The sequence below is a fragment of the Ovis aries genome, chromosome 25 (assembly GCF_016772045.2).
Source record: "Ovis aries strain OAR_USU_Benz2616 breed Rambouillet chromosome 25, ARS-UI_Ramb_v3.0, whole genome shotgun sequence".
NCBI classification, from domain to species: Eukaryota; Metazoa; Chordata; class Mammalia; order Artiodactyla; family Bovidae; genus Ovis; species Ovis aries.
Genome location: NC_056078.1, coordinates 6,983,456 through 7,117,883, shown reverse-complemented (window position 1 = coordinate 7,117,883; position 134,428 = coordinate 6,983,456). Strand labels below are relative to the sequence as shown.

The 134,428-nt window shown below is 45.2% G+C and overlaps 1 long non-coding RNA gene across 1 annotated transcript; it reads left to right on the top strand.

Annotated features, from left to right (window-relative positions):
* Window positions 1–43,509: 43,509 nt before the first annotated feature.
* On the top strand, window positions 43,510–125,334 carry LOC132658655 (uncharacterized). Its single transcript, XR_009598568.1, has 2 exons — window positions 43,510–43,709; window positions 123,108–125,334. It is a non-coding gene; the product is annotated as an uncharacterized LOC132658655 (long non-coding RNA).
* The last annotated feature ends 9,094 nt before the right edge of the window (window positions 125,335–134,428 follow it).

Here is a 134,428-nt window from a genome sequence, read left to right as displayed (position 1 = left end):
CAATCGCACGCTGGTCTTTTTCATTGTGTTTTGAGTGTATGTTTTCTGTACGTCCAAAAGGACAGGAGAAGGGATAAAAGGGGGGTGGGGCAGGGAATCAGATGGGGCAGATTGTCTGATTTTGGACCTGAAAAGTAACATTTCTATCCTTCTACTCAGGACTCTGCCCCAGTTTCCTGTCTCTAACCTCCGAGTCTGACCCATTTCTGGCTATTTTTATTTGTTTCCCTGAAAATGCTCCCTGTGCGATTGGAGTTGACTCTTTGCCAACTTTGTTCTTATCCTCCCTGCCATCTGAGTCCAAAAGTGCAGCCCTTCCCACCTCACTCCCAGCAATTATGGGTGAGTTCAGAGTCAAAGAACGGCAGGGTTTCATGGTGATGTGACAAAGCGTTGACTTCTTTTCTCTCCATGAGACTCAAAGACAAGCAGCTGCTACCTGCACGCAGAGCTTTGCACCACTGCATCACCTTTGGTCTGATTTTCCTCGCCAAGGGAGCAGGCTCCTGTGGGGACAGCGGTTCCATCTCCAGCATCCCTGGGGGCACACGGATGCTGGAACACTCACCCCAGGCACTTATCTCCAATTACAGCCTGAGTCAGCAGGGGAACCGGGAAGTGGACTCCAGGTCCATTGCGGTATGGAAAGTTGGGTGTATTTACTTTTCTCTTAGAGCAAACTTTGATTTACTCTTTAATAAGTTACCATGAAGGATATGGTGCTGGAGAAATTTGACTTGGCACCTAAATCTAAGTCATATATTGATAAAGGAGGAGAGGGAACTAGGAGTCTTTTGCGTTTTTCTGGCTTTATCATTAACCCAAAGTTTGGAAATCTATTTGCTTTTAGAAGCATCAGTTTCCAAGTCTTCAAGAAGGTGTTAATTCTCTACTGATGAGGGATTTTGGCATCTTTAGCTGAAAGGTGTGATAACCGGGTGACCTGTGACGCTGTGGAAACCCTAGAGGGGCTGTGTGACCAAATGAAGACTGACCTTGACTACAGGTTGAATTCTTGATCCTGTCGCTTCCAGTTTCACTGGGGAAAATCGATTCATTTCTTTGGCCTCAGTCACCTCATCTGTAAAATGGGGGTAGGGGGAAATCCTATCTCCCTCCGAAGGGATTCAAAAGAGAGATGTAAAGGGCCACGTGGGAGACTGGAAGGTGGTGTTTCACTTAGCCTACAAAATGTCAGGGTTAGAGGTCTTTAGTCACTTTATTGGGTGGGAGAAAACATCTGTTATCTCTTTCCAGAAGTTTCTGCAGGAAGTCACCTGTACAAGGTAAAAAACGTGATTGCATCCTCCACGCTTTTTCTACTTGTTTCTACCTGAGTAGACGGAGCGCCCCTGCAGAGCAGTGATGCTCTCGCCTCACTGCTGATGGGGGATGCACACCCTGAGAGCAGCCAGGCTGAAGGTTTCCTATTTTTGCTGACAGCGCTTCCTCATTAAATGCAGCCATCTGCAAAAAGGGAAAGAAGAAGAAGAAAAAAAAAAACACTCAAGAAGGGAAAGGTGGAACCAAGTCCCCTTCTCAGGCTTCTCTGGTGATCTCTGGGGAGGAATTGTCTCTTTGTTTGTCCGAAGGGCCTGGCATAACTTCTTCTCTGGAGTTCTCTCTCCCCATGGCTCCAAGAGTGGAGACTTAGCACCTTTTGTAACAAAAGCAGGGCTTCCCAGATGGCACCAGTGGTAAAGAACCTGCCTGCCAATGCAGGAGGCACAAGAGACATGGGTTCGATTCCCTGGGTCGGGACGATCCCCTGGGGGAGGAAATGGCAACCCATTCCAGTATTCTTGCCTGGAGAATTCCATGGACGGAGGAGCGTGGCGGGCTACAGTCCATGGGGTCACAGAGTCAGACACGACTGAAGCGACTTAGCATGTATACATGTGATAAAAGCATCAGCAGAGAAAGAGAGAAGGGTGTCATTCAGGAGATGAGAGTGCTGGGTGGGCAGACCTCAAGTGTGGTCATGAGGGGTGCGCTGTCTCTAGAGTTTTCTGCTTTAAAATTTTTTGATTGCTGGGTACCAGTCATTCTACACAAACTTAGTGATAAAATACTCCCTTCCTCGGGCAGCTGCTGCTGCTCTGTGTGCCCTGGGTGAGCACGTAGAAAGTAGACAGTGTAACCAGAACTCAAAGCAACCTGAGATGTTTCTTTCCCTTAAAACGGGCTGGAGGAGCCAACTGCTCAGGCAACGCTGGGCATCCAAAGAGTAATGAAAGAGAGGGAGAGAGAGGTGACCCTAGCTCGGAGAGATGCATCCAGCTGGTTCTCCTCTCTCCCTGACATGTCCAGAGGCAAGGCCTGGGAGTGGAGCCCATTATGGGGCCGTGCTGGGCTGGGGAAGTGGGAATGGGGGACACTTTAGAGAGAATCTGGTAATGGGCCTCCCAGCAAAGCAGATGGCCCTGGACAGTGAGGGTGTGACAGAGAATGGCAGCGTTCCAGCATGTAGAGACCCCCTCCTTCCGCCCCCACCTGGAAGCAGGTGCTTCTGCCCGGCTGTGCTTCTGCCTTTTCTGGTGGAAATAGCTCTAAAGACTCCTGCTTACACTTAGCAGGTAGGTTTATTGAACCACCATAACCAGCTGGTGAAGTGCATGTAATCATGTCCTTTTTAAAGAGGAGGAAACTGAGGCTCAGAAAGGGACAGGAACCTGAGTCTGCCTCCTGCTCCCAAAGGCTGAAAGCAATCATTTCTTCCCAGGGCCTTGTGTCACACGGAAGCCCTTTCGGGTGGAAATACACAGAGCTCCCCTTAAGCTCGGCGGGCCAAACTTACTGCAATGCCACAGAATGAAAAGGCATCACCTCTGAGGGTCGTTGATGGTCACAGCGCCAAACAAACAGGCAGCCCCACCTTGAGCATGAGCTATCTCCAGAGCGACTGGTTTTCCCTCAATGGCAGACCTGTGATTTTTAGAGACCAGTTTGCTTTGAAGATGGCCCTGGGGCACATGTTCTCTGCGGGATCCTGGAATCCTTGCTCGCTCAGAGGCAGCCTGCTTGCGGGGACCCATGGGTTGAAGTGCTTCCTTGGGCTTTTTTGGTTCAGAGGATTTAAAAGAGCCTTTCACCTCCACCCCAAAGCTCAAGGTTGGCTCCTCTCTGCCTATCGACCTCTCAAGCAAAGAGGAAACCTCAGAATATGGGATACAAAGGGACTTCTCCAGTGTTCCCGTGGTTAAGACTTCGCCTGCTGATCTGCTGATGCCGCGGTTGCGGGTTCAATCCCTGGCTGTGGCGCTAAGACGCCATCTACCTTGAGGCCAAAAAACCAAAACATAAAAACAGAAGCAATATTGTAACAAATTCAGTGAAGACTTTTTAAAAATGGTCCATATTAAAAAATCTTAAAAAAAAAAAAAGAAATGGGGAAAAAATCTTAAGTGGAGTCCAGCTAATGTGACATAACCTGGTGTAATGCAAGACCCCTTGTCATGACTCATCATGGCCTGAATCTACCAGGTTCCTTGAGTCACAGGCACCAGAAGGGCCACCCTGTTCTTGGGATCCTGGGCAGTAGCGGGCCAGTCTGAAGGATGGGTCAGCTGGAGGCTTCAACCAGAGCTCAGGGCTGGGCCAGGAGGAAGAGACCAAGAGCCCACAGGCCCTAGGCCTCAAGGGATTCAGGTGCTGGCGGAGGTCTGCCTTCCTGCCCTGCCTCCCTCAGGATTCGAACTCTTCCGAATTGGAGAGAGAAATCTGGAATTAGAGAAGGAAGACCTGGCCTGTCCAGGTTATTTATGTGTCCGTGGATCCACCTTTGTTCTACAGAGCGGTGAGCATGAAAGGCTGGCCGGGTGGGAAGAAGTGTCCATCAGTAACTTGCACAGGAAATTGGAAATTGGAAACCTGAGGGTCTACCCCCACCCTACCTCTGACTCATGCTTAAACAAACCCAACACCCGCCCTGACCTTTGCTCCCTGCATCTGGGGCAGCTGGACCTGCCAACAGCTCACGCTCCCCATCAGTGGAGGGCTCTTGAACGCGCAGCCTCTGGGCCACTTCCTGTGGGAGAGAATCCTTTAGGCCCAAAGCAATGCCATAGAGGCAGCCCATGTTTTTTTTTTTTTGTCTTCCACAAAGTGAATTCTTAAATTTTTTTTTCTCTTTAAATTTTCATCCATTATATTCATCAACGCAGAGAGATGGAACATTTGGCAAAATTATTTTAAGTAGCACTTCAACCTGTGATCATAATTTTAAATCAAGGAATTTGCCGAGCAGCTGTGGGAAGAACAAAGGCCCAGGCAGTGATTTAGGGGCTGGGGGAGGGGAGGCTGCATGGCTGGTGCAGAAGCAGTTGGGGGGGCAGTTTGTTTGCCTACCCAGGGGGAGTCAGCCTTCTCAGCCCCGCTGTCTGTCTCCGTGGGGCGACGCTGTGGTTTCCATCTGCTGAACTCACCACACATGGCACTCCCTGTCCACGGAGCGGAGGATTGAAATTCAGCTTCAAATGGTGGCTGAAAACTTCGGCTCAGGAGTGGGACAGACCTGGCCTTGAATCTTGGCTCTGTCCCTCACCAGCCTCAGTTGAGTCCTCTGTAAGATGGGGATTATCATAGTAATCATGTCTTAGAATCAAGAGCAATTACTAGCAGTGTGTTAAGTTTGTTTGGCCAGGTTTCTAGCACACAGTATGTGTTCAAAATGCTCTTATTTTTGCCAGTTGGCAGAAATGGACCATTTACGTGTTTTGCCTTCACAACTGATTCATTCAACAAACATCTAATGAGCACCTATTATGTTCCAGGAGCAGGGCTGGGTGAGGCAGGGCTACAAACATGTAAAGCATAGAAACTCCTGCTATTAGATAAATAGAAATGTTCCTTTGAGTAAAATAACGAGTCCCAAGAATATTTCATTAATTTATAAAGCGCTTTTCTTAGCAGAGGGTCTATTACAAATGATTTGAAAAACGTAAAAAATTTTAAACAGGGGGACTGTCTTATTTCTAATTAATTTTGAGTTCATTGCTTTTCAATAAAACTATTACCTAAATTAACTTAATTTCTTAAAATAAGCTGTGCTTCAGATCTGAGAACTTCCATCAGCTGATTTGCAGATAATCAGAACTATTGGCAAAAATTTGGTTGGTCTAAGTGCCTTTAAGATTCGTGACATGTGGATACTCAGAAAAAAATATCATTTGTCATAAGGACATCATTATCCAGTTCTGTTAAATTACAGTTGGAAGAATGAGAAGTGAGCTAGTCCAATCTCTCATCCTTGTAGCAGAGTTTCTGATAGATAATAGCTGGGCTTCTGCTCCAACTCTGCTAGGAGCAGAAAGCTCACTACAAAAGGTAGGTACCTGTGGGGTTGAATAACTCTAAATATTCAAGGTGTGCTAATTAATGGAGATACATCAGACTGAATTTGCATAGAGCACATGGAAAGTGCCAGTGGCATTGTTTTTCCTCTTATCTTGCCGTCTGTCTCTGTAGTTTGGTCTTGCTTTGACTGCCTATCCATCTTTCCCCTTTTATGCTGAGCCTGTCCTCTGCCCAGAGGGGAACAGCAATGGCCCCGGTCACTGTTGGGTGGCCAAGCATCCCAGGCCTTGGAGAGCCAGCCTTCAGTTCCTGGGCTTCTCGCCCTGTTCTCTGGGGTGGCTCAACCAGGTCCTGCTTTCTTGGAAAACAACAGTGAACTTTGTTCAGTCAAAGCCATATTTCCCAAATTCTGATATTTGCTTGCTGGCCCTCCTCCCTCCAGCTGTTCCCAACTGCTGACCACTTCTTATGCACCCTGCTAGCTGCTTCCGATGTTCCAGCACTTCTTGGAAGCCAGCCACCAGGGCTGAGGCAGATGCAGAGCGCCGCTATTGCCTGTGGCCTTGGCTTGTGGTTGGAATCCACCGCTGGGTCATTGGGAAAGAGCGGGTGTACGCCTCCCTTGGAAACCAGTGGGCTTAAGCCAGGATGAACAAAGCAGCTTCACAAAAACCTATGGTTGCTTTATTTTTTTCCCCATTTCTGGTTGCTTGTAGAATTGTTAGTGTTTTGTTTTTTTTTTTAAAGGCAAGTCGAGAGCAAGTAAAAAGAGAAAAGTGATAAAAGGCAAAGGTTTATTTTTGGAGCTCTTGCAGTCCAAAACTGTCTCTCTCACTTCTTCTAACTCAGCTCTTTGTTCTCCTGGGGGCTTTGAGTCTCTGATCTCTCTGGAGACTCTGAGTGCAGAGGCCCTTCTGGCATCCTGGATCTTGGTGTGAACCCTTTCAATGAGGTCCGCCCTTGATTTCCTGTCCCTCTTTTGTTCTTCTGTTTTCTGGCATTCTTAGTCACCACGTTTGACACTGGCTGATGGGTGGTTACCAAACCATGCTGGAGAAAGCCACGCCCCTGGGGTGACTGGTCCCCCGAACTCTGAGCGCTTCACCCAGAGGCCTTAAACCCCAAGGACCTCATCTGGAAGATAAAATGGGTTTTGTTTGACCTGGACAATATTTATAGTAGTTTGATTTTGTTATCAACAATGAAGACACAGGGGATTATAAGAAAATCCAGATATTTTGCTATTCTTGAAAAGTTGGTGAGCTGGCAGGCCTGGATCTTTGCTAACTCTGGCACTGAGAGCCAGTGGCTCCCCTGACATGTGGCACATATGCTCTACTTTGTCACCATCTCTGCAACAACAGTGAGGATCTTTCTGGACACACAGACTGAGTATGAGACGCTCATGATCAATGGGCTTCTATCTGCCTCCTCCCCGCCAATGTACCTCATTCATGGAGGACCTGCCTGATTCTTCCAGGCCTTGGAATCTTCCTGATCATTCCCTCCCTCTTCCCTCCATCCTTTCTTTATCTCTTTTTCAACATTTAAAAAATTATAAAATAAAATGTGCCTTTGAAAGAGTGTTCAAATCCAAGATCAATAGATCAATGATTTATTATAGTCAACATCAGTGTCCTTACCAGGCAGGACAACAAATATAACCATGCCATACTCTGGAAGCTCTAAACACTCCCTGTTTTTTTTTTTGTATTTAAAGATTTTTGGGGATGTGGACCTTTTTTTTTTTTTTTTTAAGGTTTCCGTTGAAGTTGTTACAATATGGCTTCTATTTCATGTTTTGGTTTTATGGCCTTGAGGTATGTGGGATCTTAGCTGCCAGGGGGATCAAACCTTGCCTCCTACATTGGAAAGCAAAGTCTTAACCACTGGACCACCAGGTAAGTCCCTTCCCACTGCCTCTTCTTGCCTCCCCCATTCCCTCCCTGCCACAGGTAACCTCTATTCTGATTTTCATGGTAAAACGTCCTTGATTTTTTTCTTTATTGTTTTACCATCAAAATACAATGCAGTCCTCAAAAGCTAAAGTTTTGTTTTGCCTGTTTTTACAACTTCAAATAAACATAACTACAGAGTATGTAGTCTATTACACATGATGCCCTTCATTCATTATACTTGTGAAATTCAACTGTGTAGTGTTCAGCTTTAGTCTGTATGTTTCATCACTGGATAGGATTACATTTTATAAATGTGACATGATATGCTTGTCTGTCTACTCCTGTACATTTGGGATGTTCCAGGGCTAGTGCAAATAGTGCTGCTGGGATCATTCTTATGTTTGTACACTGGTGCGTGAGTGCATGCACTTCTGAGGGTATTACCTCCAGATCTGGGGTTTTCTTTGTGGAAGGGTTTTAAATTAGGGATGCAATTTCCATGAAGTTAAAAGACACTTGCTCCTTGGATGAAAAGCAATAACAAACCTAGACCATGTATTAAAAAGCAGAGACATCACTTTGCTGGCAAAGGTCTGTCTAGTCAAAGCTATGGTTTTTCCAGTAGTCATGTACAGATGTGAAAGTTGAACCATAAAGAAGGCTGAGCTCCAAATAATTGATGCTTTCAAATTGTGGTGCTGGAGAAGACTCTTGAGAGTTCTTTGGATAGCAAGGAGATCAAGCCAGTCAACCCTAAAAGAAATCAACCCTGAATATTCATCAGAAGGACTGATGCTAAAGCTCCAATTTTTTGGCCACCTAATGCAGAGAGCTGACTCATTGAAAAAGACCCTAATGCTGGGAAAGATTGTGGGCAGGAAGAGAAGGGACGGCAGAGGATGAAATGGTTGGATGGCATTACCAACTCAATGGACATGAGTTTGAGCAAACTCCGGGGGATAGTGAAGGATGGGGAAGCCTGGCATGCTGCAGTCCATGGGGTCACAAAGAGCCAGACACGACTGAGTGACTGAACAACAGCAATCCAACTGAGTGGGCCCTGGATTCTATCCCTGATCCTCTAGCCATAGGACACAGTGAAGGGTACTACTTGGCCTCTCAGCCTCTTTCCTGCTTGATCTGGAGCTGAAGAACAGTCCAGAGGAAGAGCAGCTTCAGATTCCAGCTGCAGGTCTCCTCTGCCCTCATTTCCCCCAGTTCCTGGCTTGCTAATTCTTCACTGTGGTGAAGACTATCCGATGCCTCTAGAAAGATGATTTTTATATTTGTGTAACTAGTATGTTTGTCCTCTTTGGGAAGATTGGGAGAAAATTGCCTGGTCTGCCATGGTCCTCCACCTTTAATTTCTCTTCATTGTCAGACTTTTTTTTTTTTTTTTTCACATCTTCTCAAAAGCAAGCCCTTACTTGTGTGATCTTTCTCTCTGTACATGTCTAGAATGATAAAGCATCTTCACTTTCTCCCTTCGTATTAGGCCTTTCCTTACAAACACAGTCAACCGATCTCTCCACAAACAAACAAAACCGTGAAAAACCTGAACTGTGGTTCTTTCCAATCACCAGCCTATGTAGTACTATATGGGTGACAATTCTTACTAGAACAGTTCAACTCCTTTTTTCTCCTGTAATAACATTGACAATTTGCTCACGGTTAGTGTTCCCATTTTTTTCCCCTTTTGGTAGAATGGTCTTTTCTTTTTTTCTTAAATTTATTATTCTTATTTTTTTTTTGTCCATGCTGTGGACAAAAAAATCCCCAACTAGGGATTAAACTGGTCCCCTGTGCGTTGGGAGTGTAGAGTCTTAGCCGCTGGGCCACCAGGGAAGTTCCTAATTTAACTTTTTCTTGAAGTATGGTTGATTTACAATGCTGTACCAATCCCTGCTGTAGAGTGAAGAGACTCAGCTATACACATGTAGACACTCTTTTTAAATATTCTTTTCCATTATGGTTTATCACAGGACATTGAATATAGATCCCTGGGCTATACAGTAGGACCTTGGTGTTTATCTGTCCTATATATAATAGTTTATGTGTATTCCCATCTTGACTGATGGCTTGATTTAATGTCACAAGTCTGCTAAGATGGGTGAAATAGTCATGGGCCTTTAGAACCATCATAGCCTCTGTTTTCGCTCTCACAGTGTAGTGAAATTTAAGTAATTATCTAGTGGCTTATATGGTAGAACTGGCTTTGGCTGGAAAGGTCCCCAAATCCCATTACTTCTTTGTGGGGCCCTAAATGGGAAACCTTAAAAAAGATGGGTTAACTTTGCAGTCGGAAACTAAGATGGCGCCTGGCAGAAGAGATAGGGGTGTGGTCTATGTTAAAGTTTTTGATTGGCTCTCTTGATTTCCGTGCACGTGGATAGCGGGTGATCACCATAGACTCCTGTTACAATGAAGGCACATGATGATTTGACCTGTAACGTGATTGGTGCAACTATGGCATATTATGATTTGACCTTTAACATGATTGGTGCAACTATAGCACATGATGATTTAACCTTTAACGTGATTGGTGCAACTATGGAAAGTCCCTCCCCAAACCCCCCTGCTTGCCTATATAAACCAAGAGTTTGTGGCAATAAAACGGAACTGCTCAGAGGGAACGTCTGTTGCGTTTGTTTGTGTCTGGCTTGCTGAGGGGCTGGGTTGGCGGACAACAGGCTTACTTCCCCTGGGGACCCCTCGGCTTTCCTGAGGGAAGTTCCACTGCCTCTCTTTTTCTGCAGAGCGCCTCTCTCGCACTTCTTTCTATTTTTCCTCAATTTATCTCGATAATTGCTTCAACTCATGACTTCTCTAGATCTTTGTTAAATCGCCTGTTGGGTCCAGGCAGTCATCTGTTCCTACTCTTATTTCTCTCTTTGACCTTCTTTTCCTTCTTGGACTTACAGGTGGGGAAGGCTGGCTGTAATTGTCCTGGAAAACCAGCCCTCAACTGGGAAGTGGCCCTTTTCTGAAAGTGCCTCAGGTCCAATACACGTTTCTTCCAGGATGGACATGTCAGACACTGGTCTGCCTCTTGGCCTATCAGGTACAGTTGAATAAATGTGGCTGAAGCTCCTTCAAGTTGGTTATTTATCTTCTGCTTTCAGTTGAGTGTAGCTTTCATTATGGTCCAACTCTCACATCCATACATGGCTACTAGAAAAGCCATAGCCTTGGGTAGACATTTTTGGCAAAGTAATGTCTCTGCTTTTAACTATGCTGTCTAAGTTGGTCATAACTTTCCTTCCAAGGAGTGTCTTTTAATTTCATGGCTGCAATCACCATCTGTGGTGATTTTGGAGCCCAGAAAAATAAAGTCAGCCGCTGTTTCCACTGTTTCCCCATCTATTTCCCATGAAGTGAGGGGACCAGATGCCATGATCTTAGTTTTCTGAATGTTGAGCTTTAAGCCAACTTTTTCACTCTCCTCTTTCACTTTCATCAAGAGGCTTTTGAGTTCCTCTTCACTTTCTGCCCTAAGGCTGGTGTCATCTGCATATCTGAGGTGATTGATATTTCTCCTGGCAATCTTGATTCCAGCTTGTGCTTCATCCAGCCCAGCGTTTCTCATGATGTACTCTGCATAGAAGTTAAATAAGCAGGGTGACAATATACAGCTTTGATGTACTCCTTTTCCTATTTGAAACCAGTCTGTTGTTCCATGTCCAGTTCTAAGTGTTGCTTCCTGACCTGAATACAGATTCCTCAAGAGGCAGGTCAGATGGTCTGGTATTCCCATCTCTCTCAGAATTTTCCACAATTTATTGTGATCCATGCAGTCAAAGGCTTTGGCATAGTCAATAAAGCAGGAATAGATGTTTTTCTGGAACTCTCTTGCTTTTTCCATGATCCAGCGGATGTTGGCAATTTGATCTCTGGTTCCTCTCCCTTTTCTAAAACTAGCTTGAACATTAGGAAGTTCACGGTTCACGTGAAGCCTGGCTTGGAGAATTTTGAGCATTACTTTACTAGCGTTTGAGATGAGTGCAATTGTGCGGTAGTTTGAGCATTCTTTGGCAATGCCTTTCTTTGGGATTGGAATGAAAACTGACCATTTCCAGTCCTGTGGCCACTGCTGAGTTTTCCCAATTTGCTGGCATATTGAGTGCAGCACTTTCAGAGCATCATCTTTCAGGATTTGAAATAGCTCAACTGGGATTCTATTACCTCCACTAGCTTTGTTCATAGTGATGCTTCCTAAGGCCCACCTGACTTCACATTCCAGGATGTCTGGCTCTAGGCGAGTGGGCGTGATCATGCCTTCGTGATTATCTGGGTTATGAAGATCTTTTTTGTACAGTTCTTCTGTGTATTCTTGCCACCTCTTCTTAATATCTTCTGCTTCTGTTAAGTCCATACCATTTCTGTCCTTTATCGAGCCCATCTTTGCATGAAATGTTCCCTTGGTATCTCTAATTTTCTTGAAGAGATTTCTAGTCTTTCTCATTCTATTGTTTTCCTCTATTTCTTTGCATTGATCTCTGAGGAAAACTTTCTTATCTCTCCTTGCTATTCTTTGGAACTCTGCATTCAAATTCTTTCCCCTTATATATATATATATATATATATTCATATATATGAATATAAATATATTCTTGTTTGTATTATTTTCCCTAATAGTTATTACAAAATATTGAGTATAGTTCCCTGTGTTATACAGCAAGTTGTTGTTGGTTATCTATCTTATATATAGAAGTGTGTTTGTTAATCCCAAACTCCCGATTTATCCCTCCCTGCCCTTTCCCTGAATCCATGGCTTCTAATGCAAGCAACTGCTATGTGCTAAGCACTGCTTAAGCAAATAGGGCAGAGTTGTTGCACTCAGGAAGTTAATTTTCTCATGATTATAGATAGCAAGTTCATTAAGAGACCCAATAATTTCACATACAGGTATGTTATATATAGAAGATTAAATGGAGTAATGAGGCTGGGGTGGAGTGTTGGAGGCTTTAATTAGAATGGTCAGAAAGGGTCTATTGGTGTGACATTTTTGTTAAGTTTTGAATGATAAAGAGGCAGCCATGCAAAAGCCTGGGAATAGTGTTTCAAGAGGAGGGAACAGGATGTGCAAAGGCCTGGAGAGAGGAATCCCTTGGCAGCTTCAAGGGAGAAAAAGAAGGCACTTGTGGCTGGACTGGGGTGGATAGAAAAAGAAAAGAGGGGAAAAGGGTTATAAACTGGGCAAGCATGAGGTGTTGAAGACCTTATAGGAGTTTGGATTTTATTTTGGTTACAGCAGGAAGTCACTGGAAAGCTTTAAGCAGGGAAGTTGTGGTAAGTTGAAGAGTACCCTCAAAAACTCATGTCTGCTAGGACTTCCCTGGCAGTCCCGTACCTAAGACTCTGTATTTCCAATGCAGAGTTTGATCCTTGGTCAGGGAACTAAGATCCCACATGCCATGCTGTGCAGCCAAAAAAAAGTTCATGTCTGCTAGGAACCTCAGAATGTGACCTCCCTTGAGAATTGAGTCTTTGCAGATATAATGAAGGGAAGGATTAAGACGAACTCATCTTGGATTAGGGTAGGCCCTAAATCCCACGAGAGTATCTGTATGGGAGACAGAAATAGGGTGACTCGGAGCAAAGACAATGGGAAGAGGGAGGCAGAGACTGGAGTGATGTGTCTACCAGCCAAGAACTCAATGCTGGTAACCACTGGAAGCGAGGGGAGAGGCATGGCACAGGGAGGACATGGGACAGCTTCTCCCTCGGAGTCTTTAGAAGGAACGAACCCTGCCAATATCTTAATTTTGGACTTCTGGTCTTCTCAGCTATGACAGAATACATTTCTGTCATTCTGAGCCACCTGGTTTATGGTAATTTTTTCATGGCAGCTATAGGAAACTAATAGAGGAGTAGTGTGCTGTATGGAGAAGGCGATGGGCACCCCACTCCAGTATTCTTGCCTGGACCATCCCATGGACAGAGGAGCCTGGTAGGCTGCAGTCCATGGGGTCGCTAGGAGTCGGACACGACTGAGCAATTTCACTTTCACGCACTGGAGAAGGAAATGGCCACCCACTCCAGTGTTCTTGCCTGGAGAATCCCAGGGACAGTGGAGCCTGGTGGGCTTCCATCTATGGGGTCGCACAGAGTCGGACATGACTGAAGTGACTTAGCAGCAGCAGCAGCGTATTCTAATTACAGCTGTGAAAGATCACTCTGGAAGCTGACTGTCTGGGTGTTTCAGTGGTCCAAGACAAAGATGATGTAGCTTGGTCTAGGGTAGTGTCTGGGTAGATGGTGAGAAGCTTTCAGTTTCAGGATATTTTAGAGAACTCCTATGGGCTTTTCTCTTTGATTGGCTGTTGGGGGATGGCTGGGAGACAAAAAAGAAGAGTTAATGTGACTCTTAGGTTCACGGCCCATACAACCAGCATGGTTTATTTTTATTTAAAAAATTCATTTATTTAATTAATTTATTTATTTTTGACTGAACTAGACTTTCACTGCTATGCACGGGCTTTCTCTAGTTGCAGTGAGCGGGAGCTACTCTCTCGCGCAGCACAGGCTCTAGAGCATGGGCTCAGTAGTTGTGGCACACGGCCTTAGTTGCTCTGAGGCTTGTGGGATCTTAGTTCTTTGACCAGGGATCAAACCTGTGTACCATGAATTGGCAGGTGGATTCTTAACCACTGGATTACCAGGGAAGTCCAGAATAGTTTATTGAGATAAGAAAGTTTGGGGATCTGAGTTAGGATCAAGACTTGGTCATGCTAAGCTTGAATGACTATTTGAAACCTAAGTGTTGATGCTGAGCTAGGCGATTTACCAGTCTAGGGTGTTAGGGAGAAATGGGCACAGGGATAAAATAAAAAAAATCATTAAAGTATAGATGATATTTAAAGTGTTGAGACTAGGTAGAAGAGAGAAGAGCAGATTGGGATATTCAAAGACGATATAGAGATTGGGCAGAGACAAAGGAGCCTGAGAATGAGGAGTGTGTAGGAGAAACATTAGCTGTAGGTGGGATTGTAGAAGTCATCTGAAAAAGTGCTTCTGGGAGGGAGTTATTGACTATGAATGCTGTAGAGGGTTTGGGAAAGAGGAAGACAGCACTGAGCAAGCCCATGGTGTGATGGGGTCTCTGGTGCCCTATTTTAGGAAGGAGGTGGAGATGAGAGCTTGACCCGGGCAGTTGGAAGGGAGAAGCAGGGGTGCCGGAGGTCAAGGAGGTGGTGATGGTGAGTCTCTACAACTCTTCAGAGAAGTTAGCCTTCTGAAAGGAAGGATGGAAGTGGTTGGGAACTGGTGGGGGAGGTGGAATCAGGGAGACGGGGGGTCATGGCAGGAGAAGTGTGCTTGAGGAGATGGGGGAGATTCAGAGGATGAGTGATGGTGTTGGCCGTTGATGGTTAGGGACACTCTCTCTGCTGGATTTCAGAAGGTAAGGCAGAGTGTGTGTACAGGGCCAACAGGGCTGTGCCGGCTGGTGCAGAGTGCTGATGATTGGTAGAAGGGGTGGTGGAAATTGAGCTCAGAACCCAGTGATGACTGCTGGAGCCTCTGCCATCAGGACTCTTGTGGGAAGTCACCCTGTCTCAAAGGTGGTTTGTTTAATTCACATCAGCAATGTCCAGATGGCAGGAACCCAGGGCTCTGTGTCAACGAATTAAACAAAAAATATCCCTTTTCCCTTGAGGATCTAGAACCACTGCTTTCCTTTCTTCCCATCACTCCTTGTCCCCCACCCCAGAGAATTCTGCAGGGGCAGAGTTTCTCTGTCCCAAGAGTCTGATTATACTCCCTGTCTCTAGAATAATCTTGCTCCTCCTTTTCAAAATAAAGCTAATGAAGTTATTTCTCTTTCTATTCTCTTTGTCTGAGACTGTGGGACCTTCACTCTGCTCCCCACCCCACCCCCGCCATTTTTTTTAAACTAGAGTTCTCTCTGACGTCCATTCTCTTTTTTCTTGTCCCAGCCTTCTTTGGGGGCTCCTCTCATGGAATTGGAACTTAATTTTTTCCGTGAAAAAAGGGAAAAGCCTTCATACATTAAACCTTAGCTAACTAATAATATGGTTTGACTGGTTGTCCTTTTATCTGCTAGGGCAGTTTTTTTCCAGTCTTCTGTAGTCCTGGGAAATATTCTGCCCCTCCAAGAATTTCTTGGTTAAACCAACTTTGGACATCGTGTATATTAAAGGTTCAGAGAAATCCTGCAGTTAAAAATTTAATCATTCTGCTTCATCCAACATTTCTCAAACATATTTGGCCAAGAAAAACATATTTGGCATGTGTTCTGCAGAACACATATTGAGAAACTTCTACCTATGCAGCCTTCGTGTACTGGAAAAGACAGTTGTCCCTACCTAACATCTGAATTGATGCTTTTGAACTGTGGTGTTGGAGAAGACTCTTGAGAGTCCCTTGGACTGCAAGGAGATCCAACCAGTCCATTCTGAAGGAGCTCAGCCCTGGGATTTCTTTGGAAGGAATGATGCTAAAGCTGAAACTCCAGTACTTTGGCCACCTCATGCGAAGAGTTGACTCATTGGAAAAGACTCTGATGCTGGGAGGGATTGGGGGCAGGAGGAGAAGGGGACGACAGAGGATGAGATGGCTGGATGGCATGACTTGATGGACATGAGTCTGAGTGAACTCCGGGAGATGGTGATGGACAGGGAGGCCTGGCATGCTGCGATTCATGGGGTCGCAAAGAGTTGGACATGACTGAGCGAATGAACTGAACTGAACTGAACTGAACATCTGGATCCAATGGAACCTTTAAAAAATATTTTTCAGTCATTGTACAAATAATCTGTAGAAGTAAGAGCAGAAAACAACTCTATTAGATATTTGGACACTAGAATTGAACACAAAAAGTCCACATCTTTCTTCCATATTTTTCTGATTTTTGATGTAATACCCTTTGAATGCAGCTCATTGCCCTTCAGCTGCTGCACATCATTGTAGAACATGGTCCTGTAAATACTGACTCAGAATTCAAACACATCTCTAGGAAGTTCTAGGTTCTCACTGTTTCTGCATCTTCTTGCACTTGCATCATCAAAATATGAGAAAAAAAATTGGGACCTTTGATAGCGCATGATTTTGAGGAAGAGATGATGGCCATCTTCTTTGCTTCATAACTTCACAGACTTTTCATTTTTAGATTTATAAATAGATTAAGATGATCAGTCTAAGAAGTTTCTCTATTGGCTTCCCATCACCTCTGTATATACATCTGCTTTCAACATTTGCCCACTCAAGTAAATTCCCAGCACCTAGACATCACAAAAGATGAAAGAGCACTTCCAAACATCCTTTTAGCAATGCAATGCATGATGAAGTCTTTCTGGTTTGCATAGCTGATTGAATGAGAACGCCATATTTCCTTCTTGTCCATAAGAATATGTAATTCACCCATCACATTTTGAGTTTGAGAAAATCCATCAAAGATATTGTTATCTGAAGACTTATTGTCTGAGGTTTCATGCATATGATCAATTTCATCATTGTCATTAGAGCACGGAGGACTGCCGCCTCCGTCTTCATCTTTTGATTCATCAAGGAATTGTGAAACATCGTCCTTTAGTTTTTTCTCTATGCCATTATAAATAGAAAGTAAAAAAGATGCTCAGTTTTCAAGTGTGTTCATGCAAGCTCCAGAGATGAGGTGTCTACTCTTCTTTTATAATTCTTAAGATGATGCCATGCTTTTAGCAATGCAATAGGGAAACCAAGAATGATGCAAGTGTGATGATTTATCTCACAATTGCATTATCTTCTTAACCTAGGTCATTCCATCATTTTTCTTCTACTCCTTTTTTTCCCACATTGTTCAGAATAATTGTGACTAATGATGAAACAGCAAACGTGTTTCAAGATATGAGAAAAATAAGCAACCTAAGATCTGCAAAAGTAACTTAGGTGTATAAAAGGGTCTTAGGGATGGTATGATCATCCTTTTCTCTACTTGTGGTGAGTGGTGACTGCTCTCTACTTACAGTGCTTGGGCTTCTCATTGCAGTGACTTCTCTTGTTGCAGAGCATGGGCTTTAGTGTGTGCGGGCTTCCAGAGTTGCAGGATGTGGGCTCAACAGTTGTGGCACACAGGTTTAGTTGCTCCAAGGCACATGGAATCTTCCAGGACCAAGGATCAAATCCATGTCCCCTGCATTGGCAGGCAGATTCTTAATTGCTGGACCACCAGGGAAGTCCAAGAATTAATCTTAATCTTTTAAGAAAAACAGTAATTACTTCTTTTTTCCCTTTGGAGAACCCCTAATAAAGAATAGTAACATCAATCCTTACCAAAGAAATAGAACTGCTCAAAAAACAAAATACCTCCAAAATTAAAATTGAATCTAACACAGAGGAGCCAGATTGGGCACCAGCCTGTCCAGGATGGCTTGGGGAGGGGGAAGCTGAAGCCCTACCCCCAGCCCCCGGGAAGAACCGGCTGATCAGGCTATGAGGTCACATGTGCCACAGCCTGGCTGGTAAGACCCTGGCTGGGAGTCACCAACTGAGGCTCTGAGGGGCTGTGGGGAGCTCACACCCAACACCAGAATATGGAGCCTCTCAAAGATTTAGAACATCCTAGGTCTCAAGCTTTTATCTTCCACACCCCATCAGGGAAAGACAGAGTGAGAGGAAGCCAACAGTTAAGAGACTTCGTGCTGTTGTGTGTGGCTGTTGGGGCAGCAGTCCCTAGAAAGGACTGGTTTGTCCCGTTAAGATTTCTCTCTCCTGTCCCCGTTGGACACAGGAAGTCAGGGAGTGAAGAAATAATTTCACTCTCTCCTCGCTCTTCAAAGCTCAGTCCTAGTTCTAGCCTTGAAGTCACCCAGACTCTCCAACTCCTAGCAACACAGCTGCCCACCCCACTACACCCCTGGAAAGCACACAGCCCCTCTTCCTCTGCCTTCCACAGCAAACAGTGACTGACTGACCACACCAAGGCGACCTGCCACCAGGCAGGGTCAGCGCTCTGTGTGTCCTCAGGCCCTGGCACAGTCCCTGGGCCCGGTTAGGGCCTGCGAATGGATATGGAGGGCATGGACGTGGCTGTGCTCTTGCACACAGGGTGTGGGGTGGTGTGGTCTGTGCACACGTGGGTCACTGTCTTGCCCCAAGGAGCTGACTTATTACTTGAGGAGATATAGCCCCATGCAAGAAAAATTCATAGTATGGTAAATGACATTTGGAGAGATGAACCCTTCTCTTCTTATTCCTCCCAAACCCATCTGGGGGTTTCTGAAAGATCCCATTGCCTCCTGGCTGGCATCGTCACTGGGTGGATGAGGGCAGAGGGCAGAAGGGAGACCTAGGAGGGAATATTCCCAGCTTTATGTCCCAAGTGTCTAAGCTGTAGTCTTATGGATTCTCTTCTGCCTACTGTTAACCCACAGTTTCCTTTTGGGTAGATAAATAACGATTCTCTGTCATCACCCAACATTCCCTGCCCCTCTCCCCCACCCTCGTGCTCCCTGAACGTCTTCCAGTTCTTTTTTTTTTAAATTTATATATTTATTTTAATTGGAGGCTAATGACTTTACAATATTGTGGTGGTTTTTGCCATACATTGACATGGATCAGCCATGGGTGTACATGTGTCCCCCATCCTGAACCATCCTCCCAGCTCCCTTCCCACCCCATCCCTCAGGGTTGTCCCAGTGCACCAGCTTTGAGTGCCCTGTTTCATGCATTGAACGGGGACTGGTGATCTATTTCACATATGGTAATATACACTCCCTGCTCCAAAAATCCATTTAATATATGTGAAGGCCGCCCTTTGGGATTCTAAGAGAAACCTCCTAGTTCTTAATACAGCTTGACTTTTGAAATTCAAAAGCACTTTGGTTTTCAGAGTCTTATTTCAGCCAAAGGGGGACAACTAAGAACCTTGAGAACCGGAGAACTAAGAATTTGAACTTGAAGCGGACAGTGTCAGGAAAGCCATCCTACCCCTGAGTTGGGGAGGGGCCAGCAGGCCACCACCCAGGGATGGGGCAGGTCAGCTTGGGCGGTCCTAGGGCCCACCACTCATCACAGACTTTACAGATGTGCTGTGCCTACAGTGATGGTGATCTAAAGGTAGCGTTTTAAGGAAGGAAAAAATTTTGTGAATTTGAAAATGAGCCAGTGGAGGGAAGAACAGGAAACAGTAATGTCTTCACGCCTTACAATACTACCCCAATGTCCTCATGCAAAGTGTGAGACACACCGGCAGTGAGAGCCATGGGGCTTCAGGGAGAGGAGAGAGCGTGGTTGGAGACTGGGAGGGTTACTGAGGGCAATGCAGTGGAACTGGGGTTCGAAGAGGAACCAAGGGACTTCCCTGCTGGTCCAGTGGCTAAGACTCTGCGCTCCCAATGCAGGGGGCCCCAGTTCAATCCTTGGTCAGGGAACTAGATCCTACCGGATACAACGAAAAGATTCTGCATACTGTCACTAAGACCTGGCACAGCCAAATAAAGAACTATCTAAACAAACAAACCGCAAAAAAAAAAAAAAAAAAAAAAGGAGCCGAGTAGGCAGATTAGAGGGAGAGGAATGTCTAGGTGAGGTTATGATGCAGACAAAAGGGTGAGGGGAGAGATGCTCCCAGAGCAAGTGAGGATGCTGAGGCTTTGGTGTTGGGAGGATGCAAGAGAAGCTTGGGAAGGTGGTTTGGGGTGGGGAGGGTGGGGCTGGGAAGGCCCTGAAGGCCAGGCTAGAGACAAGGTCACTGGAGTGGGTGGTGCAGGAGGGCAGCCTTCAGACAGGAGGCCCTTCTGGGATGAACCTGGGTCAACACAAGGCCTCGCATGGTGGAGCAGGAAGGCCTGATGGCAGGGACTCTCTGAGGTAGGATAGGAAGGAGTCTAGGGCTGTGCGAGAGGCTAAACTGTGACAGGAATGGGGAGGCCAGAGGGGAGCCGTCAGTGGGGCCTGAAGGTGGTGATCCCCGGTGGGCAGCCGGTGTCAGGCCTTTTGAGGACAGCTGAGTGGTCAGGACATGTCCAAGGGGCACCTGCACAGAGGTGGCCCTGCCCTGGGGCGAGGCTGGGGGAGGAGGGGACCTCAGCAGGAGACCAGAGCCGTCTGGGAAAGCCCACGGTGGGCGGTCACCTCACATGCACCCAGAACATTTTTCAGATTTGAAGTCGGTATGCACGACTCGGAGCTTGTGGAAGGGGCTGCTGATTGCTCATTGTTCTGTGATGTTGGTTTCAGTTTTGCAATGAGTGTTCATGAAAAAAAAAAAGAAAGAAAACCTGGCACAGCGAACATCCCAGGGGCCTAATCTCTCTTTCAGGGTTGCTGATTGACCTTGAACTCTGTGTCTCCTCCTCCCCCGCCCTGACACCCGCACCTGGGCCTCTCTGACCTCTAGGAGGGCCTCGCACCCCGCCTGGAGATTTTCCACGCAGCTTCGGTGATTTACATTTTTGGTATCATAGATTTTTGAACGAGCGATCTGGAGATGGTGATTTTGGGGGGTGTGCCCCCCCGGCAATGGTTGTCTTTCTGGCCTGATGAGTCAAGATGACTGAGCGGGTGGCGGATGAGATGATGTCTTTTTTTTTGGCATGAGATGTCTTCCAAGTGAATGAATAGGCTACTTTGAAAAACACTACAGTGGGAGGAATGGGTGCACACGCATCTGCTCCAGGCACTGGGGTTCCTGTGCATCCTCACCACCATCTCCATGCACTTGTGTTTCCCCTCCGCAGCCCGTTCTCCCAGATCTGTCTCCCCACCCCGGGATCTGATTGTGAGAACAATGAACAACGTCAGCCACAGACTGAACCAGGCTTCCTTCCCTGAGCGCTTCCGACAGCCAGCAAAAATCAATAAATTAGGATAAAGAAAATGACATTTGGCTTTGTCTGGGCTCTCCCACCAGCGTGTTACTACCGCCTTGGTGTTGAATGGAAATTCTGTTTCCTCCCCCCTCTAAATTTACAGACTGTGTTTCCTGCTTTCCTGTTAGGGCCTACTCTCACTTAGACACTTCTGACACTTACGGATCGACCTTTTTTTTTTTAAAAAAAACCACAGATTTGAAAAGTTAAACACATATAGATACACATACTCACGGGGGAAAAAAAATTACAAAACAACAAACCCTCTTTAAGAGCTGACTAAGCACTAAGGCTGGCCCTCCAAAAGCAAGGGGCCATGACAAAAATTCTCAGCTTAGCTGACTTACACAGCTTGAATTTTTAATAGTTCACAACTCAAGGAAAGCAATTAGCACTTTGTTGTCTAGAGGATGGATACCTCATATGGTTCTTCCATCAAGACATACCACTGCCGTTTGAGAGAAAAGCAAACACTTGTTTGCAGGAAAGATGGGTCAGGTGGCCAAGTGGGTTGGTACCCAAATCAGATAGCACAGGGCCAGGCATCTGGGCATGGCTTTGGATCACTGGAGTGGATCATCTTGAGCCTTTCTCCCCGCCTTTCTGTTTACCCTGATGGTCACTAAATGCTCAGAGCAGGAGAACAAAACATCTTTGCAGTCATCTTGAGTGCACATCCCAAGACTACTGTTAGCACCATCCTGGCAGAAGTGTGAAGTTTTCTCCTGATGGGATATTTGATTTGAGATGAAGCAGTGCTGCCTAAGGGCTTCCTGCGTGGCTCAGCAGCAAAAGAATCTGCCTGCAATGCAGAAGCTGTGGGAGACACGGGTTCAATTCCTGGGTTGGGAAGATCCCCTGGAGGAAGGCATGGCAACCCACTCCAGTGTCCTTTCCTGGAGAATCCCGTGGACAGAGGAGCCTGGTGGGCTACAGTCCGTGAGGTCTCAGAGAGCTGGACATGACTGAAGCAACTCAGCATGCACACGTACAAGTGGTCTAAAGTCGGTAGTGAGGTGGGGTCCCCATACAACCAGTCTCACTTCTTGATGAGAACTTTGGTTTCTGCTTCTGGGCCTCGGGATTTGCTCCACTAGGCCGAACACCATTAGAGCTCTGGTTGAGCTCATGCTGTAAGGTACGGATCCCAAGAATGAGCTGCCAGATTTATAAAGAGACCACTCTTACCCACTGGATTTTGTGTTGCATTTACTCAGAGGAAAATGTGCAAACTTGTTAGATAATGAGCAGTGATTCTTACCCACGGGTGAGACCAATTCCACAGAACTTCTGTACCTTGAGAACACATATGCTCATCGTTCAGCAGTGGACTGGGGACTTGTCCCTGGCGGACAAGGCCAGGGTCTGCCTTCTAGGGCCCTACTGCCTCAGGCAGGGCTGTGGACATTTCCGCAAAGGGCAACTATTTCCTGCTGTGAAGACCATGTGTCTCTGAGGCAACTACTTGGTCACTGTTGGGTGAAGGTAGCTTGGTTGTGGTTGTGTCTCCATAAAACTTTATTTACAAAACAAGTGCTGGCTGGGTTTGGCCCATTTGTTAACTGCCTAGATTTTTCCTCTAAGTTTCTGAAGTGCAGGAACAAGTTCTATTTTAATGTTATTGAACTATAGTTGATTTACAATGTTGTGTAAATTTCTGCTGTACAGCAAAGTGATTCAGTTATATATACTTTTTCGTGATGATCTGTCATAGGATATTGAGTATAGTTTCCTGTGCTATCCAGTAGGACCTTGCTGTTTATCCATTCTATATATAATAATTTGCATCTACTAATCCCAAGCTCCCAATCCTCCCCTCCTCATCCCCCTCCCGCTTGGCAACCGCAAGTCCGAGGAACAAGTTCCTATTCATGTTTGTCTAGCTAGAGCCTGGTGCAGGGCCTGATTTTCAGACTGAGAGTTAAAACTTTTGGAAACGAATGCACACATGCGCATGTATGAGATCGATGGCAGCAGTACTATTTTCATTAGCCCTAAACTGGGAACAGCCCAATGTTCATCATGAGCAGAGCAGATGAGACCCTCAGGGGCATGTGCTGAGTAATACACCATGAAGATCTTCCAAGGAAAATGCCATGGGTCTCTAGGTATATTTATAATTCCCACCTTGAGCTGCCTTGGAGTCATGATACTACACTATTTAAAATAAAAGACTCAGCATATCACATACACACAGGCACACACACAGGCAGTTATCTTACAATTAACCTTTCAGGTGTGTGGATAGCTTATATTCCAGTTCTGTTGTCCTTCCAACTCCCTCCTTTTCTTATTCCTCTCTCTTTCTCCCTCTTTCCCTCTTCTCCCTTCTCTCACCTCTTTTCTTAAATATTTATTATTCATCTTCTATGTACCAGGCACTATGCTAGGGTCTAGATAACAAAGAGCAACCAAGACATAATATCTGCCTGCAGGGAAATTATAGTCCAGATGCACTGGAGAAGGAAATGGCCACCCACTCCAGTGTTCTTGCCTGGGGAATCCCAGGGACGGGGGAGCCTTGTGGGCTGCCATCTATGGGGTCGCACAGAGTCGGACACAACTGAAGTGACTTAGCAGCTGCTGCTGAGGATGAGATGGTTGGATGGCATCACCAACTCAATGGACACAAGTTTGAACAAACTCCAGGAGGTGGTGAAGGACAGTGAAGCCTGGCATGCTGCAGTCCATGGGATCCCAAAGAGTCAGACACAACTTGGCAATTGAACAGCAACAACAAAAGCTGAACCCAAAGAAAGGAAAAATAAAGGCAGAATTTAATAAACTAAGACATAAATATAAAATAGGGATTATCAATAAAACCCAAAGTTGGATTCTTTGGAAAAATAATAAAATTTGTTTTAAAAGTCAATAATTTTAGCAAGATTGAGCAAGAGGAAAAAAGAAGGTAAAAATAATCAATGTCAGGCATGATAAGGAGACATCACAACAGAACCCACATTCATTAAAGACCATAAGAAGTTGTTATGAACAATCTTATGCCCATACATTTGAAAATTTAGATAAATGGGTATATTCCTAAAAAATATAATTTACCAAAACTGACAAAGAGTATGAATCTTAACTCTTCCAATATCTATTAAATAGATTAAACCCTTAATTAAAAAAAAAAAAAAAACCTTTCCACAAAGAAAACCCCAGGCTCAGAGGCTTTTAGAAAGGCTCATACTTTTAGAAACGAATGGGTGCAAAATTTGGAAAACTCAGCAGTGGCCACAGGACTGGAAATGGTCAGTCTTCATTCCAATCCCAAAGAAAGGCAATGCCAAAGAATGCTCAAACTACCACACAATTGCACTCATCTCACACGCTAGTAAAGTAATGCTCAAAATTCTCCAAGCCAGGCTTCAGCAATACGTGAACCATGAACTTCCTGATGTTCAAGCTGGTTTTAGAAAAGGGAGAGGAACCAGAGATCAAATTGCCAACATCTGCTGGATCATGGAAAAAGCAAGAGAGTTCCAGAAAAACATCTATTCCTGCTTTATTGACTATGCCAAAGCCTTTGACTGTGTGGATCACAATAAACTGTGGAAAATTCTGAAAGAGATGGGAATACCAGACCACCTAACCTGCCTCTTGAGAAATCTGTATGCAGGTCAGGAAGCAACAGTTAGAACTGGACATGGAATAACAGACTGGTTTCAAATAGAAAAAGGAGTACGTCAAGGCTGTATATTGTCACCCTGCTTATTTAACTTCTATGCAGAGTACATCATGAGAAACTCTGGACTGGAAGAAGCACAAGCTGGAATCAAGATTTCCGGGAGAAATATCAATCACCTCAGATATGCAGATGACACCACCCTTATGGCAAAAAATGAAAAGGAGCTAAAAAGCCTCTTGATGAAAGTGAAAGTGGAGCGTGAAAGAGTTGGCTTAAAGCTCAACATTCAGAAAACAAAGATCATGGCATCCAGTCCCATCACTTCATGGGAAATAGACGGGAAACAGTAGAAACAGTGTCAGACTTTATTTTTTGGGGCTCCAAAATCACTGCAGATGGTGACTGCAGCCATGAAATTAAAAGGCGCTTACTCCTTGGGAGAAAAGTTATGACCAACCTAGACAGCATATTCAAAATCAGAGACATTACTTTGCCGACTAAGGTCTGTCTAGTCAAGGCTATGGTTTTTCCTGTGATCATGTATGGATGTGAGAGTTGGACTGTGAAGAAGGCTGAGTGCCGAAAAATTGATGCTTTTGAACTGTGGTGTTGGAGAAGACTCTTGAGAGTCCCTTGGACTGCAAGGAGATCCAACCAGTCCATTCTGAAGATCAACCATGGGATTTCTTTGGAGGGAATGATGCTGAAGCTGAAACTCCAGTACTTTGGCCACCTCATGCGAAGAGTTGACTCATTGGAAAAGACTTTGATGCTGGGAGAGATTGGGGGCAGGAGGAGAAGGGGACAACAGAGGATGAGATGGCTGGATGGCATCACTGACTCGATGGACGTGAGTCTGAGTGAACTCCGGGAGTTGGTGATGGACAGGGATGCCTGGCGTGCTGCGATTCATGGGGTCGCAAAGAGTCGGACACGACTGAGCGACTGAACTGAACTGAACGTGTATAACAGCGATGGCAGCAACGCTGTCTGCACTAGCCCTAAAGTGGGAACAATGCAAATGTCCATCAGCAGCAGAACAGATGAGGAAAAATCAAAGCCACAAAATATTTGGAAGCTTGCCCTGAAGCAGTGTATGCAGATGGTTGCTCTGTGGTGCTGGAAAAGATTTTCAAGGGAGAGGTGCTCCTGTCTGGAGGCTTGAGAGAAAGAGCAGATTCCTGCTGGTGGATTTGTTAGGAGGGTGGGGAGGGAGCAACACACCCTATGTGTGTGGGAAGGACAGGCACTTAGGGAGCTGGAGATTAGGAGCAAGGAGGAAGGGCTGGAGGTGATTCTCGGTGGGCCAAGGAGAGCCATTTAGGGGTTTAAGCTGACAAATAATAGAACCAGAGCTTTCTGTTTTAGAGGGATTCTCTGGAGGCTTTACTCTGAAGGCTGAATGGAAACTAAGCCCAGAGGGAGCACTGAAGAGATGCACAAGGTCAGCTAAGAGGGGGTGAAGCAGGGGATGGGGCCATTGCTGCAGAGGGTAGAGAGGGGGGATGGAAACAAAAGCACTGCTGGATTGAATCTGTATGACTTGGGCAGGGAGCGCATTCAGGGGCGAAGGGGAGAGACAGGAGTCCAGGACAGCCCTCAGGTTGGGTTTGGGTGGACAGGTGGCTAAAAATCCCGTCCTCTGGGGAAGAGGTCAGGGAATAGGAGGAGTTAGGTCTGAGGCATATTGAGCTGGAGAATCCAGTAGGAAGTTGGGCATTTGGATGCAGGGCTCAGAGGCAAAACTGCGCTGGACATCAGTTCATTCGCTCAGTTGTGTCTGACTCTTTGCGACCCCATGCACTGCAGCACACCAGGCTTCCCTGTCCATCACCCGCATAGCAGCTGTCAAAAGGTGATCGGAGGCTTCCCTTGTAGTCCTGTGGTTAAAAATTTGCCTGCTAGTGCAGGATATGGGTGCGATCTCTGGTCCAGGAAGATTCTACCTGTGTGGGGCAACTAAGCCCACGTGCCACAGCTACTGAGTCCACGCTCTAGAGCCCGTGCTCTCCAACAAGAGAAGCTTGTGTGTGCAAGGAAGAGTAGCCCCTGCGTGCTGCAACTAGAGAAAGACTGTGTGTAGCAATGAAGACCCAGCACAACCAAAACTAAGATACATAAATTTTTTTTAAAAGGTGGAGGGAGAAGATTCTTTGGCCAGCACCCACGAATCTGACAGTCATGGGCTGTGGTGGGAAGGCTTCTACTGCAAAGAAAGCGCAGAGCCTTCCTTTGAGGTTGTCTGCATGTGCTGGGGCAGAAGTTGTCACACTGGCTGAGCGAGGGCTCCTGTGGGATGGGGACCCAAGGAAAACAAGCCCTTAGATGCCCTTAGATGCTGCCTCCTTCCAGCAGCAACTCCTGGTCTCCATTAACATTTGCCTCCCTCCAGGAGGCTTTTTGCTTCCTCAAACAATAAGGAATTAGGGCCATTGGTTCTGGATGTTGAAACAAAGCATGCTTTTTTTTATATTATCAGTCCCATAAGGAATGAGAAGCTTCAGAATGGCTTGTCTTGTCTGGGAATGGCACTGTTCATGGGGGCTCCTTTCCTTCAACTAAGGAATAACTTGACAGTTTAGAGAGTTGTCTCAGCCTCAAAGCCACAGATTCGGTTTGAAAACCATTCTACACATATGCAGTCCTGCATGATTTTCGTTTTACAGCATAGAGGCAGAAATGTGTGCCTATTGTTTTGATGAGCTTTATGATCAAAGTCTATGGAGTTGGTCGTAGATATTTTAAAGGCAAAGAGGAAGCAAGTTCTCATCTGGGGGACAGAAAACTAAGCTAAATGGACCATTTGAAAATGGAAGGAACGTACCCAAGGAGACTGGATAAGACAACTTTGGAAAAACACAATGCAGACTCAACCTTTGCTTAAATAAATCTTATCAAGGGACCCAGTAGGGCTTCCCGGGTGGTGCTAGTGGTAAAGAACCTGCCTGCCAATGCAGGAGAGGTAAGAGACGTAGGTGCAGTCCCTGGGTTGGGAAGATCCCCTGAAGGAGGAAATGGCAACCCACTCCAGTGTTCTTGCCTAGAGAATCCCATGAGGAGCCTGGCAGGCTATAGTCCATGGGGCCGCACAGAGTCAGACACAACTGAAGCAACTTAGCATGCATCAGGGACCCAATAACTAACACGGGTCAGTGCTGAGCTGCTTGGGGCTTTGGAGCCCACCCCTGAAAGTGTCGCATCCCCTTTGTCCACGACCCCCTGCTCCCCAGGCTTCACTCTTGGAGCACGGCTACCGTGGTCTGTGTCTGTCCTGCTAAATTTACCCCACACTCCCTGGGCAGTGTCTCTCGTGTAGCCACACACATCTCTCCATCGGGCAGACCTGACTCACAGCCTGTTCATCTGCATGCCGTTCCTGTCTGGTCCTTCTGTCACGGGGAGGCCACTGGCTCTTTTGTTTCCCCAAAAATATTCCAGCCCACGGAGTTTTTCACCTGGGGCTTGGTCACAAGGCTTCTGGCTTGAGTGGAACTGACATCTTGTGTCTGGAGGGGGACAATCGGCTCTGGGCTTTGAGAGGAAAGAAACCCAGAGGTGTGTGCATGGCAGGCATGTGTATGGGTGCCGTGTCCTCCTGGGGCTTGAGGCTGTACATGCACACGCTTCCTTGGGTGTGAGGAAAAGAGGACCGGTGGGGAGTGGGCCCCGCAGGGGCCCAGACCTGGAGGAACTGCTGAGCAGTGAACTCTGAGAGGCTTTGAGGGAAGGGATGTTTAGCACACACGGGGCAAACATAATTCATATCCATAAACCTGACAAAGGCATGTGACCACTGACCGTTCTACTTTGGAATTTGCTCTTTAACCTAGTAAGGTGGATTCAGAAACTCAGCGAGATGAGGACATTGGTTCAGAGGTCGAGTCTGGCTGAACCACTCGGAGTCACCTAGGCTAGCTCTGCAGGGCCACAGTCTCCTCTTGTCAACGGCAAGTATTCACCAGGCACCTAAGGGCACCTGTTCAAACCTCAGATCCATCCCTACCTTGTCCCAGAGGGTCAGCAGGGCCAGGAAGCGTCTGCAGGCACTCAGGGCATGCTGGGCACTGTTCTAGCACATTCGGTGCCCCATCTCATTTCATTCTCATAACACCCTTGAGAAGAGAGGCTGGATAAAAGCAATGGTGAGTGTTGATTTTTTTTGGTGTGGACTCACCATGTTATGGGCTTCCCAGGTGGCTCAGTGGTAAAGAATCTTCCTACCAATGCAGGAGACTTGAGTTCGATCCCTGGGTCGGAAAGATTTCCTGGAGAAGGAAATGGCAACCCACTCCAGTATTCTTTCCAGGAAAATCTCATGGACAGAGGAGCCTGGCAGGCTACAGTCCAAGGGGGTCACAAAAAAGTCGTACATAACTGAGTGACTAAACAGGGGCAACACCACATTGTAGGTTCTGATTTAAGCCCCCGACATGCACTGGGCCTGGGTGAGCTCTGGATAGATGAGTGACTTTGGCAGCGGCGATCAACCTGGTGAGGGCAGAGCAGGGAAGAGCTTCAGGTGCCAGGAGAGGGACCCACCAGGGGCACAGGCAGGGACAGAGTCCAGCATAGAGCAGAACAGCTTGGGGGGAACCCAGGCTGCTGCGGTCCCTCGGGATCTCAAGCAGAGCAGCTCCCACCTCCCCAGGCAGGGACACTGTACAACCTGGTAAAGAAACCCTACAGATTTCCCAGGATTTCCCTTCGAAGTTGGGTCCAATATGGATTTATTAGGATAGTTCCAAAGTCCAGGAAAACTCAGTTACAGAATCTGTGAAGCATGTCTCTCTCTCTCTCTCTCCTGGAGCATTTGATGGGGATAAGAGAGGCAGAGGAGGACCGCTATGCAAAAAGCTATGTTCTAAGCATCCCTCCTGACCTCACTCAGCCCCAGAGGATGAGGGAAGCTGGACAAGCAGGAAGATCAGGGGAGTGAGGGAGGTTCTCAGGGGTATCTTGGGGTACTGGCCTTTTTCAGTTTAAGATTCTTGGTTCAACTCTCACCTTTATATGCTTTCCTATATAGGGAAATGGTCCGATTAGATTTCAGGGATCAGAAAGAACTGAGCTTCTAGTTGGTGAACAGAAAGTGCGGCTGCTAGAGGAATAAAGGGTGCTCTGGATTCCAGCCTCTGAGGCGGCCAGTCCCGCTCCTTGTTCAGGACTCTAGGGTGGTGCAGGATACAGCCTAGATGTCCCTTGGCCAGTGCCTAGGGACAAACTGGCTTTTCAGGAAGGAGGCTGATGAGCCAGCAGGTGACTGCATAATAAATTTGTGAGAATTTATCTGCCAAGACTGGAAGGAAGGCTCATCCACAAGCTTTCTGCGGTCTCTATCCCAGATGATGCCGTCGAGAAGTGCAAATGTTGCAGGCAAGGGAATTTGCAGTGTGTCTTTTCATTCTAGGTCTCGGGCAAAATATGTCCCTTGATTGACAAGGCGTGAAGGTGAGGAGAGAGCAGGCAGAACCTCCCAGGTAAATCAGAGGGAGATTTTGCAGGACAGGAGGGCATAGAGGAAGCTTCTCCATAGGGTATCTGCAACCTGGGGAGGTGGGAGATAAGTGCAGCCAGAGCCAGCTGGCTTCTGGGGGAAATAGAGAGTAGAAGTGCACAGTGGTGCTAGGGGGGATGGGCAGGCAGGCTCCCAGGTCGGGAGGGAACTTTAGCTGCCCTGCAGGGGGACTTAGGAGCCAGCAACAGGATGCAAGAAAGGAGAGAAGGGACAGGGCCCTTTTTCCCCTGAGAAGGAACAATAGCTATTCTTCCACTGGAGGCTGACCTTCCCGAAGAAGAGAGGAAAGGCCTCCAGGGCGAGGGGGTGGGGGAAGGATTAAGGAAAGGGAAAACAGGGGCCACAGACGCCTGCACTGATCCAGGCGAGCAAGAGGCCTTGGGAGCTGACTTGGAATCTGATACGCCCCGTCTCCGGCATGAAAGAACCTGGCCAGCTCCTGCTGATGGCTTTACCTGAGTATGACTTTACGACTTCACAAGGCGCCACTGACTCAGCCCCCACCCAGCCTGCCCACCTCTGTGGCCTCCTAGGACCCAGAGCTGCAGGCCTGGACGGGTCGCTGCCAAGCTGCCCACGGTGAGGGTCTCACATGCTGTGTTGTGAGGTTCTGTGAGACTCACCATCTATACACACAGGAAGAAGGATTTCCCAGAAAAAATAAAGGAAGCTGGCCAATGTAATCAACTCACACAAACCCCTCCTCTTTCCAAATATGCGCCTATCTCCAAAACAATCAAAACGGCCCCATTAAATAACACTTGTTCAGTACAAAGGAAGTACAGCATGATGGGATTACAAACCGGTTCCAAGGAAAACATTTCCAATTGTTAGGCATGCAACAATGGATAAAAAAAGCTGAATGGCATTTCCACGGGAGGACTCTCGAGATTGGGGCAAATCCTTGAGAGCGCTTGAGTCCCCTGTTGAGTCCCCTGTCTGGGGGTCACCTAGTGGCTCTCCCACAGTCGGCGCCCCCAAGGAGGCTGTCCCTTCTCCACATTGTGTCCAGAAGGGATAGAACCTGGCTGGGGCTTGGCACTCATCACAGCCAAGTCCTCACCTGCCTGCTGCTTACTCTCAGTGACGTGGACATTTGAGCCATACCTGCCTCTGGTGTCAGTCCCCAGGCCCTCAGTGGGAGGCAGGCCCTCTCTCCACAGTGGCCAGTGGCCCTGGAGACTTCATCTGGTGACGGAAGCAGACAGTCGTCAGGGGCCAGAGGCAGCTGAGACGGGGGAGCCTTTCTTTTTTTTTCCCTCCAAATGTCACATTTTATTATTTGATCAAGGACTATCTTTACTGATACAAATGACTTACACAGTGAAAAACAAACAAAAAACCCCAATACTTATGGTCTTCCCTGGGGGTCTGGGCTTCCCTGGTGGCCCAAACAGTAAAGAATCTATCTGCAATTCAGGAGATTCAGGTTCGATCCCTGGGTTGGGAAGATCCCCTGGAGAAGGTAATGACAACCCACTCCAGTATTCTTTCCTGGAAAAATCCATAAACAAAGGAACCTGGCTGGCTACAGTCCATGGAGTCACAAAGAGTCGGACATGACTGAATGACTCACACACTGGTGGTCCAGTGGTTAAGAATCTGCCTGCCAATGCACTGGACACAGGTTCCATCCCTGGTCCAGGAAGATCCCACATGCTTTGGTGCAACAGGGCCCATGTGCCACAACTAACCGCAACTCCTGAAGCCCATGCACCCAGAACCTGTGCTCCACAGGAGGAATCACTGCAACGAGGAGCCCACATGCCTTGATGAAGACCCAGCACAGCCAAAAATAAATAAGCAAATAAATTAAAATGAAAACAATGAAAAGAACCCTTTGCTTAAAACATGTTACACATGCTTGCATTCGACAGTTAAAAACATGTTACTATATCTCTGGGAGATAAACAAATATCATTGTCCTCTTTTTATAAACTAAGAAATTGTAGGTGAAAGAGATTTTTCCAAGGTCATGTGGATAATATTTCACAAAACAAAAATAAGTAATTATTTATTTTGATTTCCTATGCTATGATAAAAATTCATCATTTGTTTATCATCACACAGCATTAGAGGTTGGGGAGTCTTAATTTGTCACCAAAAGAAGGGTTTGGGAAACCTTAGGGACAACAGTCTTCTCTTCTCTCATGGGCTGAATTGTGTACTCTCAAATTCCTATGTTGAAGCTCCAGCTCCTGGTGTGACTGTATCTGGAGACAGGGGTTTTATGGAGATATTAAGGGTGGGGCCCTGATCCCATAGGATTAGTGTCCCTGGAGAGGAGACATCAGAGAGAGCTCCTCCTGTCTCTCTCTCACTCCCAGTCTCCCCATGTGGGGACAGAGTGGGAAGGCAGCCATCTGCAAGCCAGGAATTGAGCCCTCACCAGGAACCGGACTTCCAGCTTTGGAACTGTGAGAAATAAGTGTGTTCAAGCCACCTGGTCTGCAGTACTTTGTTATGACAGCTCACACTGACTAAGACATCATTCAGTGACAAACCTGAAGGAAAAAGGGACCAAGAAGTCTAGGGGCAAATGGATCCTACATCCATCTCAGGCATCTGCCCATACAGCTGATGAGGGCTGCCCTCTCAAGACCCCACTGAGCCTTGTACGCATGGATGTCAGCTTTATGTTAGGGTGTCCCTGGTGGCTCAGATGGTAAAGAGTCTGCCTGCAGTGTGGGAGACCTGGGTTTGACCCCTGGGTCAGGAAGATCCCCTGGAGAAGGAAATGGCAACCCACTCCAGTATTCTTGCCTGGGAAATCTCATGGACAGAGGAGCCTGGCAGTCCATGGGGTCGCAAAGAGTTGGACATGACTGAGCGACTTCATTTACTGGAGCAGAAAAGCAGAACCCAAGCAGAGCAGACCCTTCTCTCAGCCTTCTCTGTGTCTGTTGGTTGTGTATGCCTCACCTCTGGGTGAAGGCTGGTGTGCCCATCACAGGCCACGTTACATGGCACCTGTGAATCTCAGGCAGGCGGTAAACAGCAGGGAGAGATAAATTCTTAATAAACCAAGTCCTGTTTTTATGCAAATACGCCTGCTGACAAAGAAAAAGGGAGAGAGAACTACAGGATATTTATGACAGGGAGAAGTGGGACTGTTTGGAAACAGACGTTTTATGAGGCTCCCGTGAGGCACCAGCTGCTCTTTCAACATTTCTATTTCAGGGCTTCATGTAGGGAAGCGATCCCTCTATAAATAGCAGGGCAAACACATTTGGGGAGGTGGCTGTCACTGTGTGGGGAGGCTGGGGCCAGGAGCCCCAAGTAACCTTGAGACCCTGTCACCCAACTCTCAGGGGCTTCCCAGGGTGGACACCTCCCTCCTTGCCGATGTTTCAGGGGTTCCAAATTCTTTTCCTTTCTGCTTGCCTCTGGGCTTTTTCTTTCTTTTTTTTTTTTTTAACGTTTAAAATATTTTTCTTTATGTTTTGAAAAAAATTCATCCCTCAGAAAAGTTGCAAGGTTATCGTGTGAAGTGAAGTAAATCAGAGAAAGACAAATATCATATGATTCACTTACATGTGGATTCTAAAAAAAAATGATAGAAATAACTGATTTACAAAACAGAAATAGACTCAGAGACACAGGAAACAAATTTATGGTTGCCAAAGGGGAAGAGGAGGAGGGAGATAGACTAGGATTTCGAGATTGACAAGTACACACTGCTATATACATAAAATAGATAAACAGTGACCTACTGTAGAGCGCAAGAAACTACATTCAATATTTTGTAATAACCTATAAAGGAAAAGAACCTGAAAAAGTGTGTGTGTACACAAACATACTGAATCACTTTGCTATATAACTGAAACTACGTAACTTGTAAATCAACTCTACCTCAATTTTAAAAAGTTGCGAGAAAACTACAAGGAGTACCTGTATGCCTTTTGCACTGATTTACAAGCCCACATTGTGCATCCTCTCTCTCTATGAATACTTGCTATTTGTAAGTTTTGCTGAGCTATTTGGAATTAAGTCGCAGACAAAGGGGTTCTTCAGGAAGCCAGTATCTCCTGAGAAGAATTTTTTTTTAAATGTAACCACAATATGGCGAGTTTCATATGTGAAGTCCACGTTCACATCTTACCGTTGTCCCCATTATGTTGTCAGAACATCCCCCTCTCCTCCCCTATACACGATCCTGTCCAGAATCATTTGTCACATTTCCTTATTCTGTCTCTTTAGTTTCCCAATCCCCGAGAATTCTATAGTCTTTCTTTGAACTGCACGGCCTTAATATTTAGCGTTAGGATCTGAAAAGGGAAGCAGCATGACCACGGGTACAAAAGAATAAGAGATTTATCAGAGGATTTGTTTATGGCAGCATCGTGGGAGAAGCTGGGAGGTACAACTCTGGAAGCGGGCATTTGGGGGATCAGAAGAAGGTGCTACCTTGAGGCCACTCAGGGAGCTGGGACCATGTGGATGGAGGCTGTCCTCTGATGCGTTTTGGGGCATGAGGTCTCTGTGGGTGAGCAGGGCAGGGAGCTGGAGAGGGAAGGGGACGGTGAGCAGGGGGAACAAGGATGAAGTGCCTGTCCCCACTGCACTTGGAGGAGAAGCTGATGCCTCCACACGGAGCCGTGCCCGTGCCTGGTCCAGACTTAGGGAAGCTGAAAGGAGACTTCGCTGTCACTCAGGGCTTGAAGGTGGCCAGGTGCCAGATCTCAGGAGCCTCTGTGAGCCCTCCAAGCACCGGGGCAGCCACTCCACGTCTGCCTGCGTGTGTGTGTGCTAGGTTGCTGTAGTCATGTCCGACTCTGTGTGACTCTATGCTCTATAGACCACCAGGCTCCTTCCTCTGTCCATGGAGTTCTCCAGGCAAGACTACTGAAGTGAGTCATCATGCCCTCCTCCAGGGGATCTTCCTGACCCAGGGGTCACAGCCAGGTCTCCTGCATTGCAGGCAGGTTCTTTACTGACTGAGCTACCAGGGAAGCCTCACTGCATGACAACCACCAGGATTCTGAGCACATTCTACTTTGCACACACTCTCCACCCACCTGCCCAGCCAGCTGTCATCCCCACAAACTTCTCTCTCCTCCTGTAAAAGAGCATCTGATAAATGTAAGGCAGGTGAGCATACCTGCCAGCTGTCCTTCAGTGTCAGCCCGCTTACCAGGTTAGGTCCTTGTTTCGGCTTCTCTTCCTTGTGAGATGGGAGACCTCCCTGGGAGGACAGAACCCAGACCATCCTACTTACAGGTCCACCTCCAGGAGCCAGCCCAGGACCTGGCAGAGTCTTGATTCACAAAATAGCTGGACAGATGAAGGGATGAACTTGTTCATCACAACAGATGAACTGCTTTTCTGGAATCCAGACTGCCTGAATGATGCCTTGTATGGTTGTTTGTTGTTTTTTGGTCACTAATCATGCCTGACAGTTTTGTGACCCTATGGACTGTAGCCCTCTACGCTCGTCTGTCCATGGGATTCTCCAGGCAAGATTACTAGAGTGGGTTGCCATTTCCTTCTCCAGGATATCTTCTGACCCAGGGATCGAACCCAGGTCTCCTGCATTGCAGGCAGATTCTTTACTGCTGAGCCACCTGAGAAGCCTGACTGGTAGGGTTTGGGTCTCGCTATGAGCAATGGCTTAGTTGGTGGGCTGTAGTGGATTGGATCTGCCGCTGTTTCCAGTGGTGACTGTCCTGGAACAGAATTGGTATGATTAGGGCAGGATTCAGTTTCAAGGCCTGGAAAATCAGTATATCCGTTGGCTTAAACAAGATAGGTGTTTATTTCTCACATGTACTGCATCCTGAGGGACACATCCTTGGGGTCCCAGGCTCCCCTGACTTCCAGCTCCACCCTCCCCAGGGCGTGTTCTTCTTTCTTGTCCCTAATGACTATTACCTACTTTCAGGCTACAGGAAGAATCACAAAACAAAGAAGAAACCAAAAGTGTAGCCAAGGGACACCTCTGCTTACACCCCACTACCTAGCACTTGCGTGGGCCATGTGGGTGGCAAGGGAGGTGCAGTGTGATCTTTATCCTGGGCAGCCTCCTGCCCGGGTTAAAATGCTGCTGCCATGAGGAGAAAGGAGTGGTTGTGTCTGGGTCCCAGCCGTCTTCCCCACAGTTGTGTTTGGGAGAAGGCCACATGTCTTGCTTTTCACTCTTTCACATGCAGGACATGGGTTTGCACACTCTGGGAGACAGTAAACGACAGGGAGGCCTGGCGTGCTGCAGTAAATGGGGTTGCAAAGAGTCGGACACAACTGAGCAACTGAAAAATAACAACAACATGCAAGGTGGGCCGGGGCAGAGGGCCCAGGCGCCACCTCTGCCAGGACAGCGAGGTTGCTCATCTTTAGCTTCTGCTAGGAGTGGGGCAAGCTGGAGGCTGTGTGTCATGACTGGATTGCTTGCGTTGAATGGCAAGAGGCTGTCCATGATGCAAATGACAAAAATTGAGAGAGTAGGCTGTCCTTAAATGCATTGGGAAAATCCCCCATGAAACAACAACAAACAAAACCCACTGAAAGCCCATGGGAGAAGAGAGGAGGGTTGTGTGTGTTTGTACATCGGAGCCATGGTTTCTCATGGCGGGCTCACTGGCCGTTTTTGCTGCAGTATGATAGAAAGAGCCCGTTTACTGTAGGGTGGGAATTTTAAATCTCCTTTTAAAAACATGATTCTCCTGGGATTGTGTCAGAGGCAGGGAAACTGCTCCCCAGAGAGCAGTTTCGTAACAACTTGTAGCTGAGTTTATTTTGTTTCATTAAAGTATGCCCAGCTGATCGTTTCCTCCTGTTCTCATGCCTCGGGAGGCAGAAGGCAGAAAGCAAATTGGCCCCTGAACAGTACAGCAGGCGGCGTGTGAACCAGGGTTGCCCCTTGCTGTGTTCAGCGGGTGAAACACCCTGACTCCCAGCATCCTTATGGGTGGGGAGGGGTGGTGGGGTTGCCTCTGGTAAGGGGAGGCAGTGTGTGCTTGTTTTAGCCACATGGCACTTGAGCATGAACTGCTGGTGTATATCCAGGTCAGTTTCCCCATGTCCTCCATGCTGGGACCTGGACTATCCTATTATAGCCGACGCTTCCAGTCTGTGGGATCTGACTTGAAAGGGGATTGTACCATTGCTGTAGAAGGAAATGGCAACCCCCTCCAGTATTCTTGCCTCATGGACAGAGGAGCCTGGCGGGCTACAGTCTGTGGGGTCGCAAAGAGCTGGACGTGACTTAGCGACTAACCCACCAACACTGGGCATCACAGGGCTAGGGTTTGTCTATTTAGCTTCGACATTGTCCCTCTAAGCCCTTGTGCTATTTGGCAGGTCAGAGGGGCAAATGCAAGAATGTGTATGTATCAATCAACGGAGTAAACAGAAGCACAAAACAGGGAAGTGAAGTGAAGTTGCTCAGTTGTGTCCGACTCTTTGCAACCCCGTGGACTGTAGCCCGCCAGGCTCCTCCGTCCATGGGATTCTCCAGGCAAGAATACTAGAGTGGGTTGCCATTTCCTTCTCCAGGGGATCTTTCCGACCCAGGGATCGAACCCATGTCTCCTGCATTGCAGTTCAGTTCAGTTCAGTTCATTTCAGTCGCTCAGTCGTGTCCGACTCTTTGCGACCCCATGAATTGCACCACGCCAGGCCTCCCTGTCCATGACCAACTCCCAGAGTTTACTCAAACTCATGTCCATCGAGTCAGTGATGCCATCCAGCCATCTCATCCTCTGTCGTCCCCTTCTCCCCCTGCCCCCAATCCCTCCCAGCATCAAAGTCTTTTCCAGTGAGTCAACTCTTCTCATGAGATGGCCAAAGTACTGGAGTTTCAGCTTCAGCATCATTCCCTCCAAAGAAATCCCAGGGTTGATCTCCTTCAGAATGGACTGGTTGGATCTCCTTGCAGTCCAAGGGACTCTCAAGAGTCTTCTCCAACACCACAGTTCAAATGCATCACTTCTTTGGCGCTCAGCCTTCTTCACAGTCCAACTCTCACATCCATACATGATCACAGGAAAAACCATAGCCTTGACTAGACAGACCTTAGTCGGCAAAGTAATGTCTCTGATTTTGAATATGCTGTCTAGGTTGGTCATAACTTTTCTTCCAAGGAGTAAGTGTCTTTTAATTTCATGGCTGCAGTCACCATCTGCAGTGATTTTGGAGCCCAGAATAATAAAGTCTGACACTGTTTCCACTGTTTCCCCATCTATTTCCCATGAAGTGATGGGACCGGATGCCATGATCTTTGTTTTCTGAATGTTGAGCTTCAAGCCAACTTTTTCACTCTCTTCTTTCACTTTCATCAAGAGGCTTTTGAGTTCCTCTTCACTTTCTGCCATAAGGGTGGTGTCATCTGCATATCTGAGGTTATTGATATTTCTTCCAGCAATCTTGATTCCAGCTTGTGCTTCTTCCAGCCCAGCGTTTCTCATGATGTACTCTGCATAGAAGTTAAATAAGCAGGGGGACAATATACACCCTTGATGTACTCCTTTTCCTATTTGGAACCAGTCTGTTGTTCCATGTCCAGTTCTAACTGTTGCTTCCTGACCTGCATACAGGTTTCTCAAGAGGCAGGTCAGGTGGTCTGGTATTCCCATCTCTCTCAGAATTTTCCACAGTTTATTGTGATCCACACAGTCAAAGGCTTTGGCATAGTCAATAAAGAAGAAATAGATGTTTTTCTGGAACTCTCTTGCTTTTTCCATGATCCAGCAGATGTTGGCAATTTGATCTCTGGTTCCTCTGCCTTTTCTAAAACCAGCTTGAACATCGGGGAGTTCACGGTTCACGTGAAGCCTGGCTTGGAGAATTTTGAGCATTACTTTACTAGCGTTTGAGATGAGTGCAATTGTGCGGTAGTTTGAGTGTTCTTTGGCATTGCCTTTCTTTGGGATTGGAATGAAGACTGACCTTTTCCAGTCCTGTGGCCATTGCTGAGTTTTCCAAATTTGCTGGCATATTGAGTGCAGCACTTTCACAGCATCATCTTTCAGGATTTGAAATAGCTCAACTGGAATTCCATTACCTCCACTAGGTTTGTTTGTAGTGATGCTTTCTAAGGCCCACTTGACTTCACATTCCAGGAATGCCTGCATTGCAGGCAGTTGCTTTAACCTTTTAGCCACCAGGGAAGCCTGCATTTATTGAGTGTGTACTATGTGCTAGGTCCTGAATGGACACCATCTCAAGACATCCTTTGAGGACATAATGACTAACTTCTCGCTTTGGAGCCAAGGTCAAGGAAGTTGTGGCAATTGAGGAATTTGCCTCCACGTCTGCCTGTGATGGAATTTGGGGGTGGGACACTCAAGCAGGGAGGCAGCCCAGCCCTTTAAGGCTGCCCAGGGGCATCCGTGCGGGAGAGAGAAGGCTTTCTCACGGTGGGGGCTGCACGGGCTATGCTGCAGAGCAGTGTCTCACACGCACAGGCCCCTCCCTCCACTAACGGACCATCCGGGCAGACTTTTTGCCATTAGCAGCGGCCTCTGTGGTTTGACAAAGGTCCTCCAGCTTATCTGGCCCTTGGTTTCCTGTGATATTAATGTTTACACCGAGACAATACCAGTGCTTTCACTGTGGGTTAGAATGAAGAATTTACCTTCTTCAAGTGTGAGATCTGCCCTCCTGAACTTTTCCACACCAACCGTTTAACCCTTTGATCCTTTCAATCTGCTGTTTTCCATATATCAGCTGGTTTATCAAGCCCCGGAGGGCAGGCACCTTGGATTTAAAATCCCCTCCCTGGCCCAGTGCTAACCTAGCAGAAAACAACAAATTCAGAAAGACTGATCGAGAGATTTAAATAAAAAAGTGACTTCCTCACTTTGTTGGTGTCTTTAGCAAAGCAGATATTTACTCCGTTAGTAATTCATGCTAAAAATCTTTTCATTTATTCATTTTTGTCTTCGCTGGGTGTTCGTTGCTGTGTGCAGGCTCACTCTAGTTGTGGAGAGCAGGGAACTACTTTCTAGCTGCGCGCCCGGGCTTCTCATGGCAGTAGTTTCTCTTGTTTCCGCGCACAGGCTCTAGGGCGCATGCGCTTCAGTAGTTATGGCGCGGGGGTCAGTTGCCCTGAGGCATGAGGACTCTTCCCTGGACCAAGGATGAAACCTGTGTTGGCAGATGGATTGGCAGATGGATTCTTAACCACTGGACCACCAGGCAAGTCCAGTAATTCATTTTTTTTTCCTATGTCCCGTGCGAGAGAGACCTCAAAGAGTTTCGGGTTTATTGTTCTGCTGAGCTTTGCATGGGCCACCGTGTTTTCTCCTGCACGAGTTCCTGCATCTCCCATTCTAGGTGACAGACTCAAGCATAGAGTTCCCACCAAAGCAGCACCGCAGAGACCCAGCCCTTACCCCAAATGCAATCCAGAAAATTCTCCTCCACCAAATAATAATTGTCTCATCCTCAAGGTATATACTTTTATACCAAGTAGTCCTTTGTTTCTTCCCATATGTCTTCCAGCTGTTTCTATGGTGCCGACTCTCTGCTGTGGGCAATATTAAAAACACATATGTCACAATCCCTGCCCTCAAGGAACTTACCGGACAGTTGGGAATTGACACCAAAAAAATGATAGAGAACCACAAAGATGGCACAGCCTCAAGACCTAAGTTTCAGACTATAGTTTGAAATCCACTGGTGGATGGGCTGTAAAATCAGTTTAAGGAATCACAATGGGCATTTAAAAAAAAAAAAGGAAATAACTCAAACAGCAAAGATTTGAGGGTCCAAGACATAGTACAAGTAAGCATATTTTTAGTAAAAGTTTGGTTCTGTTTTACATAGAAATATCATGTTTCTTACCATAGGTCCTGGTCACATGTGTTTGAACACTTCTGACAAGCCAGGTGTGAGGTGTGTATGGTCTGGTGTATGAAAGAATGCCAAGGGAGGGGCCGTTGTTCCTAACTTGTGTTTGAGTCACGGACCCTGAGGACCATTTGAGAATGATTGCAAGTCCCTCTAGAAAGCATACATATGGCTGACATTTTGCCTATGATCTCAGTAGTTCATGGACTTTACAACCCGTTCACAGACCTTGGTTAGATCCCTTTGATCTGGAGATTAAAGCCAGGAGTTGTGTGGGGGTGGCGGTGGTGGAGAGGCTGGGGGAGGTGGTGGGGTCTATGTTCTCAGGGCCCTGAATTTCTCTTGAGGAAAGAAGATCATCCATTACTCACGGGAAGTCAACAAAGGCTTCCAAGGAGAAGCAGCTGACAAGCTAATCCTCATTTTAGGAAGATTATTCTGGAAACTTTAGAGGGCAGAAATCCAACTTGGAGGCTTTGTAATAATTATTTGAGAGGTGGGAGAAGCGGATAGGTAGGAAGGCATAGCCTGAGATGTTTTTAAAATTAAAAAAGAAATCACTGGACCTGGTGTTTGTTTGGATAGAGGGGGAAAATGAGGAAAGAGTCTAGGGTGGCCCCTGGGTTTCTAGTTTTAAATGGACAACGATGCTCATCACAGTGTCAGGAATAAATAGGGGGGGAAAGTAAGCCTGGGGAAGAGTATGAGTTTAGTTTTGTGGTTAATGGACATGCTCAGGTATATATCTGGAGATCCCAACATGCTTCCTATGAAGATAAACAGCAAGTGCCAGTGAAGGCTGCCTTAGGGTGGGGCTGAGGACTGGCAGCGTGGAGGAAGAGGGGGCTTTGTACTTCATTTGCATGGGCGTGTTGTTTGATGGAACAGTTTGGTGATGTGGGACAACAGGAGTGTTCTAAAGACTATGAAATCCCCACTCACTGTGGAAATAACAGGAAAGGCACAGCAGGTGAACTGGTGAGGGGGGCAAAACAGTGCTTGGAATAAAGCTTGGGGCTCTAGAGGCAAGAGGGACTGGTTTTAGAAATAGAGGGGAGGGGCTGGTCCTGCTCAGTGGGGAAGAAGGCCCTGTAGACTGTGGCAAGGATACTGGACTGGGTTGCTCTGCTCTCCTCCAGGGGATCTTCCCCACCCAGGGATGTGTGTGTGTTAGTTGCTTAGTCATTTTCGACTCCATGGACTGCAGCCTGCCAGGTTCCTCTGTCCATGGAATTTTCCAGGCAAGAATACTGGAGTGGGTTGCCATTTCCTCCTCCAGGGAATCTTCCTGACCCAGAAATCAAACCTGGGTCTTCCGCATTGCAGGCAGATTTTTTACTGTCTAAGCCACCGGGGAAGCCAGGATCGAACCTGCATCTCTTCCATTTCCTGCATTGACAGGCGGGTTCTTTACCATTAATGCCACCTGGGAAGCCTGTGTGTGTGTGTGTGTGTGTGTGTGTGTGGGCAGCGTCCACCCCAGAAACCTGAATTGGTGGTTCTGTCCACTCCTACGCCATCAGCACGTGTGAGAAAGAAGCACCCTGACACTAACACTGCCTATTTCTAGCCCATATCCTGGCTGTGTTCTGCTGTGTCTCTGGTGTGCTTCTGATCTGCCAGCTCCTAAGCTTCTGCTGGGTCCTTTTATGGCTTGGCACTGAACCCTCAAGCCTAGTGCCCAATAATGCCCACTCAGTCCTGACCTCTGCTGACCACCACATCCGTCTACCATTTGCCTTTGAACCCTGGCCTGAACTTCTGCCAGCATGTCTAGACCACTGTCCTGTCTCATCCAGTCCTGTGGCCTGGTTTCTGCTGAATTCCACTGAGCCTGCCAGTGGACAATATACCAGAGACCAGGATCCTCCAGTCTCTTCCAGGCCTGAGTACCAGAAACAGCCATGTTTGTTTCTGCTACAGAAGATCAGGTCGGGAAGGAACTTCACGTTTGTTCACTCTTGATGGGTGCTGCTGAGAGTCTGGGTTAGAGTCAAATCTGTATTTGATGATCTGGGCCAACTCCTTAACTGTTTGTTTGTAGTGTTACTAAATAGTTCCAGATGTCAGTATAACATGTAAGCCATGATGCTCTGATTGGAGCACTCTGTGCTGAAAAAAAGTTTTTTTGTTCAGATAAGCAAAATGCATAAGGTGAAATTAAATCTCCCTCTCAGTCTGGAAACCTCTGTGAAGATCCTGCATTATTTACCAACCACAAGAGCTTTTCCTTGGCTGGGGCATGTGATCCTACTAGCACTTTTTTCCAGCTGCTCAAACATACTTTGACACAGTCACTCACTAGCTCCAAATACCAGGATTACTCCATTCCTGTTCAGTGGTTCAGTGACTTGGCTCCCAGAGGAAAAGCAAAGGCAGTTTCAGAAATCTACTAACTCCCCAAATGGAACTAAATAATAGTCTCGACTTCAGGATATTGTTTGAAGGTGAAAGGAGATGATGTGTAGAAAGCATTTATGGTATGTAGGTGCCTGGCACCTAGGGAGGTCTCGGTCAATGTCAGCTCTTTTCGTTAGGCGGTTCTACGGATGACCACATCAGCTGGGACTTCTGGGGTGGGTTTGTCATAAGTTGAGAAATCAATCCAGAGTCTCTAGGATGCCATGTCAGCAGCTGAGGAAGACCCAAGTTTGAATCCTTGCTTTGTATCTTCCACCCAGGATTTTGCTGAGTCTCAGTGTTTTCATTTGTCAATGGAAAGAATGCCTTTCTCAGAGGGCTGCTGAAATGACTAAGAAAAACATGGACAAACGGTAAGTTATCAAGCAGCAGTTATGATTACCGTGATCTCTCTCACTCCTTTTTTTTAAAAAAACACTGTTGATTTATTTATTTGGCTGCACCAGATCTTCATTGCAGAATGTGGGATCTAGTTCCCTGACCAGGGATTGAACCTGGACCGCCTGCATTAGGAGTGTGGAGTGGGACTTCCTTAGTGGGAAGTTGCTTTTTGTAGCAAGTTGTCAGGAGAGCATCACCTTCTGAGATATCTTCTTGGGTGTTACAGAATTGCTTTAGTGTAGGTGATGACCATTCACTCCTTTGTGCATATGCTCATTTATCAATTCATTCCTTCCTCCATTCACCTAACAAGTATTTGTTGATTACCTTCTGTGTTCTATGTGCTAGAAGTACTGCACTTGCCCTTATGGACAAGTGCATATCCTGGTGAGAGGACACAGTCACATAAACCAAAACATATGGGAGGTACGCGTGACACCTGTGCAAATGGTCAATGTCAGGTTTATTAGGGAGATTCAGGGTCTGACTTTACCAAGCTCAGGGAGCCAGTGACCTAGGAATCCATGACCTTTATGCCTATCCAGGCTTTTCCTAACTGGGTTGACTTTGCTGGTGCTTTCAGTTGAGGTCCTTCCTCCAGTCCCGTGGGGCCCTTGCCTCCCAGGCTCAACAAGGTCTGTTGCTCTGTGGCTCCCTAACTTCTGCTTTGCTCCCCATCTGGATGAAGGATGCTCCTGGAGTTTTTATAAGAACATCTAGCTTCTCTAGAAAATTAACTCGGGAAACTAAAGAGTGCTTCTGGCTGTGGGGAGGACACAGAAGAGAGCCCTGATTCTCCATCCCAGGACCCAGAACTGCCTTCATGTCTCACTCAAGCACCCCTGAAACTTGTCAGCCGCCTTCACACTGTGGTGTCTTGGTTAACACAGTTCTGTCAGCCTAGCATCTCTCTTCTCCACCTCTCAGTTCTATCCATCTGCCCAGGTGCTGCTCAGATAATCCCTCTGTTTCAGAGAATGCAAGCTATACTGCAGGATCCATTCTCCTCTGATTCTGGTGGTCACAGAGTCTCTGGAGTTGAACTGGGCACATGGCGAAGCATGCAACACTTCCCAGACTTCCTGAAGCTCGGTGTGGCCACGGGACCAGTAACTGGCTCCTTCCCACCCTTCTTGCTGGCAGGAATGTGAACTTGGTATTAGGACCCCATATCCTGGCAGAGCAACAAGATGGAAGGTGCCTGGGTCCTTGACGTGGTAAAGCTGCCCCATCAGCCCTGGGACATGGATGTTCAAGCAGTAATCTGAGAGAAAACCGGTCTCTCTCTTTTAAAAGCTAGTTATTATGTTTTTTTCAAATTTGATTTTTTTATTGTATATTGGAGTATAGCTGATTTACAATGTTATGCTAGCTTCAGGTGTCCAGCAAAGTGATTCAGATCTATGTATGTATATATATACATCTTTTTCAGATTCTTTTCCCATGTAGGTTATTACAGAATATTGAGTAGATTGCCCTGTGCTAATCAGCAGGTCCCTGTTGTTTATCTATTTTATATAAAGTAGTGTGTATATGTTAGTCTCAAACTCCTAATTTACCCCCTCCTCCCTTTCCCCCCAACACCACCCCGTGGCTCAGTAGTTAAGAATCTGCCTGCCAATATGGGGATGCAGGTTCGATCTCTGGGTTGGGAAGAGCCCCTGGAGAAGGAAATGGCAACCAACTCCAGTATTCTTGCCTGGAGAATTCCATGGACAGAAGGACCTGGTGGGTGCAGTCCATGGGGTCACAAGGAGTCGGATATGACTGAGAGACTAAATAACAACAGCAACTACCACATATCCTGTTTGGAAACCATAAGTTGGTTGTCCAAGTCCAAATGAAAAAAAAAAAAAAAGTAGATGTGAGACACAGCTGACTTTTATCACACTAGAAATTTAAGAAATTTGGGGAAAAAATGTAAAATAATGCAGGTCTTGTCAATGCAAGTTTTTGTTTTGGAAAATATACTTGTTTTCATTACATTAAAAAAGCTAGTTATTTTGATTTTCTTTTGAGAACCAGATCTAATCTCCTAAAGACTCATCCTCCTCTGTGAGAAAGCTGAGTCCCTTTCTGCCTCTTCCAATATATCCTAAACATGTGTGCTTTGGCCTTCAATAAAGCCATCCTTTGGCTCTGTTTTGGAACCCAGAGATTTGTAGGAGCTTATAGTTCCCTGACAACATGACCCCTGGGTGAGCGGGAACCTGTCCTATTAAATGTGTACCTCTCCTGATAGCCATAAGCACAGTTAGCTTTTATTTTTCATGTACTTAATGGATGTGTGCTTAACGAATTTTTGGTGAATGAAGAATGATTGCCTGATTCTCCTGGACTAAAACTAACCTTTTTCTAAAGCATCGCTGTCCAATAGAAATATAATGCAAACCGTATACGTCATTTCAAATTTCCTAGTAGCCACCTATAAAGAAAATGCCAAAGCAATTTGGTGACATTCCTTTTAGTTATATGTTTCATTGAACCCTATATATTCAAATGCTGTCATTTTCACGAGTAATCATTATAAAACTTATTACCAAGAGAGTTTTTACAGTCTTGTTTTTCATGCTAAGCTTTGGTATATGGTGTGGTTTTTATATTTTCAGCGCATCTCACTTGGGACCAGCTGTGTTTTAAGCGCTCAATGGCCACTTGTAGTGAGTGGCTTCTGTATTCTGTTCTGGGGGGCCCTAAGCCATCTTGGAGGCATGTGGGAGACGTGAAGGGGCTGGAAGGGCAAAGGGGATACCGGGAGGCAAAAACGAGGCTTCGTAGAGCTTTGCTTGGCTGTGTTATACTAAGACTCAGTGAGTCTTACCAACTGTTGGGTGATTTCAATATAGAAAGAATACTGTGGAAAGAGAAGGAACCACTGACAAAACGAAAGAAGAGATGGAGTCAGGAATCAGGAGTAGGCGGACTTTGAGAGGTACTCTGGGGGCCATCAAAGGCTTCAGGTAGAAGTCGACCTCTGCCATATCTAATAGTGGATTAAAGTGAGGACCAACCTTGCCCGAGAGACATGATGGCACAAGGCTGGATTTTCCACCACACTTGCCTGAGCGGCCCTGGTGAGCTGTTTCCACGCTGAACTTCAGTTTCCTCAGGAAGCCCCCTGGTAGCAATAGCCTGTGAGCAGAGAGCAGTCTCGCCAAAGGATCAAGATTCCCAGCAGCATGGTAAGGAGACATCCCATGGACCATCTCTGACAAGCTGTAGGGCCACCAGACACAGCAGGCTCCATGGATGTCCCAGAAGAAGGATGGAGGAAGGCTTTTTCCTTGGCTCATGGAAGCAATAGGTAGTTTCCAACCGAGGGATCTGGACAAGAAAGAGCTGATTCTGCCGAAAGGGAAACTCAGGGACTGAACAAAGGAGGGGCAGTCCCCACACAGCTGGGAGGGGGACAGAAGTTGGGGAACACTGAAGGCAGGATATGCCTTTTCTCCTGTTCCTGGAATTTCCTTCATGGGGCTCAGGGGTCCATGAGGAATTCTGAGGAGATGGGGCATGAAATACCTCTCAGCAGCCCAGCCTGGGCCTATACAAGGGAGAAAGGAGAATCATGGCACTCACATGAATCATCTGAGGGAGAAGCAAAAAAACACCCCCAAGAATTCCTTTAAGATCTCAGCCTTCCAGTATCTTGGGCTTCTTTTATCCAGGTAATAGTCTTGGCTTTCTATATAACTTGGGCTTCCCTGGTTGCTCAAACGGTAAAGAATCCATCAGCAGTGCAGGAGACCCAGGTTCGATACCCGATTCAGGGACATCCCCTGGAGGAGGGAATGGCAACTCACTCCAGTATTCTTGCCCGGAGAATTCCATGGACAGAGAGAGGAGCCTGGCGGGCTACAGTCCATGGGGTCGTAAAGAGTCAGACACGACTGAGTGACTAACACACTTTCTTTCCACACATAGATCTGGTCATAAAGGATGTGGGAGGAGGCCAACTTGGAACTGATTTCAGGAGGAGGAGGTCTGATGTCTCGAAGCTCAAGGTTCCAGTCACTGGAGTATTCCAGGGAATAACGGAAACCGTGGTCACGGTGATGGTCTGAGAACATTTGCCTGCTTGAATCACCAGAGAATCTTAGAAACTTATGACTTTGTTCTTGGGATGCTGCCAGTCTTTCTGGAAGTGGCTGTACTTTGGGATGAAAGCAGCTGAGGAAATAAAAAAGTATTAGGTCAGGACCAACAGCCTGACGTAAAATCCCCAGGCCACCGTTGCAAATGAGAGGTCGGCCAACCCCCAGGCCAAGTGTATTCTTGATGGAAAACTAATTAATTCTCAAGAAGGAAGTATGTCATTGGATAGAGTTCCTTCTTGTCTCCCCAGCTTGTAGAAACAGCTGGACTTGTAAAATTTTCCGCATAGAATGCTGGTCCTCTAAGACCCAGCCTTGGCCACATGTATCCCAATGTTTCCTGACGGTGGTGCTTTCCTTGAGTGGCCCCGCTGGGGATGAAGGAAGAAGTTTGTACTGCACATCTGGAGTGGTTCTTGGTCCAAGCAAGGTGCTCCACAAATGTGTGTGAGGAGGAGGCATTCGTGAGACTCAGCTTCTGAACAATTAGGAGAAAGAGGCACTTGACTCCTCCCACTTCCTCCTGCCTTCATTCTCCAGGTCTGTTGTGCCCAGAGGGCACTGGAAGCCCACCTTTTAATTTTTTGCCAGTCTTAGTATTGTGTTGCTTAGCGCTGTTTTTCTTATGTAAGACAGAACATCCAACAGACTTGATAAACAAACATATTCATTCTCGAGTGTTCGGAATTTAACCCTTCACCCTGGTCCTGAGTGGCCTAGGCTGAAGATTCAGAGCTCAACCAGCTGGTTGCCAACCAGGATTTTGCCCCTTACTAGCTGTGAGGCTCTGGGCGATTATTCACTTTGCCTCTCTGAGCCTTAAGTTTTCTCTTTCATCTTAAAAACAGAAGTGCTTTCCTTGTGTTTATCATTGTTTAAAGTGGAAGTTCTTGGGACTTCCCTGGCAGTCCAGTGGTTAAGACTCTGAGCTTCCACTGCAGGGTTCAATCCCTAGTTGGGAAACTAAAATCTTTAAATACTGCATGTGGAGTGGCCAAAAAGACAAAAAAGTGGAGGTTCTTAACCTGAGTCCAGGGATGAGCTTTAAGAAGTCCATAAACATTCCGATATACCTGATACATTTTTTTCTCTTTGGATATGTGAATTTTCCTTCAGAGACTATCTGTAACTTTCATCAGATTCTTAAAATGGCATTCGACACTTGCCTACCTCTCCCCTCAAATAGCACCACTGGGTTAGAGACGACAGCTGTAAATGATATACAATAAAATTTCTACTTAAAAGGTTTTAACAAATGCTAATGATTTTTATACCTACTTTCCAGGGTTTGTAGGATTAAATGAGATGATGGCCAGTAAGCTTTTACCACAGTGATAGACATGTTGCAAGCACTCCAGTGCCAGATACTGGGGTAAGATTTTGAAACATAGAGACTTAATTTTCTCTTTTGTCTTCTAGAATATATAACCCGTATACTAATTGGGTGGTGCTAGAGTAGGGGAAGGAAGCAGAGGGGAGATTGTGATTTATCACAGAAAAACTCTCCATCATTCATTTTGGCGACCTCACCTAGAAGCTTGCTTGAGTGCAGGGCCAGAACTCTGTATCTTAGATAAGAAGTTGAGTGTGGTCCAGGGATCTAGGCATTAGGAATGTTGTATTAAGGCAGAGTAGTGAGAGTGGGGCTCCCTTCTCTCTAGAGCAGGCCAAACAAGATTTACTGTCTGTAGGGAATTTTAAAATGAGGATAAAATTGGGGCTTTTCTGGTGGTACAGTGGTTAAGAACCCACCTGGCAATGCAAAGGATACCAGTTCCAGCCTTGGTCCAGGAAGATCCCACATGCTGCAGAGCAACTCAGCCCATGCTCCTGGAGCCCGTTCTCCACAACAAGAGAAGTCACCACGATCAGAAGCCCGCACACCCCAATAAAGAGTAGTGCAACTAGAGAAGGCCCGCGTGCAGCAACGAAGACCCAACACAGCCAAAAGTAACTAAGTAAATGAAAGAACAGAATGAAACCCAGCGAGTCTATTTTTTTATTATCACAGGCAATTTTAAACACTTTCTATGATAAAGAAGATGCGATATATACTAAAATAATGCTACTTGCAGCAACATGGATGGACCCAGAGATTATCATACTGAGTGAAGTAAGTCAGAGAAAGACAAATATCATATGATATCCCTTATATGTGGAATCTAAAATAGGACACAAATCAGTGTATGTAAAAGACAGAAGCATACTCACAAATATAGAGAACAGATTTGTGGCTACCAAGGGGGAGGGTGTTTGGGAGTGAAGGACTGGGAGTTTGCCATTAGCAGAGGCAAACTGTTATCTATAGATGGACGAATAACAAGGTCTTACTATATAGGTGCTGCTGCTGCTAAGTCACTTAGTGGGTTGCCGTTTCCTTCTCCATACTGTATAGCACAGTGGACCATATCCAATGTCCTGTGATAAACCATAATGAAAAAGAATGTGTGTGTGTGTGTATATATACATATATACATATATATATATATATCTCAGAGAAGGCAATGGCACCCGACTCCAGTGCTCTTGCCTGGAAAATCCCATGGACAGAGGAGCCTGGTAGGCTGCAGTCCATGGGGTCGCTGAGGGTCGGACACGACTGAGCAACTTCACTTTCACCTTTCACTTTCATGCATTGGAGAGAAATGGCAACCCACTCCAGTGTTCTTGCCTGGAGAATCCCAGGGACTGGGGAACCTGGTGGGCTGCCGTCTATGGGGTCGCACAGAGTTGGACAGGACTGAAGTGACTTAGCATAGCATAGCATATATATATATATAAAACTGAGTCACTTTGTTATATAGCACCAATGAACACAATATTGTAAAACTATACTTCAATAAAAGTAAAAAATAAAATTTCTTACATTAACAAAAAATCAGTATCTGTAACAAAATAGTCCTCCCTACAAAAAATAATTTTGTTTCTCTAAGTTCTAAATAACTTGTACAATTACGGTTGAATTTTAATAGAATATATGTTAACTTTTTAGCATATTTTTTTTACTGCTTATCCTTTAATGAACACTGTATTCTCTGTGGAAAGTACTTTGGACACCTCCTAGGTATGTCATGGAGTAGTGGGAAAGAATCTGCCTGCTGACAACAGGAGATGCAAGAAATATGAGTTGGATCCTTGCATCAGGAAGATCCCCTAGAGAAGGAAATGGCAACCCACTCCAGTATTCTTGCCTGGGAAATCCCGTGGACAGAGGAGCCTGGTGGGCTACAGTCTATGGGGTCACAAAGAATTAAGACACAACCGAGCACACACAAACACACAAAAAACTGAGTATACACACACACACACAGAGGTATGTCGTTGGCCTCCCAACACATGCCTACCCAGCTACACAGTTCAAGAGTAGATGCATAGTGATCTAGAACCATCTAGAACCAAAAGAAGCATCTAGAACTGTTCTTTGGGATGCAATTCATGCCTCCAGTCCCTGTGATATAATATATTCCTTTAAAAAATGGTGTATCAATTTAGTAGAATAGTAAGCAATTATCAACAAGAAAAAGGTAGATCTCTAGATACTGATATGAAACAATCTCCAATCTATAGTGTTAAATGAAGTAAGTGATATACAGAACATTTACAAATATTTTAACAAGTGATGTGTATGTTTATGCATATGTGAAGAATGGTAGTACAGTGCTTGTAAAAATAAGGACACATACTTGAACTACTTCAATTGTTACCCCATGTGACTGCTTGAAGGTTTTGTTTATGTTAAAAATTGAACACAGTGAAGCAGAGTGTGAATTTCGAGGTGCAATATCTTTGGTAAGTGACAAGTTTAGTTCATACATGAAATATTTTTACGGAATCTGAACAATATTTTGAACACTGGCGTTTCTTTTTCTTTCTGTATTGTTTTGTTCATTTTAAAGCTAAAGAACACATCAAGACGTCAAGAGGGTAGTGACTATTACTGATTATTATGTGATTCTTAGATGAATAATTTTGTGGCATAGAGAAGTGGGCTTTAAAAAATGATATACTCTGGGTGTCTGATACACTGTGTGCCACCTATTTTTAATCAGAAAAATGCTTTTCGGGCATTATTTTTATTTGATTCTCACAAGAGTTCCTCAGAGAAGCAATTTTATCAACATTTGTAAATCAGTCAACCTTTGAGGCCATTCCAACAGAAACACCCAGGTTATTGATCCTATTGACCTCCTACTCAGTCCCTGTTCTAACAACAAGAAGCTTCCTACTTACTCATACTGCTACTCATAGAAAAAAAAATCCTTTAATTCTAGAGACAAAAGGATAAACATAATGTGGGATAGAGTTAGCATCTCAGGATGGGGAAGGAGACCACAGATGGAAGTCTTCCCTATTTTGGTAAAGGGAGAATTTGCAAGAGTTCAGCAGGGAATTTCAGAACCTGGAGCTCCTTCTTGGTGGGAAAGGGGAGTCAAAAGAGGAGACTTGGAATCTTTGGGCTTTTTCTGGTGGCTCAGATGGTAAAGAATCCGCCTGCAATGCAGGAGACTCTGGTTTGATCCTTGGTTCGGGAAGATCCCCCAGAGAAGGGAATGGCTACCCACTGCAGTGTTCTTGGGCTTCCCTGGTGGTACTGGTGGTTCAGATGGTAAAAAACCTGTCTGCAATGCAGGAGACCTGCGTTCGATCCCTAGGTGGGGAAGATTTCCTGGAGAAGGGAGTGGCTACCCATTCCAGTATTCTTGCCTGGAGATGGGCCATCTCAGGTTTCTTTGATGAATCCGGTTTCCCTGCAAGTGGGCGGGGCTCTGCTTGGCAGCGCTGTTGCACAGGGAAGCAGCGCAGTTCACCGCAAGTCCTGTTTTACCTCGCCCCTTGGTTAACCATGCGTCTTAGAATTACCGAGGACCTCTCCTCACTTCTGTTTGGGACTTCATCAGGGAGGCATTCTCCTGCAGCAGTTGATGGACTTAGGCATGACGAAATGGATTTTAGCTGGGCTGATAAGAGTGTGACTCAGCCACCAACTTGAGCAGCCCGGGGTCCTGGGCTGTGAGCCCAGCTTTGAACAGCAGCTTCCCATCCTCCACCCACAACTCGTGTGCCACACAGATGCATTCTGCATGTGTGCTGTCTTGTGCAAAAGGTCAAGAAGTACTGCCTCCAGGGCTAAGACAATGCTATTCCTGGCTCTTGAGGGGAGAAATGGATCTGTCAGGTGCAGATAAGAGAAGGGTGGTTTGACCTGTTTCATTACTGGTGAAAATTACCTGGTGGTCTGTGTGCTTCCAGATTAATTGGAGTGTTTTGCAATTCAGTATCCTGTGGGGAACACGGGCACGCTGAACACACATCACCCTTGTGTTTGGAAGCACAGCAACTGTTTTCCAGCTTGCGTGGCTGTATTTTTTTTCTGTTTGTTTTTTCTGTTTCCACCCACAGCCTATTAAGACGTGAAGTGCCCCGAGATACAGCAGTGCTGTACACATGTCAATTCTTCTTCCCGAAACAAAGGGAAGGCGCTGTGGCTTTGGTGCCCTGTGATGCGTGCCATCTAAGACTTATCATAAGATGGTTTGGATCCTTGTTTCTGGAAAGATGGCACCACCTGTGTCTGACGGTGATGGTGACAGTTTATAAGTACTTGTCAATTACAACATATGAATGAAACTCAAGTCATGAATGAAATTCTTTTGCAGGGATTTACAACTGTTGATTAAACCATCCAGATTTTAGTCACAATTGGTTGAAATGTCATATTCTCTTTCCATGTGTAACGAATGAACTGCATTCAGCCAACAAGTATTTATTGAATGTCTTCTGTATCAGGCACAAGACTGTGTGCTGAACATGCTTCATTTGGCAAGATAGAAAAGCTATTATCGAGGCACAAGGAAATGCATGTAGACAAAAGCTGAAGGTGTTCTGGTTATCTGAAAGTGGTTCTTGAAACGAAAATGTGTAATAGTGTCTGTCTTCCAGATTCATAGGTACATCTGGCTTAATCCTCTCTAAATTCATGGGTCCACCTCTAACATTTACAGAGTCCAGGGTGGGGGTACAAATAAGCCTATAAACGGTTAAATAATGTCTTCTCTTTCTTCTTCCTTTAAAAAAATATACATTCATAAAGACAAAATTGAAAACTGTCCAAGGCAATGTTTCCATGACCAAAAGTTGGCAGTACTAGAGATGACTGAATTAATTATTATTGCACATGTTTAAATGTTCTTTTGTTTCATTTGAATGACTAACAAATGAAGACACACTTAATTTATCATTATTTTATATTTATTTCCTCAAATTAATTTTTTGCTTTCATTTCACCATGATCACAAATCCTGAAGTTATAAGTGAACATTTTCACATCATTTTGTTCTGTGCACAGCAATGAGCTAAAGCAGTTCTTTAAGTGTAAGTACATTTAAAATATGCAAATCTTGAGTGTATTTTCGTAAAAAAATGTGAGAGTACGTATAAAATACTAAAAACAATATTTTTACATATACTGGGTTGGCCAAAATTTTCATTCAGGTATTTCAATACAATGCTACAAAAACACCTGCATGAACTTTTTGGCCAAGCCAATAATTTCAAAGAAAGTCACTTTTCTCATAAAATATGAAGTTAAAATTTGAAAGGAAATATTCAAATTGTAATTCAGTTCAGTTCAGTTCAGTTGCTCAGTCCTGTCGGACTCTGACCCCATGAATCGCAGCACACTAGGTCTCCCTGTCCATCACCAACTCCCGGAGTTTACATAAACTCATGTCAATTGAGTTGGTGATGCTCATCCTCTGTTGTCCCCTTCTCCTCCTGCCCCCAGTCCCTCCCAGCATCAGAGTCTTTTCCAGTGAGTCAACTCTTCGCATGAGGTGGCCAAAGTACTGGAGTTTCAGCTTCAGCATCAGTCCTTCCAATGAACAGCCAGGACTGATCTCCTTTAGGATGGACTGGTTGGATCTCCTTGCAGTCCAAGGGACTCTCAAGAGTCTTCTCCAACACCTCAGTTCAAAAGCATCAATTATTCGGCACTCAGCTTTCTTCACAGTCCAGCTCTCACATCCATACATGACCACTGGAAAAACCATAGCTGTGACTAGAGGGACCTTTGTTGGCAAAGTAATATCTCTGCTTTTGAATATGCTGTCTAGGTTGGTCATAACTTTCCTTCCAAGGAGTAAGCGTCTTTTAATTTCATGGCTGCAGTCACCATCTGCAGTGATTTTGGAGCCCAGAATAATAAAGTCTGACACTGTTTCCATTGTTTCTCCATCTATTCCCCATGAAGTGATGGGACCAGATGCCATGATCTTCGTTTTCTGAATGTTGAGCTTCAAGCCAACTTTTCACTCTCCTCTTTCACTTTCATCAAGAGGCTTTTGAGTTCCTCTTCACTTTCTGCCATAAGGGTGGTGTCATCTGCATAACTGAGGTGATTGATATTTCTCCCGGCAATCTTGATTCCAGCTTGTGCTTCTTCCAGCCCAGCGTTTCTCATGATGTACTCTGCATATAAGTTAAATAAGCAGGGTGACAATAGACAGCATTGACGTACTCCTTTTCCTATTTGGACCCAGTCTGTTGTTCCATGTCCAGTTCTAACTGTTGCTTCCTGACCTGCATACAGGTTTCTCAAGAAGCAGGTCAGGTGGTCTGGTATTCCCATCTCTTTCAGAATTTTCCACAGTTTATTGTGATCCACACAGTCAAAGGCTTTGGCATAGTCAATAAAGCAGAAATAGATGTTTTTCTGGAGCTCTCTTGCTTTTCCATGATCCAGCGGATGTTGGCAATTTGATCTCTGGTTCCTCTGCCTTTTCTAAAACCAGCTTGAACATCTGGAAGTTCATGGTTCACGTACTGCCAAAGCCTGGCTTGGAGAATTTTGAGCATTACTTTACTAGCCTCTGAGATGAATGCAATTGTGCGGTAGTTTGAGCATTCTTTGGCATTGCCTTTCTTTGGGATTGGAATGAAAACTGACCATTTCCAGTCCTGTGGCCACTGCTGAGTTTTCCAAATTTGCTGGCATATTGAGTGCAGCACTTTCACAGCATCATCTTTCAGGATTTGAAATAGCTCGACTGGAATTCCATCACCTCCACCAGCTTTGTTCGTAGTGATGCTTTCTAAGGCCCACTTGACTTCACATTCCAGGATGTCTGGCTCTAGGTGAGTGATCACACCATCGTGATTATCTTGGTCGTGAAGATCTTTTTTGTACAGTTCCTCTGTGTATTCTTGCCACCTCTTCTTAATATCTTCTGCTTCTGTTGCTGCTGCTGCTGCTGCTAAGTCGCTTGTCATGTCCGATTCTGTGTGACCCCATAGACGGCAGCCCACCAGGCTCCACTCTCCCTGGGATTCTCCAGGCAAGAACACTGGAGTGGGTTGCCATTTCCTTCTCCAACGCATGAAATTGAAAAGTGAAAGTGAAGTCGTTCAGTTGTATCTGACTCTTAGCGACCCCATGGACTGCAGCCCACCAGGCTCCTCTGTCTATGGGACTTTCCAGGCAAGAGTACTGGAGTGGGGGTGCCATTGCCTTCTCCTTCTGCTTCTGTTAGGTCCATACAGTTTCTGTCCTTTATCAAGCCCATGTTTGCATGAAATGTTCCCTTGGTATCTCTAATTTTCTTGAAGAAAATCTCTAGTCTTTCCCATTCTGTTGTTTTCCTCTATTTCTTTGCATTGGTCGCTGAGGAAGGCTTTCTTATCTCTTCTTGCTATTCTTTGGAACTGTGCATTCAGATGCTTATATCTTTCCTTTTCTCCTTTGCTTCTCTTCTTTTCACAGCTATTTGTAAGGCCTCCCCAGACAGCCATTTTGCCTTTTTGCATTTCTTTTCTATGGGGATGGTCTTGATCCCTGTCTCCTGTACAATGTCAGGAACCTCAGTCCATAGTTCATCAGGCACTCTGTCTAGCAGATCTAGTCCCTTAAATCTATGTCTCACTTCTACTGTATAATCACAAGGGGGTTGATTTAGGTCATTCCTGAATGGTCTAGTGGTTTTCCCTACTTTCTTCAATTTAAGTCTGACTTTGGCAATAAGGAGTTCATGATCTGAGCCACAGTCAGTTCCTGGTCTTGTTTTTGTTGACTGTATAGAGCTTTTCCATCTTTGGCTGCAAAGAATATAGTCGATCTGATTTCGGTATTGACCATCTGGTGATGTCCATGTGTAGAGTCTTCTCTTGTGTTGTTGGAAGAGGGTGTTTGCTATGACCGGTGCATTTTCTTGGCAAAACTCTATTAGTCTTTGCCCTGCTTCATTCTGTACTCCAAGGCCAAATTTGCCTGTTACTCCAGGTGTTTCTTGACTTCCTACTTTTGCATTCCAGTCCCATGTAATGAAAAGGACATCCCTTTTGGGTGTTAAGTCTAAAAGGTCTTGTAGGTCTTCATAGAACTGTTCAACTTCAGCTTCTTCAGTGTTACTGGTTGGGGCATGGGCTTGGATTACTGTGATACTGAATGGTTTGCCTTGGAAACGAACGGAGATCATTCTGTTGTTTTTGAGATTGCATCCAAGTACTGCATTTTGAACCTTGCTTCTATCACCAGTCACATCCACAACTGGGTATTGTTTTTGCTTTGGCTCCATCCCTTCATTCTTTCTGGAGTTATTTCTCCACTGATCTCCAGTAGCATATTGGGCACTTACCAATCTGGGGAGTTCCTCTTTCAGTATCCTATCATTTTGCCTTTTCATACTGTTCATGGGGTTCTCAAGGCAAGAATACTGAAGTGGTTTGCCATTCCCTTCTCCAGTGGACCACTCTGTCAGCCCTCTCCACCATGACCCACCTGTCTTGGGTGGCCCCACAGGATATGGCTTAGTTTCATTGAGTTAGACAAGGCTGTGGTCCATGTGATCAGATTGGCTAGTTTTCTGTGATTATGGTTTCAGTGCGTCTGCCCTCTGATGCCCTCTTGCAACACCTACCGTCTTACTTGGGTTTCTCCTACCTTGGATGTGGGGTATCTCTTCACGGCTGCTCCAGCAAAGTGTAGCTGCTGCTCCTTTCCTTGAACAAGTGGCCCCTTCTGATCTTGAACGTGGAGTAGCTCCTCTCTGCCCTCCTGTACCCACGCAGCTGCCACTCCTTGGATGTCATGTAGTTCCTTTTGGCAGCACTTCAAATTGTAAGTAGCAAATATAAAAAATGTTCAATTTTCTTAAATAAAATGTCTTAAGTGTTATTTTCTGAAAATTAAATTTTATCAAATCATTGTAAACTATACTTCTGATTGCTAGTATTCAGCTCTCATCTAGTTGCTAATATAAAGGATCCATATTCTGCATCAGACACATTATAGTTAGACCTACAAAGGCTCCAGTTTTAAGATGATGGGAATTGTGAGATTTTGCACCAGGTTCCCCAGCTGCCATGTGTGATTGTTGCGAATACCATGTTAACTTTTGAGCATCTCCGGGAACAGGAATTGGAACAGGAAGAGAATCTCTGGAAACAGATGAGTGCGTCTACCGGGAAATGATAATTTCTGATGCAAGAATCTGTTCAGTCACATTGGCCGAGGGAAAGCAGTTGACATGTTAATTTGTCTTTGCTCTCACCTGCCTGCATCTGCTGCTCAAACCCTCTCTGCACTCTAAAATCCTGTCCTGTCTCTGATCAGCAGCCACGGTAAAACTCAAAGGCCTTCATGGCATTTGGAAGCAATGAGTTTCTCTCTTTTTCCCAGAGACCATGGGCAGAGATGCAGAGATGTGATGGAGAAGCAGTTTCCTGGGGCCTGAGCCATGTTAGTTACAGAAAAGATGTTTAGGGTTATGAATGAGGCTTTGGCAACAAAGAGCACAGATCCTAAGTGACTGCAGTGTCTATGTGAGTGTTAATAAAATTGCCTTTTTTTTTTTTTTTTGTATTTATGAGTGAGGAGCCATCTAGGTCACAGGGTTCAGAGCAGAGTCCCTGAGTTTCCTGGCAGCATCAGTCATTCATATGGAGCAAGACCTAGTGATGCTTTCCCACTTGAGAGTGACTCTTCTTACCTCCTGCTCGCTGCCCCATCCCAGCTCTGCTCAGCCCACTTTCAGAGTGGGCTCTGGACAGGTGTCTTCCATCCAGGGTACGTTCATGGGCCATGAACCAGGAACAGTTCATTTCTGTCCTGGGAGGGGGTGGGGTGGAGTGGGCTGGGAGGTGGGAAAGAGGTTCAAGAGGGAAGGGACATATGTATACCTGTGGCTGATTCATGTTGATGTATGGCAGAAACCCAAACTAAGTAAATGAAAAAAACAAAAACTTCTTTATGAGAGTCTGACAGATGGAGACAGAATTTCCTGCTTAGAATGAGCATATAAGCAAAAAGTGAAAAATAGAGGGACTGCATGAGGGGCTTCCCTGGTGGTCCAGTGGCAAAGACTCCATGCTCCCAATGCAGGGGGGCCCAGGTTCAATCCTTAGTCAGGGAACTAGATCCCACATGCTGCAACTAAAGAGTTCACATGCTACTATGAAGATTAAAGATCCTGTGTGCCTAAGACCCAGTGTAGCCAAATAAATATTTATTAGAAAAAAAAGAAAATGCAATGTGAATGGATGAGTCCATTGTAAGGCCCACGCAACATTTTGGGGCTGTGTTTACATAACCAAGGGTGCTAGAATTCCATGTCTAGCCTTGTAGGATGAGGGCTGACTTCAGTCCTCTCTGATCACCTTGGCAAAGTCTTACAATTTGAAAAGACTCCCTTCAGTTACTTGGGATCTGTGCTGTCTCTTGTCTACCTACTGCATAGACCTGACTCATTGGGAAAGACCCTGATCCTGGGAAGGATTGGGGGCAGGAGGAGAAGGGGACGGCAGAGGATGAGATGGTTGGATGGCATCACTGACTCAATGGACCTGAGTTTGAGCAAACTCTGGGAGACAGTGAAGGACAGGGAAGCCTGGCATGCTACCATCCAGGGGTGGGTCACCAAGAGTCAGACATGACTTAGCAACAGAATAGTAACAAGAAGTCTCTTACAAGTCGCTTACAATGAAAACACGTGACTGTGATACCTTCTGCTGTTCATCTGTCTGCTCTGTAAACTGAGCTTTGTCCTTGCTGACATTGGGTGCATCTAACAGCAGGTTCAGACTCTATTTAAGTTGTACTCTAGTACAATGATTCTCGAGGAGACCCCAATTTCTCCGGTTTCACTGATGTTTTGATTGGATTTTCTTTTCAAGCTACCTCAGCCAAAAGCATCTTCTCACAAAAACAGTAGGTTCATTTCAACTCAATATTTCACTTTGGACAATTGCTGGACTCCATTTTGCACCCCATACTGGAACGCAGGCTCCCCAGGGCGCACATGCTTCCCACCCATTAGCATTTGAGAGAGCCTTGGCAGACAGATTGAGGTCAAGGGAAAGGCAGACCCCCATGGCCAGTGGAAGAGCAGAAAGTTGATGCCTTCAAATTGTTGTAAATAGTGCTTTGCAAGCCATATGCTGCCTGAGACTGTATTTGCATTGCGTACCCGGCCTCTTGTTATTAAACACGGTAAGACACAACACTGGACGGTGGGAGATAGAGGCCCCAGTGAACTCCAGAGTTTCCACCATTTACCTGATGTTGACTGGGTGTTTAGTCTGGCAGAAGCTCAGACCAGAAGGTCATTTCTGGGAAACACAACAATGTCTTGTGTCGTGGGTGTTTCAGAAGGTAAGGAGGCTCTCTTTGCACCCTGAAGCAGAAAAATATTTGGAATTCTCCCGCCCGACTAGATTTTTCCTCTAGGAACTGGTGGGGCTCTTCAGGCCAAGCCCAGGTTAGCTTCAAGGGCTTTTCTGGTTAAACGCCTTACAAAGCTGAAATCCTGGGGTGCAGTTTTGGGACCCTGCTATGAGAAGATGCGGCTGAGACACTGGAGCAGAGGCCAACCTGGAGCCCAGGGGTGCCTGGTGGCTGTTTTCCCAGGTGGCCGGCAGGGTCCTGACAACCCCAGATGCATGGTCCTGGTGGGTTGGGGAGTGGGTGTCACTTAGCAATGTTGCCCTACCTGACTCATTGCTCTGTGACTCTGAGGGACTCTTTTACGATACAAGTTCGATGCGGCTAAGTTTTTAGCTCAGGTTACCCTGTGGCACAGGTGAGAGAGAAAGATCCTTTCTCTAGCTGGAAGTCAGTCCCTCCTCCTGCCCCAGCCTGGGAAGTGAGAGCGGAAGAGGAGATCCTCTCCTGCGGCCTGGCCACACTCACCTCCAAATCACACGGATTAGGCAGGAGCTCTGTAGGGTCAGTCAGAGGGTAAGTGCAGGCGTGGTGTTCTGGGAAACCTGAGTTTTAAGCCTCATATCTCAGTTGTTTGCTTGCTGTGCAGCTTCAGGTAAATTCCTTAATCTCTCTGAGCCTCAGATCCCTTACTCCTCAAATGGACAGCTGAATGAAGTCATAGTCTGGCTCACAGTAGGAGCTGAGTAAAAGATAGTTGCTTTTCCTGCTTCTCCATCTTTGAGCTGGCCAAAGCCCATGGGCAACACATTCTCCCCACCTCTGAAGTGTGTTCCTGTCCATCACAGACTCAAGGACCTTTGGCTCTAGTGTGATTCACATGGACAGCCCTGCCTGTCTCTTTGAGGACAGGTGTGGCTCAAGAGTCCACCTGTCACCTGATTCTCTGCCAGGCCAGCTCAAAGTCCATAGCTTCTTTAGTGCTTGGGGACCTGGAACACCGGTGACCTCACACCCTCATATCCGTGGCACTTGGCTTTGTCAGTATGTGTCATCTTGTCTGATGCTCCTTCTCTGCAGGCATCCTCCTCCTGCACTCTCCCCAACTCCCCTGCCTGCCTAGAGTCACCGGAGGAGATAAGAAAGAGAGTGGAAAGCAAGAGAGCCTCCAGTCTTCTTGACCTCAGTTAAAATCTTGGCTCTGCTAGTTATAAGCTGTGCAGGGGTAGGCATGTCCCTGAACTCCCAAGTCCCAGCATATCCTAGTCTGAAGAGCAGGAATACTAATTCCTTCTTGGCAGGAGTGTTGTAAATATCAAAGGCAGTGACTTGTCTGGCACTTGGGAGGTATTTGATAATAATATCCTTGTTATTCAGAGCAATGTTCTCATGCCCTTAAGTCATTTTCTTGAAATAATTAGAAAATCGGTTCTCAAACTGTGGCCCCAGACCGGTAGCATCAGAACTTGTCAGAGATATGCATTCTCAGGACCTGCCGGGGGGGTGGGAGGGGTGGGGATGGGGGGCACACAGTCTGTTTTCACAAGCCCTCCAGGGGATTCTGATGTGTGACAGAGTTAGAGAGCCTCTGAACTAGAATGTCTTTCAAACCCTCTCATGTCTTTCAAGGTCATTTCTTTGGCCTGCCTGATTATGCTCACTGGCTCCTGCTTGTGATTTGGGAAGGATTATAACTCAACAATCATCAAGGCTGGACTGATACCTGCAAGCTGAGAAGGGTATCACCTACCTGGATGCAACAGAAGGGCTCCAAAATCCTTGAGCCATATCCTCCTCTTGGTGTAGACAAGGGTCTTTGATTAAGGGATCAACATTCTGGGCTTTGCTTTTCATTCCCCAACACACACACACACACACGCACACACACACACACGCGCACACACACACACGCACGCACACACACACGCACGCACGCACACACACACACGCACACACGCACACACACGCACGCACGCATGCATGCACGTGCGCGCCTGCGCTCTGAGAGGGCTGTTCTGACTCTGGGTAGCAGAAGTGTGTAAATTCTGTGCTGATCTTTTCTCTTCCAGCCCAAGCAAAGCTTCTTCCACTTATCTTGGTTCTTTTCTTCCATTGAAGGGACAGCCAGAGCTTAATGGATAGGTAATCAGCTAAGTCTTCTGTAGGGTGTATTATGAGCGTAGATACCACCAGCGAGGCTGGACCAGCACTTTGCCTGAGCACAGACAGTGTTATTAGTACCGAATGGAGGCTGTAACTGTAGGAGAAACCTGATGCCTTGGTGTTGCCATGTTCTGTCAAGCTGTCTTCCCAAGGATGTGCTGATTTCTTTCATGTGGCTTGCTATCATCCTGCTCACAGAATTGCGGGATGAGGGCACATTCAGGCAACTGGCATAAACAGCACTGGATTTTGAGGTTTATGACCAATTGCCCTTCCTGAGGATCTACTAGGTGCCAGTCACTCCACAAGGAGCGTGAAGTATTTAGAGTCTGGGATGGCCTCTGTTTCTAAGAACAAAATATTTCAAACAGCTCCCCTGAGTTTTTCAAATATCCAAATATTTAGCATCATAGAATCTGGCCTAAGTGTGAATCCTTAGTGTTTCACCCCTCTTTTGGGAGGTAGTGTGATTTTGGAGATGAGGGAGACCTGAGTTTGTTGGATTTTGGTTCTGCCACTCACTAGCTATGTGACCTGGGGAAAGTTACTTAACGTCTCTGAGCCTCAATTCCCTTATCCCTCCAATGGAGTTAAGAATTTTTGCAGAGCTGATGGGGAGATTATGAGAGATCTATAGTATGGTGCCTGGCACATACTTATGGTAGGTGATCCATAAGCTGTAGTTGTTCTTTTGGAGTTCGCCTCTGGGCAAAGCATTAGAAAGATAATATACGTCATCCCACAGAAAAATAACTTTGAAGTAACTGTTTGAAAATTTTAATGGAAGAAAGATGGAAAAGCTTTCAGAACTAGAAAGCAGGGTCCCTCCAGCAACATTTGGGCTTCTCGTTTCATCATCTATTCCAACATACCCCACTGGGACGTCCTGTAGGGCACTCTTTCTGGACACCAGGTGAGGGATGTGTGCCCACAACTGAGCCCATGAGCCATGGTCCAGCCTGTCAGCCAACTGTGGAACCGACTCAAGATGCTGAACTTGGCTGCTGTTTTCCTCTAGGAAACATTTGCCTGGAGCACTGACTGACAATGCCAGGAGCCTCGGCTGGCTGAGCCAAGAGTTCTAAGAACTTGTTCTTGACTTTTCACTGGGATCTCATAGGTCAGGTCATTTGAACTTTTCAAGTTCCGCGGGCCTTGCAGGAGAAAGGCATGGGAACAGAGCGACTCCCCCAAGGCTGATGGCTCAGACATGGGACTGGCCCAGAGTGGATGTTTGCTATTCCTGAGAGTGCTCAGCAAACCAGGCTCTGAATGCAGAGTTAGGAATCAAGTAAAACAGAATGGGCTCTGCTTAAATATTAAACACAATGGCAGAATAAACCTGTAAAATATTTTAGATTCTTTGTAGCATGGTGACCTTTTTTTATTTCCTTGACACTTTTTTGGGCCTGATTTTTATTGTCGTAAAATATACTGAGCCTAAATCGACTCTTTGAACCATGTTAAAGCATACAGCTCAGCAGCATGAGGTACATTCACATTGTACTCGCCACCACCCATCCGCAGAACTTCATCATCTTCCTTAACCGAAAGTCTGTCCCCGTGAAATGCTAACTCCCTTTGCCCCTCCTTCCAAGCCCTGGATAAATTGACACTGTTTATTCTACCCAAACTTTTTTTGTAAAGACAAAAGGGGGCTTCTAGAAGACAGTAGAGTGTGCCACCAATAATCCTCCCCTTCAACAAGACATGGAAGAACTCTGTCTTCTTAATACCAGGACCTTTGACCCCCTCACATGGAGTGACGAAACAAAGGCTCCAACACAGGCGGAAATATTTTGCCTCTCTGGAGTCATCCTGCATGCCTTTATTTTTGCCCTTGCTGAAAAGAGCAATAATATAATGTTTAGAAAAGAACACTTGCAAAGAAGAAAGACTTGGAACCAACCACCGTCTTCCTGAGTTGTTGACAGCTGCTATTCAGTGGAACCCTCAGTGGAAACAAAGAGAGACTGCAGCATTGTTTTAACACGAACATTGGAAGTGGCTTCCTTCCAGAGCTTGGCTGATTGAGGTACCTGGATCGGCGGCCAGAGCCTCCTGCGCTGTCTTGACTTTTTCCCCATGGCGATTGTTGATGCAGCTGTGGAAGGGTCTGGTGTGTATCCTGAATCTCCAATTGCTTCCTTTGCCTGGAGTCTGACGTTTCTAGGTGCTGTCACTGTGTCTTCCTGACGCGGTGTCTGCTCCATTTCTACGTTTTCTCTGTGTCGAGGAAAAGTGATTATTTCCCTGTTGAGAAGATTCTTTAGGCTTTCTCAGAATCCTAGCAGTAGGGTTGGCCAACACCTTGATTTTAGTGAAAGATCACTGAGATATGAAGATAGGAAAAATCTAGAGGCACTTAAGAGAACTTGAAAAAGGTTCCCCCCAGGAAGGGGTGTACCTCTACATCATCAGTTTCCATTAAAAAAAATTGGTAATGATCTCTAGGTCTATCCATATTGCTGAAAATGACATTTTGGTTCTTTTTTATGGCTGAGTAGTATTCCATTGTATCTATGTACCATATCTTGTTTATCTGTTCATCTCTTGATGCACATTTAGGTTGCCTTCGTGTCTTGACTATATATAAATAGTGCTGCAATGAATGTTGGAGTGCATGTATCTTTTCCAATTATGATTTTCTCTGGATAGTCCAGCAGAAACTAATGCAACATTGTAAATCAAATCAAAAAAAAAAAAAAATCTGGCAGTGTGCAGTCGGCTTGTTCTGAGCCTTTGATGCCATGTCACTGACCGGCTCACCTGGCCTGGCTGCTGACTCACTGTGTGCCCCACTGAGTCATTTCACAGCTCATTTTCCGCCACCAGTAATGGGCTAATAATGCCTGCCCTTGTTGTAAGACTCAAATGTGGAAACACATATGAAAGTGGTGTGAAATCATAACTGCTTTCCCAGTGAAGTGCGGCTGGCCTTGCGGTGAGCCTTGTGCCAGCCTGTCGGGGCAGAGCCGCCCAATGGGGTGCCCAGCTGTCAGAGGTGTGTATGGAGGTGCTGAACCCCCAAAGCCCTCAGCTGTGACTCATCTCCTGTGAATATTATCATTTCCTCAGAGGGCTGTGGCAAATGACACAAATGACTGAAGTGACTGGGGAAATGGTGTCTGGGAGGCCAGGTGGAGAAGGCCTACTGGCATTAAGAAGAGCTGAGATGGATCCTGGGCCAGGGCTCCCATAACACACTCACTTGACTTATCCTGGTTCAAATGTCACTTCCTCCAGGAAGCCTTCCCTGAGCTCTAGGTACCTGGCCTGACCAACACTGCATAGGAATTGCTGGTTTCCAGTCTCCCTTGCAGTTCATAGGTTCCATGAAGGCAGGACCATGGATTCCATCTATCTCCACTGTAACAGTAGTTCCTCAAATACTGATAGTTCTCTGATATCCCCACTCAGCCACTCCCTAGCTGTGTGACTTCAGTTTTGCGATCTGGTGAATGGGAATTGAAGTCGCTCTCATGAGACTGGAGTGAGGACCGACAGAGCCGGTAGCACAAAGGCATGCCTCCTGAGAGGTGCTCTGATGGGGTCCTTTCTTACCCAGGTCCTGGAGGTGGCTTCCTGAAGAGACTGATGTCACTGTGTGGGTGCTCCTTCTCAGATTCTAATTCCTGCCGCCATATTTGTTCTTCACCAGCCTTTCCACTATAGCGTCAACACATAAATCCTTGATCATTGTGTGCTCAAACAACGCAATCTTGGGCTGAATTCTTTGAACCTGTGTTTACTTATGTCACCAAATTGAGCAATAGGCTTTATGGCTTTCTTTTATGGGACAAGGACTTTTGACCAGCAGAATTTGGGATGCGTGAGCAGTATGTAAGGTTAAGTTTGAGTAAGTGTGTCTACACAGAGACTTTCCTCATGTAGATCTAAGACTGGATTTATGGATTCCTATCAGGGCAGCCCTGAGGGTCCACATGAGGAAGTGTCAGGCCAGGCCTAAGTGGCCTTGTCTCAGAGGGCATAGGGACTTCAGGTCCAACCTGGGGCTTAGGAGTCCAGGACACAGAGAGGAGAGGGGCTGCTGCCTGGGTGAGGGTCTGAAGCTGGGAACCACCGTCCCTCTCCTGGCCAAAGAGAGGGCCACAGAGCAAGGGGAATTCTGGAACACTGAGAGGAGGCCTGGGGCAGGTCATGGATCTAGGGAAGGTTTGGGGACAAGCCTGACAAGGAATAGAGAAGGGGTATGGAGGCATCACTTGGAGGCATGGTGTGTGAGAGATCAGAGAGGGGCAGGGGCCGAACCACAGTCCCCAGGAGGCCACGTGGTAACCCTCACCTGGGCAGATGTCATGAGGGTGTCCCAGCTTTCAGGGTCCGTGGAAGCTGTTAGTGCTCTACTGATGCCTGAATCCCATTCATTTATTTATTCATTTGCTTATTTAAGGTTTTTAAAAAAGTTAATGGAATATCATTGATTTTCGGTGTTGTGATACCTTCTGCTGTACAGGAAAGTGAATTCGTTATACATATATATGTATCCACTCTTTTTTAGATTGTTTTCTCATATAGGTCATCACAGAGTATTAAGTCATGTTCCCTGTGCTGTACGGTAGGTCCTTAGTAGTTCTCTATTTTATATACAGGAGTGTGTAGATGTCAATCTCAAATTCCCAGTGTATGCTTCTCCCTTATCCTGGGAGTGCTCGGAAAGTTCTTGATACTAGGAAATCCACCAGTGGGTGCAAGGATGTGCCTTGTTGTCCCAGTTCAGTTCAGTTCAGTCATTCAGTTGTGTCTGACTCTTTGCGACCCCATGGACTGCAGCATGCCAGGCCTCCCTGTCCATCACCAACTCCTGGAGCTTACTCAAATTCATGTCCGTTGAGTCAGTGATGCCATCCAACCATCTCATCTTCTGTCGTCCCCTTCTCCTCTCGCCTTCAATCTTTCCTAGCATCAGGTCTTTTCAAATGAGTCAGTTCTTTGAATCAGGTGGCCAAAGTATTGGAGTTTCAGCTTCAACCTCAGTCCTTCCAATGAATATTTAGGACTGACCTGTTGTCCTAACTCCCTTTTAAAATGGCTCAACCTTCACATCGACCCAGGTAACCACCTCCCAGATCAGGATAGAGAATATTTCCCAGGTCCCAGCAAGTTTCTTCCTACTTCTTTCCAAGGAGCAGCCCCCTATCAGCCCTAAGGGCCCTGCTTTCCTGATTTTGATCACCTTTGATTAGTTTCACCTGTTTTTGAGATCTGTATAAATGGAATAGGCTTCCTGGGAGGCTTAGGTGGTAAAGAATCTGACTGCAATGCAGGAGACTGGAGTTCAATCCCTGGGTCGGGAAGATCCCCTGGAGAAGGAAATGGCAACTCACTCTGGTATTCTTGCCTGGGAAATTGCATGGACAGAGGAGCCTGGCAGGCTACAGTCCATGGCGTTGCAAAGAATTGGACATAACTTAGTGACTAAATAATAAAATTAAACAAAAGAAATGGAATGACATACTCTTCACTCTTTTGTGTTTAGCACTTGCATCTCCTAGGAGGAAACAGCTCTTTGCTGCTTTGAACCTCCTCTGGTGGGTACCACCCACATCTTAGCTCACTTCCCAGAGAGTCTCCTCCCAGGCACCCCTCCCCCAGCCCCACTTCCTGCTGCACTCCTCCAGGTCCTTGTCATCAGAGGGCAGAATGTGGTGGCCGCAGTGCCAGGGCTCCTCTGATAAGCGTTGTCTCCAACTGTCCTCAGAGGAAGTGCCAAGAGCGAGAAGAACTGGCTTTTCTTAACCCCCAGAAGGGGAAGGCCATGGCCTGGAGTTTGGAAGAGGCAAGCTGGTGATGAACTTGAATACTAGCTCATGATCTTGAGAAAGTCATTTGACCTTCCAGTTTCCTCCTTCCCAAAATAAAGGGGTGGTTTGGTTTAGATGCTCTTTTAAAAAGTTAATTCAATCCCAGGGTGAGGGCTGCTGTTGACTGCAGAGAGTCAGATTTAGGGGATGTGAGGGAGGAGACTGTGGTGGGAAATGCCAGTGGAGGAAAGCCAGGCAGCCATGGAAGCCAGGCGATACTGCTGAGTCACGTGTAGGGGGTGGAGCCATCACCATAGCCTCTCTCTCCACACGCCAGCATAGGCAGCTGAACGATGAGAGGGTGGGCCATCAAACGCCTGACGCACTGAACTACAGAGTAGGACCCCAGCCAGGGAGCCCCTCTGTGTGCCTGATGCGCCAAACAATGGAGAAGGACCCCAGGCAAGGGAGCCCTCTCAGTGCCTGAACTGGCAGAACTACAGAGAAAGACTGGCCAAAGAGGCCTTCTGATCGCCAGCTACAAGAGGCTGGAAAAAGACTCTGATAGGGCCATAACTCCTGTGGTGGAGGCAGTCTGTGTCCTTGCACACTTTGAGCTGCCAGGGTCCCCGCAAGCCAGGCAGCTGCACCACCTTCACGCTCAACTCGCACTAGGGCAGAGCTGCCACAGGCAACAACAACAACAACAAAAGTATTGCATCTATGCACGCAAGGTCAATTTGGCCATGTCCGACTCTTTGTCACCCTGTAGACTGTGGTCTGCCAGGCTTTTCTCTCAGAGAATGGGTTCTCCAGGCAAGAATACTGGAGCGTATTGGCCAATACTGGTTGCCATACCCTTCTAGAACACTATATTTCCTGCTGCTGTAGCTGCCAACTCCCTGGAGTACCTGGTGCTGCCAGAACCCCTGGGACCCAAGCAGCTGCACCACCTCCACACCTGGCCCCCACAGGGGCAAATCCAAGCCTTCCAGGGCAGCCTCAGGAGCAAAGCAGAGTGGATGACCCACATGTAGGGGGAAATAGAACCACAACTGAAACCCAGGGGCAGTGTGGCTAAGGAAGAAGACCCAAAACCTTCCCACCAGCTGTACAAGCTGCAGATTAAATCCACACGATCAACTAAGCAGACTCTGTGTCTATGGAATATATAAAAGGCCATTGAGAGCTCCCACAAAAGAAAATGCACTAGGTCTGATAGCTGTGGACACTGGAGGCAAGAACACACAGGAGTAAGACCAGACTAGAATCTGAGCTGCCCCCACAGCAGGTCCAGAGACCAGCACAGTGTTGGAGGGCGTCCTAGGGAGGTGAGGTGGACTGTGACTCCCAGCGAGGGGAAGGACCCTGATAGCAGTGACTCAGGAAAAACATTTATTACTCTTATTTTTGACTTGTTCTGTAGATGCTTTTGGATTTTTTCCCCCTGTGCCTCCCTCTGTGGTAGTTGTCGATTTTATTGGCACTAAGAAATCCAACGATCCAAAAGTCTACAAGCAATAAATGCTGGAGAGGGTGTGGAGAAAAGGGAACTCTCTTACACTGTTGGTGGGAATGCAAACTAGTACAGCCACTATGGAGAACAGTGTGGCGATTCCTTAAAAAGCTGGAAATAGAACTGCCATTCGACCCAGCAATCCCACTGCTGGGCATAGACATGGAGGAAATCAGAATTGAAAGAGATATGTGTACCCCAATGTTCATCGCAGCACTGTTTATAATAGCCAGGACAGGGAAGCAACCTAGATGTCCATCAGCAGATAAATGGATAAGAAAGCTGTGGTACATATACACAATGGAGTATTACTCAGCCATTAAAACGAATACATTTGAATCAGTTCTAATGAGGTGGATGAAACTGGAACCTATTATACAGAGTGAAGTAAGCCAGAAAGAGAAACACCAATACAGTATACTAATGTATATATATGGAATTTAGAAAGATGGTAATGATAACCCTGTATGCAAGACAGCAAAAGAGACACAGAAGTATAGAACAGTCTTTTGGACTCTGTGGGAGAGGGAGAGGGTGGGATGATTTGGGAGAATGGCATTGAAACATGTATAATATCATATATGAAACAAATCGCCAGTCCAGGTTTGATGCATGATACTGGATGCTTGGGGCTAGTGCACTGGGATGACCCAGAGGGATGGTATGGGGAGGGAGGTGGGAGGGGGGGGTTCAGGATTGGGAACATGTGTACTCCATACTCTTGCCTGGCAAATCCCATGGACGGAGGAGCCTAGTAGGCAGCAGTCCATGGGGTTGCTAGGAGTGGGACACTACTGAATGACTTCACTTTCACTTTTCACGTTTATGCACTGGAGAAGGCAATGGCAACCCACTCCAGTGTTCTTGCCTGGAGAATCCCAGGGACGGGGGAGCCTGGTGGGCTGCTGTCTCTGGGGTCGCACAGAGTCAGACATGACTGAAATGACTTAGCAGTAGCAGTAGCAGTACACCCGTGGCGGATACATGTTGATGTATGGCAAAATCAATATAATAATGTAAAGTAATTAACCTCCAATTAAAATGCATAATTTTTTTTTTTTAAAGAAATCCAATTAAGCCTTTGAGCTTTTTTTCCCCTCAGTCACATTTTTTGTTGTCATAAACATCTGCCTCTATGTTGGGTTTTTGCAGTTATGTGGACTTTTCCTCTTTTTTTTTCTTTCTCTTTTTGTAATTTTTAAAACCTATTATAATTTTTTCTATATTTATTCCTTTGTTTGCTTTTCCTACTGTTCTTTTCCCCTTGCAGTTAATCTTTAATGTATATAAATCTTCTCTATCTACCTCTATTTAACTTTGCATATCTATTCTTTCTTTCTTTTCTATCTCTCCTTTCCTCTAAACATATTTGTTAGTTTTATTTTCATTGCTTTGTTCCCCAATTGGCACCTTGCTTTAGTTTTGTTTTCCAGTTTGTGCTTTAGTTAGCTTTGTTCTGCTAGATGTAATTTTTGGTTTCCTTTGTTCACCAGGTCAATCTCTTATACTGTATTTTTGCTGGACTGTTTTGATTTTGAGTATGGCTGTATATGTATCGGTGTATATTCAGTCACACTTTCTATTGTTGTTATAAAACTCTGCCTCTATGTTGGGCTTTTGCAGTTCTGTGGAGTTTTCCTTTTTTTTCTTTCTTCTTCCATTTTTTAATTTTCTTTTTTATAATTTTAATTTTTAAAAACCTATTATATTTTTTATACATTTATTCCTTTGTTTGCCTTTCCTACTGTACTTTTTCCCTTGCAGTTAATCTTTAATGTATATAAATCTTCTCCATATACCTCTGTTTAACTTTCCATATCTCTTCTTTCTTTCCTTTCCTCTCAACGTATTTATTAGTTTCGTTTTCATTGCTTTATTCCCCACTTGGCACCTTGCTTTAGATTCATTTTCCAGTTTGTGCTTAAGTTAGTTTTGTTTTTAACTGGTAAATATAATTTTTGATTTCCTTTGTTCACAGGGTCTACCTACTATACTTCTGTTGGACTATTTTGACTTTGCTAATAGGTATATATGTATAAGTTTATATTCGATTATTTTAACTATAATTTGCCTGATTTTGTAACTGCCACTTGTCTTGGGTTCATCTTTGGATTCTCGGTTTTGGATATTTGTTTTAATCTTAATGCCATAACAAACCACTTGTGTAATCTTCACTCCTGACCAGAAATCAAGCCCTGAGCTTTTGGAGTAGGAGTACTGATTCCAAGACCCTAGACTAACTAACCCAGTTCAGTTCAGTTCAGTCGTTCAGTCGTGTCCAACTCTTTGCGACTCCATGAATTGCAGCATGCCAGGCCTCCCTGTACATCACCAATTCCTGGAGTTTACCCAAACTCATGTCCATCGAGTTGGTGATGCCATTCAGCCATCTCATCTTCTGTCATCCACTTCTCCTCCTGCCCCCAATCCCGCTCAGCATCAGGGTCTTTTCCAATGAGTCAGCTCTTTGCATCAGGTGGCTAAATATTGGAGTTTTAGCTTTAGCATCAGTCCTTCCAAAGAACACCCAGGACTGATCTCCTTTAGGATGGACTGGTTGGATCTCCTTGCAGTCCAAGGGACTCTCAAGAGTCTTCTCCAACACCACAGTTCAAAAGCATCAGTTCTTTGGCACTCAGCTTTCTTCACAGTCCAACTCTCACATCCATACATGACTACTGGAAAAACCATAGCCTTCACTAGATGGACCTTTGTTGGCAAAGTAATGTCTCTGTTTTTCAATATGCTATCTAGGTTGGTCATAACTTTCCTTCAAAGCAGTAAGAGTCTTTTAATTTCATGGCTGCAGTCACCATCTGCAGTGATTTTGGAGCCCCCCAAAATAAAATCTGACACTGTTTCCACATCTATTTGCCATGAAGTGATGGGACCAGATGCCATGATCTTCATTTTCTGAATGTTGAGCTTCAAGCCAACTTTTTCACTCTCCACTTTCACTTTCATCAAGAGGCTTTTGAGTTCCTCTTCACTTTCTGCCATAAGGGTGGTGTCATCTGCATATCTGAGGTGATTGATATTTCTCCCAGCAATCTTGATTCCAGCTTGTGCTTCTTCCAGCCCAGCATTTCTCATGATGTACTCTGCATAGAAGTTAAATAAGCAGGGTGACAATATACAGCCCTGACGTACTCCTTTTCCTATTTGGAACCAGTCTGTTGTTCCATGTCCAGTTCTAGCTGTTGCTTCCTGACCTGCATATAGGTTTCTCAAGAAGCAGGTCAGGTGGTCTGGTATTCCCATCTCTTTCAGAATTTTCCACAGTTTATTGTGATCCACACAGTCAAAGGCTTTGGCATAGTCAATAAAGCAGAAATAGATGTTTTTCTGGAGCTCTCTTGCTTTTTCCACGATCCAGTGGATGTTGGCAATTTGATCTCTGGTTCCTCTGCCTTTTCTAACACCAGCTTGAACATCTGGAAGTTCACGGTTCATGTTCTGCTGAAGCCTGGCTTGGAGAATTTTGAGCATTACTTTACTAGTGTGTGAGATGAGTGTAATTGTGCGGTAGTCTGAGCATTCTTTGGCATTGCCTTTCTTTGGGATTGGAATGAAGACTGACCTTTTCTAGTCCTGTGGCCACTGCTGAGTTTTCCAAATTTGCTGGCATATTGAGTGCAGCACTTTCACAGCATCATCTTTTATGATTCGAAATAGCTCAACTGGAATTCCATCACCTCCACTAGCTTTGTTCTAGTGATGCTTTCTAAGGCCCACTTGACTTCCCATTCCAGGATGTCTGGCTCTAAGTGAGTGATCACACCATCCTGATTATCTGGGTCGTGAAGATCTTTTTTGTACAGTTCTTCTGTGTATTCTTGCCACCTCTTCTTAATATCTTCTGCTTCTCTAGGTCCATACCATTTCTGTCCTTTATTGAGCCCATCTTTCCATGAAATGTTCCCTTGGTATCTCTAATTTTCTTGAAGAGATCTCTAGTTTTCCCCATTCTGTTGTTGTCCTCTATTTCTTTGCATTGATCGCTGAGGAAAGCTTTCTTATCTCTCCTTGCTATTTTTTGGAACTCTGCATTCAGAGAGCACCAGGCTGCGATGGCATAGGTGTGGCCGAGAGAGCTTCCCCACGTCTGAGGTCAGGGGTGGCAGCTGAGACGAGCTACCCCATGTCCGAGGTCAGGGACAGCGGCTGATAGGAGCAACCCCATGTCCGAGGACAGGGGTGGCGAGGAGCTACCCCACGTCCAAGGTCAGGGGCAGTGGACGAGAGGAGCTACCCCACCTCGAGGTCAGGGGTGGTGGACGAGAGTAGCAACCCCACGTTCAAGGTCAGGAGGGGCGACTCGTCCAAGGTAAGGAGCAGCGGCTGCACTTTGCTGGAGCAGCCGTGAAGAGATACCCCACGTCCAAGATAAGAGAAACCCAAGATGGTAGGTGTTGTGAGAGGGCATCAGAGGGCAGACACACTGAAACCATAATCACAGAAAACTAGCCAATCTGATCACACAGACCACAGCCTTGTTTAACTCAATGAAAGTAAGCCATGACGTGTGGGGCCACCCAAGACGGACGGGTCATGGTGGAGAGGGCTGACAGAATGTGGTCCACTGGAGAAGGGAATGGCAAACCACTTCAGTATTCTTGCCTTGAGAACCCCATGAACAGTATGAAAAGGCAAAATGATAGGATACTGAAAGAGGAACTCCCCAGGTTGGTAAGTGCCCAATATGGTACTAGAGATTAGTGGAGAAATAACTCCAGAAAGAATGAAGGGATGGAGCCAAAGCAAAAACAATACCCAGTTGTGGATGTGACTAGTGATAGAAGAAAGGTCTGATGCTGTAAAGAGCAATATTGCATAGGAACCTGGAATGTTAGGTCCATGAATCAAGGCAAATTGGAAGTGGTCAAACAGGAGATGGCAAGAGTGAACACTGACATTCTAGGAATCAGCAAACTAAAATGGACTGGAATGCGTGAATTTAACTCAGATGACCATTATATCTACTACTGTGGACAGGAATCCCTTAGAGGAAATGGAGTAGACATCATGGTCAACAAAAGAGTCCAAAATGCAGTACTTAGATACAATCTCAAAAACGACAGAATGATCTCTGTTCATTTCCAAGGCAAACCATTCAATATTACGGTAATCCAAGCCTATGCCCCAACCAGTAACTCTGAAGAAGCTGAAGTTGAATGGTTCTGTGAAGACCTACAAGACCTTTTAGAACTAACACCCAAAAAAGATGTCCTTTTCATTATAGGGGACTGGAATGCAAAAGTAGGAAGTCAAGAAACACCTGGGGTAACAGGCACATTTGGCCTTGGAATACGGAATGAAGCAGGGCAAAGGCTAATAGAATTTTGCCAAGAGAACACGCTGGTCATAGCAAAGACCCTCTTTCAACAACACCAGAGAAGACTCTACACATGGACATCACCAGATGGTCAACACCGAAATCAGATTGATTATATTCTTTGCAGCCAAAGATGGAGAAGCTCGGTAGAGTCAGCAAAACAAGACCGGGAGCTGACTGTGGCTCAGATCATGAACTCCTTATTGCCAAAGTCAGACTTAAATTGAAGAAAGTAGGGAAAACCACTAGACCATTCAGGTATGACCTAAATCAAACCCCTTGTGATTATGCAGTGGAAGTGAGAAATATATTTAAGGGACTAGATCTGTTAGACAAATTGCCTGATGAACTATGGATGGAGGTTCATGACATTGTACAAGAGACAGGGATCAAGACCATCCCCATGGAAAAGAAATGCAAAAAAGCAAAATGGCTGTCTGAGGTGGCCTTACAAATAGCTATGAAAAGAAGAGAAGTGAAAACCAAAGGAGAAAAGGAAAGATACAAGCATCTGAATGCAGATTTCCAAAGAATAGCAAGGAGAGATAAGAAAGCCTTCCTCAGCGATTAACTAACCCTGCTGCTGCTGCTGCTGCTAAGTCACTTCAGTCGTGTCCGACTCTGGGTGACCCCATAGATGGCAGCCCATCAGGCTCCCCCTTCCCTGGGATTCTCCAGGCAAGAACAATGGAGTGGGTTGCCATTTCCTTATTCAATGCATGAACGTGAAAACTGAAAGTGAAGTCACTCAGTCGGAGTATCAAGTAGTGAGGACTCACACAGAGGAAACCACCTGAATACAAGACCCTGCATCACCCAATCACCAGTTAGCACCCTGTGCAGGATGTCTCATCTAAACAACAAAGAAAACAAAAATACAAACCCAATCATCAGTAGACAGGATTACCACCTCACCCAGCCTTGCCCATCAGAGGAAAAACAAACAAAAACTCAGCATAAATTTCACCCTATACAAAGCTCACACAAACCACTGGACCAATCTTAGGAGCGCAGAAATCAAAAGGAAGAAAGAATTCAACATTCATCAAAGAAAAAAATTCAACTTTCCTGGAAGTGTGGGAAAGGAGACCTCAGACACAGCAACTTAAAAATATTGAAAAGGCAGAGAAATACTGCACAAATGAAGGAACAAACTGAAAACACAGAAATCCAAATAAATGAAGAGGAAATAGGCAAACTATCTGAAAAAGAATTCATAATAATGAAAGTAAAGATGATGAAAACCCTTGGAAACAAAATGGAGAAAATGCAAGAATCATTTAACAAAGATCTAGAAGAATTAAAGAATAAACATACAGAGACAAACAACACCATTACTGAAAATAAAAATATTCTAGAAGGAATCAATAGCAGAATATCTGAAGAAGAGGAACGAATCAGTGAGCTGGAAGATAAAATGGTGGAAATAACTTCTGAAGAGCAGGATAAAGTAAAAAGAATGAAAAGAGAGATCTCTGGGACCATATCAAATGCAACAACATTCAAATTATAGGAGTTCCAGAAGAAGAAGAGAAAAAGAAAGGGTATGAGAAAATTTTTGAAGAGATTATACTTGAAAATTTCCCCAGCATGGAAAAGGAAATAGTCAATCAAGTCCAAGAGGCACAAAGAGTCCCATACAGGATAAACACAAGGAGAAACATGCCAAGACACATACAAATCAAACTAACAAAGACTAAACACAAGAAAGAATCTTAAAAGCAGCAAGGGAGAAGCAAAAAGTAACATACAAGGGAAACCCCATACGCTCAACCGCTGATCTTTCAGCAGAAACTCTGCAGGCCAAAGGGGAATGACAGGACATATTTAAAGTACTGAAAGGGAAAAATCTACAACCAAGATTGCAGTACCCAGCAAGGGTCTCATTCAAAACTGATGGAGAAATAAAAAGCTTTTCAGATAAGGAAAAGTTAAGAGAATTCAGTACTACCAAACCAGCTTTATAAAAAATGTTAAAGGGACTTATATAGTTAAGAAATACAAGAGAAGAAAAAAGATCTATAAAATCAACCCCAAACAATTAAGAAAATGGCAATTCAGTTCAGTTCAGTCACTCAGTTGTGTCTGACTTTGCAACACCAGGGTCTGCAGCATGCCAGCCCTCCCTGTCCATCACCAACTCCCAGAGTTTACCCAAACTCATGTCCATTGATTTCGTGATGCCATCCAACCATCTCATCCTCTGTCGTCCCCTTCTCCTCCCACCTATCTTTCCCAGAAAATGAGTCAGTTCTTCGAATCAGGTGGCCAAAGTATTGGAGTTTCAGCTTCAACATCAGTCCTTCCAATGAACACTCAGGGTCAGTCTCCTTTAGGATGGACTGATTGGATCTCCTTGCAGTCCAAGGGACTCTCAAGAGTCTTCTGCAACACCACAGTTCAGAAGCATCAATTCTTTGGCATTCAGCTTTCTTTATGGTCCAACTCTCACATCCATACATGACCACTGGAAAAACCTTAGCCTTGACTAGACTGACCTTTGTTGGCAAAGTAATGTGTTTGCCTTTTAATATGCTGTTTACATTGGTCATAACTTTCCTTCCAAGGAGTGAAAATGGCAGTAGGAACATATATATCAATAATTACTTTAAATGTAAATGGATTAAATGCTCCAACCAAAAGACAGACTGGCTGCAAAAACAAGACCTGCTGTCTACAAGAAACCCACTTCAGTCGTCAAGACACATATAGACTGGAAGTGAGAGGATGGAAAAATATATTCCATGCAAATGGGAAGCAAAAGAAAGCTGAAGTAGCAATCCTCATATCAGACAAAATAGACCTTAAAATAAAGATTACAAGAGATAAGGAAGGATACTACATAATGATCAAGGGATCAATCTAAGAGGAAGACATAGCAGTTGTAAATATCTATGCATCCAAAATAGGGGCATCTCGATATATAAGACAAACACTAGCAGACATAAAAGGAGAAATTGAGAGTGACACAATAATAGTAGATTTTAACACCCCACTCACACAAACGGACAGCTCATCAGAACAGAAAATTGATAAGGAAACACAAGTCTTAAATGATACGTTAGATGAGATGGATCTCATTGATATCTTTAGGACATTCCATCCAAATGCAGAAGAATACACCTTCTTCTCAAGTGCACATGGAACATTCTCCAGGATAGACCACATCTTTTTTCACAAATCAAGCCTCAGTAAATTTAAGGAAATTAAAATTGTATCAAGAATCTTCACCAACTACAACGCTATGAGACTAGATATCAATTACAAGAAAAAAAGTCGTAAGAAACACAAATACATGGAGATTAAACAACACGTTTCTAAATAACCAACAAGTTACTGAAGAAATCAAAAGGAAATTTTAAAAATTTCTAGAAACAAATGACAATGAAAACTTGACAACTCAAAACCTATGGAATGCAGCAAAAGAAGTTCTAGGAAGGAAGTTTATAGCGATACAATCCTACCTCAAGAAATAAGAAAAACATCAAATAGACAATCTAACTTTACACCTAAAACAACTGGAAAAGAAGAACAAAAAAACCCAAAATTAGAAGAAGGAAAGAAATCATAAAGATCTGAGCAGAAATAAATGAAAAGAAATGAAAGAAACAATAGTAAAGATTCATAAAACCAAAAGCTGGTTCTTTGAGAAGATAAACAAAATTGACAAACCTTTAGCCAGACTCATCAAGAAAAAAAGAGAGAAGAATCAAATCAACAAAATTAGAAATGAAAAAGGAGAGGATACAACAGACAATGCAGAAATACAAAGGATTATAAGAGACTATTATGAACAACTATATGGCAATAAAACGGATAACCTGGAAGAAATGGACAGATTATTAGAAAGGTTCAATCTTCCAAGACTGAACCAGGAAGAAACAGAAATTACGAACAACCAAATTACAAGCACTGAAATTGAAACTGATAAAAAAAATCTTCCAAAAAACAAAAGCCCGGACAAGAAGGCTTCACAGGAGAATTCTGTCAAACATTTAGAGAAGAGGTAATGCCTATCCTTCTAACACTCTTTCAAAAAATTACAGAGGAAGGAACACTTCCAAACTCATTCTATGAGACCACCATCACCCTGATACCAAAACCAGACAAAGACAATGCAAAAAGAAAACTACAGGCCAATATCACTGATGAACATAGATGCAAAATTCTTCAGCAAAATTTTAGCAAACAGAATTCAGCAACACATCTAAAAGCTCATACACCATGATCAAGTTGGGTGTATTCCAGAGATGCAAGGATTCATCAATATATACAAATCAATCAATGTGATACACCATATTAACAAATTGAAAGATAAAAACCATATGATAATCTCAATAGATGCAGAAATAGCTGCTGCTGCTGCTGCTGCTAAGTCGCTTCAGTCATATCTGACTCTGTGCGACCCCATAGACAGAAGCCCACCAGGCTCCCCCATCCCTGGGATTCTCCAGGCAAGAACACTGGAGTGGGTTGACATTTCCTTCTCTAATGCATGATGTGAAGAGTGAAAGTGAAGTTGTTCAGTCGTGTCCAGTTCTCAGCGACTCCATGGACTGCAGCCTACCAGGCTCCTGCGTCCATGGAATTTTCCAGGCAAGAGTACTGGAGTGGGGTGCCATTGCCTTCTCCGGCAGAAAAAGCATTTGATGAAATTCAGCACCCATTTATAGTTAAAACTCTTCAAAAAATGGGTATAGAAGGAACCTACCTCAACATAGTAAAGGCCATATATGATTTAAGCCTACAGCAAACATTATTCTCAATGGTGAAAAACTGAAAGCATTCCCCCTAAGATCAGAAACAAGACAAGGGTGTCCACTTTCATCACTGCTGTTCAACATAGTTCTGGAAGTCTTAGCTACAGCAATCAGAGAAGAAAAAGAAGTTAAAGGAATCCAGATTGGAAAAGAAGTAAAGTTCTCACTATTTGCAGATGACATGATACTGTACATAGAAAACCCTGAAGATAGTATCAGAAAATTACTAGAGCTAATCAGTGAATTTAGCAAAGTTGCAGGATACAAAATCAACACACAGAAATCACTTGTATTTCTATATACTAACACTGAAAAATCAGAAAGAGAAATTAAGGAATCAATCCCATTCACCATTGCAACTAAAATAGTTAAGTATCTGGAAATAAACCTACCTAAGGAGATAAAAGAACTGTAAACAGAAAATTATAAGACCCCAAAGAAGCTGGAATCAAGATTGCCAGGAGAAATATCAATAACCTCAGATATGCAGATGACACCACCCTTATGGCAGAAAGTGAAGAGGGACTCAAAAGCCTCTTGATGAAAGTGAAAGAGGAGAGTGAAAAAGTTGGCTTAAAGCTCAGCATTCAGAAAACGAAGATCATGGCATCTGGTCCCATCACTTCATGGCAAATAGATGTGGAAACAGTGGAAACAGTGTCAGACTTTATTTTTGGGGGCTCCAAAATCACTGCAGAAGGTGATTGCAGCCATGAAATTAAAAGACGCTTACTCCTTGGAAGAAAAGTTATGACCAACCTAGATAACATATTCAAAAGCAGAGACATTGCTTTGCCAACAAAGGTCCGTCTAATCAAGGCTATGGTTTTCCAGTGGTCATGTATGGATGTGAGAGTTGGACAGTGAAGAAACCTGAGCGCTGAAGAATTGATGCTTTTGAACTGTGGTGTTGGAGAAGACTCTTGAGAGTCCCTTGGACTGCAAGGAGATCCAACCAGTCCATTCTGAAGGAGATCAGCCCTGGATTTCTTTGGAGGGAATGATGCTGAAGCTGAAACGCCAGTACTTTGGCCACCTCATGCGAAGAGTTGACTCATTGGAAAAGACTCTGATGCTGGGAGGGATTGGGGGCAGGAGGAGAAGGGGACAACAGAGAATGAGATGGCTGGATGGCAGCACTGACTTGATGGACATGAGTCTGAGTAAACTCCGGGAGTTGGTGATGGACAGGGAGGCCTGGTGTGCTGCAATTCATGGGGTTGAAAAGAGTTCGACACGACTGAGCGACTGAACTGAACTGAACTGAATGAAAGAAATCAAAGACAACATAAACAGATGGAGAGATATTCCATGTTCCTGGGTAGGAAGAATCAATATTTTGAAAATGACTATAATACCAAATGCAATCTACAGATTCAGTGTGATCCCTATCAAATTACCAATGGCATTTTGCACAGAACTAGAATAAAAAGTTTCACAATTCATATGGAAACACAAAAGACCCCAAATAGCCAAAGCGGTCTTGAGGAAGGAGAATAGAGCTGGAGGAATCAACCTTCCTGACTTCAGATTATACTACAAAGCTACAGTCATCAAGACAGTATGGTACTGGCACAGAAACAAATACAGACAAATGGAACAAGATAGAAAGCCCAGAAATAAACCCATGCACCTATGGGTACCTTATTTTTGACAAAGGAGGGATGAAAAGACAATGGTGCAAAGACAGCCTCTTCAATAAATGGTGCTGAGAAAACTGGACAGCTACATGTAAAAGAATGAAATTAGAACACTTCCTAACACCATACACAAAGATAAACTCAAAATGGTTAAAGACTAAATGTAAGACCAGAAACTATAAAACTCTTAGAGGAAAACATAGGCAGACCACTTGATGATGTAAATCAAAGCAAGATCCTCTGTGACTCACCCCATAGAGTAATGGAAATAAAAACAAAAGTAAACAAGTGGGACCTGATTAAACTTAAAAGCTTTTGCACAGCAACAGAAACTATAAGCAAGGTGAAAAGACAACCCTCAGAATGAATAATAGCAAGAAATAGAAGAAATAATACAAGAAAATAATAGCAAATGAAACAACTGACAAAGGATTAATTTCCAAAATATACAAGCAGCTCATACAACTCAACACCAGTAAAATAAACAACCCTATCAAAAAGTGGGGGAAAGACCTAAACAGACATTTCTCCAAAGAAGACAAATGGATGGCTAACAAACACATGAAAAGATGCTCAACATTGCTCATTATTAGAGAAATGCAAATGAAAACTATAATGAGATATCATCTCACACCAGTCAGAATGGCCATCATCAAAAACGTCTACAAACAACAAACGCTGGAGAGGGTGTGGAGAAAAGGGAAAGCTCTTGCACTGTTGGTGGGAATGTAAATTGATACAGCCACTATGGAAGATGGAGATTCCTTAAAAAAAACTAGGAATAAAACCACCATATGACCCAGCAATCCCACTCCTAGGCCTATACCTGAGGAAACCAAAATTGAAAGAGACACATGTATCCCAGTGTTCACTGCAGCACTGTTTACAATAGCTGGAACATGGGAGCAGCCTAGATGTCCAGTAGATGGATGGATAAAGAAGCTGCTGTACATATACACAACGGGATATTACTCAGCCATAAAAAGGAACACATTTGAGTCAGTTCTAATGAGGTGGATGAACCTAGAACCTATTATACAGAGTGAAGTAAGTCAGAAAGAGAAAGATAAATACCGTATTCTAACACATATATATGGAATCTAGAAGAACGGTACTAAAGAATTTATTTACAGGGCAACAGTGGAGAAACAGACATAGAAAATAGACTTATGGATGTGGGGAGAGGGGAGGAGAGGGTGAGATGTATGGAAAGAGTAACATGGAAGCTTACATTACCATATGTAAAATAGATCACCAACTGGAATTTGCTATATGGCTCAGAAAACTCAATCAGGGGCTCTGTATCAAGCTAGAGGGGTGGGATGGGGAGGGAAATGGGGAGAGTTTCAAAAGGGAGGGGCTACATGTATACTTATGGCTGATTCATGTTGAGGTTTGACAGAAAACAGCAAAATTCTGTAAAGCAATTATCCTTCAATAAAAAAATAAATTAAAAAAAATTGTAGTAAGACAATGACACACCAGAATATCTACATGCCTCTCATATATTTACCTATTTGATCACCTCTCTATAAATTAAACTAGTCAAGTACTGACTAGGGTGCAATAAACAAGGCAATGTAAAAAGATAATTAGGCTTCATCAGGTCTTAATTGTAGCATGTGGGATCTTCCTTGTGACACACAGACTCTCGCTGTGGCGCTCAGGCTTAGCTGCCCTGCAGCATGTGGGATCTTAGTTCCCCAACCATGGATCAAACCCAAGTCCCCTGCATTGCATTCTTAACCACTGGACCACCAGGGAAGTCCCCAGTGCCCTTTAAATTTCCTTTGGTCTACAGTTGTGGCCCGGAATCCTTCCTTCTCGGAACCATTGGTACACCCAGAACTTACATGTAGTTCTCAAGTGAAAAGTCTCAGTTGAGAGAGCGTGTGTGTTTATCCCACCTTGAAGTTCAACATTGCTGTAGACCTAATTTTTTTTATACCCTGGGTTTGAAAAGCGACCTTTTGACAGCAGGGAGAGCCGACCTCCTTGCATTGATTGATGAGGGGCTTTTTAAATTCCATCTGACCTCCGGTGCTTGCCCCCACCCACAGGCAAAGGGCTATCTGGTGGTCTTCTCTATAGAAGTTTCCAGAAATGGATAAAAGGACAATTCTGTTTGGAGAGTATTTTGATGTCTTGGTTTCAAGAGTTTTAGAAAATCTTCAGACTCTGAAAAATCTATATTTTGGGATTCAGTTCAAAATGGGGCTCTAGGGTCCCCTGGCGAGAAGGCAGACTCTATAATGACCACGCGACCATCAGCGGCCAACAGCGGGCGAGCTCCTGGCTGCCACGGCTGGGCGTTCCCCATCTATAGAACAGGGAAACGATCCCTGATTTATCTTGTAGGGTAGTCCTGAGCATCAGCTAAGAGAAAAGCCCAGAGAAAAGGCACTGCCACAGTGCACCAGGGGTCGTCTAATAAACCTTGGCTTTGGTCGAAGGCTCAGCCTGTTGATCAATTAATTCTGGTTTTCGTTTCCTGTTTCCCTGAGAGCCTAGCACTTTTCAAGAGTTTTTTCAATCCCTCTCCATAGCTGCCGTCCCTCACCTTTTCTTTGTCTCTGCTCTTCTTTTGTCTCGAGTGCTGCTCTTTTCCCTCACCTCTGCTGCTGGGGGCAGGAGCCTTCAAACTAATAAGCACCCTTTTCTCTCCTCCCTCCTGTATCCATGGCTCCCTCACAGGAAATTCACCCTGCTGCAGCCCAGGGATCTGATCTGGGCCATCTCTTGGTGCCCGTGTGGGGCTGCCCTCTAGGTCACAGGTGCACCTGGACTTGTGTCCCTCCTGGCTGGCTTGGGATGTTTAGAGCTGTCATATACGATGGCTAGATGGGGGCTATGATTTCTTCACAATGAGATCCAGACAAGCCAAACCACCTGCCTCAGGCCCCGGGACAGTGTGTCTCCAATCTATACTTTGCGTTAGCTCCTTAAGCCTTCAGTCTCTGATCACGTCACACTCGTTTATGTGAGTCTCCTTATTTGAAACTTGTGAGAATTCAGTCTAAGCCTTACACAGCTACTCAATCTTTTTTTTTTTTTTTTTTAATTATTTATTTGGCTGCACCAGGTCTTAGTTGCAGCATGCAGGAAATTTAGTTGTCACACGTGGGATCTAGTTCCCTGACCAGGGATTGACCCTGGGCCCCCTGCACTGGGAGCTCCAAGTCTTAGCCACTGGACCACCAGGGAAATCCTGCTACTCAATCTTTTTTTTTTTTAATCAGATTGAACAGTTAATAAATATTTGTTTCATTTAATGGAAGTCTGAAGAAATAGGTGTATCATGAATGCTCTAGCATAGCAGTTACTTGTGACCAGGCTTAGCCTGTGGCCACAGGGCATGGAACTCCTGATACCCTCCAACCCCCCACTTTTGAATAGTACCTTCTGCCATTTTGTATAGCAGAGAAAATTAAGGCCAAAAGTGCAGAGAAGGCAAAGAGGTTAATCTCTATCCACAGGCTTCTTCCTTTGCCTCATGTGCTCCGAACATTCTGGAAACATTACCTTCAAGTAAGCTTTAAATCATAACATCAACCTGCTCTTCATTCCCATTTACTGTGCTGGCCCCCAGGGATGAAACATGCCATTTTTACAGTGGGTGACATCCTTCCTAACACATCTTCAGTGGATGATTTCACCTGTGTAACATCGCTTGTACCGATGACAGGCTCGAGGATAATAGAGGCCTGGATCTTACCCTTTCATGAAGCCATTTGGTTCCCAGCTTTGGAAACTCAGAATCAAAACATAACCAAAGCACAAGGGAACATTTTCTGAGTTTAGCGTGACCTCCGGGTTCTTGGTGAACGCGTGGAGCCTGTCACGCGCCCAGGAACCTCACTGTACTGGATCATTAGTTGAAAGCGAAACCAGAAGCATTTCTGTAGAGCAGTAAGGCTGTGGCATCCTCTTTTCACTGACACTGAATGCAAAGGGACTCGCTTCTATGTCCCACATGGGATGGTGTCCGTGCTTCTCGGCTGTCTGCGTAAGACGGTCAGCTCAGTTCAGCAGCTCTCTGGGTTGGCTCAGAAGATGATGCTCTGGGTCCCCAGGTTCCCAACAGTGTTGGGAAGCCGTACTTCCCTCAACCACCAGGCTCATTCATAATTGGAGACCAGCCAACTCCATCTTTATGGATCTACATTAGACATGGGGCTGTTCATTTGCTTAAAATAGAGATACAAGTTCCAGACGAAGAGAAAACTGTCAAGGGTTATTTCTCAACCTCCTTTAAAAGATCTGGAGTTGCCTTTCAAGTCATAGACACATAATTTATAAGCGTTCACCCCAAGCAGGTTTCCAAAAATAGCGGAGCTGTTACACAGTCAAGGTTACCTCACCACCAAGGTCCACGAAGGTTCAGGACATGGGACTTTCCCCTGCAGAGATGAGATCTTACAACTTCTGTAGCTCTCTGGGGACCGCTCAGGCTGCTACAGGACCTGGGCTGGAAGTAGCCTTGTTTCCATGAATATCGATATCATTGAACATTCCAGGTCAAGCTGGCCTCTCCATCTCCCTTCATGCTCCTCTTTGGAAGAGGACATATGTCAGGTCATGGGCAGTGGGGAAGAGAAAAGAGCCCTTGTCTCAGTCAGGGCCCACCCACCCTGCCCTTAGTCTGGGCTGCTCACCCTCTGTGGAGGGCTCCTTTCTCTCTCTCAGGTGTGTGGGTTGGGCTCCCTGGGCCATGGAGCTGACCAGGGGAGTCAGTCATCTGCAGGTTCTATCTTCCCATCTGTACCCTACTTAGCCTGTCCCTTTCAGGGGCCCCCATGTCCCACATCACAAGCCCCTATGCTGTGGGGTATCTTGTCAGGTCCCTGAGCAATGCTGATGCCCCTCCCTTCATACCAGAGCTATCAAGTCTGGGAGAGAAGAGGATGGGGGACAGTCTGCTGGTCCAGCCTCCTCTATTTCTCAGCAGGGCGACATCTGTTCTCCTGGCCTCCTTTTGTTTTGAACCAACGAGATCCTCTTAGAATACTTGCCATGCCATGTGTCTCAATCCTTTCAGGCTGTAATTGCTAACAAATTATAGTAGACTGTGTGCCTTAAACAACAGAAATTTATATCTCACAGTTCTGAAGGTTGGGAAATCCCAGATCAAGATGCCAGCAGATTCAGTGTCTAATGAAGACCCATGTGCAGGTTCGTAGATGACTGTCTTCTTGCTGTTTTCTCTTACGGCAGAGAGAGGAGCGAATTCCTGTGTCTCTTATTAGGGCACTAATCTCATTGATCAGGGCACCATCATCACGACCTAATCACCTCCCAAAGGCTCCACCTCCAAATAACATCACATCGGGGGTTAGGGTTTCAACATGTGAACTTTTGGGAGGATGCATACATGCAGTCCATAACATCATGAGGCAGGTGGAGGGGTGTGGAGTGAAGGCACTTCATCAGAGAGTGAGGGCAGTTCAGGGCACAGATGGCTAGCAGATCACCAAGGATTGCCTCCAAGAGAGGCCATTCGTCTCTGAAGCTTAAGAGGGCAGCTGAGAATACTAGTTCAGTTAAAGGACAGCTAAATACAATCCCCAAGGGATGCTTTACCTGTTCCATTGCCTGTTTTCTTAAGATTAAAATTTTTTAAAAAAAATTTTTATTTTTTTTGGCTGCACTGGATCTTTGTTGCTGCACTGGGTCTTCATTGTGCTTGGGCTTTCTCTAGCTGTGGTGAGAGGGGATACGCTCTAGTTGAGGCTTCTCAATGCAGCAGCTTCTCTTGTTGCAGAGCATGGGCTCTGGGATGCATGGACTCAGTAGTTGCAGAGTGTGGGCTTAATTGCCTTGCAGCATGAGGAATCTGGACCAGGGATAACAACCTATGTTCCCTGCATTGGCAGGTCAGATTCTTCACCATTGAACCACCAGGGAAGTCCCCCATTGCCTGTTATGAGAGCTGGTCTAATGCTGGCCTAGCCTTGCATATGAGTGGATCTGTCCTTGGGATACCTAGTGTGTAATCGTTGATGTGTTCTGTGATGATCTTTGGGTCAGAGGATTCCAGAAGTCTGATCTGGTAACTGGACTAGTCTAGGTGTTCATCTGTGCATTTCTTCCCATGTTCAAAAGACATTTATTAAATAATTGCTATGTGCTCTTGGGAAACAATATAAAAACAAGCATTGGTTGCAGCCTTTGTGTAACTCATAGTCTTAAAGAGACTAGAGGCAAGGAAACAGGTGTATTGGCTAGCCCTTGCTGTGTTAACAAATAACTGCAAAAACCTCAGCAGCACACAATCATACGTGTTTATATTCATGGATTTGAGGGTCAGTTGGGGTGGCTCAGGTTCAGTCTATAGGTCTGTCGGTGCTGACGGGGCTCAGTCCTTGCCATAATTGTTCATTGGGGGTCCCAGGCTAAGCGACAGCAATGATCTGGCAGTAGACTCTTCTGATGATGATGGGAGTACAAAGGGGCAAGTGGAAACATGCAAGACTCCCAAGGCCCAGGCTCAGGGCTGCTGTTTGGTCTTTCTGTCCACACACTTATGGCCAATGCAAGTCACATGGCCAAACCTAAAGCCAAGGGATGGCAAAGAGCACCCTTCCATGGCTGGGCTATGGGCACAGGAAGGCAAGAACAGGGCTGATAATGTGATCTACTACCACACGGGCATGACCACGGGAGCAGACCACCGTGAGGCCTGGGAGTGGTGGTGGTAGTGGTGGGGGCACTAGGGCAGGCCAGCAGCAGGTCACAGGTCAGAGTAGGCATTAACTATGTTAGTTTTTTGGGCTGGGGAAAGCAAGATCTCCCTGAAAGGTCTGTATGGGTGCAGGTTCCCGGCTTTGGGACCTCTGGGTGCCTATGGCCATGTGATTTCCAGCATCCAGAAGGTGCCCGGGGACCTGTGTGACTGTATTCTTCAGGGCCTTGACATGTTGCATGGAGGGGAGCCCTGGATTGTCCTGCTCTTGCTCAGGGAAGGGAAGGCTCTTCTCCCTGGCCTTTCTCTTCACAGTGGGCTCTGGACAGCCAAGACTATTTTCAAAACACTGCTAAGGCCTCATTCGCCTTTTTCACTCTCACTTTCTTATGAGTGTACAGAGGAGTTTCCCACTGGCTTCATGATGGGGCAACAGATGAGTTCAGAAGGAGAAATGAGAGTTGAACCTGGGTGTCCTGCCTTGAAGGCAGATGCTTTACCATCTGAGCCACTAGGGAAGCTCTAATATAAATAACACAATTATATGATAAATAATAATTATATTATAAATAATAAATTTGTAATAAGAGAAACATTAATTCAAAGTCTATGAAACATAGAGGAAGAATTTACCCTGAAAGTGAGGAAAGAGGAAGAGAAGACAGTGGTATTTAGAAGAAATAGCTTCCCTGGGGTGTGGCCTTGAACCCCCATCTGAAAAGTCTGGAGGTGGGTTTTTACAGCTGGTCCAGTGGTTGGCCATACAGGGGCCTCACCTCCACCAGCCTTGGTTTAGGCAGGCTTCAAAATGAGAGTGCTTTTTCCACCCTTGCTTATCCAGCCCAAGCCCTGGGGCACAAGCGTGCGTGACGGGGCTTGACTTTCCCGGACAGAATTCTGGTGGCTGCTTCTGAAAAGCAAAACACAAAGGAAATAACCCCTCTGTCCTGGACGGAGCAGACCTGCCGCCTCTCCCTTTGTGGCTGCTCCCTGCTGTCTGCTTCTGAGTGACTGCTTCTTTGGCTGATGTAGTGAAACCAAGAGACGTCTTTGACCTCGGGGTATTTATAGCCAGGAAGTAGGAAAGTATCACGAGTAAAACCAGAGAGGGGAAACCATACAAGGTCCCCTGGGAAACGGTTCGAGTTTGTGTAAGCGTGTGTATGTGTGTGTGAGAACGATTTAGTCAAAGTCTTGATTAGAAGGAAGCCTGCGTGGCTAGGTCAAGTGAAAGATCAGCATCTTTTGCCTGTTCTGAACTTAGTCTCCCTATCTGTGAAATGGGACGAGTGCTTGTTCTGTGAGGCCCCTCTTGGGCACATGAGGGGGTGGAAGTGACATAATTACAAACTGCTGTCAACATGAAGTGTTCTAGAGGGCTTCCAACCCAATAAGAGAAACCACAGAATTGCTGGCTGAGAGGGAAAAATATGTTTAAACATCAACAGTTCAACTATCTGTGGCATCCCAAGCCTTCCTTCAAGTTTCTCTTGTCATGATGTAGTAACAGCTGAGAACAGTCAGCCCTGGGGATGAGGAGCTTCAGTCTGTTCGGCACAGAATGTCCTTGGCTCCCGGGCGGTTCTCAAACGGAAGCAGCTCTGAGACCTGGGAGGCCCAGCTGGGGGCAGCTCTGGGTGAGCGGCGGGCCATGCTGGTACTGGCAGAGCTGAGCCTTCGGATGGAGCTGGATGAGCAAGGAATTGAGGAGAGGAAGGAACCGGTCTCCAAGGGCCACAGAACAGCACTGTGCCCCTGCTCTTAGGAGGCTGGTGAGTACGTCTGGGCCTGACACCCTCTGATCCCCCTTGAAACCGTGTCCCCTCTTGCAGAAGTGCAATGGGGGTGACATCTGCATCAGATGATGAATCATTGCAGAGGTTCCCAGGTAGTGCTGTTGGTAAAGAATCTGCCTGACAATGCAGGAGACACCAAAGATGCAGTTTCGATCCCTGGGTCAGGAAGATCCCCTGTGATAGGAAACGGCAACCCATCCCAGTATTCTTGTCTAGAAAATTCCATGAGCAGTGGAACCTGGCAGGTTACAGTCCACTGGGTTGCAAAGAGTCAGACGCGACTGAGCATGCAAGGTCAAGGCAATCCAGCTTGGCTGTAGACGTAGTACTTGGCGTGGAGGGATGGTGACCGTATACCTTTTTGCACAGCTGGGGTGCTATTTTGAAAATAAAAGGAGGTGCTGTTAATGATTACTCTGGGTAACGAGAATAAACTGAAATGGCCTGGGTACAGGGAGCATGTGGTCACTCACCTAGAGGTCATGAGAGACACACAGCTTATCCCATGTGCTTTCCCATGGAAAGGCAGCCAGCTACTCCCCAAGGGTTAGAGAAAGAGTTCCAGTGATTCCTCCTGTGAAGGGCTTGGCCAGTTCTTGTCTTGGGTTTTCCCAGGACAACAGAAGGGTGAATGGGAGGTCTGGTTTAGAGACCCAAGCTGGAGTCCCCACAATCCCTCCCGTTTTCCCAGAGTTTCATATTTTTCAGAAACATTCACAAGATCTACCATTTGATGGGAAAATCTCACCCAACAGAGCAAGAGTGGATATGGCGGCTTGTCATTGGAGGGGTGAGGAACTAGAGGAGCATTTGAGCCCAAAGCCATCAGCCTGCGAGGAGTGAATTCATCTCCCAGTACCTGCCCGAGGGTGGTTCTCTCCACTAAGCTGCCCATCAGGACAATGGCTAAAGTCTGAATGTCTTATAATGCATTTCTACCCAACTGGTAACCTTTTTATAAAAATTACTACTTACTCATGTTTTGGCTGCACGGGATCATTGTTGCTTGCAGGCTTTCTCTAGTTGCAGAGAGAGGGGACGACTCTCTAGTTGTGCTTGGGCTTCTCATTGCGGTGGCTTTTCTTGTTGCAGAGCACGAGCTCTACAGGGCGGGCTTCAGTAGTTGCGGTGCATGGGCTTAGTTTCCCCTCGGCATGTGGAATCTTCCTGGAGCAGGGATCGAACCCATGTCCTCTACATTGACAGGCAGATTCTTAACCATTGGGCCACCAGGGAAGTCCTCGGCTGGTAACCTTTGAGAGAGTGCACAAAATCAGAAAGGACAAACCCCTGCTGTGCATGGAGCAGAGAAGCCCTTTGAGATGGAGAGGGGAGGCTAGGAGCCTGTCCAGGCTGTGCGACCAGGCCTCCACCCAGGTCTTTTGGTGTCCCTGTGGTTTTACAATGGCAGCCGAGCCCAGAACCTGTCAGTTAGAGGCCAGGAGGGCAGCTGGATGCAGAATGCATCACCCTATCCTCCACAGGAGAGGAACTTACAACCCCTGTGATTTCAGGGAACAGCAGGAAGTCAGAGCTGAAAGTGGCCTTGAGACCCACCTCCTCCAGCTTTTTAATCTAAAAGGTGAGGAAGCTGGGGGACTTCCTCCTGGTCCAGTAGTTAGGAATCTGCCTTGCAATGCAGGAGACTTAGGTTCTATTGCTGTTCAGGGAACTAAGATCCCACATGCTGAGCAGCAACTAAGTATGTACATTGTAAGTAGAGAGTTAGTGTGCTGCAACAAAAGATCCTGGGTGCTGCACATAAGGCCTGATGCAGCCAAATAAATAAGTAAATATTTTTAAAAGGTGAGGAATCTGATGTGTAGAGGTGGAGGAGGAGGCCAAACATGTTTATTTCATGCCAAGCATCTCACTTGCACGAATCTCAATTCCTTTGCAAAACCTTCTGAGATAGGAAATCTCATCTGAGATGAACTCTGTTGCCCCAACTAGTTAAGTGGGGAGGCAGGATTTGAACTCAGGCCTCTGCCTACTCCAAACCCACGCTCTTTGTACCCAAGGCCCTGCCTTCCCCTGAGGCGCTCTGTCTGGAATTGGTCAGGCCAAGCTGAAGGGACACTGACCCCGGTCTAGATCTTTTTTAGGTCAACCTTTATTGTAAATATTTTCCCTTTGATTTTGCAACCCTCAGCAATTACTTACCAGGGCTGCGTGGTGAAGATAAGCTTATGAGAGAGGAACCTCCTGCCTCACTCGAGTGAACCACAGTGGTTTCAGGAAGACTCTCAGGTCGTTCAGGGCAATTAACCCCAGCAGTGAACACCAAGTCCATTCTGGAGATATGACCAGGGTTCATTGTTTTGTGATCTCAGAAAAACTGGGTGAGTCAGAGGCAAATCAGGCCTGAGATGAGGTGGTAGGATGTTTTGGCAGGGCCTGAGAGCCCACCCCACTCCAGCAGAGGCCCCTCCTGGCCCTGGGGAGGTGCACAGTTGTGGGACTGCACTGACGGGCCAACAGCAGCCGATTTAGCCCCGCCAGGTAGCCCACTCCCTCGCAGAGACAGTGCCAGGCAAGGTGGGATCCTGTCTGGGGATGGGAGGGGTGGTGGGGAGAGGCAGGTGGATGCGGTCCTGGGCAAGTGACCCCAAGGCTCACTCTCGTGTGGTCATCTCTGATCTATTTTCTCTGGAGATGCTGGAGAATCCAGAGGAGAAGGAGCAGTGGGAACTACATTCCCAAGAAGACCATGTGTCCCAAGAAGGAAGCAACAGTGTCTCACATGGGACTGGTGGTCTGTCTGGACGGAGACTGGGTCCACCAGTGAAGGGTTCAGGGGACTGTCCTTGAGGCAAGAGTCAGCACTGTAGGTCCTGGTGCCCTCCCTCTCTGCCTGCATTCAGGGTCCGGTATTTGTAGTCGTCTGCCTTCTCTCTTGGCTCAGCGCTTACCATATCCTTGAGAAACAGGCCAACACAGGTGGGTCTCTACCCACCAGGCTGATGTTTGGAGCTCTGATCCACACAGAGGCAAACAAACCAGGTTCTTGAGCTCACTCAAGGGAGCCAGCACTCCCTTGAATGAACTTTTTGGCCAACTCAATACATACTAGATTTTGCATCTCTAAAAAAGACGGACATTTCAGATGTCATAATATTACTGTTCGAGACCTAAAAATAGAAATAATTCCTTGCTTTCACCCAATCCAATCCAGATGGAAATTTTTCCGATTGTCCCATTTTTTTTTTTCTAACAGTCGATTCTTTTGAATCAAGTGTGTCATTTGAATTGGTTGAGGTTTTTAAAGGAATGAGGCCAGTTCTGCAGAAACCCCCAGGTCTGGCTTTTGCCTTTCTCTCCCACACTGATGCTCAGCTTACAGTCCTTATTACAGCTGCCCTCAGTTGTGTCCACAGCTGAACTGGCCTTTCTGCTCCGTCTGTATCATGAGCTTTTCTTGGGGACAGGTGCTTTGAATTCCTTGTGGTTCCCAAGAGAGTGCATTGTGCATAATAAGTGTTCTGTTTATTCTCAAAACATCACTGTATCAGAGGAATCACAAGGTTTTTCTGTTTGCCAACTTAAAACTTAAGGGCTTGAGATTTTTGAAACCCTTCCATGAATGGGACTGACTGACTGGGTCCAGAGATGTTTGTGCACAGAGCAGAAGGTAGACCAGATAAACTTTAAGACCCATGATGACTCTACAATACTGGCTGCTGTTCGACTTTGTCCTCCAACTTTGCTCTGGGATTCATCAATATTCTGGTGGTTAGATTCCATGATCTGAGAAAGAAGATTTGGACACACTTTCTTGCCACCACTTTTTACAGCTTGGCAAGGGGCAGAAAGGGTGCCCTCCCCTCCGTGGTTGCTGTGTCATTTAGTGAGATTGCTTGGAGCCAAGGTCTTGGTGTGTCTGGGTGGTGGCACCTCCTGCCCCTTGCTCTGCTTTCTGACCCAACTCTCTGATCTCATAGCCTCTGACTTATTTCTAGAGGTGTAATCTATATGCCATATTGCAAGCGAGTGAGAAAATATGGCTTGGATTATGGAGTGTGGGATTTATTCATTCAACAAGAATTTTCTGAGAATCTGTCATGTACTAGGTCCTGTCTTCCTAGGTTCTGGGGGTTTCAAGGTGGTCAAGATACACTTTGTTGAGAAGGAGTTCACTGTTTAATGAAAGAGAGCATCAGTGCCATGGTGGAAGGGAGCCAGGGCGCTATGGAAGACAGAGAAAGGCAACCATTTCAGTCTGGAGAACTTGGAGGAAGCAGATTCTAAGCCAAGTATTGAAAGGCATATAGGAATTTGCTGAGAGAAAGGGAAGGAGAAGAGGGAAGAACTTTGTAGATGTATTTCAAGGAGAGAGAATAGCATGTGGAATGGGAAACCACATTTACTACATATTTTCAGAGATGTTTGTAATTCACATTTCACAAATAATTATAAAAAGACCTCAGGGAGGTTAAATGATTTAGCTAAGGTGGGGGCCAAAGAAGAATTAGAATTATGGTCACTGATTCTCTAAGAAGCAGTTTAGCACCCTGATTTTATTCCATGCCCATATAGTAGCACCCACTCCCTCTGCTCAGCAATTGAAACACCTCCCCCACCATGCCTGGAGAGTCCCATGGACGGAGGAGCCTGGTGGGCTGCAGTCCATGGGGTCGCTAGGAGTCAGACATGACTGAGCGTCTTCACTTTCATGCATTGGAGAAGGAAATGGCAACCCCCTCCAGTGTTCTTGCCTGGAGAATCCCAGGGACTGGGGAGCCTGGTGGGCTGCCGTCTATGGGGTCGCACAGAGTTGGACACGACTGAAGCGACTTAGCAGCAGCAGCAGCCTCCATTTGTGCCAGGCATGAAAGACTGGGCCAGGAGTGTTCAAGGGGCACACAGTTGCTGCTTTTGGGTAAGGAGGGTTAGGCTTTGTCCACGTTTAGGCAGAATCACAGGGCTCCTTCACAGAATCCTCATGACTTACCTGGTGACTGGAAATCCTGTCTTAGGGAATGGGAAATTTCCTCTTCCTAAAGTTAATGCACACTGTTTTATATTGGCTGCTTTTGAACTGTGGTGTTGGAGAAGACTCTTGAGAGTCCCGTGGGCTGCAAGGAGATCCAATCAGTCCATTCTAAAGGAGATCAGTCCTGAGTGTTCTTTGGAAGGACTGATGCTAAAGCTGAAACTCTGGTACTTTGGCCACCTCATGTGAAAAATTGACTCATTGGAAAACACTCTGATGCTGGGAGGGATTAGGGGCAGGAGGAGAAGGGGACAACAGAGGATGAGATGGCTGGATGGCATCACCAACTTGATGGACATGAGTTTGGGTGAACTCTAGGAGTTGGTGATGGACAGAGAGGCCTGGTGTGCTGCAGTTTATGGGGTCACAAAGAGTCGGACACGACTGAGCAACTGAACTGAACTGAACTGACAAACTAGATATACCAGACTACTGACCAGATAAGATTATTTGATGATTTATATATTACATGAAAACTGCTCAGTTGTGTGTGACTCTTTGCGACCCCATGGACTGTAGCCCGCCGGGTTCCTCTGTCCATGGCATTTCCCTGGCAAGGATACTGGAGTGGGTTGCCATTTCCTCCTCCAGGGACTTGAAAACTATGGTTTATTATATATACATGATATATACATATATATAAATAGATTTGGTTATATATACATATGGTTACTCCAACCACAACCTTAAAGAAGACCATAGTTTTTCTTCTCTTTATCAGATGGTTTAAAAAAAAAATCTCCAAAAAATTAGAAGCATTCCTCTAGAACAGATCCATGAGCTCTTTTAAAACCCCTTGACCCTGGAGTATTTGGCGCTCAAGTGATCACCATAGCAGTAGGCACTTTACTTTGAAGATTTTCTTAATTAGATGAAACAAGGAAGCACATAATGACCCAGTGCCTACTACATATCAGACATTATTCTAGAAAGTTCCACACGCCATTCTATGTAATTTTCACTAACTGTCAGAGACATTCATTACTAGCCCAGTTTTTACACATGAGGGAACAAATATTCTGAGAGGTTAAAGAACTTGTCGCAGAATAAGCAGTGAAACTACAATTCTGACCCCGAAGTCTATTCTCCCCTTAGAACCATAATTATATTTCCATACATGAGAGGTGGTGCCTAAGATTTAGTTCTCATGTCAGACTCTCTGGATTTGAACCCAGGCTCCAATACTTACTTACTCTGGACAAGTTACTTAGCTCCTTTTGCCTTGACTTTCCTAGTTGTAATGTGGGTAATAATGCAACTTTTTCATAAGAAGGACTCTGGAGTCAACCCAAGTAAAAGACTCGAAATAGTGCTTGGCGCTGAAACAAATGTTAACTACTATTATAGAGATTGTTGCTTGAAATCAAGCTTACCTTTCACCTTGGTTTGTCTTCTTTGGGGATAGAACAGCATGTTGGCACAACTTTGAGGGCAGCATGGGTTGCCTGGACCACACAGCCAGGAAAGCAGTGGAGTGTCCAGGACTGGGCTTCTCCGCGTCCAGCCAGGAAGGACTGACCAGTGTGCAGGGGGTCCCAGACTCCCTGAGGAGCTGGGCTGCCTCTGCCTGACTGGACCCATCTGATAGGCCAGGGGTGGGTGAGCATAGGGCTTTGGAGACGAAGGATCCTGAAAAGAATTGAAAGTTGAGAATCTCTCTGAATTCAGTAATGCCATACTTTCCCAAAGGCCATCTAGGGGATTTAGAGCATGTCAAACCTCTATCTGCTGGGGCAGGTCAAAACTGACCCCAGAATATGCAAAGCAAAGCTCATATCATAAGTGACTTGCCCAGGAATTGGTGGCAAAAGTGGGATCTTATCTGCTGAGGCTTGGAGGGGACAGTGATGCATAATGAGGACACACCAGAACCTGGAGTCTAGCTTGGCTGAAAGAGCCAGGCAGGGTCCGCAGGGCAGGCAGACAAAAGTCCAGGGCGGTGCTTAGTTGGTATCATGGGAGCTGGTCTGGGCAGAGAAGCAGGTGGCACTGGGCATGAAGGAGGATGAACTGAGCAACACTGTGCGGGCTTAGAGAGGACAGGCCCCTGGGTCCAGGGAGTTAAGTCCAAGGCAGAGCCAAGGAGGAGCAAACAAGGATAGGTCTGGACCATGACCTTTGGCCCACGTCAGACAAAGCTGGTGCTGGTGGGTGAGGATGGGGGTCCAGGTGACAGAGGGGCCAGCTGCCACTGCAGCGATAGGGCATGAAAAGGGCACTGTGCTCGGGGGCAGAGTCCAGACCCACACCTAGCTAGATGTACACTTGGGGCCATTTCCTTCAGCCTGGCGGAGCCTCAGTTTTCCCATTATTAATTGGGGATAATGCTATCTGCTTTATGTGGCAAAGTACAGACCACTAAAGGAAGGGACAGTGCCTGTGCAGCTGCTCAAGGAAAAGGAGGGTGTGGTGTGGGGAGGCTCCGTCCCAGCCCTTCCCTGCAACCCAGTTATTCCTACCTACTCGTGCCAGCTCCCTGAATCTTATTCTGTAAAAAGGCGTCTAATCTGTAAAAGGGAGATAAAAACAACAACCTCACACTGATACCTACCAGGGTTCTTGGCCTTCCCTAAGCAATAGAAATTGACTAGAGGCCAGACAAGAAATTCAAGCAAGCCTTTACCAGGGGGCCTCTACTGCAGCCAAGGGGCACGGAAAACAAGTAACGTTTTTCCTTGCTCACTCCGATGGGGAGGCGGGAGAGCTTGTTCTGTATATGGGATGAGGGTAAGGGTGTGCCCAGGGGTTGGGCTGGATTAGGTGGTTTGCCCACCACTTGGGTGGTGCTGTGTGCAGGGGGCATGCGTACCCTGCTTTTGCTCCCGACAACCTGTTCTTGCTCTTCAGGCTCTTCAAAACTGGCAGTTGGGATTTTTGGTCTCTTTGTATCTTTTGGATGCAGAATTTGCCCCAATTGTACCTGCCCGCAGTTATTTTTAGTCCCATACAGTTTCTTTGTATCTGTTGCTCAAGGAGAGGTGTGTCCCGTGCAAGCATAGCAGCACTGCAGCAAAGGGTCCCAGGTCCCCGCCAGTCTCAATCTCATGGTGCCTGTGAAGACTTTTGGTGCCAAAAATGTTAGAGGCTTAGGGTCTGAGGCAGAGTGGGCGCTCCTTGAGGGCCCAGGGGACCCGGGAGGGAGCTAGACCCTGGCCAAGAGCCCTGTGCCCTGCAGAAGAGCACTGCTGTCCAGCAGCTCTGAGTGGCAGGGTCTGGGATGCTGCTCAGTGACCAGGCAAGGCCACTCTGTGCTGGGGCCTCATTTCACCTTGAGCAGGTCAAAGCCTGCGTGTGTTATGTCGGGTTTCACCTTCCATCAAGTCTCCACCGCACTGAAATACAAGCGTCTCCATCATGAGCTAGGGCAGCTGCCCTGTCTCCTCTGGCGACACCTGCAAGGTGGATCTGAGTGTCCCTCAGTGTCCCCACAGGCCTTCCCACTCCCTGGACGTGGGACATGGTCGCAGTTAGAGGGACAGGTAATAGTGATATATGCCGAACTTCATCAGCCCGGGAGGCAGGTGGCTTTAATGGCTATCTTGGAGGTGACATTCCATTAGGGGTGATTGAACTTAATGTTAATGGCAGGATGACTTACTGTTTCATCATCCTCTCCCATGCCTGAAGGTCAGTGGGAAAACTTTCTTTCCTCCAGGAATGACACTCCAAAATCCATGTAACTCCGTGCCAATCTTGCTTAATGCTAAAATACTGAGGGGTCTGGGAACTCTTCTGCACAAACAGATTTGTTTGTCAATGTGAGTCTCTGAGTTCAGTGACCCCAGAGCCAGATGGCACAGGGGTCAATGTTGATTCCACCACTCGCTGGCTCTGTGGCCTTGGGAAACTTACTTAACCTCTCTGTGTCTCAGTTTCCTCCTCTGTAAGGTTAGGTGATGACAGTGTGCATTTCCCGGGATCATTGTGCAGATAACACATGTTGGTAGATGTAAAACAGTTCAAACAGTACCTGAAACAAGGAGATTGCCGTGAAAGTGAAAGGAAAGTGAAAGTCACTCAGTCGTGTCTGATTCTTTGCGACCCCATGGACTATATAGTCTGTGGAATTCTCCAGGGCAGAATATTGGAGTGGGTAGCCGTTCCCTTCTCCAGGGGATCTTCCCAACTCAGGGATCGAACCCAGATCCCCCTTCCCATTGCCGGCAGATTCTTTACCATCTGAACCACCAGGGAAGGGAGAGGAATAAACAGTCATTTACAAAACATGCTCAGACCCACAAGTGAACAAACAGTGGAGCTAAGGTGAAGGGTTCAGGAAGGAGTAGGTGAGTGTGGAAAAGCATCTCAGGGGTGATCAGAGGGGTGTCAGAAAGCCAGGCTCACAGATTTTGACCAAGTCCAGAATGATATACCCTTGAGTGGAGAGTTTCCAAATGTTTCCCAAGAGGCAAAGACAATGGGCAAGATGTATTTTTGGAGGCTCTTTCCTGACAGTGGGAATGGAAAGAAATCAATATATACGAGGGCCATTAGGAAGGAGGGACCGGCAGGACCTTGGGGGCTCGTAGGATGTGGGGTGAAGGGGCAGGAGAGGGCCAGGGTGACTTTGAGGTGTCACCACCAGCATGGGAGGAGCTGGCTGGAGGGAGGAGGGTGTATGGGTTTTTGGACAGCAGGAGGATGTGGTTGCTGAGGGCCACTCGTGAGCTGGGTCAGGGGTGGCGATGTAGATTTGGGAGTTGGCTGCTGACATGAGAGGGGTTCTCAGCTCTTGGGAAGGGAGAGAGAGAAGGCGAAAGCATAAAGCATTGAGGAGATGCACAGGGAGTATTTATGGGGTTCAAGGCTGACAAAAGAAAGAGCAGAGTGGGAAGAGGGCCAGAGGAAGGAATAAGCCGCGGTGCTGGTGGCGCCAGGGTGAAGGTCACATGCTGCAGAAAGGCCAAGGTGGGGTGATGCAGACGGGCAGGTGCTGCTCGATCAGCCTCTGGGCAGCCAGTCTGGGTACAGTTATAGAGAGGGGCTCGGCAGGAAGGATGCCTTCAGGGTGCTGGGCTGTCTGCAGCGGGATTCAGTTTTAAGAATTTCTGCAAAGTGCCAGAAATGACAAGATACTGTCTTCCTCCAAGGGAGAAACGGCAGCAGGCTGGGCAGTGAGCAAGTCCCGTTTGTCTATTCACTGGCCTCCCTTCTGAAGGCCAGACCAGGAAATGGCGAACAGATGGAGAGGTTGGGCCTCTTAGTCATGTAATTTTGAGCGCTCTGGGTCCCAGTGTCCCGGGGGGGCGGGGGTGGTATTTGGACTGAATGGTGCCTGAGGTCCCCTTCTGCCCTCTCTGCCCACGAGCCCCATAGCTAAGTAGTTCCTGTGCTAGGCTGACCTCTGAGGGTCAGGTTCTAATCACTAGAGACCACTTTCATTGGCACTTCAGCCCCCCAGTATGTGTGGGTCATGTAACTCTCACTGTGATAGGAATAACTCATGACTACACAAACATTTATGGATTGCAGACTGCTCATGAATGTGTTCACATGTGAGCTGAGTGTCATCATCTTTTTTTTTTAACCACTACAAAGCAAAGCTTTACTGTATTTCTCAGTGACTAAGCTTAAGAATGTGATGGAATGCAACCAGAGGTGATCATACTAAGTAAGTCAGAAAGAGAAAGACAAATACCATATGATACCACGTATATGTGGAAGCTACAATATCACATAAAGGAACTTATCTATGAAACAGAAACAGAATCTCAGATACAGAGAACAGACTGATGGTCGCCAGGGTGTGGGGGTCAGGGGTTGAGGGGCGGATGGAGTGGGAGGTTGGGGTTAGGAGTAAGCCTTCATGTATAGAGTGAATAAACAGCAAGATCCTATTGTACAGCACAAAGAACTATATTTAATGTCCTATGATAAACCGTACTGGGAAAGAGTACATATGTGTGTTACTTGCTCAGTCGTGTCCGACTCTTTGTGACCCCATGAAGTGTAGCTCCCCAGGCTCCTCTGTCTGTGGAATTCTTCAGGCAAGGATACTGGAGTGGGCTGCCATTTCCTCCGCAAGGGTATCTTCCCCACTCAGGGACTGAACCCCAGTCTCCTGCATTGCAGGCAAATTCTTTACCATCTGAGCCACCAGGGAGTGAGTAAAAGTGTGTAACTGAATCACTTTGCTGTTTAACAGAAACTAACACAACACTGTAAGTCAACTCTACTTTGGTTTAAAAAAGAATATGCTAGAGAATATGTTAACAATGCAGATTAAATTTAACAGGGTATGGCATGTATCCATTCCACTGTGAATGGCACAAAGAATTTTTTAAGATAGAAAATTCTGCCGATATTAAAAAGTTATTTCATTAGACAAAATCACAGTATTCAAAGATGAGTGAAATTCGAGCATACATCTTTGTTATTTTATTGTCTTGTTTACGTGGTCAAAAAACTCAAGGTTCAGTAGCTTGACCATACTCACACAGCTAGGCAATGGCAGAGCTGGAATTTGAACCCAGACACTTACACTCTAAGTTTCCATCACGACACACTATTTTAAAATTTAAGTGGATTAGAATAAAATGTTTAAGTAGTGTGAAGAATTTTGTATGACTCCTTGAAATGTTTAGCAGAATTGATATGGCCAAATTTGAGCTAGTTTTGGGCATGGAAACAGTTGGTTTTAACCTTTTTTTCCTGTTTGCAGATAAGGAAAGCACAGCCACCCCAGATCAGCCTTATACTGCTGCTTCTGGATCTGCTGACTTGGATGGTGGCTGTAGTGACTCATGGGTGCTCAGCTCACAGCTGTCTAGGACCAGTGGGTGATGGTGGACTCCCAACAGTAGCATCTCTGGTTTGGAGTTCTACCTGCACAACTTCCAGAGCCCAAGCCCTCCCTTTCTCTGGAAGTTAAGTGTCTGGAGTGACCTCAAAGATTCTCCTTGGTGGGACATAGCTTTGCACGCTAGCTGTCACTCTGGAATCCTTTCCTGTTCTGGCTGGGGCTCTGCTGATCCACTGGGTTCCTGTCCTGCTGTTGTGGGCTGGCTTTGATGTGACCCTGAGATTAGCTGCTGCCACACGGAGGTCTGTCTTCCTGGTGTTGACCACCTTCTCTGTGGTCCAATGCTTCCTGATGAAAAGGAGGGGTAATCCCCTCCCGCAAGTCAAAGAACACTGACTCAGCTACCAAACCCTGGTCTTTTCGGCAGTATTACAATCTCAAATGTTGCTCATTCCCTTCTTTCAATGTCTCCTGTGCCCAGGAGTTCAGTTGAAGGACAGTACACGTGAACGCACCCAGCATCGCACCGCAAATTCTCCCTCTGTCTCTCTATTCAGCACAAGCACTTCAATAGATGGGGAAAACATGGATGAGGATAAGTTGAGCTGGGTGTGACCTTTGCACCTTCCTTGTGGTATTCCTTGCTTTGTTGCAGAACTGAGTGCTGGCCCCATTATTTGGAAATGAGACAGAAGTCTCTGCGCCTTTGCTGGACAGGCTGTGTATCCCTTGACACATACTTGATACCTAGTGTGCTGTCGCAAGACAAACCCACAGGGATATGGGAATAGAGATGTGTAGAGGCCACATGGTTTTGATCAAACAAATGTCAGCTGTAGCTCTAGAATTTCCTTCTGATGAGATTCCCCATTGTAGACTACATTATTAAGGGCTCCTGGAAGAGTCTTGGCATGTAGGAGGCATTGGATAGATACAGGTTAAGCAAATGAACAACTGAGAGAGAATGGCTCCATGTCCTCTGCTCTGCTCAGAGAAACCTGGGGAGGGGGTTGCAATGTGGGGCTCATGCTTTCAGAGGGACTTGGGCAAACTGGAGCAGGAGCATGGGGTGAACGTCAAGCTTGGCGTGCACGTGTATGTGCTCAGCCGCTTCAGTCGTGTCCGACTCTTTGTGGCTCTATGGACTGTAGCCCATCGGGCTCCTCTGTCCATGGGATTTTCCAGGCAAGAATACTGCAGTGGGTTGCCATGCCCTCCTCCAGGGGATCTTCCCAACCCAAGGAGCGAATCCTTGATTCCTGCATCTCCTGCAATGCAAGTGGCTTCTTTACCCACTGAGCCACCTGGGAAGCCCCCAATGTTGATAAAGGGCTTTAAAATCATGTCAAGGGAGGAATGGATAGAGGAGCTTAGGCCTATGACTCTGAAGGGCAAGGGCCCATTGGTGCATGGTACATCTGTGGGCCCTCTTGTGCCAGAGGGATCCAGGGCCCTATCAGGGTCCAGCGTCTGTGGCGGTGGGAGGGACTTCCGGGCAAGGATGTCACGAAGAAGGATGTCATGGCTGCCTAAGACCTGTCATGGTGCCTGGGGTGGAACCGAGCTATGCATCCTAGGACTAGGAGTGAGGGTGGGAGGACCAGGACTTCTCCTGGAGAGGTGCAGTTTCCTGGACCATGGACCATGCTCTGAGAAGTCCTTTGGAGGCTGCTGTATGCTACTTCTTCGTCAGGTAATATCACCGGACTGGATGGAGGAAGGTCCTGTCCTCTGCTGGTTGGCCCAGGACCTCTCCATGTGTGGTCTGGTTTCTCCAGATGGCAGTGGCATGTTCTCCTTGACTGATGGGTTGCCCTATTCCTTTAGCACTTTTGTGGGAAGCAGAAAAAACACACTGCAGTGCCCTGTCGCCTCTGAAGAGTGGATGAGTCTTCCGCTCCAGGGGACCCGAGATGGTTTTCTCAGCCACTGAGCTTGTGAACCAGGCCTGAGTCATCCTTTCTTCTGCAGGTTTTAGTTAGGGGGGAAAAAAGTGCCCTTGCAGAAACTGGCACTGTGAGTTTAGATCTGGAGGGATCTTGGGCTTTGGCAGCGCGGTAGGGGAGGCGGTCAGGGGGCGTGGCCCCGCTTAATGCCTAGGGCAGCGGAAGTCCAGCTCCCCCGTCTTGTCTCTAGAATCCCTCTGTATCCCCCACTTCAGGCCAGGTCATCACTTGACCCGGGCAGCACCAGGCGGGTGATATAATCCATGCCACCCATCAGTAGCAGAACAAATGCATTCTCCCTAGTCCGGGAACTGGAGCAGTCGGGGAACTGGAGCCTCCCCAAACCAAATCAGCTGGTTGATGTGAACGGAGCTCAGGCTGGTGGGAACAGGACATTTTGTGGAGACACTGGCGTCTGTTCCCTCCCAGAGCCCCACACCCTTCAGCGCTTTTCCTTGAAGTCCGAAATACCGGAACGAGCGTATTCTTTCCTGGGGCAGCTGCTCTGCTTACTTCCAACATGTTGTGCTTCCAGAGCTCAGAAAATCAGAGGCATCAAAGGGGAGAAGCTGTGAGTGCTCAGCCCGCAGGGACAGGCGGCTTTGGAGACTCCAGTTTGCTTTTTTCTTTCCATGTGCGTCAGATGTGCCGTCTCATCTTGCAGCGCCCGGCCAGCTCTCACTCTTCCGCAAAGCTGTGGCTGGGGCGCCCTTCTGGCTGGAAAAATGTTTAAAGTGGGGGTGACAGGCGGCAGTCCCTGGCGCTGGGAGAGAAACGCAGATAACTAAACCAAACATGAGAGCAGTCGCCCATGTGTCATCCTGACAAGATGCAAGTCAGGTCGGATCTGGGTCCAGCTGTAGCCCTCAAAGCTAGAGAGGGGATATTCTGGGCATGGGAGCCTTCTTTTTCTTCAGCTGCTTGCAAGGAACCCGTTGTTGAAGTTGATTGATGCCCTAACTCAGTGGCCACGTTGGCTTCAAAGCAGGCATTGGCTGGTCCTCTTGCTGATTTCACGGCATCCTCTATTGATTTCAGCTTTTACAAATAGGCAAGGGAGTTCATCCACGTGGGGCCTCCTTCTGGGTTTTCTGGTCTCCTGGGCAGCCATAGTTGTCTGTTCATGTTTGACCTTGCCTTCCTCCAACGTCAGGTTTAGGCTTTGGAAAATGCTTGACAAATGCAAAAACAATAGGTTTAACAGGAGCCTGAGGCATGATTGGGAAAGCTTAATTTAGTTTACTTTTATTTTCGGACAGGTCATTCATTTTCTTGGTTCATAAATCAAAGCTATAAAAATCCTGGCTTCTATTCCTGTTCATCAACCCCAACCCAAGCGAATACTTATGTTAGTTTCTTGGGTGTCTTTAACAAATACAAGCAAATATGTGTGTATTTATGTATTTGAAAACAGATATGCGCTTCCTTTCCTCTTTCCCAGAAAATAAAATGCAAATGGCTCATGAAAGAATGGAAGGCTCCTCAATCTCACTTACTTTAAGAGAAATGCAAATTAAAATGACAATGAAATACTAGCATGGCAAGGCTGACAAAAGTTAACATTCTATGCAAACTGTTTTGCACTTTGCTCTTTTCACCTAATTGTATATCTTGGAGATCTTTCAAATCGGTGCATAAAGAGTGTCTTCACTCATTTTTACAGCTTTATAATATCCTATTTATGGACATACTGTAAATTTGTTTAACTAGTTTCCTATTGATGGACCCTTGGGTTGCTTCCAGTCTTTTGTTACTATAAACAGTGCCAACCAGGACACTTCTGTATGTGCTGGTACATCTGTAGGATAAATTTTGGCAAGGAGGACTGTTGGATCAAGGGATAAGTGTGTTTATAGTATTTATAAGGTTTTCCGGATACCTTCAATGGGATTGTGTAGTATGTACAACCTTAGTTCAGTTCAGTCGCTCGGTCATGTCCGACTCTTTGTGACCCCATGAACCACAGCACGCCAGGCCTGCCTGTCCATCACCACCTCCCGGAGTCCACCCAAACCCATGCCCATCGAGTCGATGATGCCATCCAACCATCTCATCCTCTGTCGTCCCCTTCTCTTCCTTTAGTGACAAATAAAGACCCTCCTTCCCCACAGCCTGGTCACAGTGGCATTTCACTGCAGTTTTAATTTGCATTTCTCTTATTCTAAAGTGAAATTGAGCACCATTCAGTTCTTTCAAGAGCCATTTGCCTTTCCTCTTCTATGAGTTGCCTCTGCATATTCTTTGCCCATTGAAACAAAAATTGTCTTATTGGCTTGGACCCTTTTCCTTAATAACTCTGGGAGCTCTTGATATACTAAGGGAAGATTAGTTCTCTGTGATAGGAGTTGTAAATATTTACCCCACAATGTTGTCTTTTGATTTTGCTTATGGTGTGTGTGTATCTAAGTGAAATCAATTTTTAGGTGATAGAATATAGTAATCTTTTTCAGGGTTATGGATTCTGGATAAAAGAAAGGCTTTCTATACTTCATAAAGAAAGCTGAGCACCAAAGAATTGATGCTTTTGAACTGTGGTGTTGGACAAGACTCTTGAGAGTCCCTCGGACTTCAAGGAAATCAAACCAGTCAGTCCTAAAGGAAATCAGTCCTGAATATTCATTGGAAGGACTGATGCTGAAGCTGAAGCTCCAATACTTTGGCCACTTGATGCAAAGAACTGACTCAATGGAAAAGTTGGACACAACTGAGCGGAACTGAACTGAACTTCCATACTTCAAGGCTCTAGAGTATGTTTTTTTTTTTCCTAGTACTTTTATGGTTTCATTTTTTTAATGTTTATACCTGTGGGAGTTGATGCTGCAGAATGATCTTAGAACGTGGAGAAAGGCATATTCATCACTCATCTGTTCCCTTGGAGACAGAAGGCAAAATGGAATTAGCAGGTGTCCTGTAATGACCCAGGGACTCCCAGGTGGTGCAGTGGTAAAGAATCTGCCTGCCAGTGCAGGAGATGCAAGAGACATGGGTTCGATCCCTGGGTCGGGAAACTCTCCTGGAGTAGGAAATGGAAATCCACTGCAATATTCTTGCCTGGAAAATTCCATGGATAGAGAAGCCTAGCAAGCTACAGTTCATGGGGTCACAAAGAGTTGGATATAACTGAGCACTTATGCACACAGCTGTGATGACCCAGTGAGAGACAGTTACCACAATGGGCTCTGCCTTGGTTGTGATCTGGGGAGGACTGGGCAGGCCCTACCCCAGCACCAAAGTGCCCTTGGGGTCTCCCATAGTTTATTCAGCCAAGGACTTGGGGGTTCATCTGAGACTCAGGGACTTTTCAGGGAACAAAGTTTTGTTTCTTTTTCATCTTTCAGTTCAGTTCAGTTCAGTTGCTCAGTCGTGTCTGACTCTTTGTGAACCCATGAATTGCAGCACGCCAGGCCTCCCTGTCCATCACCAACTCCCGGAGTTCACTCAAACTCACATCCATCGAGTCGGTGATGCCGTCCAGCCATCTCATCCTCTGTCATCCCCTTCTCCTTTTGCACCCAATCCCTCCCAGCATCAGAGTCTTTTCCAATGAGTCAACTCTTCACATGAGGTGGCCAAAGTACTGGAGTTTCACCTTTAGCATCATTCCTTCCAAAGAACACCCAGGACTGATCTCCTTTAGAATGGACTGGTTGGATCTCCTTGCAGGTCAGGAAGCAACAGTTAGAATTGGGCATGGAACAACAGACTGGGTCCAAAGAGGAAAAGAGTACGTCAGGGCTGTATATTGTTACCCTGCTTATTTAACTTATATGCAGAGTACATCATGAGAAATGCTGGGCTGGAAGAAGCAGAAGCTGGAATCAAGATTGCTGGGAGAAATATCAATAACCTCAGATATGCAGATGACACCACCCTTATGGCAGAAAGTGAAGAGGAACTCAAAAGCCTCTGGATGATAGTGAAAGAGGAGAGTGAAAAAGTTGGCTTAAAGCTCAACATTCAGAAAACGAAGATCATGGCATCTGGTCCCATCACTTCATGGGGAATAGATGGGGAAACAGTGGAAACAGTGTCAGACTTTACTTTTTTGTGCTCCAAAATCACTGCAGATGGTGACTGTAGCCATGAAATTAAAAGACACTTACTCCTTGGAAGGAAAGTTATGACCAACCTAGACAGCATATTGAAAAGCAGAGACATTACTTTGCCAACAAAGGTCCATCTAGTGAAGGCTATGGTTTTCCAGTGGTCATGTATGGATGTGAGAGTTGGACTGTGAAGGAAGCTGAGTGCTGGAAAATGGATGCTTTTGAACTGTGGTGTTGGAGAAGACTCTTGAGAGTCCCTTGGACTGCAAGGATATCCAACCAGCCATAAGAGGGAGAATGTGTTATCAATCACTATATGTTATCAATCACTATACGTGCTGTCATCTGTAAATCATCTTATTCTGTCCTCTGAACCATCCTCCATAGGGTTCTCTCTGATTTTACAGGTAAAGAGATGGAGGCTCAGGCAGGCAGTTGACTTGCCTAATGCCGTTCATTTGGCTAGTGAGTAGATGAGGCAAAGTACAGGTCACAGGACACCTGCTGATTTCATTTTGCCTTCCGTCTCCAAGGGAACAGATGAGTGATGGATCTCCATGACTTTCTCCATGTTCTAAAATCATTCCACAGCATCAGCTCCCACAGGTACAAACATTAAGGTCCAGAACAGTCTCTGGGCAGCCCGTTCCCCTTCTTTAATGAAAGAAGCTCTGCCTTCACCTGGTATGCTTATGGGTTTCAAATTAAGCTTTGGCTTGAAGAATGGACCTACTGCAAGAGTTTGTGTTCTCCAGACAGGGCCATTTTTTAGTGCTTCTCATCCTCAGCAATGGGTTTTGGATTGGCCAGTGCCACCCCACATCAATTCTGTCCCTGCTTCCATGCCCCTGACTGTTACCCTCTCTGCCTAGTAGATCTGAAAGGTCCCAGTTCACTGAGGGCATTACCAGGAGTTGAAAGCTCAGTGGGGGTTCAGGGCTGGGAGCTAGCAATGGCAGCTGCAAAGATGATTCCTCAACTGACTCAGCCCAGCTCTGGGCCTCCTCCAACCCACTGCCACCACTGGCTTCATGCTGGAAGACCCCCAGTACAGTAGAGCTGATCTTTTTCTCAAGGGCTGGAATATGGGGAAAAACTGCCACCAGGCACCCTCTCCACTTTCCCTCCCTCCTCACACCACAACAAAATGTTGTTGGGTATCTCCAACCAAAACCAACAGTTACTCAGTGATATCTTTGGTAAGAAGTAGAAACTAAGGGATTACTCAAAATCAAGCTGAGGGGCATTTACAGGTATTGATATTTGAGCATATTATAACTTTTTACAGAGTGAATTTCCTTCTGCATTTAAGGACTAATAGACTTTGATGCTTCTATCATCATTTCACTCAGTGGTGTTTAAGAATACTAGAAATAAAAACATTTCTAACAACATCATCATTATCATTATCCTTCAGCATCTAAGTTAGGTGGACTCTATCATGGATGGTTAAGTCAGCATCATCATTCCTATCACCATTACTAATACAATAATATGGGGTTAAACAATCAGCCTTCATAGAAGGAGCTCAATACCAGAGGCCTGATACCAAGCTTGAGAAAACATAGTTTTAGAGAGAGAATGCAAATCAAAACTACAGTGAGGTATCACCTCACATTGGTTAGAATGGTCACCATCAAAAAGCCTACAAATAATAAATGCTGGAGAGGGTGTGGATGAGCAGGAACTCTCCCGTGCAGATGGTGGGAATGCAAATTGGTGCAGCCACTATGGAGAACACTAGGGAGGGCCCTCACAAAACTAAAAAGAGAGCCACCACATAATCCTGCAATCCCACTCCTGGGTGTGTATTGGGAGAAAATTTTAATTTGAAAAGATACATGAACCACAATGTTCATAGCAGCACTATTTACAATAGCCATGGAAACCACTTGGAAACATTCTAAAAGTCCACTGACAGATGAATGGATATAGATGTACATATATACAATGGCATACTACTCAGCCATTAAAAAAGAATGAAATGATGCCATTTTCAGCAACATGTCTGGACCTAGAGATTATGATAATAAGTGAAGTGAGACAGAGAAAGACAAATACCGTATGATATCACTTATATGTGGAACCTAAAAAAAAAGCTGCGAAAGAACTTACATACAAAACAGAAATAGACTCGTTGTTGTTCAGTCACTAAGTTGCGTCTGACTCTTTGTGACCCCATGGACTGCAGCACTCCAGGCTCCTCTGTTCACTATCTCCCAGAGTTTACTCAGATTTGTAGAAACAGGCTCACAGACATAGAAAACAAATTTAGGGTCACCAAAGGGGAAAGGGTGGGGAAGGATAGATTAGGAGTTTGGGATTAACATAAACACACTTCTATATATAAAATAGATAACCAACAAGGACCTACTGTGTAGCACAGAGAATTACACTCAATAATTTTTATAGCATATAAGGGAAAAGATGTATATTTTTACCTATATCTATATATACATTGTAAATCAAGTATACTTGAATAAAATTAAAGAAAAGAGGAAAAATGGCCCTCTCGAGAGAGGAGGCTGTTTATTTCACATTCTTTGCAAATGTGAAGGCACATTCTAGGAAAGCACTGTGCTCTGCTCCCCTGGCTTTCCTGAGCAGTTTCAGCTTGTGAGGATCTTGTGTCCTGCGCAGAACCCTGTGGCAGGATGGCTGTGTTTCATGATCAGCCCCTGGGCTGTGTGGGGGCAGGCAGGTGTATTCAGAACCCAGAGCCCACTTTTTCATCCTTGTCTTCTTGTCATGGACGAGGCAGTGCAGGAACCTTCCCATCAGGCTTGATGGGAACAGGCTTAAACTGGGGGATAGCACTGCAAAAATGAGCAATGAGGTATCATGCGGGGTGCATAGCTGGGGACAAATTTTATTCTTTCTAGTTAACAAACATTGGATAGTGGTGGTATGTCCATGACCCTGTCTTAAGTTAGGCTCCTAGCAGCAGACCCTGAGATGAGAATTCCTGAGTAGGTGGTGGGTCAAGGAAGTGCTTCCTGGAGAAATGTGCTAGGCGAGATGGGGGAGTTGGACTAGGAAGGGAGCCCAGCAGAGGGTGGCTCCTACTCAGTCCTTCCTGGGAGCAAGGTTTTCAGTGACCCGGGGCCTATGCTCAGGGAGGCCCTGGCCTGGGACTAATGCTCTTGAAATTCTTAATCACTTTGGATCAAGAGATGTGCATTTTCGCTTTGCACTGTGTGTGTTAGTCCCTCAGTTGTGTCTGACTCTTTCTGACCCCATGGACTGGAGCCTGCCAGGCCTCTCGGTCCATGGGATTTCCCAGGCAAGAATACTGGAGTGTGTTGCTATTCCATTCTCCAGGAGATCTTCCCAACCCAAGGATCGAACCTGAGTCTCCTGCCTTGCAGGCAGATTCTTTACCATCTGAGTCACCAGGGAAACCTTGCAAATTCTGTGTATGGTCCTGGTCACAGGGGAATTCCTGAGTATGGGTACCTCAGGGCTGTCCCCTCTGGGGGCTGGGGGACCTGAGCTTTATAGTTCTGTCATTAGCTACCAGCACCCTTAAATATTCCCAAGTTTTTCTGGTTCCTTTTATAAGCAGGCAGAACTACTCTAGGGGCTTTAGGGCAATCCTCTGAAAAAGAGCAGCCAGGGGGTGGCTGTTGGAAATGCCAGCATCTTGAAGAGGTGGCAGCATCCAAATTCAGGGCCGAATTCTTCACACCTCTTGAGGCCAAATTCAGGTCATGTAGTGGCTTCAGTTCTACTAGGAGTCCTCGGTCCTTCTCTTCATCTACTGCTTCTGATTATGGATAAAAAGGGAAAGTGAAAGAATGATAAATAAGGTTAAATAAATGATAAATGATGCCAACTGCTAGGAATGCTGTGATTCTCCTTCCCATGGGGACAATTCCTCACAAATCCACTGTGCTCAGGTTGGAACTGTGTCGTTGCACCCATCAGCTTTGCCTTGTTCTGTTCAGTTCAGTTCAGTCAGTCGCTCAGTCGTGTCCAACTCTTTGCAACCCCATGGACTGCAGCACGCCAGGCTTCCCTGTCCATCACCAACTCCTGGAGCTTGCTCAAACTCGTCCATTGAGTCAGTGATGCCATCCAACCATCTCATCCTCTGTCATCCCCTTCTCCTTCTGCCCTCAATCTTTGCTAGCGCAGGGTCTTTTTCAATGAGTCAGTTCTTCACATCAGGTGGCCAAAGTATTGGAGTTTCAGCTTCAGCATCAGTCCTTCCAATGAATATTTATGACTGATTTCCTTTAGGATTGACTGGTTTGATTTCCTTGCAGTCTGAGAGACTCTCAAGAGTCTCCTCCAACATCATAGTTCAAAAGCATCAATTCTTCAGTGCTTAGCTTTCATTATGGTCCAACTCTCATATCCATACATGACTACTGGAAAAACCATTGCTTTGACTAGATGGACCTTTATTGGCAAAGTAATGTCTCTGCTTTTTAATATGCTGTCTAGGTTGGTAACAGCTTTTCTTCCAAGGAGCAAGCGTCTTTTAACTTCATGGCTGCAGTCACCATCTGCAGTGATTTTGGAGCCCTCCAAAATAAAATCTGTCAGTGTTTCCATTGTTTCCCCATCTATTTGCCATGATGTGATGGGACTGGATGCCATGATCTTCGTTTTTTGAATGTGGAGTTTAAAGCCTGCTTTTTCTCTCTCCTCTTTCACTTTTCATCAAGAGGCTCTTTAGTTCCTCTTCACTTTCTGCCATAAGGGTGGTTTCATCTGCGTATCTGAAGTTATTGATATTTCTCCCATCAGTCTTGATTCCAGCTTGTGCTTCAACCAGCCTGGCATTTTGCATGATGTACTCTGCCTATAAGTTAAATAGATATACAGCCTTGACATACTTCTTTCCATGTTTGGAACCAGTCTGTTGTTCCATGTCCAGTTCTAACTGTTGCTTCCTGGCCTGCATACAGATTTCTCAGGGGGCAGGTCAGGTGGTCTGGTATTCCCATCTCTTGAAGAATTTTCCAATTTTTTTTGATCCACACAGTCAAAGGCTTTGGCATAGTCAATAAAGCAGAAATAGATGTTTTTCGGAACTCTCTTGCTTTTCAATGATCCAATGGATGTGGGCAATTTGATCTCTGGTTCCTCTGCCTTTTCGAAATCCAGCTTCAACATCTGGAAGTTCACAGTTCATGTACTGTTGAAGCCTGGCTTGGAGAATTTTGAGCATTACTTTACTAGCGTGTGAGATGAGTGCAATTGTGCAGTAGTTTGAGCATTCTTTGGCATTGCCTTTTCTTTGGGATTGGAATGAATCCTTTTCCAGCCCTGTGGCCACTGCTGAATTTTCCAAATTTGCTGGCATATTGAGAGCACTTTCACAGCATCATCTTTCAGGATTTGAAATAGCTCAACTGGAATTTCTTCATCTCCTCTAGCTTTGCTCATAGTAATGTTTCTCAAGGCCCACTTGACCTCGCATTCCAGGATATCTGGCTCTGGGTGAGTGATCAGACCACTCTGGTTATCTGGGTCATGAAGATCTTTTTTATATGGTTCTTCTGTGTATTCTTGTCACCTCTTAATATCTTCTGCTTCTGTTAGGTCCATACCATTTCTGTCCTTTATTGTGCCCATCTTTGCATGCAGTTCCCTTGGTATCTCTAATTTTCTTGAAGAGATCTCTAGTCTTTTTCATTCTATTGTTTTCCTCTATTTCTTTGCACTGATCACTGAGGAAGCCTTTCTTATCTCTCCTTGCTATTTTTTGGAACTCTGCATTCAAGTAGGTATATCTTTCCTCCTCCTTTGCCTTTCGCTTCTCTTCTTTTCTCAGCTATTTGTAAGGGCTCCTCAGACAACCATTTTACCTTTTTGCATTTCTTTTTCTTGGGGATGGTCTTGACCACTGCCTCCTGTACAATGTCACGAACCTCCGTCTATCTCTATCAGATCTAATCCCTTGAATCTATTTGTCACTCCACTTATAATTGTAAGGGATTTGATTTAGGTCATACCTGAATGGTTTAGTGGTTTTCCCTGCTTTCTTCAATTTAAGTCTGACTTTGGCAATCAGGAGCCACAGTCAGCTCCTGGTCTTGTTTTTGCTGACTGTATAGAGCTTCTCCATCTTTGGCTATAAAGAATATAATCAATCTGATTTTGGTATTGACTGTCTGGTGATGTCCACGTGTAGAGTCTTCTCTTGTGCTGTTGGAAGAGAGTGTTTGCTATGACCAGTGCATTCTCTTTGCAAAACTCTATTAGTCTTTGTTGTGTTCAGTCCTCAAATATCTACCCAACAAAACACTCAATATGTACATTTTTCTACTTTGCCATCTCCTATGCTCCAGTGTTTTGGTCACCTGATGTGAAGAGCAGACTTCACATCTGCTCTGAGGGCAAAAGGAGAAGAGGGCATCAGAGGATGAGATGATTGGATGGCATTACCAATGCAATGGACATGAACTGGGGAAAACTTTGGGTGATGGTGAGGGGTAGGGAGGCCTGGTGTGCTGCAGTCCATGGGGTCGCAAAGAGTCAGACGTAACTGGGCAACTGAACAACAACATGCATTTTTAAACACTTTAAAAAAAATTTATTCATGGCTGCTCTGGGTCTCTGTTGCTGTGTGCAGGTTTTTCCTAGCTGCATCGCGAGGGGGCTACTTTCCAGTTGCAGCGCACGGCTTCCCACTGCGGCGGCTTCTCTTGTGGAGCACGGGCTCTAGGTGCGCAGGCCTCAGGAGCTGTGGCTCGCGGGCTTAGTTGCTCTGCAGCGTGGCATCTTCCCGGACTAAGGACCAAACCCATGTCCCCTGCGTTGGCAGGTGGATTCTTAACCCCTGGACCCCTAGGGAAGTCCTGCTAAGCATTTTTAAAGAAAATATAACTCTTATGGCTTTGAATCTTCATACCAAGTTCTTCAAACTGTATATTTTTAAAAGTTTTTCTTCTTAGCTTAAAAATAAGATTTACAACACATTTGTCCCTTGGCTGGCTGTGTCTCTGACTATCTAGACACAGCTCCTCTGCAGATTAGAGACTGGCCCAAATGTGACTAGCTTTGCTGGTCTACCCAGATTTTACCATCCAGCGTTAGCTTGTAGAAGAGGCTAACAAATTCTTGACCTGAGAATTTGTCTTTTAAAGGACACAGTTATGCAGCCATCAGAGAAAAAGCAGGCAGCCATATGAAATGAATCCCCTGAAATAGCTTGCACTGGCGTGCATTTCCAGATGATGGATTCATGTCCTAAGAGCAGGAACTTCCCCACTTTTAACATTGTCATGCCACCTACAAACATGCCCATGGGCTCTTATGCAACACGCATATCCACTAAATACACTAAATAAACAATCAATGTGAGAGCTCAGTTGTGCTACCTGCAACCTGCAACGTTCTAGAAGTGTTTAAAAATTTCCTGTCTCTTGTACCATGTCTGAAAAATGCCTCTTTTAGCTTTTAAAGATTTTGACATTTAAAGTTTGGTTCCTATGTCCTAAGCCGCATGTTTGTCCCTGGGTCACTGTTCTCACCAGTCGCTGTTAGCCAGTGACTCTTCTAGAATGCACCACCAGGAAATTGCTATCCTTTCTTCCCGCTGTATTCACTGTCATCATGACCCATCTAACCTCATCTTGCCCTCTTCCTCTTCCTCTTAGCTTTTTTCAGTGTGCTTACCTTGGATTTTAATTAACTCCAATTTGTTGGACTGGCTATGGTGAGATATTCATTTTGACAAAGCATACCCATTCGTGTGGTTAATCTGGGGGCATCTGGCTAAAAACCAACAAGCACATCACTGCCAAACCTGAGCCTTCCTTACATGGGAAACCAGCAAAAGCACATTCTCTCTCTCTTTTTCAATTTCCTCAAAATATACATTCCCAAAGCACACAGAGAAGCGCATGCTCAGAGAAGTGTCACTGTTTACTAAAGATGCCCCACAAAGGCTGAAAGAGGAAGGAGAGGATGTTTGACTATCAAAGCCAATCTGGAGGAATCTTCGAAGGAGGAAGAATCTAAGAATTGGGGCAGAGGCCACTGTGAGAAGACTCTTCATGTTTTTAGGCTTGTTCTAATCCTTAACATCTCCTGTTGAAGCCTGCCATGCACTAATATCTTCTCCATCTTCCATCACAGTTTGTCCTTGGAGAGAAAGAAACTAAGATAGCCATCTTCAGGGAGTTCTCTAGGGAATGAAGGGAAAGAGTGAGTAGATGGATGATAGACTCAGGGAGTGTGTGCGCAGTGAGATTGGAGCGCCCTCTCTGTCCCCGTTTTCCACTCTACACTGTGCCGCATAGAATATACATCTCAGCTTGTGAATAGTGTCTTGGACTACTGAAGAGTTAAATTATTTTGAAAGACTTCCAAAGGAGACTCTGTACTCTCCCAGTATGAGAGTGACTCACTAAAGGAAATCATTACTTATATCCAATTAGTTTCTTTACAAATGCTCATTAATTTAATTTCCTAGGCAATCTTCACTTTCTATCTCAACTGGAACAGTCATAGGTAATTCCTTTTTAGGAATCCACTACAAATTTGTCCCCATGACCCAGTATGGAACTGAAGCCATCCTTCTCTTTGCCTCTGTTTCTTTCCCCTCTCTCTCTTTTTCTGTCTGCTTCCACTTCACTTTGGCTTGCCATCTAATTCCATCCTACCCCATATAACCTCAAAAACTGCAGATGAAAAGTTTCCATTTTAATTCTGATACTACAAGACTCTTTTGCAACTCTGAATTTTTAGTTCTAAAAATGGCACTTTCTCCTAGATGTTTGATACTTTTTTTTGTCTAATGGATCAAGATGGCTGCAAATATAGTACAAATAGACCAATTAACACTGCTATTTCTTCCGAAGTCAGGGTAATATTGAAAAACTATTTTAATGGATAGAATCCATCATCATGTAAGGCCGTAAACCTATATCTTTGAAAAAATAATAAGTCAGGTACTTTCATACTAGTACGGCTACTTTTTCCTGCTTTTTAAGGCATCTTCTAACATTATCAGAATCTTCTACACGCATGCTCAGCTGCTCAGTTGTGTCTGATTCTTTGCTACCCTTTGGACTGTAGATGTCCAGGTTCCTCTGTCCATGGGATTATCCCAGGAAGGATGCTGGAGTGGGTTGCCATTTCCTCCTCCAGGGGGTCTTCCTGACCCAGGGATTGAACCCGTGTCTCCTGCAGCTCCTGCATCGGCAGGTGGATCCTTTACCACTGAGCCACCTGGGTGGTTGTTTTTCAGTCCCTGAGTCATGTCCGACTCTTTGCAACCCCATGGACTGCAGCATGCCAGGGTTCCCTGACTTTCGCTGTCTCCCAGAGTTTGTGCTATCTCATGTCCATTGAGTCAGGGATGCCATCCAACCATTTCATCTTCTTGGCCCCTTCTCCTGCCCTCATCACCTGGGAAGCCCCATCATATATCAATGCAGCACAGAATTGCATTTTTAGAATTAAGATTCTTAATTAACATTACCAAGATAAAATAATTAAACAATGAAATCCATCATGATATCTTTTAGAAAAATAATGAAATTAATTTGGCTGTGTCAGGTCTTACTTGCTGCAAGCATGATCTCCAAGGCTTGTAAGATCTTCGTTTCCTGACCAGGGATCGAACCCACATACCCTGCACTGTTAGGTGGACTCTATCACTGGGCCACCAAGGAAGTCCCTCGAGATACATTTTGAAGCAGCTTTTCCTCATCACCACCTGTCACAAGGCCCTTGTAACTTGAAGGATTAGAGGAGGGGCTTCCAATGATACTGGTGAGTGTTTCCATCCGTGTGTTTGAGAAAGATGATTTCCTTTCTAGGGACACCAGCTCTAACTCCTCTTTCATTGTTGTTGTTCAGCTCCTTGGTGCATTGTGCAAGGTACCTGGCTCAACAAATGTTTGCTTTTTGGTGATGTGCTTACTCCTTTTTGGTTTGGTCCCTGATAGAGCCTGATTCCCCCTCTCCTCCTCATGTGCAAGGGACTTGAGCACTTGTAGTTGATAAATCCCATCAAATATGTTTGCATAAGTTCTTCTTTCTGTCTTTCAAGATACAAGACCTAGATTTTTCTGCATGTTGGTTTTATTTTAATGAACTTGACCACATGTCATATGGAATGCTGCTTGCTTACTTCTAAATGGTACTAGGTCCTCAGGACCTGCATACACAACCAACCACATAATTTGTAGGGCCCAGTGAAAAATAGAACCACACGGATCTTTCTCAAAAGTTATTAAAACTTTCAAGTTGGTGACAGTAGATCATTGGATCAAGAGCTCACCCCCATGAAATCCATTATTCCTGCATAAATAACTTCTTATGACTAAACCTAGGCATGATCTGTGATTTAGCCTTGGTTTGTTTCTTTGCTATTTTTAACTTCCAAGCTAAATATGATTTGTCTATATCTCTCAGTGCTTTGAGAATCTTCCACTGACCTCTGGTTTATATTGTAGCTATCAAAAAGTCTGCTGCCAAAGTGTTGTTTCTTTGAAAGTATTCCCCCCTCCATTGATTTTATCCTTTGCAGTTTTTCCTTAAAATGTGTCTAGTTTTGTGTATCTAATTTTGCTTTATGTGACCTAATTTTGCTTCCTGAACTTGATTTTCATCCTGTTTTTAAAAATTCTCAGCCACTAGCTTTTAAAATATTGACTCTTGACCCATTTTTTTCTTTCTGAAAGTCCAATGTGATCCATGCTAGAACTTTTCATGTCTTTAACTTCTTTTTAAAACTGCTTTTCTTTCTGCATTGTCCTCTAGGTAATCTCCTTCCAAACCATTTTCTGGTTCTCTAATTCTCTCTTCAGCTATCTTACCTGATCTTTAAAGCCATTCATCGAGTTTTTGTTTTTTATTATATACATTTCATTTCTAGAAGTTATATTTGGTCATTTTCCAAAAATGTCTGGTCTCTTTTTTAGGAGTCTGATTATTTTCTGATAATTTTTACTTCTTTTACATTTGGGCCACAATACCCAGCCTCTTTCTGATAGTTTCATTATCTGATGTTCTTGAGGTTCCTGGGATTCGATATCTTATACTGTCTGCTATTATATTCTTAACTCTGGTTCTTAGTGGAATCTTGGTCATATTTCCTAAAGCACTGTGTAGTTTTTGATTGTGTGCTTCTGTCTCACAGAATTCTCACTCTGGGGATATTGTGTGGCAGAGGTTGAGGATCTGTTTCTATAGAGGAGTTTTTCATCTGCTTTAGCAAATGCCCCTGTGATAGAATGAGATTGGGACTCTTCTTATGTTATTTAATTGGTTTGGGATTCCTAGACTGTACAGGTGAGTACATTTAAATGCAAACCTGTGTGAAGTGTGGCCTGTGGTTATGAAACTCAAGGCGACTTTTCTTCCCTGCCAGAGCTCCCATTGCCTGGGCAGCCAAACTGTCAGCACCTGCTCCAGTCTCAGGGATTTCCTTTACTGATCTCAGCTGCGCTCTTAAAACCATGTTTGTTATTTCTGTAGGCATCATATCTAGGTATTTTGTGGCTGGAGGTTTTGTTAGATTCTCCTTCATGATATTGCCACAAATGATAGTTCCTGTCATTCTGAATTTCTGAGCTCAGAAAAAGCATTCTCATTATGATAACATATTTTGACATCTCTCTAGATGTTAGAAACATCTTATGATGCAGGCCAGGAGCCCTGGCCAAATTCATGGTGGTTCTTTTGTACTTATAAGAAAGTGCTCCTTATTTTTATAGGTGTCTTTGATTTAGATGAGACTTTGGTTTTGTTCTGCAAAGAAAACAGCTAATGTACTTACTCTTTGCTAAAAATGACTGAAGTGCACAAATGGCTGGATTTATTTAGTATCAAAATGTGAGATGTTTAAAAAAATCTTAGGAATTTGAGGACACCAAGAGGGTTGCTCAGCACCGAAGGGAAAACAGGAGGAGAGAGGCATTTCGGTTCCCTGTGCCACGAATGCTCTCTAGCTTCGAATAATGCCAGGGTTTCTCTCTGCTGTTTCTTCCTTTAGCTGTTGAAAAATTTCAGCCCCTTCAAGCTCTGGTTTATCAGAAAATGAGAAAGTCTTCACCCAAAGAGGCACCAGAGAAGTGAAGACAGATTCCCATAAAAGCTTTCATGGCTGAGTCAGCTGGGAGGGCAGCTGGTGATCATTTCCTGTCTCACCCTGCAGAAGGGAGCTACCCAGGAAAGAGATATCTAAACTGGGAGGACATTAGTTGGTTCCTGCTGAAGCGACTTAGCAGCAGCAGCAGCAGTACCTCTCCAAGGACCTGCAAGGCTCGTGGCATGGAATGCTCTGATAGCCAGACAGGGAAAATACAGCCCTGTGGACCAAGAAGGAAAGTCATTCATTTATCCATGCAGTCATCATTTTTACTTCTTATTAAAGTCAGGGCTACATGGGTAATTTAGGTAGGAAACTTTCAGTATGACTCTCTCTCTCTCTCTCTCTCTCTCTCTCTATATATATATATATATATATATATATATATATATACTTAACTTTTTTCTTATTTTTTTTCTGCTATTCTCTAAAAAATCATTTGCTTGAAGTACAACTGATTTTTTGGTTGTTTTGGATTAAAAACCTTATTTACTCTGAATGCAAAACATTCGATAACATTTATTGGTTTTGTTGTTTTTACTATTCTGTGAACATCTTTTTAGAAAAAAAAAACACCATGTAGTATTATGACCTTTGTCAATGAGGAAATTCTGATTGTCCTTTTTTTTTTTTTTGGTTCAAATAACATCTATTTAGTATTATGCTCCTTCAGGTTTTGTGTTAGTTTCTGTGGGTCTAAAAAGGTAAATTATAAATAGTCCCTGCCCTTATCAATCCCAAGGTACAATGCCTTGTGGGGAGGCCAGCACATATACAGAAAGAAAGTACTAAATGAGACCCAACTAATCTTCAAATGATCTAATTAAAGAATTACAATGAGGGACTTCCCTGGTGGAGTGGTTAAGACTACAAGCTTCCAACGCAGGGGACACGTTTGATTCTGAGTTGGGTAACTAAGATCCCACATTTGGAACAGCCAAAAAACAATCCCAATGACTAGTTCCACAACTTTTTGTGTGCATGATAAAGTAGACGTAACATAAAGCTTACCATTTTAGCCATTCATCGGTGTTAGCAAGTACGTTCTCGTTGTGCAACCATCACCCCATCCATCTCTACAACTTTGTCATCTCCCCAAACTGAAGCCCTGTACACATTAAATAACAACTCCCCATTTCCACCCTGGTAACCACCCTTCTACTCTTTGTCTCTATGAACTGGACTCCTTTCAGTACTTCCTACAAGTGGAATCATGTGGTATTTGTCCTTTTTCGTCTGCTTCGCCCATTGCTTTTTTAATCGAAGGAAATCTGTTGTACAAAAATGAACATCTCAGCCTTGTCCCTGACTGATTCACTGCTTGGCTGGCCTGGTGTAAGATAGTCAACTTTTCCTAATGCCCTCAGCTCTGCAATTGCTCAACTGTTTTAGAACCGTTTTTTTTTTTTTTTTTTTTGGAAGAGTCCATCACAATGTGTGATATTAATCAATTTAAGTCTGCTGACATTGTTGTAGTGCTTAAGAGGCTGCTACTCCCTGGAAACACCGAACAGCCTCCCTCCGTGGGTGGTGGTGTGGTGAGGTCAGAAGCTCGCAGGTGGGCCTGAGCCTGCTGGGTCCCTAGGCTGTGCATTTCCCAGGGCTTCACGTGTGATCATGCAGAGAGACCTGCTATTCCTTCAGCCCAGCTGCCTGCCAGAAACCAGGCCCTGTGGACTCCCTCCAGACTCGGGCTCTGAGCTGGGCTGTCTAACAGCTTTCCACTGGGGCCAATCAGACTCTTGCCAGAGGGCCATCTCACCAACTGCTTTTGAGTCACTGGTTCTATTTGAGATCTGTCATGTGCTGGGAGCCCTCACTGGGCTTAGGGAAAGACCTGAAGTCAGTTGAAACTTGACCTGGGTCAAGTTTCCCAGCTGTATTATTGGGGCACTTGTTTATGCAGTGAAATGTGTAATTTACAGTGGGTGTGGTCTGCTGAGCAGGAGTCAGCTCTGGGCAGCTTATTGCCATGAGAAAAAGAACTCATTTTCTTGGGTTCACTTCTTTTTTTTTTTCTATTCTTTTCCATTATGGTTTATTACAGGATATTGAATACAGTTCCCTATGCTGTACAGTAGGGCCTTGTTTATCCATCCCATATATAATAGTTTGCCTCTGCTAATCCCAAACTCTCAAACCCAACCTTCTATTGATGGAGTCCGCTACTTATTCCACCAAAATATACATTCCACAAGGGCTGGTCTGATCTCTGTTATAGTCTCACTCCAGAAGACAGCCTGGGATAAAGTGTGAATATCTCCTACAAATGGAAGGGAAACATCCTCTTGTTAGGATATCAATGTACAGAGAATAATGTCGTTAGAAATCAGAAAATGATACCACTGATAAATGCACTCATGCTACTTAATCAAGAAATGGTCCAGCTTATACTAGCTTTCAAAAAGTCGAATAGGAAAAAAAATTCTTTTCATTTAAAAAAATTTTAGTCATTTCTTCTTAAAATAATATTACTGATTACCTTCTTCAATTTCACAGGATCTTATTGATACATCAATGAATCGTGTAGAATTGAAAACGGAAATTAATTGCTCGAGTTTCCAGAATGTCTGCATCGGTTCTGTAGTAGAGTTAAATGCTAATATTACCACGGAAACTGATGCGACGTTTGTGAAGCAATTGCTGTGACGGGGCCTCTGTAACATTTCCTTGTATAGGATTTTGAAAAAAAAAAAAAAAAGCTTAGGTCTTGGAAAATATTAGACAAGCACCTCTCTGCAGGCTTACCACACAAGCACACAGCTTTCATTCCCCAGTGGACTCTGGTTTTGACTTGACAGTTCCTCATTTGTCTCTGGGGTTTGAGCCTCGCTTCTGTTTTCTGACCACCAGCCAGCCCTGGCGTCTTTGTAGAAGTGGGAGGTGGCTTGGTCTTCACACAGATGTGAAGTCCATCACCAGCACACTCTCTCCCCCGACACTGTGCCATCCAGCAGAGCAGGCGTTAGTGAACAGCTCTCAGTGTGCCTCCAAAGTCACCTGTGACCACTTGAATCCTCTCTCCTCCACTGGCTTCTTTCTTATTTGGAGGGTTATCAGTACATATCCCTTTTTTAAAAAATTCTTTTTATGTTTTACATTTTGGGTCTATGTCCATGTTAGTTAATCTTTGTATGTGGTGCCAGATATGATCAGTTGTTGTTGCTGTTTTTTTTGCATAGTTATTCAGGTTTGTACAGATGTGAGAGTTGGACCATAAAGAAGGCTGAGTGCTGAAGAATTGATGCTTCAAGTTGTGGTGCCGGAGAAGACTCTTTGAGTGCCCCTTGGACTGCAGAAAGATCAAACCAGTCAGTCTTAAAGGAAATCAATCCTGAACATTCATTGGAAGGACTGATGCTGAAATTGAAGCTCCAATACTTTGGACACCTGATGTGAAGTGTCAGCTTGTTGGAAAAGACCCTGATGCTGGCAAAGATTGAGGGCAATATGAGAAGGGGGAAACCGAGGATAAGATGGTTGGATGGCATCACTGACTCAGTGGACATGAGTTAGAGCAAACTCTGGGAGATAGTGAAGGACAGGGATGCCTGGTGAGCTGCTGATCCTGGAGTCACAAAGAGTCAGACACGACTTGGTGACTAAATAGCAACAACAATTTAAGTTTATGAGGCATGTAGGAGCTTAATTCCCAGGCCAGGGATGGAACCCATGCATTAGAACCCTGCATTAGAAGGTTTAAGGCCAATGGCTCTGGTATCCTGGCCCGATCCTCTATCCTCTGTGATTGGATGGTATCTGATGTTACGTTTCAGCAGTTGTATTATTTTAGGGAATTTTCACAGAGGCAACAAACCCTCAGATTTCAGGTCCTCAACACTGATGTTTATATCCGGTTCAGGGTGGTGGACAACTCCCCTCAGGTGCTGATTTGAGGAGCCAGACTCCTTTCAGCTACAGCTCTCCCATCTGCCGGGGCCTTGGAGACCTTTGCACAAGCTGGAAGGTGAGGGAGAGGGTACATTTCACCCTGTGAGCCTGAAATTGCTTCTACTCCATTTCCTTGAGCTGGAGGCCTGGGAGATGTAATCCCACTGAGGCTTCTATAATGGGGGTGGGAGAACGTGGGTGCTACTGGACACTTAGTTTCTCTAGCACAATGATGGGCTGACCTTCCGAAGCCTCAATTTCCTCCTCTGTAAAACAGAGACAGAATCCATCTTCGAGAGTTCTTGAGAGGATCAGAGCTAATGTCTGTGATAAGACTAGTTGAGCATTTGACACAAGCCGTGATGGTGATTACAGCCAGTGAGTGAGGGGCTCGCTCACTTTGGGGAGAGCAAGGGCAATTCAGTCTCATCCCTTCCTGATTACGAATGCTTTATCCATGCCTGTACTTCTGCTGAAGGTTTCATAATGATTATTAGGCAACCTGCATTCTGTATAATTATTATGTAAAGACAAGTATGTCATCATGATTATTATGTAATATGGATTATGTATTGTGATTATTATGTAAATACAAATGAACCTCTCACTCTAAGCATATGTCTCATGGACTAATATTCCTGGGGCACTGACATGGGCTTTAAAATATTTTCCCACTGTCTGCTACCATCCGAAAAGCTATTGTCATCAAAGCAATATAGGTCATTGCAAAAATTGCCAGTGTACAGACAGCTCTAATGTGGAGCTTCTGCCACATGCTGGGTGCCCCCTCCCCTGCCAACCTGACTTAGAGACTTGGATCAGCAACTATGGTTAACAGTTTGGGTAAATCCTTTCAGAAATACTCCATGTTTACTAACAAGCATGTATAAATGCTTTCTTTTTACACAAAAACCAACTCTGCCCACACTCATTCCTTTTAACAGCCACATGGTTTCCCATCATGGCCAGTTTATTTAACCAGAGATGAGAGCTTTGCTGGTAAGTAAAAAGGCATCAGACTCTTTTCTCCGTGTGAACTGGTTAACTCCCCAAGTTTCCTCCCCATCAAATTGCAGTCCCCCGACCCCTTCCCCTGCCCCTTCTGCAAATGCATGTGGATGCATCCTCATGCCTCCTATAGGGCAACCCTCACCATCCCAGGAAATGGACCAGCTGTTTAATCAAGGATTAACATTAATAAAATATAATGCACTCCTCCTGGAAAAAAAAACAAAAACAAAAAAAACCCACAAAACTTCCTGCTTATGTTGTTAGGGAGGAGGCCGTGGCGGAATAACATGTCAAAAGCCTGGAGGAATCCCTTCCCTGAACCTGTAGCCTCAGGCTGGTTCAAAATAGCAAGGCAGACCCCCATCCCATTCACTGTTGGTGGGAATGCAAATTGGTGCAGCCATTACGGAAAACAGTATGGAGTGTCCTCAAAAACTAAAAATAGATTTGCCATATGATTCAGTAATCCCACTCCTGGGCATATATCCAGAGAAAACTCTAATTTGAAGTGATGCATGCATTCTAATGTTCACAGCAGTGCTATTTACAATGGCTAAGACATGGAAGCAAGCAAGATGTCCATCAACAGATGAATGGATAAAGACATGGTGCATATATACCATGGAATATTATTCAGCCATAAAAGAATGAAATAATGCCATTTGTAGCAACATGGATGGACCTAGAGGTGATCATCAGAAGTGAAGTAAGTCAGAGAAAGACAAATATCCTGTGATATCACTTATATGTGGAATCTGTAAAAATGTTACAAAGAGCTTATTTATTATACAAAACAGAAATAGACTCATAGATGTAGAAAACAAACTTAAAGTTACTAAGGGGGATAGTGTCGGTTGGCAGTGGGGTAGAAAAATTAGGAGTTTGGGGTTAACATATACACACTGCTGCTGCTGCTGCTGCTGCTAAGTCGCTTCAGTCGTGTCCGACTCTGTGCAACCCCAGAGACAGCAGCCCACCAGGCTCCCCCGTCCTTAGGATTCTCCAGGCAAGAACACTGGAGTGGGTTGCCGTTTCCTTCTCCAATGCATGAAAGTGAAAGGTGAAAGGGAAGTTGCTCAGTCGTGTCCGACTCTTAGCGACCCCATGGATTGCAGCCTACCAAGCTTCTCTGACCATGGGATTTTCCAGGCAAGAGTACTGGAGTGGGGTACCATTGCCTTCTCTGATATGCATACTACTATATATGAAATAGATAAATAAGGACCTACTGTATAGCACAGGGAACTTTACTCAATATCTTGTAATAACCTATAATGGGAAAGGATCTGAAAAAGAATGTATTATATAACTGAATCACTTTGCTGCACACTCAAAACTAATACAACATTTTAAATTAACTATACTTCAGTGATAAAAATAAAATTCTCATTGGAATAATTTGAAAAAAATAGTTAAACAATCTTTGTTTTTTTCTGTAGGGCACTGGGAACACTTGCTTCCAGTTCAGGAATTTGGGTCCAGAGATGTTAGATCAGAAAAGAATTTTTGCCTATTGCTCAATCTGGTTGAATTAAGACTTCCTAAGTTAGCAAGAAAACCAAGTGGTTCTTGCAACTTTGCTAAGGTACCAGACAGGCAGTAAGGTCATGGAGAGCTCAGAGATCTTGGTGGTTCTATGTTCTGTAAAGCTGGGAAAATGATCTTGTGTGTCATGTGACTGACCCAAGCCATGGGAACCCATCTGGCTTCAGTCCTAGAATAATATTTTCCAATTTTAGCCATCTTTGTGCTGCCTTCTGATCTCCTTTGTGTGTGTGTGTGTGTCGTTGCATACCTCCTTTACCAATTTATTTAGTATTTATGTATTTGAAGAATTGCACTTACTATTTTACAACTGATTTTTAGATCTACCTTAATCCTATGGAACATCTTGGAGTTACAGGTTTGTTAACTTATACTTTTTCTAACGCATATCACAATATATACAACTCTTCAAGAATTATTGGGACCTCCTTGGTAGTCCAGTGGTTAAGACTCCAACCTTCCAATACAGGGGGTGAGGGTCTGATCGTTGGTCAGGGAACCAAACCCACATGCTGCAGGGCACAGCCAAAAATAATTAATTGAATTTAATTTAAAAAATCATTCATCTATGTACTGCCCAATATCATTGCCTATGCTGCGCTTTGGCAGTTGCTGTTCTAGTAACTTTCACATCTCTTCAAGGGAGATGAATCACTTTGAACCACTGAAGAATGACCCTAAGTAAGTAAAACAGAGAAGAACAAATCTCATATATTAACACACATATGGAATCTAGAAAGATGGTATTGATGGACCTATTTGCAGGGAAGGAATGGAGACTCAGATACAGAGAATGGACTTGTGGACACAGTGGGAAAAGGAGAGAGTGGGTCAAGCAGAAAAGGAGCGTCGGTACATCTGCACTGCCTGCATGCTGCGTGCTAGGGAGTGTCCGACTCTGTGCAGCCCAGTGGACTGTAGCCTTCCAGGCTTCTCTCTCTATGCGGTTCTCCAGGCAAGAATACTGGAGTGGGTGGCCATGCCCTCTTCCAGAGGATCTTCCCGACCCGGGGATCAAACCTATGTCTCCTGCCTTACAGGCAGATTCTTTACTGCTGAGCCACTGGGGAAGCCCATATATAAACTCAGTTCAGTTGCTCAGTCGTGTCCCACTCTTTGCGACCCCATGAATCGCAGCACGCCAGGCCTCTCTGTCCATCAGCAACTCCCAGAGTTCACTCAAACTCATGTCCATCGAGCCCGTGATGCCATCCAGCCATCTCATCCTCGGTCGCCCCCTTCTCCTCCTGCCCCCAATCCCTCCCAGCATCAGAGTCTTTTCCAATGAGTCAACCTTCCACATGAGGTGGCCAAAGTATTGGAGTTTCAGCTTTAGCCTCAGTCCTTCCAAAGAACACCCAGGACTGATCTCCTTTAGGATGGACTGGTTGGATCTCTTTGCAGTCCAAGGGACTCTCAAGAGTCTTTTCCAACACCACAGTTCAAAAGCATCAATCCTTTGGCACTCAGCTTTCTTCACAGTCCAACTCTCACATCCATACATGACCACTGGAAAAACCATAGCCTTGACTAGACAGACCTTTGTTGGCAAAGGAATGTCTCTGCTTTTAATATGCTATCCAGGTTGGTCATAACTTTCCTTCCAAGCAGTAAGCGTCTTTTAATTTCATGGCTGCAGTCACCATCTGCAGTGATTTTGGAGCCCCCCCCCCAAATAAAGTCTAACACTCTTTCCACTGTTTCTCCATCTATTTCCCATGAAGTGATGGGACCAGATGCCATGATCTTCATTTTCTGAATGTTGAGCTTTAAGCCAACTTTTTCACTCTCCTCTTTCACTTTCATCAAGAGGCTTTTGAGTTCCTCTTCACTTTCTGCCATAAGGGTGGTGTCATCTGCATATCTGAGGTGATTGATATTTCTCCCAGCAATCTTGATTCCAGCTTCTGCTTCTTCCAGCCCAGCATTTCTCATGATGTACTCTGCATATAAGTTAAATAAGCAGGGTGACAATATACAGCCTTGACGTCCTCCTTTTCCTATTTGGAACCAGTCTGTTGTTCCACGTCCACTTCTAACTGTTGCTTCCTGACCTGCATACAGGTTTCTCAAGAGGCAGGTCAGGTGGTCTGGTATTCCCATCTCTTTCAGAATTTTCCACAGTTTCTTGTGATCCACACAGTCAAAGGCTTTGGCATAGTCAATAAAGCAGAAATAGATGTTTTTCTGGAACTCTCTTGCTTTTTCCATGATCCAGTGGATGTTGGCAATTTGATCTCTGGTTCCTCTGCCTTTTCTAAAACCAGCTTGAACATCAGGGAGTTCACGGTTCATGTATTGCTGAAGCCTGGCTTGGAGAATTTTGAGCATTACTTTACTAGCGTGTGAGATGAGTGCAATTGTGTGGTAGTTTGAGCATTCTTTGGCATTGCCTTTCTTTGGGATTGGAATGACAACTGACCTTTTCCAGTCCTGTGGCCACTGCTGAGTTTTCCAAATTTGCTGGCATATTGAGGGCAGCACTTTCACAGCATCATCTTTCAGAATTTGAAACAGCTCAACTGGAATTCCGTCACCTCCACTAGCTTTGTTCATAGTGATGCTTTCTAAGGCCCACCTGACTTCACATTCCGGGATGTCAAGCTCTAGGTGAGTGGATGTGATCACACCTTCATGATTATCTGGGTTATGAAGATCTTTTTTCCACAGTTCTTTTGTGTATTCTTGCCACCTCTTCTTAATATCTTCTGCTTCTGTTAGGTCCATACCATCTCTGTCCTTTATCAAGCCCATCTTTGCATGAAATGTTCCCTTGGTATCACTAATTTTCTTGAAGAGATCTCTAGTCTTTCCCATTCTATTGTTTTCCTCTATTTCTTTGCATTGATCACTGAGGAAGGCTTTCTTATCTCTCCTTGCTATTCTTTGGAACTCTGCATTCAGATGCTTATATCTTTCTTTTTCTCCTTTGCTTTTTGCTTCTCTTCTTTTCACAGCTAAGTGTAAGGCCTCCCCGGACAGCCATTTTGCTTTTTTGCTTTTTTCTCCACAGGGATGGTCTTGATTCCTATCTCCTATACAATGTCACGAACCTCCATCCATAGTTCATCAGGCACTCTATCAGATCTAGTCCCTTAAATCTATTTCTCACTTAAACTACCATGTGTAAAATAGATGGCTGGTGAGAAGCTGGTATATGATCCAGGGAGCCCAGTCTGGAGCTCTGTGATGACCTAGAGGGATGGGATAGGGGAGAGAGGGAGGCTCAAGAGGGACGTGATATATGTATAATTATGGCTGATTTGCATTGTTGTACAGCAGAAACCAAGAGAACATTGTAAAGCAATTTTCCCCCAATTAGAAAAATAAATTAGAAAATAACAACAGCAACAAAATGTATAAGTATAGCTGACACTTTGCTCTACAGGAGAAGCTAACAGAACATTGTAAAGCAACTATACAAAATTTTAAAAAAAAGATACAACTCTTTAGAGATCTTTGGAACATGTAGGATTTATGTTATAAGAAAACAAACTCTGTTTATTCTCCTGCACCAGCACAGGATGATATTTTTGGCCATAGTGATCATCATGGAATGCTTTCTCTTTTTCTGGAAAGAAAGTAAATGCCTCCATTCTCAATGACCCCTGAGGATAAGTAGTAAAGCGTGAGGAAGCACAAGGGACCCTGACCTAGCAGATGTAGGCATCTTTTTATTGCTTCATGTGCACTGGGCCAGGCTCACGTTAGACCTATTTTTAGACTTTCGGGTTGACTTGGTGAATCTGGCCTCCTTTTCAACAGATCATATTAATGGCCTGCAGATGGGTCTGTAATTGATTCCTTTCCATCACAATTATTTCACATGCCGGCAAATGTACTCAATGTCTCCTTGGTGAATAGTCATGTAGTTTCTAAAACCTCTGCTAGGTCTGGGAACAGGTTTTGTCTTTGGCTTGGACATCAGAGGATAGACTGTTCTAGAAGGATTTACTGAAGCGCTTGCATGCACATTCAGCGTCCTTGGCAGTTATGTTGAGAATTCGAGTACGTTGTTGGCTCTGCATTCAGTTACATGGAGATGCTGGTACTTACTATCTTGACGGTTGGAGGCAAGGGCTGCATTACTGGATGACATTTAGAAACAATTCCCCAATGTATCAGCATACTTACAAGTTCCATCATCCAGGAATCTAGCCAACTCTTTCCCCTTCTTGGCCATACCTTGAAGTATGGCCGGGGCTCCAAAAGCATTTTAATTTTATGTTCCACAGACTTTCCCTTAAGAGGCTCTCATTCCTCCTTGAGCAAGAAATGCAAAAAAAGCCAAATGGCTGTCTGGGGAGGCCTTACAAATAGCTGAAATCTGGGACCCATTTCCCCAGTGTAGCAAGCACTCGTGGGAGTCAGGAGTGGGACATGAGTTCGCATACATAGCAGTGTGAGTCACTGTCCCTCCAGGCTTCAGGGAGCCACTGATGCTGCTGATATGCCTATGAAGAATTGCAGCCATTACATGGCAGAAGCAGTGACCGAGTCAACTAGGCGGTTACTCACCTGATGCAAAGGACCAAATGGAGTGATGAAAAGAGAAAATGAAACTTTAGCTATGTTCATACTCCAAACATGTGTTCATTTCCTGGTGAGTTAACTAAATCTTGCTCATCAGACAACTGAGATTTATCCATGTTCTCTTCAACTTAGTGCATTATCCAGGGAGCCAGTTTTTCTTCTGGAGCAAGAGTTTCACTGTCAATCCAGGGTGCGTGTGGCCACATCCTTTCCACATCAGATACTTTGTGAAAGTGAAAGTGTTAGTTGCTCAGTTGTGTCTGACTCTTGGACTGTAGATGGTGTCAGATCCCATGGACTGTAGCCCGCCAGGCTCCTCTGCCCATGGACTTTTCCAGGAAAGAATACTGGAGTGGGTTGCTATTCCCTTTTCCAGGGGATATTCCTGGCCCTGGGATCGAACCCAGGTCTCCAGTATTGAAGGCTGATTATTGTCTGAGGCACCAGGAAAACCATCAGATTTCAGGACACAGTTTAATAGATACGTTTATCTAGATCAATGTGTAATTTAAAAGCTGAAGCTTCTGCTTTAAGTTATGACTTCATTTTCAGATCAGACCAATGTTACTATTATTATATACCCTTTGAGTTATTAGAGCTTTTATTCATTAATGAGGTTACAGAAAGTTACCTTTTTAAAAAAAATTAAAGTATAATTGACATGCAAAATTATATTCATTTCAGATATAATGTATAACTGATTTGGTATTTGTTATGTATTTCATTAAGATATATAATGATTTGATTTTTGCATATGTTATGAAATGATCGCAGTAAGTCTAGTTAACATCTGTTATCACACATAGTTACAGAATTTTTTTTTCTTTCAATGAGATTTCAAGATTTACACTCTTAACAACTTCTAAATATTCAGTATTAGTATTATCAACTATAGTTGCCATGTTGTACATTACGTCCCCAAGACTAATTTATTTCACAACTGGAAGTTTGTATCTTTTAATTCCCTTCACCTAAAAGTAAGGCAATGGCACCCCACTCCAGTACTCTTGCTTGGAAAATCCCATGGACGGAGAAGCCTTGTAGGCTGCAGTCCCTGGGGTCGCTAAGAGTTGGACACGACTGAGCTACTTCACTTTCACTTTTCAGTTTCATGCATTGGAGAAGGAAATGGCAACCCACTCCAGTGTTCTTGCCTGGAGAATCCCAGGGACAGAGGAGCCTAGTGGGCTGCCATCTATGGGGTCGCACAGAGTTGGACACGACTGAATCAACTTAGCAGCAGCAGCAGCAAGAGTTACCTTTATGATTTCCATTTATGACGTTCAATAACAATATCAAACTCAAGTAAATTTAACTTTTGGAGTTAAGAACTCATGTTACAAATATGTTCTGGGATATCTTTCAGAAAGGGCCTGACCTCAGCTGCCTTACAATTCACTTGATCTCTTACAACATCTCCAAACCAACAGAATGGACAAAGAAAATTATTCACGAGTCTTGCTGGCTTTGAGATGAAAAGATAAATGGGAAATGGTGTCTGAGGTTGTTCGGGCAGGGAGACAGGTCATCCTCACTGGGGACCATTCAGCCCTCTCCAGGATGATGCAGAGGTCATGCTAGGAAGAGCCAGCCACTCTCCCTGCTTCTTCCTTGTGGCCTCCAAGCCCACTTATTATGGTCTTGACTGTTATTGAGCCTTTTACTTAACAAAATTCAAGGCCTGTACCAAAAAACAAACAGTGGTTTGCATTCACCCTGAATTAAATTAGTGGGGTGCCCAACACTTAAGTATCCAGTTTCTTTTGGACAGAATGGCCATCAGAAACCTTGTTTGCTCATCTTACTTCACTCCAGGTACCAATACCTCCGAAGTCCTACAAGTCCTACAACTTGAGTGCAAGTTCTCGTCATCTCTAAACGAAGACACTTAATGGATTAATGTTTTGTGGCTTAGTCTAGTTAGGGGATTTCCAATCTCCAGTGATAAAGGAGTTCATTATTTTTCTAGCACATAATTGTATTTACTAGCTTGAGAATTATAGTTGGCCTGGATAGACACTAGTTAGGAGGAAAGAGGTGACATCAGAGTGGGATAAAGCTTCATCACTGATATAAATGCTGAATGATAGGCTTGATTCTTATCGATTATCTTTAAATTTTTTTTAAAAAATTATTCATTTGGCTGCATGGGATCTTAGTTGCAGCACGTGGGGTCTTTGTTGAGTCATGTAGGATCTTACGTTGGGGCACATGGACTCTACTTGTGTGCACAGGCTCAGGAGTTGCTTGCTGGGCTCGCTGGGCTTAGTTGGTCCTCAGCCTGTAGGATCTTAGTTCTCTGAGCTAGAGTCAAACTCGTGTCCCCTGCATTAGAAGACAGATTCTTAACCACTGGACCACTAGGGAAGTCTCCTTAAAGGAGTTTTTTAAGCTCAGAATTGGCTTCTGTTTCTTTGAAGTGGGAAGAACATCACTCTTTTTTTCACCCTGATCCTTCCTTCCATTTGCCATTGGCACTGACTTTCTTAACTAAAAATGCAATTTAATGGCACCCCTCCCATGACATCAAATTTTAATAAAGAATGTCTCAGGCTGATCAAAGGTCCCCAGCCCCAGATGGACCTTACTGTTTCAGCAGACTCTCTTTTGCGGTGCCGGGGATAAAGAAGCTGAAGAATGGAGGACGAAAGTGCCCAAAACCTCCAGGTTTGTGGACTTGGCAGAAGAAGGGGCTTGGCAGATGAAGGCCAGCGTTGGTGCGTCTGAATAATTCACACCTTCCACTCATGTGCGCTCTTATTTTTAAAATATATGAACATGGGTATAATTAATAAAATGTACATTTATTTACTTGAAAACATGCCTAAATTCATTATAGACTTTTGTCATTATATATTTTCGCAATCAAGAAATACTTACCATACAACCACTATTCTCTATGAGTCTGCCAAATTGTGGGGAGTTTAAAAAGAGTTCCCAGATTTGAGAATATAGAGCTGCTAATAAAGAGACAAACCAAGGCCAATACCATGCTGCTGCTGCTGCTAAGTTGCTTCAGTCATGTCCGACTCTGTGCGGCCCCATAGACGGCAGCCCACCAGGCTCCCCCATCCCTGGGATTCTCCAGGCAAGAACACTGGAGTGGGTTGCCGTTTCCTTCTTCAATGCGTGAAAGTGAAAAGTGAAAGTGAAGTTGTTCAGTCGTGTCCGACTCTTCACGACCCCATTGACTGCAGCCCACCAGGCTCCTCCGTCCATGGGATTTTCCAGGCAAGAGAACTGGAGTGGGGTGCCATTGCCTTCTCCATGATGACCCTTTAAACATCAGGCCCAGTGGAGCAGAGAACTGTATCCTGGGTGGGGTTGCAGAGCCAAAGTACAGAAATAGGGTGAGCTTATATCTAATGAGACCAGGAAATAGCCCACTCATGGGGGTCAGCAGCTTGGCATCATGTTTATAAAATTCCCACTTAATTTGTTGATTTTTTATTAAAACATTGTTTAACTGGAGCCGATTATACAGAGTGAAGTATGCCAGAAAGAAAAACACCAATACAGTATA